The sequence below is a fragment of the Jaculus jaculus genome, chromosome 3 (genome assembly GCF_020740685.1).
Source record: "Jaculus jaculus isolate mJacJac1 chromosome 3, mJacJac1.mat.Y.cur, whole genome shotgun sequence".
In the NCBI taxonomy this organism is placed as follows: domain Eukaryota; kingdom Metazoa; phylum Chordata; class Mammalia; order Rodentia; family Dipodidae; genus Jaculus; species Jaculus jaculus.
Genome location: NC_059104.1, coordinates 59,728,585 through 59,872,763, shown reverse-complemented (window position 1 = coordinate 59,872,763; position 144,179 = coordinate 59,728,585). Strand labels below are relative to the sequence as shown.

Here is a 144,179-nt window from a genome sequence, read left to right as displayed (position 1 = left end):
AGCAGTTAAGGGGCTTGATTGTGAAGCCTAAGGATCTAGGTTCAATTTCCCAGAACCCACATAAGCCAGATACACATGGTGGTGCATGCATCTGGAGATTGTTTACAGTGGCTAAAGGCTCTGGTATGCCCATTCTCTCTTTTCCTTTATCTCTAATAAATAAGTAAATAAGAAAAAAGTACTCATACTTTACTAGGAGGAAAAAGTGTTTCCTTGATGGGCTTCAACTGCCCCATAAATCCCTCAAGATCTTTCCATTTTGAAAAATGGAGACATGGTGGTTTGAATTAGGTGTCCCCCCCCCCGCCCCCGCATAAACTTGTGTTCTGAATGTTTGATCCCCAGCTGATGGCAACTTGGAAACTGGAGCCTCCTGGAGGTGATGTTCTGTTGGAGGCAGGCTTATAGGTGGAATAGACAGCTTCCTCCCTGTAGGTGTTTGGTACATTCTCCTGCTGCTGTTTCTACCTGATGCTGGCCAGGAGGTGATGCCCAGCTTCAGCTCATGCCACATTTTCCCTGCCATCATGAAGTTTGCCCTTGAGTATATAAGTAAAATAAAACCCTTCTTCCTATAAGCTGGTTTTGGTCAGGTGCTTTGTGCCAGTAATGTGAAGGTAACTGCAATAGGGGATGTCTTTTCTTTGTTTCTTCATTGATTGTTCTTTCGTTCATTCGTTCATTGGTTCCTTCCTTCCTTCTTTCCCTCCTTCCGCCCTCCCTCCTTTCTTTCTTCTTTCTTTTATGTGGTAAGCTCTAGTCTAGGCTGACCTGGAATTTACTATGTAGTCTCAGGCTGGTCTTGAACTCACAGTGATAGTCTGCCTCCCTAGTGCTGGGATTGAAGACGCATGCCACCGTGCCATGCCTGGCTTCTTCTTCTTTTTTTTTTTTTCATTTCCTTTTCTTCTTCTTTTTTATTTTTTGGTTTTTTGAGGTAAGGTCTCACTCTAGCTCAGGCTGTCCTGGAATTCACTATGGAGTCTCAGGGTGGCCTTGAACTCATGGCAATCCTCCTACCTCTGCCTCCAGAGTGCTGGGATTAAAGGCATGTACCACCATGCCCAGTTTCTTTTCTTTTTTAAATTGAGAACTTTAATATATGCACATATTACAAATTGGTCATACTTCCATTGGGTTACACTCTGGTGTCCTCTCTCACCTGCCCTCATTCTACTAAAGGTCCTCTTCAGTAGGGTTGTTGGTGGTCACTGTGGGGTCATAAGTGCACCAGTCAGTCTCTGTGGGGAGAATAATTCCTCAGAGCACACCCTCCTACTCTACAGCTCTTATTCTTTCTGCTCCCTCTTCAGCAATGTTCTCTGAGCAAGGAAGGAGTGTCATAAATCTCCTTTAGTGTTGAACTCTCAACAACCTCTAATTTTCTGCTTTGATGAGTTTTAAATCTCCTCAGTGTCGAAGCCTATTTCCCTGGAGGAGGTTCTCAGGCTAGCTATAAGAGCAGCACACTTGTTTAATCTGCCACTTCCTCTTTAATGTTTCCTAGGCCCTGGCACATATGATAGAGATGACTTGTCTTGTGCTAGGCTGTAGGCTTTCTTTCTTTTTCTTTTCTTTTTTTAATCATTAATATGGGTCTTGGGTCTCTATGCTATTCACTGTCCTTGCTGAGTAGAATTCCCTTGTGTATAATGTCCATTTCTTTGCACCATTTCCTGGAGTAGTGACTTCTGATCCTATGATTTATAGGCACTATGATACATTAAATCATTCTCAACTTATCCATATCCTAAAAGCAGGCAGAGTTCCCAGACACAGAGGGTAATCCTTTAACAATTAGCTCGTGGTGGTTTGAATGTAAAATGTCCCTCATAGCCTTATGTGTTCTTGCTTAAGCCTCATAATTAATACCCAGTTGATAGAGCTTTTGGGAAGTGGAGCTATGCTGGAGAAGGTGTCACTGGAGATGGGCCTTAGAGTTGATAGTCCAGCTCCACTTCCTGCACTGAGCTCATTCTTTGTACCTCCTCCTTGCTGCTATGGAGATGTAATGCCTGGCTGTCTGCTCTTGCTATGCGTTCCCTGCCAAGATGAAACTTTCTTTTAAAACTGTAAGCTGGAAATAAACCATTTATTTCCTTTATAAGTTGCTTCTAGTTGGATGTTTTGTTCCAGCAATGAGAAGGTAATTGCTACACAGCTTAATAGGCTCTCATTCTCCTTTTATTTATTTTTTACTTTATTTTTTTTGTTTTTCAAGGTAAAGCCTTGCTCTAGCCCAGAATGACCTGTAAGTAGTCTCAGGTGGGCCTTGAACTCACAGTGATTCTCCTGCCTCAGCTTCCTGAGTGCTGAAATTAATGGCGTGCACTATCATGACCAGCTCCTTTTATTTATTTATTTATTTTAAGTTTTTAATTTTTTGGTTTTTCAAGGTAGGGTTTCACTCTAGCCCAGGGTGGCCTGGAATTCACTATGGAGTCTCAGGGTGGCCTGAAACTCATGACAATGCTCCTACCTCTACCTCCTGAGTGCTGGGATTAAAGGCATAAGCCACCATGCCCGGCTTCATTTTATTTTTTAATTGTTTTCACAACAGGGTCTCATTATAGCCCAGGCTGACCTGGAACTCACTCTGTAGTCTCAGGATGACCTCAAATTCATAGTAATTCTCCTACCTCTGTCTCGTGAGTGCTGGAATTAAAGGTGTACACCACCATGTTTGTCACATTGTAACTTTTAAATCTCAAAATGCTTCCCATATATGTAATGAAAACCCACCAGAGTAGAGCAAAGAGCAAAAGAGCTCTCATCTGGACCTTAGCGGGACTCAGTATCATAGGGAGACATTTGTTTGCACAAAAAGCAGTGGGAGAACCTGAGGCAGATGTTGCTCCCAAGCTCGCACTCAGAGCTGGGGAGGGAATACTGTTGTTAAACAGCTGAAAGCACCATGAAATAAAATTACAACACATTGATAGCATAATTTTAATAAGTTTTTTTTTTTCTGGTACTGAGATTCATCAAATCATGGCTTGAAGCAATGGGGGATGATAAAGAGGAAACAAGTGCTGAGACGGGCGTGATCACTGTGGAGGTTGCCTTGATATTATTTGGTTATAAAAGTTGTTCACACTGTTGTGATATTCCCAAGTGCTGTACCTACTTAAATTAAAAAAATGATTATTTTGTGCATTCTCTTCTTCCATCTGTGTCTAAGAAAACACCATTGTGGGCACTAGGGAGATGGCTCAGTTGATAGATACTTGCTATGCAAGTCATGAGTACCCAAGTTCAGAACTTCAGCAGCCGTGTAAAAAGCCAGACTCTGTGGCAGGTGTTTGTTAACCCCAGCCATCCCTACAGGCCAGAAAGAGACTCTGACTCAAGGAAAGTAGAAGGCAAAGACAGATACCTGACAGTTGTCCTCAGACTGCCACATGCTCATAGTGGCACATGCACACCCTCACTCACACACATGATCCTCTGACCACCATACATGTGCTGTGGCATGTGCACACCCACACACATGAATGTGTGTATGCATGCACCCACCCACCCACATGCCACCACCACCACCACCACCACCAAATATGATTATGGCCTTCACTGGCAGTGGGGTAGAATGGAGTGAGAATCACATCTCTGCCACATGTTCCTCACCCTTCCTACTTCCCTAGCCAGTGCAAACAAGTCTATGCCTTGCCAGCTCCCAGGCTGCAGGTGGGCTGTAGAGAGCTGCACTTTTCCTGGGGTTCTTCAAAAGGTGTGCAGGACAGTGACACTGGTGCAGAAACAGTGGCTGCTGTGACATGCATGGAGTGATTGCACATTCTAGACACAGTGGAACTCATTCAACAGTTGGATCATGTGCTGACTATGAGTCTGCTACATGCCAAGCTTTGTTCTGGTGCCAAGGATGCAGATAAGAAATGAACATCTTTCCTTCCTATCCCCTGTAGATTATTTTGTGTTCTCACCCCTGAGTCCTGGGATACTCCCTTGGGGGAATTTAAAACAGATTGGCCTATAGGTACAACGTGGCTTTCCTGGATCATAGGGAACCTCAAGAACAAAGTGGTGGGGCTGGAGAGATGGCTTAGCGGTTAAGCGCTTGCCTGTGAAGCCTAAGGACCCCGGTTCGAGGCTCGGTTCCCCAGGTCCCACGTTAGCCAGATGCACAAGGGGGCGCACGCATCTGGAGTTCGTTTGCAGAGGCTGGAAGCCCTGGCGCGCCCATTCTCTCTCTCTCCCTCTATCTGTTTTTCTCTCTGTGTCTGTCGCTCTCAAATAAATAAATAATTTAAAATTAAAAAAAATAAAAAAATTAAAAAAAAAGAACAAAGTGGTGCCTGCGCATGTGTTCTTGGGATATATTAGAGGGTAAGAATCCAAAGCTGTTCTAGGCATTGCACCAAGTGGATGACTGGTCTTGGTGGTGCTCAGACCTAAGCTATTCCCTTATTACACTCTGGTGAGCATGGGTCTTAGAGCTTCTGGCAGCCTGTTTTCAATGAGGGATAAAACCTGACTTATTCATTAGCCTTAATGACAGATGGTCTATAAATCTTGACTTACCTAAGTAGCATCAGAGAAGAATGAAATATAAATCTTGACTTACCTAAGTAGCATCAGAGAAGAATGATATACATTTGTGAAGGATTTTATACTTAGAATTGTCAGATCATGTCAGTTTTCTACCTCTCCAGTATTTTCCCCATCTGTCAATTTCCTCCTTCCTTTCTTGGCTATCCTAGTCAACCCTTAGTTATATTCTGCCTAAGATTCTTATATATGTTTGCTTCCTGTTTCTCTGCCCTCATTCTCCCTGCCTTTGAAATCATCTCACATAATGTTGCTGGATTAATTGCCTTGAAGTATAGTTTGGGTCAAGTCATTCCCTAGATCAGGCATATTTTATGATTTCTTCCCATGGCCTATTAAATTAAGGGAACACTCTTTCAGCCTAATACAAAGCAGGCCCCTGCACTGTGCTTGACACCTTCCCTTCCTGCATTTTTCTCCTACAGCTCACATTTATGCATCAGCCAGCCTGGGCATCACTGTTCTGCAAACTTTACCTGTGCCTTGTTGTTCCTGCACTTGCTTCCCCCAGCCCTCCTGGAATGGCCCCTCTCTTTATCTGAGCTGTAACCCTTCAGCTCCCCACAGACCACTGCCTTAGTCACAAGCCTTCTGCCCTGCTCACACAATGGGATGCCATTGCTCTCCCTTTGAGCCACCATAGCAAACATTATTTCCCTCTCTTATGGCAGTCATCATAACTAGTGATGAGTTCCCTCTTGGGATAGCAAGCTCATGAGGACAGTGATTTATCTCTGACATGGTTCTGGTGCCACAGCAGCCCAGCTATCCATGCATGTTTGGTTGGGAGCACCCATCAGTGGGCTGAACAGTTTTGTGAAAAATAGAACTGAGCTCCCTCAGCTCTTGTTCCAGAATGATGATAAAGAAATAGAAGCTTATACCTCATATATATGTTCATTGACTACTGGGGTATATATGATATGTGAACAGAAATATAGATTAAGCTAAGTTAACCAACAAGGAAACTCATTTGTTTTTATTTTCACATGTGTACATATGTGTTTATGCATGTGGAGGCCAGAGGTCAATGTCTGGGCCGGTCTTCCTTAGTTACTCTCCACCTTATTCTTTGAGGCAGAGTCTTTCACTTCACTTAGAGCTCAGTGATTCTGCTCGATTATGTAGCCCATAAGCCCATGGATGCCCTGCCTCTACCTTCCCAGTGCTGAAATTATAGGCATATGCCATAATGCTGACATTTTCTTTACTTTTGTTTCTTTGAGGTAGCATTTTACTGTAGCCCAAGTTGACTTGGAATTCACTATGTAGTCTCAGTCTGGCCTTGAACTTACAGAGTCCTCCTGCCTCTGGAGTGTTGTGGTTAAAGATGTGTGCCACCATGCCCAGCAGAGAGAAAGAAAATGGGCACACCAGGGCCCCTAGCTGCTGCAAACTCCAGATGCATGAGGCATCCTGTGCATTGGCTTTTTGAAGGTACTGGATAATCAAACTCCAGTCATTAGACTTTGGAGGCAAGTGTCTTAACTGCTGAGTCCTCTCTTCAGCCCCAGTGATGCTGACGTTTTATGTGGGTGCTGGGGATCTGAACTCAGTACCTCATGCTCGTGTGGCAAGCAGTTTACCCATGGAACTATTTCCCCAGCCCAAAGAGACTTGTTAGAAGGACATGAGCCTGTAGAACTGATGAGAAAGATGAAGGGACCAGAGTAGTTTCAGGGACTTCAAGGGATTGAACCCAACAGCTCTGTGTGTTGGGCAGACCCTATTTGCATATCATTTTGACTTCTCTCTGGAAATCAACTTTAAAGTTAAGTGTGGAGGGTTGAGCAGTATGAAAGACAAAAAAGTAGGGCTACAGAGATGGCTTAGTGGTTAAGGCACTTGCCTGCAAAGCTTAAGGGCTCAGGTTCAACTCCCAGAACCCACATTGGCCAGATGCACATGGTGGTGCATATGTCTGGAGTTCATTTATAGTGGCTAGAGGCCCTGGTTCACCCATTCTCTCTCTCTTTCTGCCTCTTTCTCTCTCTCTCTCTCTCTCAAATAAATAAATAAACACATAAACTAACATTTTCTTAAAAAGAGTAGAGGATGACTTTGTTTATACATTATCAGGTAAGTTGATTAGAGTAGATGAGATGACCAAGCTCAGTCCTCTGGTTTTGGCCCACATTACAAGATTGACATGAAGACAACCCAGAGTCCCCATTGTGCCCTCTGGTTCTTGCAGAGGATGCAGCCCCATGGAGGTAGATGGTCAAGAGAGCAGGAGTGCCACTGTCTGAATGTTTATGTCTCCTATCCCAAACTCAAAATTTCTATATTGAAATCCTCACCCCAAATGATGGTATTCAGAGATGGAGCCTTTGGAGGTCATTAGGTCATAAAGGTAGAAGCCTTAAGAATGGGATTTGTGGGCTGGAGAGATGGCTTAGCAGTTAAGCGCTTGCCTGTGAAGCCTAAGGACCCCGGTTCGAGGCTCAGTTCCCCAGGTCCCACGTTAGCCAGATGCACAAGGGGGAGCACGCATCTGGAGTTCGTTTGCAGAGGCTGGAAGCCCTGGCGCGCCCATTGTCTCTCTCTCCCTCTATCTGTTTTTCTCTCTATGTCTGTCGCTCTCAAATAAATAAATAAATAAATAAATAAATAAATAAATAAAAAAGAATGGGATTTGTGCTATGATAGTAGATGCATGGATGGACTGGAGAGATGACTTACCAGTTAAGGTGCTTGTCTATAAAGCCAAAGGACCCTGGTTTGATTCCCCAGGACCCATGTAAGCCACATGCACAGGGTGGCACATGCGTCTGGAGTTTGTAGTAGTTGAAGGCCCTGGACACCCATTCTTTCTCTTTATCTCTCTCTCTCTCTCTAAGATAAATAAATAAATAAATAAATAAATAGGGCTGCAGAGATGACTTAGAAGTTAGTGCACTTGCCTGTAAAGTCTAAGAACCCAGATTCGATTTCCCAGAACCCATGTAAGCCAGATGCACATAATGTCACATGTGTATGGAGTTAGTTTGCAGTGGCTATAGGCCCTGGCATGGCCATTCTCTCTCTCTCTCTCATAAATAAATGAATGAATAAATAAAAATATTCTTTTTAAAAAAGCCCAGAAAACTCCCCAAAGTACTGAGAGGTAACAGTGGAGTGAGGTGTTCAACACTAAGTGAGACATCTCTATCATATCCTACAAGACTCAGGGACCATTGCAGAAGGGGTGGCAGAAAGAATGTGAGTCAACATAGGAAAGTTTGGGGACACAGCTCCTAACCCATAGTCAGTATCAATTGTCAGAAGTAGAATTGTAAAGAAAATAATCCTCCATTGAATTTCAGCCCTCACTGTCTCTCACCTCTAATGACAATGTGTAGATAAGGAATATTCTGACATTTCTAAGCCTTTCCTAAATAAAGAGAATGATGAGAAAATTAAAAAAAAAAAAAAGAATGCTAGTCAAAGGAATGCTGGGGGTGGGCAGGGAAATGCTTACAATACTGTCTTCCAGACATGAAGCGACCCTGATATTCATGACCTCACAGTGGTTGATGCCACACAAGACGTGCACAATAGGAGGGGGAAAATGATGACTTCAAAATAGAAGAGAATTAGTTGGAAAGAAGGAAATCAGTGAAAGGGGGATTTGGGCGGGGAAAAGAGAGGGTAGCAGGAGGGGGATTGTGATCATAGTATATTGTTTATATTTATGGAAGCTGTCAATAAAAAGTGTTTTATTTAAGAAAAAAAAGAGGCCTGGGAGGGCTGTCTTGTACTTTCACATCATGCGAGGGCACAGTGAGAAGGCGCCAGCTGTGAGCCAGCCTTAGGCCCTCATCCGACACCGAGTCTGCGACACCTTGGCCTTGGAGGTCTTAGCCTCCACAATGTCTGTTTCTTATAAGCATCTGGTTTTATTTTGAGTATCACCAATTGATTTTATTTATTTTTGTTGTGTGTGTTTTCAAGGTAGGTTCTCACTCTAGTCCAGGCTGACCTGAGACTAACTCTATAGTCTCAGGGTGGCCTCGAACTCACAGTGATCCTACTACTTCTGCCTCCCAAGTGCTGGGATTAAAGGCGTGTGCCACCACACCTGGCTGACTTTAGTTTTTAATATCTGAGTGCCTACTAAGCACTTGACAGTGTACAAGTTATCTAATATATTTATAACATTTAATCCTCATTAAAAATGTGCCTGGTAATGGATATTATACTGACTTCTACTTAAGGAAGTACAGGTTCCATTTCCCTGGACTCAGGACTGTTAGAGATAGTCAGACATCACAGATATGGTGGTTTGAACATGAAAAATGTATTTCAACCATAGACTGAGGTTGTATTTTTTGGGAGGGGTAGGGGTTTGCTATACCCCAAGCTGACCTGGAACACTGTAGTCCCAGGCTGGCCTTGAACTCATAACAATCCTCCTACCTCAGCCTTCTGAGTGCTGGGATTAAAGAAGTGTGCCACCATGCCTAGCAGAGTGAGATCAGGATCTCAAGCCTCTGGCTTTATGTGGGCACTGGGGTCTCGAACTGAGGTTGTTAGGCTTGACAGGCAAGCGCCTTAACTGCTGAGCCATTTCTCCAGTCCTTGAGTTGTTTGCTTGTTATAACATCAACAACAAACATAGTTGGTAACTGTGCTCCAAGTTGCTTGTATTAATGACTGCCAACACGATCTCTAGGAATAATACACAGGTCTGAACCATGCTTCAGGAAAACATTTCCAGCAGTCTGAACAGGATTTATTCCTCTCTCATCACTGGTAATAATTGCACTTGTTGTTGCGGGAACTTTAAATTTTTCTGCTGCAGACTTTAGGACTGCTGTGAAGGTGTGCTTTCAGGAACACTGACTGCTTTGTGCAGCAGCTGCAGGTCCAGTATGAGCGTGATCTTAAAGGACACAGTCCACATGGTGGAGCTGCCCCCGAGGTGTTTTTTTTTTTATTAACTTTTTATTGTCAGCTTCTGTAAGTATAGACAATAAACCCCACCCCCACCCCCATCCTCTCCCCCTCAAAGCTACCCAGTTTTTCACATTTTATTATAGGATCATGAATGGACTAAGACCAGGAGACTCAGAAGGAACAAATAGCAGAGAGCTAGTAATGGAAGCTGGAATGGCTGTCCACGATGGTGGAGGCAGAGAGTGGGCGATAAAGGAAAAGCTGTAGTTGTAGACTTATTCCAGCTTTAGGTATGGTGCATGAGAGGTTGGGCAATTTAGCTCCCAGGAATTGATAAAAAAAAAATGCCCTGGTTCCTGGAGCAATTAAGTCACTTGAAAGGGCTTGTAAGAATAACTGAAGAAGCAGGTAATGAGAGATATGTGGATCTGTGAGTCTACGGCTGGTGATAAGAAACATCTGCCTACCAGAGGCAACCTGAATATTTAACATTGTGAATCTATAAATATTTAAGTACATTCAAATATTTAGCTACTAAAATTGCCTCTCTAAGAATGAGATTTTCTGAATACAGGGCCATTTTTCTCAAGGCACAGTCTAGTCTAAGCAATTCATTTAAAAAATCTTTTTTGACAATTTATCATCGATTACAGAATATAGCTCAGTGCGTGATAGAATCCCTTCTGATACACTGATCAGACAGAGTGTAATAAAAGTCCCAATCTGGCTATCTCTCATCACATCGCAGGATGTCAGAAAACCTCTCCTGGCTTCTTGACATTTATAGATCATATCCTTTCCTTGCTCTCCCCATGGGAGTTTGCAAGAGAATATCTTGCACTTTCCTCTATGTAAAACTATGCCCCAATATGGAAAATATATGCACTGGGAAAATGGCCAACAACATGATAGCAGACAATGGCAACTGCGTCCTTGTGAAGGGCAGGTGGGGAAGGCAAATCTCCAGGAAGTTTGGCCCTAGATGCATCCTCAGACAGATCTGTGCATGGAAATGCAGAACACAGATACTCACTCACCCTCCCCCAAACCACTGTGTCCACATGTCCTTTGGGAAGCATTTGTTTACTGCCAGGGTTTGAGGCCCAAGCTGAACATTGCAGTTGTTCTCAGTATACTCTGCCTCTCCAGTTCTCCTCTGAACCCGAGGGCATTCCTTTCGTTCTCAACACTTACATTTTTTTTTTTTTCCCCCAGAGGTAGGGTCTTGCTCTAGCTCAGGCTGACCTGGAATTCACTATGGAGTCTCAGGGTGGCCTCAAATTCACGGCAATCCTCCTACCTCCGCCTCCTGAGTGCTGGGATTAAAGGCGTGCACCACCACACCTGGCTAACACTTACATTTTTAAAAAAAATAATTATTTTATGGGAGAGAGAGAGAGAAAGAGAGAGAAAGAGAGAGAGAGAGAGAGAGAGAGAGAAAACTCCAGGGCCTTTAGTTGCTGCATACGAACTCCAGACACATGTGCCACTTTGTGCATCTGGCTTGTGGGTTCTGAAGACTTAAACCCGGGTCTTTTGGCTTTATAGGCAAGTGCCTTAACTGCTAAGCCATCTCTCAACACTTAAAATTTTTTTTCATTTATTTGTTTGCAAGGGGCAGGGAGAGAGAGAGAATTAATATGAGAGAATGGGCACACTAGGGCCTCTAGCTGCTATAAACAAACTCAAGATACATCCTGTATCTTTGTGCATCTACTTTTCAAGGGTACTAGAGAACTGAACCCCTGATCATTGGGTTTTGCAGGTGAGAGCGTTAACCTCTGAGCCATCTCTCTAGCCTCTCAGCACTTTTTTTTACCTCCAAATTTAAGGGTAGACCTTTTCTAAGCCCCCAAGCAAAAAGGGCCTCAGTAAGCCTCCATCTACTCCTTACTTCTACCACCATGGCCTAAACCTAAACTGTTCCCCATCACAGCGCACTTTCAGCACTTCCTGTTCTGTTACTGAATGTCTATTACAGATTCTATTCCACCCAGGGCATTCATATCCCTTGGAGACACATGTGTAAAATGCATCAGTAAAGGTTATTATGATAATGTCAACAGTAGTAATATTAGCTATCAGAAAACAGCTGTCAGATCCCAGCTTGGGTGTCAGGTCTGTCACCTATCTTTCTTTCTTTTCTTTCTTTCTTTTTTCTTTTTCTTTCTTTCTTTCTTTCTTTCTTTCTTTCTTTCTTTCTTTCTTTCTTTCTTTCTTTCTTTCTTTCTTTCTCTTTTCTTCTCTTCTCTTCTCTTCTCTTCTCTTCTCTTCTCTTCTCTTCTCTTCTCTTCTCTTCTCTTCTCTTTTCTTTTTTTTTTTTGAGGTAGTCTTACTCTAGCCCAGGCTGACCTGGAATTCACTATGTAGTCTCAGGGTGGCCTCAAACTCAGGGTGGCAATCCTCCTACCTCTGCCTCCTGAGTGCTGAGATTAAAGGCATATGCCACCACGCCTGGCTTATCACCTTTCATTGAATCCTCACAACAGCCCTATAAGGTAGACAGTGTCACCTCTATTTCATATCTGAGCCAGGGTGTTGAGGTCTCTGCTTGACACTTTACTGAGAGGTGTTGAGCCGCTGTCACTGTAAGGCAGAGGAGCTAAAGACCTGGCCTGCTATAGCTAATAAGCTCCCAAGAGCTGACTGGCCTTGAACCACTTGGAGGCTTTCACTTCACAAAACCCCACAGAGATCACTTGCCTAGGGGTCCACACTGGACTGGGGTTGAGAGTTAGACTCAAGTGCTGGTAGACGGGCTGCTCCTCAAGATGGCGGCTCTGGATCACATAGAGAAAGTGGGAAGCCCCTCTCCTCAGAAGCTGCCCTGAAGTACAGACCTGTCACACAGGAATATGGCCAGAGTCACTATTGTTGGTGAGACCCAGGCTCAGCTGCTCTAACAGTGATGGGTGTGGGTTTGAGGAAAGAACACAGATGGGGATTGATCAACCATGAGGATTTATAGTGATCCGGTCCTTCCAAACATTAGTTAAGCACTTGCCTGTGAAGCCTAAAGATCTGTGTTTGAGGTTCGATTCCCTAGTACCCACGTAAGCCAGATGTACAAGGGGGACATGCATATGGAATTTGTTTGCAGTGGCTGGAGGCCCTGATGTGCCCATTCTCTCTCTCTTTGTCGCTCTCAAATAAATAAATAAAAATAAACAAAAATTAAAACATTTATTTACAAACAGAGAGATAGAAGAGAGACAAACAAAGAATGGGTGCACCAAGGCGTACAGCTGCTGCCAGTGGACCTCAGACGCATGCACTACCCTATGCATCTGGCTTTGTATGAGTCTTGGGAAATCAAGCTCTGGTCATTAGACTTTGCAGGCAAGTACCTTAACTGCTGAGCCATCTCTCCAGCCCCAAGTCACATTAAACAGACAAACAAACAAACAAACAAACAAACAAACATTTATTTGCAAGCAGAGAGACAGAGACAGAGAAAGGGAGAGAGAGAGACAGAGGGAGGATGAGAACTGGTGCAACAGGGAACAGGGTAGTGCCATTCTAAATAAACTCCAGACACATGTGCCATTTTGTGCATCTTTGAGTTTGTTTACTGTGTTAATAGATGGGTACTGGGGAATTGAACCCAGGATTTGAAAGCAAGTGCCTTTAACAGCTGAGCCATTTCTATAGCCCCAACGACATTTTTTTTTTTTGCCTAATTTGCAACTTTCCTCAATGGCAGGGCTCAGGAATCAGCATGTTGCTTACTCTTCCACAGCTTTGTTTCCTGAGTGAAAATCTTGTCCTCTTCATCTTCAAGACAAAGTGGAAAATCTATTGGCAATGTTAGTATCTTATTTTTAAAAGAAAGTTTTCAAAATTTATTGGTTGATTTATTTATTTGTGTGTGAGAGAGACAGAGTGAGAGAAAGAGACTGATAGAAAGGATGGGCGCGCCAGGGCCTCCAGCCACTGCAAATGAACCCCAGATGCATGCACCACCTTCCGCATCTGGCTTATGTTGGTACTGGGGAATCAAGCCTGGGTCCTTAAGCTTCACAAGCAAACCTCTTAGCTGCTAAGCCATCTCTCCAGCCCATTTTTAAAAAAAATTATTTATTTATTTATTTGAGAGCGACAGACAGAGAAAGACAGATAGAGGGAGAGAGAGAGAATGGGCGTGCCAGGGCTTCCAGCCTCTGCAAACGAACTCCAGACGCGTGCGCCCCCTTGTGCATCTGGCTAACGTGGGACCTGGAGAACCGAGCCTCGAACCGGGGTCCTTAGGCTTCACAGGCAAGTGCTTAACCGCTAAGCCATCTCTCCAGCCCAGCCCATTTTTTTTTAAGAAAGTTTTTTTTCTTTTCTTTTCTTTTCTTTTTCTTTTTTTTTTTTTTGGTTTTTCAAGGTAGGGTCTCTCTCACTTTAGCTCAGGATGACCTGGAATTCTCTATGTAGTCTCAGGGTGGCCTTGAACTCACAGTGATCCTCCTACCTCTGCCTCCCGAGTGCTGGGATTAAAGGTGTGCACCAGCATACCTGGCTTTAAAGAAAGTTTTTATTGATTTAATTAATTAATTAGAGAGAGAGAGAGAGAGAATGGGTGCATCAAGGCCTCCAGCCATGCAAATTAACTCCAGATGCATGTGCCACCTTCTGCATCTGGCTTATGTGGGTACTGGGGAATCAAGCCTGGGTCCTTACGCTTCAGAGGCAAACCCCTTGACTGTTAAGCCATCTCTCCAGCCCATTTTTTTTTAAAAGAAAGTTTTTATTGATTTAATGAATTAATTAATTAGAAAGAAAGAGAGAAAGGAGGGAGAATGGGTGCACCAGGGCCCCTAGCCACAACAAACAAACTTCAGATACATGTGCTACCTTGCACATCTGGCTTTATGTGGGTACTGAGGAATCAAACGTGGGTCCTTTGGCTCTTTGGCTTTGCTGGCAAGTGCCTTAATCACTAAGCCATCTCTCCAGCCCAGATGTTTGTATCTATTTTCCCCCTTCAGTAGGTTACTTTTTTTTAAAGTTTTTTTTTTTATTGACAACTTCCATAATTATGGACAATAAACCATGATAATTCCCTACCCTCCCCACTTTCTCCTTTGTTTTCTTTCTCCTTTCTTTTTCCACTTTCTCCTTTTCTCCACTCTCCATCATACACATTCACCCTCTCAATTAGTCTCTCTTTTATTTTTATGTCATCATCTTTTCCTCCTATTATGAGGGTTTTGTGTAGGTAGTGCCAGGCATTGCGAGGTCAGGGATATCCAGGGCTATTTTGTGTCTGGATGATTGCATTGTAAGGAGTCCTACCCTTCCTTTGGCTCTTATATTCTTTACACCACTTCTTCTGCAATGAACCCTGAGCCTTGGGAGGTGTGATAGAGATATCTCAGTGCTGAGCACTCTTCTGTCACTTCTTTTGAGCATTATGGTACCTTTTGAGTCATCCCAGTGGTTACCACCATCTGGAAAAAGAAGCTTCTCTAACAAAAAAATGAAAGTAGCATTAATATGTGGTAGGAACACGAAGAAAAGTGCTTACAGGAAAGTTTGGTGAGCATACTATATGCATTTAGCCTGACAAGAGCAGGCATTATATTCCTAGGGCTCATGACCCCCCCTGCCATAGGTTTTTTGATTCAATCTTCAGTAACAGGTATGTATTCCCTCCCAGGGAACAGGCCTCCAGTTTTGAGAACATATTGTCACCATTAAGAGATGTGTGACTGTATAATGTTAAGTGAAAACACAATGAAATAATACAAGCTATGCCACCAAGTTTTCTTTTAAAAAAGAATGAAAAAAAGAGCTCGCAATGAAACCCAGTGTTAGAGTTCTTGCCTGGCATGTAGAGGAGCCCTAGGTCCAATCCCCAGTATTGCAAGCAAACAAACTGAATGCATTTATTAGCATGCATTTTTCTTTTTTTTGTTAACAACTTGCATGATTATAAACAATATCTCATGGCAATGCCCTCCCTCAGCCCACTTCCCCCTTTGAAACTCTATTCTCCATCATATCCCCCTCCCTTTCTCAATCAGTCTCTCTTTTATTTTGATATCATGATCTTTTCCTCCTATTATGATGGTCTTGTGTAGGTAATGTCAGGCACTGTAAGGTCATGGATATCGAGGCCATTTTGTGTCTGGATGGAGCACGTTGTAAGGAGTCCTACCCTGCCTTTGGCTTTTACATTCTTTCCACCACCTCTTCTACAATAGACCCTGAACATTGGGAGTTATGATAGAGATATTACAGTGCTGAGCACTCCTGTCACTTCTTTCTAGCACCATGATGCCTTCTGAGTCATCCCAAGCTCACTGCCATCTGACAAGAGAAGGTTCTCTACCAAAAGTGAGAGTAGCATTAATACATAGGTATGAACATTAAGAGAAGTGCTTACTGGGCAGTTTGATAAGCATAGTATATACATTTAGCCAGGCAGCAGCAGACATTACACCCCTAGGGCCCATGACTATACCTGTTGTAGGTTTTCAGTATCAGGGACATATTCCCTCCCATGGAGTGGGCCTCCAGTCCAATTAGAGGGCAGGTGGTTTCTACCATAGCAGATGTGCCACTACTGCACCTGTTGGCTCATTTGGTCTACATGGAGGAGGTTATCAGCTCAGTTCTAGCAGGATTTTTCAGTGGCCTTGAAGCCCAAGTATATGGAGCCTTCAGCAATAGGGTCTTACAATCCATTCCTGGTGGGAAACCAAGGGCCTCTGCAATGGCCTATAATGTTTTGGGGGCATCAGGGACCTCCCTGGCCAACAACTCACTGGAAGGTATCCCATCTCTGGCACTGAAAATTTTCTAACAACAATCTATGGCTCCTGAGTGTTCCATTATCCAAAAAAGTAGGTTTCCATATGATTTATTTATATCCTGTTAGATTTTTATTAGCCTTCCCTCCATGTTTCCTTTATTCAATCTCTTCCCCCTGACCTCACTTAGGCCTTTTTAACTCCCATTAATCTATTCTTCTACTTACTTATATACAATACCATCCTATTAAGTACCCCCACCTTTCCTTTCTCTTCTCTTTATATCTCTTTTCTAAGCTTGCATTGTTCTTTGAGGACAGTGACCTTGTTGGAAACTTGACAAATAACATTTTTTAAGATTTATTTTTATTTATTTATTTATTTATTAGAGACAGAGAAAGGAAGAGAGAGAGCGAGAGAGAGAGAGAGAGAGAGAGAGAGAGAGAGAGAGAGAGAGAGGGAGGGAGGAGGGAGGGAGAGAGAGAGAATGGGCATGCCAGGGCCTCTAGCCACTGCAAAAGAACTCCAGATGCATGTGCCAACCATGTGCATCTGGTTTACATGGGTCCTGGAGAAGCAAACCTGTGTCCTTAGGCTTCACAAGCAAGTATCTTAACTGCTAAGCCATCTTGCCAGCCTGACAAATAACATTTTGAGACAGTGTGCCACTATGTAGCCCAGGTTGGCTTCTATTGGCAATCCTTCTGCCATTTTCTTTTTCTTGTGCTGGGATTACAGATGTATACCACCACATACCACACAGACTATGGTTTTTTGTTTTTTTGTTTTTTTTTGAGATATGGTCTTACTTTAGCCCAGGCTGACCTAGAATTCATTATGTACTTTCAGGGTGGCCTTGAACTCACAGAAATCCTCCTATCTCTGTCTCCTGATTGCTGGGATTAAGGTTATGCACCACCATGCCTGGCTCTAGACTATTTTGTTTCAATAAAAGATAAAAAGTTACCTATGGAATTTGACTTGGTACCTTGTCAGCCCCTTCGCATACTGCTTATACCTTTTGTAGTCCTTGTTTCAACCTTCGTCATTTCATGAATTAGTCTTTCCTCCTGAACTGTGGGCTCTTGAACCCAGAGAGCGTGTGGTTTATTTTAGTGTGAGCTGAGCCATCCTCAATTGCCAGCAGCTACACAGGGTTAGCCCGCTTCTCTTCAGCTCCAGCAGCACCTGGCTTGGTTTGAATTGACTTCACGTTGCTGCTAAGTATTTGGAAATAGGCTGATTTCCTGTCTTACATGAACATCTTTAAATTTATTCACAGCGTTAATATGATTTGCAGGATAATTTATACTCACATTTTGTAAATAGAGTTTATGTGTATGTATAATGGGACAATCATTGATATGTTTGTGCACGAAGAAGAAAATTGAAAATGGGACCTCAAGATAAATTCCAGAAGCTGTACAGCTTCTGACAGAGGAAACACAGGCAAACCTCTAATTCTTTCTGGTTCTTGATTTCTTGTTAAGGCTTGTCAGCTAGAGAGAATAGGAAGCTTGAATCAAGGCCAGTGTAATTTTTTTCCACCCAAAGGAAGCCTTCAAACTGCCTGGCTTCGAGAGGATGTTGACGGCGGGGTGGACGGGGCTGGGTGTTTGTCAGCCTGCGACTTTGCTAAAGACAGCCCATTTGTCTGAAGGAATTGTCTAAGTTTCTTGGTTAAGGCTTTGTCTTTCTTTTTTTTCTTTACTACAAACAAGTGTGATATTGAATTTCAGTGAGTGGCCTTTGGCCCCTAATTTTCCTTAGGCTTAAGCAAGAGCTCTCTTTATGATTTTTTTTTCTCTATGAATTTTTAAAAAAAATTTATTTGAGACAGAGAGAGGGAGAGAGAAAGAGAAAGAGAGAGAGAGAGAGAGAGAGAGAGAGAGAGAGGGAGGGAGGGGGGGAGGGAGACTGGGTGTGCCAGGGCCTCTCTAGCCACTGCAAATGAACTCCAGACGCATAGGCCACCTTGTCCATCTGGCTTACGTGGAACCTGGAGAATCAAACCTGGGTCCTTAGGCTTCACATTAAGCCATCTCTTCAGTCCAAGAGCTCTCTTTTTGAATTCAAGGAAATATTTTAGGTCATCAGTTTTCCATTGGGAAGTAAAACAGATAGACAAGCTGGGCGTGGTGGTGCATGCCTTTAATCCCAACACTTGGGAGGCAGAGGTAGGAGGAGAGCTGTGAGCTCAAGGCCACCCTGAGACTGCATAGTGAATTCCTGGTCAGCCTGGACTAGCGTGAGACCAAAAACCAAAAAATAAAAAATAAAAAACAAGTAAGCAAACTTAGGGGCCTAGAAAAGACTTCCTTTTCAGAGAGCATGTGTGGTTAATGGTGAGACAGCTCCCTGTAGATGCTGCGTTCATTTTGGAGGCCGATAGGCTACAGACAAATGGATCTGACACACCAGAGGGTTAGGAGTGGACAGCAAAATCCCTGGAATGTCCCACTTGCCATGCCTGGACAGTCTCCCTACCAGTTTAGGGAGATGGTTATCCTTGCCTAACACAATGCAGTTCTGAACAAGCTTTACAAGTTTTCTTTTTCTTTCTTTCTTTCTTTTTTTTTCTTTTTTTTTTTTTTTTGAGGTAGGGTCTCACTCTAGCTCAGGCTGACCTCGAATTCACTATATAGTCTCAGGATAGCTTCAAACTCAGGGCGATCCTCTTACCTCTGCCTCCGGAGTGCTGAGATTAAAGGTGTGCGCCACCACAGCTGGAAAGTTTTCTTATTTTCTGAGATAGCATCTCAGTCTGTAGCGAAGGCTAGCCTTCAGATTATCATGTAACCCAGACTGGTCTTGACCTCATGATAATCTTCCTTTCTCAGCCTCCCAAGTATTGGGATTGCAGGCATGAGTCACCACACCTAGATTATAAATTAGTTTAGGGTAACTTAAAATGAGAAGACAATAGAACATTAGGACCAGGGGGAATTTAAAGATTTTTGCAGGACACTTTTAGGTGTTGAGAAATAAGAGGGTCATTTTAGGGTCATGCAAGTTTGCTGATGTTGCAGAGGCTGCTAGCTTTTCTGCTTTACAGCTTCAGCATAAGAGACTGACTTCTAGCAGGTAGAGTCACAATCTCTTTGCCTACAGCCTTTCCTGAAGCGACCGAAGTGCTCTAACCTACAACAAGCCAGGCATGCCAGGGCCTTGGCACCCACTGTGTGTAGGTCCCAAACTCAGACTGGTGGGAGTAGCAGACAGACACGCAGTTCCTGCATCCTTTAGGGGTGGTGACCAGCTAACTGTAGCTGTTCTATGTTGGCTTCTGGAATTTCCCCAGTTGTCCCAGTAGTAGTTGCCTTAATAATGTATTGTTTAGAGCTGGAGAGATAGGTCAGCGGTTGAGGCATTTGCCTACAATGCGAAGGACCCAGGTTCAATTCCCCAGTACTCCTGTAAAGCCAGATACACAAGGTAGAACAAGCACCTGGAGTTCATTTGCAGTGGCTAGAGGCCCTGTTGCACCCATTCTCTTTCTATCTGCTTCGTTCACTCGCTCTTTCAAATAGATAAATAAGTAAAAGTTTTAAAAAAAGAAATAATGTGTAGTTTGAGGGCACTTTCCTCCTTTTTTCCCAATTTTCTGTGTCTCCGTCACTTCCCAAGTACACTACTTGTGCTCCTCGGCTTAGGGAGCCCAAACAAAGATGGCTGGGTTAAGAAAACTGAATGAATTTTTTTTTTTTGCTGCAGAATATTCCAGAGCCTTTATAGCATGCTAAAGTGCTTTGTGAATATCCAGGAACGGGGTTAAGTCTGCACCACATCTTACATATTTGACCATAAAACAATGTTTATCTCCCGAAGATATCTCTGTTTTTAAAAATTTTTTTGTTCATTTTTATTTATTTATTTGAGAGTGACAGAGAGAGAGAAAGAGGCAGAAAGGGGGGGGGGAGAGGGAGGCAGGGAGAGAGACTGCAAAGGAATTCTAGACGTGTGCGCCCCCGGGGTCCTTAGGCTTCACAGGCAAGCGCTTAACCTCTAAACCATTTCTCCAGCCCCAAAGAGAGATCTATTGAGACCAATAAAATGCTGTGGGAGGCATTCTCTTCATCTTACTGATGAGAATGCTATCAGTCTCTACGTTGTGCTTACAAGAGGACAATCTCAGGAAGGTGAAGGCTCCATGTAAAGGGTCACAGCCAGGGTGGCTGGCTGCCATCGGGCTCCTGGAACCCTCACCAATGCTCTCTTCTCTTCACATCTGTACATTCTTCCTGAGCCACATAGTCACTGTGTCTCTCCTTCAGGTACAAAGCTAATAACCCAAGCCTGGCATGGTGGCACACGCCTTTAATCCCAGTACTCAGGAGGCAGAGGTAGGAGGATCACTGTGAGTTTGAGGTAGCCTGAGAATATAGAGTGAATTCTAGGTCAGGCTGGGCTAGAATGAGACCCTACCTTGAAAAATAAAACAAATACCTCCCCAAAAGAAAACTAGTGACTGATGTTTAAATTTTATATACATATGATTATATATATTAGGTCATTTTAACCTTTAGGTGTGTAGTGCAGTGACATCAAACACATACTGTTGCACTGGCGTCACCACCGTCCATCTCCAGAACTGATTCATCTTCCTAAGCCCACATTCCATACTTTTAAATGATAATTACTCATTCTCCTCTCTTCTTTCCTTTGGAACATTTCTACCCTGTAAATTCTTTATGGCTTTATATTTTTTCATTATTTATTTCATTTTCTATATATTGTAACAAGTTACACACTTTTATCCCCACCCTGTGCTCCCGTTACCCTGGAAACCCTCCTTAGTGGGGTTACGGTATTCACTGTGGGGTCATGAACGCAGGAGACCATGCCTCAGAATATTCCTACCCACTCTGTGGCTTTTGCAATTTCCTACCCCTTCTGCAAGGTTTCCTATAGCTCTATAAATTTGATTAATGTATGTGCCTCATATAAGTGAGCTCATATGGTATCTTTCCTTTTGTATCTGGCTCATTTCACTTTGCATAATGGCTTCCAAGTTCATATGTGTTGTAGAAAGTGTCAGAATTTCATTTAATGGGTAAAGCATTTGCCACACAAGTGTAAGTACCTGAGTTTGGATGCCCAGAACCCATGTAAAGCTGGACACAGCAGCACTAGTTCTGTAATCCCAATGCACCTTCAGCAAGATGTGGAGTATCCTGAAGGGTGCTGGCCAGGTAGCCTGGTGAACACAGAAATGAACAACGATCAACAAGGTGGAAGGTTGCCTGGATGTGGTGGCCCACACCTTTAATCCCAGCACTCAGGAGGTAGAGGTAGGTAGATTGCCAAGAGTTTGAGGCCAGCCTGAGACTACATAGTGCATTCCAGGTTAGCCTGAGCTAGAGTGAAACCCTACCTTGAACCCTCCCCAAACAAAACAAAACAAAACAAAACAAAGACATATAACTTATCAGAGGCTAGAGGTTAGCAAGTGTCCCATCATCTCCTGTGGCCTTCTGACCTGGGAGCAGGAACCAAAATATTGGTTATCCTTTTAATTCCAATGTTTCTAATTGATTTTGGCTTCTATATATGGTTATTAATCACTCAGAAAGACTGTGTATATCTGATTAGCAAAAGAGGTTTCATTACAAAGGTGCAGAACATATCTGGTTAGAAAAGAAGATCTGTGTAGATAATAACACAATAGTTTAAAATCATTCTGATTAATATGTAAGTTTAGTTGTTAGGAGACAGTGTCAGTTGTATCTGGAACATAGAAAGCATATACATTTTATCTTTTAAGTATCTGTCAGTTATAAGAATAGGTAGGACATTTTAGTAGCCCTGAAAATATTTTACCAATTATTTTATCAATAACTTTAAGGGAATTGATTTAATCTAGAAATTGTATGCCAGGAAAAAGACATGACAGTATAAAAACTTGCCATCTGTGTTTGAAAACAACTTTGGCTCGTCTGTATACTAATGTAAGTACCAGTTACCCCCCAAACTTATAAGCAATGAGCGTAAGAAATGAGACAATTAATTAAATGAAAACTTGACTGAGCCTGATTTTACATAGCTGGGCTGGAGAGATGGCTTAGTGGTTAAGCGCTTGCCTGTGACGCTTAAGGACCCTGGTTCGAGGCTCAATTCCCCAGGACCCACATTAGCCAGGTACACAAAGGGGCACACGCATCTGGAGTTCCTTTGCAGTAGCTTGGAGGCCCAAGTGTGCCCATTCTCTCTCTTTCTTTCTTCCTCTCTCTCTGCCTCTTTCTCTCTTTATCTGTCAGTCTCAAATAAATAAATAAATAATAAAAATCCCCCAAATAAATAAAACCTGGTCATTGTTAAGTTAAGCAAGCCCAATTTTAACATACCTTAGAGACAATATGACCGATAAAAAGTAATTTTTAAAAAATAAGTATCTTTTACCATTGAACAATCTTAAGGCTTAACTAAAGAAATATTTATGACCATTACATGAAGCTTAGACAAGCTATATTAACATTGTTTGTATTCAGTGGATTTTCCTAAGACATGGGGAGCTTTTTAAGTTTTCCTAAGAACAAAATCACAATAAATCACTTTTCATAAGACTTAGATTATAACCTCAGGGATAATCATCCAGCAAAACCAGCATGAATAAGATAAGAACCACCTTAAAATTACAGAATTTTAGCCAGGTATGGTGATGCATGCTTATTGATAGCCAAACATCATGGACTTTGTATAAACCAAATACAATATTCTGATATCTAGAAGAGTCTGATATTAACAAAAAGTACAGTTTATATGTTTAAGACACTTGAGGCTCCAGAGAGTAAACTATGAACAAAAGATCTGCTAACAGAGTTGAAAATAAACAAATAATAGGCAATGGTACCATAAAATTCTACTTCCTAAAAGACAGACCAAAGGGCTGAACCTTCACTAGACCCTTACAGGAAACACCTGAACCACAAGACACTGGAGAGGGTAGGATCAAGACTAACCTAAATCTTCTACATCTTCCCTCCCTCCCTCTCCCCCTCTCCCCTCTATCTCTCTCCTCTCTAACTCTTATATATTAGTTATGTTTTTCCTCAATTTCTTAGTGGGCACTGACCTGTAACCCCCAATTCCAGCTTGGGGCTACCATCCACAATGAGCTTTTGGTCAGAGAAACCTACAAGGTTTCCCAAAACAATGACAGACTTCTGTCAGAGTACTTGATGACCCACCAAAGGCCAGTGGTAAGACCCTATTGCTGAAGACTCCATATTCAGCTGACACGTAAAATGGAATGGCATGGCTGGAAGCCAGGAGAGAGTCAGTCCCCAGACAGTCAGCGTGTCTAGTGCCAGAAGGTGCTACATGGGCGACAGGGGGAAATGACCAATATCTGCCCAAGCAACTCATTGTCTAACCTAATTAGCAACAAATAACCTGATGTGATGCCCACTCAAGTGCAATAGTGGCACACAGCCATGGTGGGGAACCAACTGCTCTTGATTTGGCTAACTGATCCCCTCAGTGGTATGAGACCCATAGCTGGAGCTGGGAAACAAGTCAGAACCATACCCAAACATAAGCCCACTCTCCAATATCAAGCTACCATCAATCATGGGGTACACGAGGGCCTATACCTATCAAACTCTCTATCATAAAAGTAATTGTTATCTCAATTTTCTGGGTGTTAACTTACTCTCCGTTGGAGAATCTGCTTCTCTTTTTCAGATAGATTCAGATCTTAAGGAGAGAGCTGCCCCAACATACCTCAAAAAGGGCCCAACTGAAACTAAGGACAATTGGTGAAACAAGCAAGGGTGATGTTTTCCTGTAAACCGGATACCAGCACAAAGGGGAAGGAGACCAACACAGAGAAAAATCAACTCCTACCAAATCAAAGAGCCAGAGCCCCAGAGGCCCCCCACACCTCAGCACTGAAGCAGACCAAAAATGAACCCAACATGGCTCAGGGAAATTTTGCGGAAGAGGGGGCGGAAAGAATGTCAGAGTCACATGTTGGGTCATGATTTGCAGAGACATTTATCATACCAATAACTGTGGGCTAACTCCACAATGCACGACCCATTTACATCAACAAGGAGGGTCCAGTAGGAGGGGGTAGATCATGGATGAGCCTAAACAATGGTTCCAAACTGCCTGTATTTGCTGAAAAAAAAAACTAATAAATTAAATTAAAAAAATAGGTTAATAAAAAATAAACAAATATATATTATGTAGTAACATTTTTGGCTTAAATATAAAGACATTAAAAATTTTACAATTTTTAAAGCTTATAAAATTGAGATATTTTCATATAACATATATATGTATATATATATACACACACACACACATATGAAATTTAGCACTTTTAAAAGCTAAATAAGATGTCTATCCAATCTGTAAGTCAGTTTCTGAAATTAATTCAGCTATATTTAACATACCCAAAGAATAGAGGAACTGGACTAAACTGCCATAATCTAATGAAAAAAGGAGATATGTCTCATGGAAAAGAGAGGGAATTAGCATACTAGGGCCAGTTGCCATTGCAAACACTTTCCAAATGTATGTTTCACTATGTGCATCTGGCTTTGTCAATAAGCACCTTTAACTGCTGAGCCAAAAAGAAATATTTTTAATCTCTTCCAAATCATTTTTATAGAACTATATTGAATTCCAAACATACACAAAATTTCATGACATAATCTATAACTATTCAAACCTTAATCAACTCTATAATTTTGCCTGTGGTACTCTGATAAACTTGTTTAGTAATGATGTTAAGTAAAATTTAACGTATTAAGATTGGTTGTTGGAGGAATTGAGGAATTACATCTTAAATCACAACATAACTTTGTTAAGAATTTTCTTTTACTGCTCACCATGAAGTAAATAGTTTTTAAGTGTATGACAGATAAATACTGTTCAATGTTTCAAACTGTGGTCTATTTGCTTTATAAAATAGGAAAAAAGAGCAAACAAATTTTCTGTGAGAATTTTTAAAATTTTATTTTTATTTTTATTTATTTATTTAAGAGAGGGAAAGAGGGAAGGGAGAGAGGGAGGTAGGGAGGGAGGGAGAGAGAGAGAGAAAATGGGTGCACCAGGGCTTCCAGCCACTGTAAATGAACTCCAGATGCATGCGCCATCTTGTGCATCTGGCTTATGTGGGTACTGAGGAATCAAACCGAGGTCCTTTGGCTTTTTAGGCAAGCGCCTTAACTGCTAAGGTGTTTCCAGCCCTGTGAGCATTTTTTTTTTTTTGAGGGACAGTTTTAGATATAATAACCGCATGACAGAATTAAATATTAATAAGACAATTTTAACCTTAAGATTTAGTGAAAGGTTGACCAATAGAAGAACTTAGCTAACTTGGTTGGCTACTCTAAATTTAGTCTTTCATAACCATTATCATGACCAGATTACCATCAATAAGTTCAAGTTTTAAGTTTACAGCCTGAATACCAAACTAACCTGCTGCCAGCCAGGGCCGTACTTTGTTAGTCTGATGTAAGCCCTAGGCTAATAGTCACTTTGTATCTCAAGAGGTCTGTAATCTGATCAAGTACTTTGAGACTTAATCAACTTAGTCTCTAACCTTCTGTTTAAGTTTACTCATACCTTCAGCCATATATTTTATTTATACCTTTATCTACATACTTTTATTCTACAATCTAGGTAACCACTCTGTAACAATCATTTTCATCAAACATTTAACATCCAACATTTAAAGTTTTGTTTTCCAGTTTATCTTTCTTAGTTCAGTTCATAACTACCAACAAAAATTTTCATTGTTCTTACCATAAGACTTTTAATATGACCATTTAAATTTTTCTTTTTCTCAAAAGGCCTTTTGAAACAATCTTTTTATAAAAGACTTATACTATTTGATTTATACTATTTATCCAGAACAAACATAAAGATTTTATCATTTACTGATTTTGGAACTTTGTTTCTTATAACTTTCCTGGAACATAAATTTTTTAATTTTAATTTTTTATTGACAACTTCCATAATTGTAAACAATATCCATGGTAATTCCCTCCCTCCCCTCACTTTCCCCTTTGAAACTCCACTCTCCATCATATCCCCTCCCCATCTCAATCACTCTCTCTTTTATTTTGATGTCATGATCTTTTCTTCCTATTATGATGGTCTTGTGTAGGTAGTGTCAGGCACTGTGAGGTCATGGATATCCAGGCCATTTTGTGTCTGGAGGAGCATGTTGTAAGGAGTCCTACCCTTCCTTTGACTCTTACATTCTTTCTGCCACCTCTTGCTCAATGGACACTGAGCCTTGGAAGATGTGATAGAGATATTTCAGTGCTGAGCACTCCTCTGTCACTTCTCAGCACTATGGTGTCTTCTGAGTCATCCCAAGGTCACTGCCATCTGAAGAGAGAAGCTTCTTTAACCAAAAGTTAGTGTAGCATTAATATATGGGTATGTACATTAAGAGAAGTGTATACTGGGCAGTTTGGTGAGCATAGTATATACATTTAGCCAAACACTAGCATGTTTGGCTAGGGCTCATGACTACCCCTATTTTAGGTTTTCAGTATCAGGGATGTGTTTCCTCCCATGGAGCTGACCTCCAGTCCAATTAGAGATAGGTTGGTTTCCCCCATAACAGATATGCAACTATTGCACCCACTGGCTCATTTGGCCTGGCTGGCCAAATTTAAGGCTTGTAGTGTCCACTGTTGATTATCTTGACTGGCAATTTCTCTCTCTCCCATTGAACTGAATGCATTGTAGCTTTTTCCAGCTTTATTCAGCCCTTGGCTCTGCAAGGCAGGGAAGCTAAGAAAGAGCCTTTTTTTTTTTTCCTTCCTAAATTCCAGGGAGTGTTTGGACTTCCCTCAGGGCTACAAGGCAGCTTTCTGGTCCTGCCATTATACAACTCTTTAAGCATAGGAGGATCTTGCATTTTTTTCTTGCCTATGATCTTAATTACTTTTAGTGTTCCTTCTGGGGGACACCCAGCAGTAAAACTTGGCTATGCTGTCTAGTACAGTGGGCTTGGTGGAGAACGCCCCCCACAATGAAATGGCACTGCTCAAAACAGAAATCATTCTGCAGCCTTAGGGCTGTGAGCCACATACATACTCAAAATACACATTCATTTTAGGTGCACTTTTCATATAGACTCTAGACAACCATTTCCCCTTCACACGTTCATTCATTCATTCATTCATAAGCTATGCATTCCTATTTTAAATTATATTTTATTCACAGCTCTGGAGATCAAAATCAAACCTTGTCACCAGGCAGGAGGTCAGGAGAGACTGAGGGAGCTGGAGAAGCTGGAGGGGCTGTTGGGATGAGGTCATCTATGGCATCTGGGTCAAAAGCAGAGCTTGAGGATGAGTATGGGAGAGGGGTTGGATGACAGCACATTTCTGAGACCTTGGCTAGAGGGATCTAGTGAGAAGAGCAGGTAGAGCAGAGAGAAGACCATGTATGCAGAGTCAAAAATGTTTGAATAGAGGGTATTTTGGACCATCTGCCTGCATTTTGATAGAAGTTTTCTAAATTAGTGAGGATCTTGAAATCTAGAGTACCGTTTTCAGGCCATTTGCAGCTATTGTCCAGCTTACATTATGGCCAGGCAGAGTTGCAGAGAAAGATAAGATGTCATCCAAGAGCCATAGAGGCTTTAAGTTCTTAAGGAGACAGGTAAAGAGAAAAACAAGGATGAGAGAAAGGAACTAGGGCTTAAGTTGGGTTTATACAGAACACCAATATGACCCTGGCCCATCAGGGTGAACAGGACCTGCACCTCCCATGTGGGCAGAGGCCGTACAGCTTGTAACTGTTGGATTTTTCTTTTCTTTTCTTTTCTTTTCTTTTCTTTTCTTTTCTTTTCTTTTCTTTTCTTTTCTTTTCTTTTCTTTTCTTCTTTTCTTTTCTTTTCTTTTCTTTTCTTTTCTTTTCTTTTCTTTTCTTTTTTTTGAGGTAGGGTCTCACTCTAGCCCAGGCTGACCTTGGAATTCACTCTAGTCTCATGGTGGCCTCAAACTCACAGTGGTCCTCCTATCTCTGCCTCCCAAGTGCTGGGATTAAAGATGAGCGCCACCATGCCTGGTTTAACTGTTGGATTTTTAGCCTGCTAGTGGGCAAGGTGAGTGACTGTGCCCCCAATGGCAAAAGCGGCTGGCAGTGAAAGATGAGACCTCAGGAGGGAGAGGAAGGAGGAGGAGAGTGTCCTGAGATGGTGCAACTGAACAAAAAGGTACCTCTTGGGGTACAGTGGACCAGAGTGAGAGAGACCTGAGGCGCATCTTTCTTGAGATCTGGGGTTGGGGCCTGTTGCAGTCCAGTTTGCATTGCTGGTAGAAATCACCCAACCAAGAGCAGCTTCTGGGAAAAAGAGATTTATTTTGGCTTACAGGCTCGAGGGGAAGCTCCACGATGACAGGGAAAAATGATGGCATGAGCAGAAGGTGGACATCACCCCCTGGCCAACATAAGGTGGACACAGCAACAGAAGGGTGTGCCAAACACTGGCATGGGGAAAGTGGCTATAAAGCCCATAAGCCCGCCCCCAACAATACACTCCCTCCAGGAGGCGTTAATTCCCAAATCTCCATCGGCTGGGAACCTAGCATTCACAACACCTAAATTTATGGGCGACACCTGAATCAAACCACCACAGGGCCCAAAAGTGGCTGAGCAGTATAGCCTGGTGTGCCAGCACAGCTTCCACAAGGAGGGATTAAACCCAAGAGCAGGCCAACCCAAGAGGAACACTTACCAAGAAGGAGGACAGAGACAAGGAAGGGAAGAAGAGTGAGGCCAAACTGTGGTGGGCATGAAAGCCAATAACAGGCAGAGATGGTCTGAAGCTTTCAGAGGGTCAATGGCAGCTCAGTGGTCTGGTCAGGAGAAAGGAGGTCTGGCCACTCAAGAGGGCAACTGGAAGCCTCCTATCCAAGTCACAGCACCAGATGTAAGGTTCGGGAGTGACCAAGACCACACAAACCACTCTGAGGCAAAGATGAAAGCTTTTATTTGGGAAAACCAAAATGCTACCAGGGCTGGCTCATAAGAGATGAGGACAACCAACCTGAGTTTCCAGATCGTGTGATTTATAGGGCTTTTCAGTTGGAGGATGGTGAGGAAGGGAAAAGAACAAATAGCTAGGGTGTGAGACAAGAAGAACAGTGAGCAGGAAGATAAGGGGGCAGAAAACCATGACCTAGGGGTGCTGTTAGGCCAGGAAGGGATAATGGCTGGGCTGTTTCTTGAGGAATGTGGATAAGCCTCTGTCGCCATCCTGCTGTCCTTGGTGACTCCATTTTGGGAGCCTGTCCCAACCTAATAGCCTCCAACTCACAGTGCTCTTCCTACCTCAACATTCTGAGTACTGGAATTAAAGGCATGCACCATCATGCCCAGGTTTTTTTTTTTTTTAACTTTTTATTGACAGCCTCCATAAATATAGACAATGAACTATAATCTTCATCTCCTCCCACCACTCTCCCAAATTCCCCTTCCAGTAAATCCCTTCTTTCCAATGAGTCTCTTCTTTTTTTGACGTCATCATTTTTTTCTGTTATTATGCAGGAAGATTTAAACATTTTTAAGCCACACCAACACTAAATAACCCTATCATAGGCATGGTAGAGCCTGGCTCCAGGCTGGCAGCAGCACCACTGGCAGTATCACTGGGGAACTGGTTAGAAATACAAACTCTTGGGCCTTACCTCAGACCTGCATTTGTACAGGTCCCCAGGTGACTCCAGTGACGTTGAAAGTTGAGAAGCTCTGCTCTAGGGCAGTGTGTGGCTAGGCAGAGTGGCTGTGAATGATATTGGATGAAGTGGGAAATTGCCTTTTGCTATTTTTGATCCTAAAATGATCCTGACCTACCATTTCTACTATTAAAATCCGAAATCAAACTGTGCAGTTTGGATGGTGTAGGTCACATGAGTGCATAGTTCCTCTTAACATTGACAATTCTGAGATGCCTATATTTCACTGGAGTTCAATCAAATTAATCCTTATCTCTACCTATACTTCTATTTTTTCCTGCTCCAAACATAAATATAGCCAGTGGCTGAACCTCTTGTTTCTTTCCAGTGGGTGGTGGTAGGGAGAAACATATTCCCTTGCTGGTTTTTAGTGTCCGTCTGACACAGAGTTTTATTTCTAAGCTGCTCTGTGTAAATTGCTTATAGGCAATTCCCTTCTTAACCTCCAGCTGTGGCTCTGTGCAGCTGAAGAGGTTATTAGCTCAGCAAGCTAGTGACATCAATCCATTGCTTTTCCTCTGGGACTGTACACCTTTAATGAGACCACTCCCTGAGTGTCCACTTCCGAGCCCCTAGGGTGGGCAAAATGGTCAAGGGTGATGTACTTGTCTCACTCTGTACAAAGAACTTTTGGATCAGTGACATCTATATGCTTCAACCCTGATGTAATCACTAGCCTTTGAAAATAGCTTCAACCAGGTCAGTGTGAGAGTGACAATAATTAGCGCCTTAATAGGCAGAGTCACCTTGAACATGGGGCTGCCTGTTTCTCACTGTTTTCCCTCATAGCAAATTTGCTTTTGATGATTACTGATCTCTTCTCATACTCCAAGTTGTCTTAATGAAGTTAGCAGTGTCTTTGTTTAAACTTATTTCAGTCAAATAGAGTACCCAGATAGCAGGAACTTCAACTAAATACTTTCCCACCACTCTTCAGCAAGAGTACTTGTAAGAGGAAAAGCAGTAGGGGCATATCTGTATAAACTGATTCTCAGTGTTAGTAAGATAACGGGTCTGGCCAGCCACAGTGTGAGTGTGGGAAAGGGTTCTTGTAGAGGAGCAGCTTAACTGGCAGCATCTATTCCCCTCCCTTTGATTCCTCTGACCCTATTGGGATTATTCCATTCCCTGCTGGTAGTAGGTTCTGGAATGGCACAGGATGAAAGGAAGCATGGCATGGTTTCTGAGGATAGAGTTAGGATTCTGGGAGAGGTTTCCTTGTTCTTTGAAAAGATGGTTCATTTTGTCCCCTTGACCTTTACCTGGAGGTGATGCTCAGAGTCCTCCGGTCATATTCCCATGATCCTGAACACGAGGCCAGCAGAGAAAGTGCACAGGACTGAGGTTCTCTGTGATATAATTGAGCATTTCTGATTAACCATTCCCAAGATCCTGATCTTGGTCTCAGGTTTTTTTTCAAACATACTACTTTTAAATATTTAATTTAATTTATTTATTTGAGAGGGAGAGAGAAAGAACAAGGTAGAGGGAAAATATGAACACCTTCTTAATATTTCAGTCCTTTGGGCTTATTTAGTTTTCAGTGTAGAAAAAAAGATCCATATTTCAGAGTGTACTAACACATTCCAAATGTGAAATACAACTTTCATGTTTATTTATGTTTTAGAGTACTTACTTAGGACTTTCCTTGACTAGCACAGATAATGAAGGTTGACGATTTTATTCCCACTGAATTCTACCCCTTTGCAAGTAGAGGGCAAATCATGTGCCCAACATTTCCCGTCTTAGTCTTATTCCTTGAGTATGGTTGTGGATTTATCCATGAGATGGGTTCACATCCCCTTTTGTGAAGTAAGGATCACAATAACCACAATATAGGCTTTCATTCCATTACTTCAGGAGCAGAAGAAAATTTATTTGTCAAAATGGTGTAAATTGTACACCATTCAAAGTCACAGAAGGGTACACACAGTAAAAAAGAAGGGCTTCATATTACCTCAGTCCATTCTCCTCAAAGCAATAATGGATACTGTTTATCAGAGGAAAGCCTATCTCCCTAATCCACTCAGGCCTCGGATCAACACAGGACACCAGCCCACCAGGGACCTAAATAGTTCTTTAGAAGCTGCATTGAGCCTTACACCAAGACTCATCATACTGCTCTGGTCTTGTCAAGACAGAGTCACTGAGCCAATGACCCTGAACAGCTCATCTGGACTTCTGCTTCACCTGTGGAAGGGGACAGATAAGCCTACTTATTCTTCTTACACCACTGGTTAAGCAGATAATACTAGAAGTTCTCTGGAGTAATGAAAACACACCACCAATTGAACATAGAAAAATGAAAATAGTTCACCTTATTGGGGCCCCAAAATAGGAATACTATTTCTATTTAGAACCCTTTAATACTTGAATAATTTTTGCACAAGTTAAGCTATAAATGTGTGAAAATCTATGATCATGGAACCTACTTCAGTAGGTTCTAATTATTTTGATTTTTTTTTTTTCCTGAGGTACAGGAAGCCTTAGAGTTGGAAGGTTTTTTCCCCATTCTAGGTGTGGAGTGCATCTTTCTTCCTCTCTCTGGATATGTTCACATACAGGTGTGTGTGTGTGTGTGTGTGTGTGTGTGTGTGTGTAGGCCAGAAGTTGATCAGGTATCTTCTTCAATCACTTTCCACCTTACTTACTAAGACAGGGTCTCTTTCTGGATCTAGAACTCATCAGTTAGGCTAGTCTGCATTACCAGCTTACCATGGGGGTTTGCCTGTCTCCTAGCGCTGGTATTGCAGACCTTACCTATTTTTATGTGGGTACTGGGGATCCAGACTTTGGTCCTCATGCTTACATAGTAAGTACATTACCAACTGAGCCATCTTCTCAGCCCTATGAAGTGCTTTTGCTGACACTTCAGGACAAGGGTACAAGATGGAAAAGCATGATCCAGTTTGTACAATGCCTAGCTGATATCATTTGGAATGTGGCCATGGTGAATCAGCCCAAGGGCATGGGCATGCTCTTTTAGCTGGATCCTGCCTCTTGATTTTGGAGTTCCCTGCTGAGTCTAGACAGAGTACATGCATGTGTGCCTGGCACTGAGTGAGAGGCAGTAATAGAAATGCCACTGAGTGGACAGTGTTGGCATCAGGACTTCTCACATGGGGCTTGAATTCTTCCAGAATGATCAAGCCATCGATGAAGAGGAATGACAACCCAGCCTCTGCTGGAATGGGTTTTGGAGCCTTTTCAGGGCTGAGGACAACCAAGTAGGGAGCGGAGAATGCTTAGCTTGGTTTGGTAAATGAGGGCTGACTGGCCAGGAAAAAGCCAGCATTGTGAGGGTCCAACTGCAGCCACAGCTGGAACAGGATCCTGTCAGAACAGTATGTCGTATTTATTCTGGCAGGTTCTTTGGTAAAGCCATACTAAGCCCCATCTGGGATACTGTCAGGTATGAAAGCCCACTTTATCTTCTGCAGGGCATTTTTCACAGGCCTCTGGGCTTGTGGTTAATCTGTTTAGAACATGAGCCCAGCAGAGACACTGCCCTTTTGTGGAAGGCTGCCACAGCCCAGAAAGCCTCTGATTCACTTTAATTTTATGTCATTTTTTTTTCCTGGAAAATCAGACCTTGCTGAATTAGGACTTTATCTACTGCCCCAGGACTGGGCCAAGAACTTGTGGTAGCCATGGTAACTGTGCCTTCTACCTGAGAAGGATCTCTTTCTCAGAAGGCTGTTTTATGCACTCCCATCCCACCCAGGTCTGTATGAGTATGTTCTTGTGGCCTCAGGTGTCTACTTCGGGAAGGATGTCTGGGTGTGGTGTGCCACTGTCACTGACGGCAGTGTCATTCCTGTCGCTTCTCCTGTCTGTGGTCAACCTCAACACAGTATTTGTGAACAGGGTGAAACTGGGCTTCAGTGGCTTACCTTCTAGCCAACAAGTCTCTTCTTTTCTGGTTGAAGTGACGCTTTTCCTGAAGCAGCATATCATAGTGATTATGTGGAAGGTTCCAGAATTAAAGTGCTTATGTTTGAACTGTAGTGTCAACACTTACTGGGTGAATTTCCTCAAGTAAGAGTCTTAGCCCCTTGGTGTTTTCCTATAAAATGGGCATTACATGACTTTGATCGTAAATATCAGAGAGGATGAAATTAGGATTTTGTAGACAAAGTTCTTGGCAGGGACTGACATCCAGTGAGAACTCACATATAAGCTATTCACTATTATGATGTTGGAGTCTATGCACAGCTCTGTTAGGCTACAGCAAAATAAAAATAGCCAAACAGATACCCACAGCCACAAGCCTTATCCAATCCTGGCCAGGAGGTGGGCATCCCCAGCACCTTCTAAAAATTTATGTATTTATTTACTTGTGAGCAGAGAGAGATAGAGAGAAGGAAGGAGAGAGAAAGAGTAAAAGAAAGAGGATGGCCATGCTATGGTCTCCTGCCACTGGCAAACAAACTCTAAATGCATGTGACACTTTGTGCATTTGGCTTTATGTGGGTACTGGATATTTGAACCGAGGTCAGCAGGCTTCACAATCAAGTGCCTTGAACCACTGAGCCATCTCTTCAGCACCTCCACACCCCCAGCACCTTCTTCACTCACTCCACTCCCAGCTTGGGCCCAGGTCACCAACTATTCTTGCCCCCCCTTTTTTTGTAGTCACAGTGCATTCATCTTGGTCTTTTATTTGTTTATTTTTTTCAAGATAGGGTTTCTCTCCAGCCCAGGTTGACCTGGAATTCACTCTGGCTAGCCTCAAACTCATGGTAATCCTCCTACCTCCTACCTCTGCTTCCCAAATGCTAGGATTAAAGGCGTGCATCACCAAACCTGGCTCATAGTAGTTTTATTTACTGTGGTAGCTTGCTGCTCCTCCCCAGTGTACCCTTGTATCTGTATTGTTTGTTTTTTTTCCCCCTACCTAAAATGAGTACAAACTATCCTAAATATACTGCTTTGGAGAACATACAACAAAAATCTAAGGCCTTTACCATCACTGATCATACTCTTAATTTTTTCTAATTCAAATACATATGCTTGGTTTTGGTTAAGCCTTCCATAGTTGGTTTTCTGATTTTTTAAAATTATATTTATTTATTTATTTGAGACATAAATGAGAAGAAAAAGACAGAGAGAGAGAGAAAGAATGGGTGCACCAGTACCTCTAGCTGTTGTAAATGAACTCCAGACATATGCATCACCATGGGCATCTGGCTTACATGGAACCTGGATCCTTAGGCTTCACAGGCAAGCACCTTAATTGCTAAGTCATCTCTCAAGCTGGTTATCTAATTTCAATTCATTCTTGACAATATATGATCTCTAGAGCAGGGGTTCTATTGCCTAAATGCCATTAGATGTGCCTGTATATAAGGTTCTTGCTCTAGATTGATGTGTCCAGTGCAGCACCTCTGCAAACAATCTTGCAGGATCTTTTGTGTCAGCCCACTCCTTTCCAGTTGTTAAATGAGGGCGCTAAGGCCAGTGCGCCTGCCATCTCCACAGGAAGTTGCATAAGCTCCTCTCAGGAGCTGCCCACTTCATGCCCTGCACCTGAGTTCACCCCAACCCAAAGCAGACTTCTAGCTTCTTGGATCTGGATCCTCCTGTCCTGGTGTTTTTTTTTTATGTGACTCTGTGGGTGTTTACACAATTTTCTTTCTTTGTCATTAAAAAATGGCAGCCCCAAGTTAATGCCTTCAATTCAACCTAATGGAGAGCCAGCTTTCACGTGGCAGACACCGCATGGACCCGGTGAAGAGACGACACAGCTGCAGCAGCAGAATGATTCCTCTGTGAAACCCCATTGTTCACTTCATAGCAGCACACTAATCTGCACCACAGTTTATTCTATGGATTTATATTATAAAATAAGAGCAACACTAGTCTATGGTAGCAATAAGCACTTGGGATGTGGCTCGTCTGAGTTGAGATTTCTTATATGCATGAAACAACACTTTATCTCTAAGAATTGGCACAGCAAAATACCCAGTTAATGTTTTATATTGATTCTCTATTGAGATGACAGTATTTTGGATATGCCAGGTTAAATTAAAATGTCCTTAAAGTCATTTCATCTATTTCTTTAGACTGTGTGTGTGTGTGTGTGTGTGTGTGTGTGTGTGTGTGCACACACACTGAGGATTAAACCCAGAGACTCACCCATGCCAAGTATGTACTTTTTCTGAGCTATATCCCAGGCCCTCTTTTTTTTTCTCTCAATTTTTATTAACATCTTTTGTGATTATAAAAAATATCCCATGGTAGTACCCTCCCTCCCCCCACTTTCCCCTTTAAAATTCCATTCTCCATCATATCCCCTCCCAATCTCAATCAGTCTCTCTTTTATTTTGATGTCATGATCTTTTCCTCCTCTTATGATGGTCTTGTGTAGGTACAGTCAGGCACTGTGAGGTCATGGATATCCTGGCCATTTTATGTCTGGAGGGAGCACGTTGTAAGGAGTCTTACCCTTCCTTAGGCTCTTACATTCTTTCTGCCACTTCTGCATCAGACCCTGAGCCTTGGAAGGTGTGATCGAGATATTACTCAGTACTCCATTCACTTCTTTCCAGCACCATGATACCTCTGAGTTGTCCCAAGGTCACTGCCATCTGCAAAGAGAAGATTCTCTACCCACAACGAGAGTAGCATTAATATAAGGGTATGAATATTAAGAGAAGTGCTTACTGGGCAGTTTGATAAGCATAGCATATACATTTATCCAGACCTTAGCAGACGTTACACCCCTAGGGCTCATGACTACCCCTGTCTTAAGTTTTCAGTATGAGGGATATATTCCCTCCCATAGATTGGGCCTCCAGTCCAATTAGAGGGCAGTTGGTTTCCACCATGATAGATCTGCCACTATTGCACCCATTGGCTCATTTGGCCTGGCTGGCCAATTATAAGGCTTGCAGAGTCCATTGTTGAGTATCCTTACTGGTGGTATCTCTTTCTCTCATTGAACTGCATGTAGAATTGCTTCTTCCAGCTTTCTGTTAGCTGATCTACATTGAGGAAGTTATCAGCTCAATTCCAGCAGGATTTCTCAGTGGCTTTGCAGCCCAAGTATGTGGAGTCTTCAGCAATAGGGTTTTGTCATCTATTCCTGGTGGGAAACCAAGGGCCAGGCCCTCTTTTTACTTCTTTTTAGTAAGGCTACTATAAAAATTTAAATTGTACATATGGCACATATTTCTGGATAGCTTGCTCTGCACTACAATCTCTCAGGAATAACACAGATGTTAGTCCAGGTATTTTAATCAGAAAGGGATTTAATATAGGGAAATAGGCATTTGCAAAACTACTGCAAAGGCTGGAGGAATGAGAATCGGTGTGTGTGCAGGCCATCCTTAACTTTCAGGTTCACTGCTAGCATTCAAAGAATTATAAAGTTACTGCTCAGGGCTGTAGAAATGGCTTAGTGGTTAAGGCACTTGCCTGCAAAGCCAAAGGACCTAGGTTCAATTCCCTAGGACCCATGTAAGCCAGATGCACAAGGTGGTGCATGTGTCTGGAGTTCATTTCCAGCTGCTAGAGGCCCTGGTATGCCCATTCTATATCTGCCTCTCTCCTTCTCTCTCTCATAAATAACTAAATAAATAAGGTTACTGCTCATGCAATTGCAAGAAAATGCTGCCGATGGTTCCAGCTGAGGCAAGGGAGTCTAGCAGGTCTCTGCAGACACACCTGGTGATGTCTGTGTGCCCACTCTTGCGACTGGAGGAAGAGTCATGGTACTGCTTCCTTGCTGCCTTTCATGTCTCTGGTTTTATGCAGCCCTTCTCATTGGCAGAGTACAGCTCACATCTGCGATCTTCCATGCTTATACTTCCCAGCCTCCCAGCCCCACCACATTCAGGAGAAAGGGATAAATGTTGAAACATGACTGGAGAAAAAGCAAAACCCAAGCCTCACTAATCATCAGAGTACTCAGACATAGCAGTATTCATCTTGTGGTCTCACTCAGTGCTCGGTACATGTAGATGTTCAATGCATATTGAAAACTGTGTGTGTGGTGTGGTGTGTGGTGTGTGTGTGTGTGTGTGTGTGTGTGTGTAAAGTTATGATGTGTGTGTGTGGTATATGGTGTGTGGTGCGGGTTTATATTGGCTTCAGTGTTTTGCTATCATAGTTAATGCTGTAATAAACATTTTCATGTATCACTCCCTTTTGTAAAAAATTATATTTTCTAGGGATAGATGTTCAGGACAGGAGTGGGATTTCTATGAATGGCTGTTGCTTGGTTTTGACATGTTGCTTTCCAAATCTAGCATCTATCTATCTATCTCATCTATCTATCTATCTAATATCTATCTATCTATCTATCTATCTATCTATCTATCTATCATCATCATCATCATCATCATGTCTCTATCATCAATCATCTATTTATCTCAATTATATAGCAATATTACTAATTTATTTATTTTTAATTTATTTATTTAAAAAATTTTTTTAAAAATTTATTTATTTGAGAGCGACAGACACAGAGAGAAAGACAGATGGAGAGAGAGAGAATGGGCACGCCAGGGCTTCCAGCCTCTGCAAACGAACTCCAGATGCATGCGCCCCCTTGTGCATCTGGCTAACGTGGGACCTGGGAAACCGAGCCTCGAACTGGGGTCCTTAGGCTTCACAGGCAAGCGCTTAACTGCTAAGCCATCTCTCCAGCCCAATATTACTAATTTATGTGTAATCACCATTGGCCTATTTTGGTTCTGATTTAGCATGTATATGGTGAATCTCATTTTCTCTGGGTTGAATACTGGTTGAGGAAATTATCAAAAGGTTTAGGAATGGGCTGGGCATGGTGGTGCTCACCTTTAATCCCAGCACTTGGGAGGCAGAGTTAGGAGGATTGCCAAGAGTTTGAGGCCACCCTGAGACTGCATAGTGAATTCCAGATCAGTCTGAGCTAGAGTGAGACCCTACATTGAAACACAACAACAACAACAGGTTTAGGAATGGGACTGACTGACTCAGTGTCAGAAGTCATGATTCCCTTCATCACTAAAGGCTTTCGGCTGCTAAGAACTTTGACCAGTTTATGCCTTCCACACTGTTCCATGCATTCTTCTATTAAGAGTAACTAAAACAAATGGCAAACTTTGACTTACTAGATTCTTTCCCGCTGCCCATGACAGTTAAGGATAATTACACAGTCATTTGACATTTGCTTTAGAGAAGGATATGCTTAATGGTAATGGCTAAAGGAACCTTTTATTTTCTTCCCCAAATCTCACTGTGCTCCATAACAGGGACGCACATGGAGTTTTGAATTAACATCTCATCATCCTTTAGCTTTCTGTGAGGGGAAGGTGATCCAAAGGCTGTGAGACCAGAGGAGTTTGGTTTTCCTTCATGGCCAGTAGTGCAAATAGCAGGACACCATACAGTGTGGTAAAGCAATCAAACAATAATGTACCAAAAGTGCCTATCAGTGTGCCTGGTTAAGAGTGAGTGCTCAGTTCAATGGTGGCTGTTGCAGGGCCAGAAGATCTATGTTCCTTCACCTGAGAGCTCATGCTGCCCTGAATGCACTTTATTTTTATGATCAGCAGCTAAGTGAAGAGACAGTTAACACTTGCTGGGAAATATAATTATCTGTAAAAGATGTGTGGCAATTCTGCAGTTTATGAGGAGGAAGATGTGTGTGAGGTTCCTAGAATTACAATTTGTTGAGTCAAGGAAAGGCTGTACTGGCAAACATCTTTGACATCATTCAGTGAAATTATTATTATTGTTATTTAAAATATTTATATTTATTTATTTGACAGAGAAATGGGGGGAGAGGAAAAGAATTAGTGTGCCAGGGCCTCTAGCCACTGCAGATGAACTCCAGATGCATGCACCCCTTGTGCATCTGGCTAACATGGGTCCTGGGGAATCGAACCTGGGTCCTTTGGCTTTGTAGGCAAATGCCTTAACAGATAAGCCATCCTTCTGGCCCACAATTATTTTATAAATGGAGAACCAAGGAAGTTTAGCTGTCAAGGTTTGCCAAGTTAATGGGAGACCTCAGAGGAGAATTTGGTTCTTCAGATTCTCAGACAAATGTCTACAAGGGTGTTGTGGTAGTTTGAATAGATGACCCCCAACATAGTCAGTGTTTTATTACTTTGTAGTTTGCATCTGCAGCCACCTGGCTGGAGGTGGTATCATTGGGCAGATCCTAAGGTGTGGTGGTGGGTTTGAGATGTCAATCTAAAGATATGCAAAGTGTGCTGTGCTATGTGGCTTCTGGCTTATGGCTTGTGCTTCTCTCTCTCTGCTTGGTCCTGTGAAAGCAGGCCAGCTTCTTTTGCCATTACAGAACTTCCCATATGGATCTGCTTCCATAAATCTCTCTTCCTCCATAACTGTGCCTGGTCTGGAAGTTCATCTCAGTTAACCTGAAGCTGTCTGCTACAGGTGTCACACCCAACAGCCAGCTGATGTCACGGGCCTGGCAGTGGGAGCTTGAGGGAGCTGGTTACAATATGAATGCAAAGAGGGATCAGAGAGTGATGAACGCTATTGCTCAGCTGGCGTTCTCTTTTTATTTGGTCCAGGACCCTAGCCCATGGTTAAAGTGGATCTTCCTACCACAACAGAATCTAGATAGGCCCTCACAGGTATGCCCAGAGGCTCATTTTCTAGGAGATTCTAGGTCCTGTCAACTTGATAATGAACATAAATTAACATACAACCCACTTTTAGAGAGCATATACAATAATACTAGCTACTGTAAGCATGTAAGCCTTTTACAATGAAGACACACATGTATTTGAAAAATGGTTGTATCCATTTTACTTATTCCATCTAACGATTCCAATAACGATGGGATGGCATATAAATTCATAAACAACTTGTAGTAACTACTGCCTCACAAGCTGACTTTCACTTTGGTTGCTATGGGGCCCGTTGGTTTCCATTACTTTCTCTGAGGTTGTTAAGGATAACAGGAATAATTAGCAAGAATAAAGAGGAGCAGCAGGCCCGGCCCTCCAAAGTTATTCACGGCTAAGCTGTCAGCTGCAAGACATAAGGCTTGAGCAGAAAAAAGAAAAGAAGGAAGGAATGAGGAAAGAAAGAGAAAAAAAATCTATGCAAACAAAGCTTTCTTGTTCTGTTATCTATGTGCAATGGTAAGTTGATATTCAGTTTGGAATGTTGGTCCCGTTATCTCAAAGCCAAGTTATTTAGGGGCAGTTATGGTTCACGGACTGTGATGAAAAACAGAGCGACTGTGAACGCTGAAGCTGCGCATCCAGACTTGTGCTTTTGCTGATATTAGAGATTCTGCCTATGCTAGACATAGATTCAAGATGCAAAATCCTGACTCCCATTTTGTCTACCCCATGGAAGAGCTGGAGAGCTGAGTTCTGGGGGATGGTTCTGAGGGGCACAGGCAGATGCATTTGGTATGGTGGCCTAGTGAACAAGAGCTAGCAGAGTAAATCTAGGGAGAGTTCTCTGTAGAGCCTTCATGGGAGGTCTTTTGAGCAGAGTGTGGGAAGCACTTCTGATTTGCCAGCAGACAGGCCAGGGGTTCCCCTTTACAAAACAAGCGGAAAACTGGAATTAAATTTCTCAGTAAGAACCATTTCAAACCACTGGAAATTTACCAAAAATTGACAAGAAGTGAAGGTGTCTTATTTTCTTTTTCTTTTCTTTTTTTTTTTTCAAGATAAGGTCTCACTCTAGCTCAGACTGACCTGGAATTCACTATGGAGTCTTAGGGTGGCCTTGAACTCATGGTGATCCTCCTACCTCTACCTCCTGAGTGCTGGGTGGTGTGCCACCATGCCCAGCTCTCTTATTTTCTTGTGAGATACCTGGAGCTTTGGATGAGAGCTGTGGGAGTCTATGGCCTGCTTGGTTGAAGAGGCTTCCTTCCTCATCAGCTACTTTCTTACCTATGGAATAAAAAACCTGACCCAAAGCCGCTTAATCTTTCTTAAAAGCTTATTTTTGGCTTACAGTTTCAAGGGACATCCAACAAAACAGGGCTGTCATGGGAGAAGTGGAGACCAACATCATGCTGAAGGACTCAGGAACCAGAGGTACTCCATGACAGGCTTCAGAGTCACCAGTAGGCCTAAGTTTCTGTTTCTGGGCAAGGTTTAAGTAAGAGTTTAACAGTTACTGAAAAAACAAAACAAAACACAAACTGCTTATGCCATACATTCTTATGGTCATAAGATAAGTTGGTTAAAGTGTTGCTTAAGTTCCTCAAATACACATAGCCAATCACAATAAAGGTTACCTAATCTACATGGCATCCTCTAGCCCCTGCCCGCCAATTTTGCCGGCCAATATCTTTTTTTTAAAAATTTTTATTAACATTTTCCATGATTATAAAATATATCCCATGGTAATTCCCTCCCTCCCCACCCCCACACTTTCCCATTTGAAATTCCATTCTCCATTATATTACCTCCCCATTACAATCATTGTACTTACATATATACAATATCAACCTATTAAGTATCCTCCTCCCTTCCTTTCTCTACCCTTTATGTCTCCTTTCCGGCCAATATCTTAAGCCAATCAGGAGAATACAAGTGCAGTTACTGTTTAAAACAACCAATTATGTAACCATCCCCTACTTCCATGTTCAAATCCCTATAAAAACCCTGCTCTCCTGCCACTTGGGGCTCTTGCATGGATCCACTGTGCTGGTGAAGTCAAGAGTCTGAGTTTAAGCCCGAAATAAAGCTCTTTGCCTTTGCATACGTGTCTGGTTCTCCTTGGTAGTCACGGGGGGTGCCAAGAACTGGGGGTTAACAATGCTGCCTCACCAGCAGGGAGGAAGCAGGGAGAGGGAGAACTGCAAGCAAGGCCCATCCCCAGTGACATAGGCTGCCCCTCTAAAGGTTCCACAACCTTCCCAAATAGTGCCACTTGGCAGGGACAAAATGTTCAAACACACAAGTCTACGGGGAACATTACATTCAAACCACCACAAATCCCATCCAGCCAGTTCGACTGGTCAGAGCTGTGGCTTTGAAAGCATGAGGCTGGTCTTGAATATGAGAATTCTGCTGCCAGAAGAGACCAACTAAATGCGGTGTGTGCATGTGTGTAAGCCTGTCACTTTGCTGGTTTAAAGTTGAAGGACTCACTCAGGGAGGAATGAGGGAGATCCATGATTTTGTTAGCTCAAGATTGCATTTTTGTTTGAGGTGACAAAAGGGTCTGAGATAAATTCTTCACATATTCCTGGCTTTGTAGAAGATTATGCATGCATGGGAGAGACTGAAACATCCAGGGGAGCATGTACATCAAGAAGAATTAGAACTGGATACAATTTACAATGTGCTTCCCAACCACCACTCAGACCTAGTAGTGGAGACCTGGTCAGGTCATGGTACAGCATTGTTTCCAGTGGCTATAGTTCAGAGACATCAGAAAATCCTCAAACCTCAGAGGCTATGAAGTAATACTGGATACTAGGTTAGCATGTGCTATTTTGGATGATCCCATTATGGCACTGTTGAGACACTGTGGCTTTGTAGAAAGAAAGAATTTGGGTCACACAGAATGGGGTTTTAATCCCATGTTTATTTCATGATATTTGTGTGTTCTAGGAAGCAGTGATATGGACACTTTTAAAATCTGTAAAATTTCTTTTAGTGATTAAAAAATCACAAGGACTATAATGTATTTATTATATAGTAGGTACTCCACAAACTTTTTGTTTTATTTTTTCTGCTGATACAGAATTATGATGAGGCTGATAAACCTCAAAAACATAATATTTTCCCAAATAGTCACAGGAAAAGTTATTACATGTCTGTCTTTCTTGTATCTATCTCTCTCTTCTTGCAAATAAATAAATAAAAATATAAAAATATAAACATAAAATATCTTTTGTTTATTAAATTTATATTTATTTATTTTTAATTTTTTTTAATTTTTTAAACTATTTTTTAATATATATATATATATTTTAAATTTATTTATTTATTTATTTGAGAGCGACAGACACAGAGAGAAAGACAGATAGAGGGAGAGAGAGAGAGAGAATGGGCGCACCAGGGCTTCCAGCCTCTGCAAACGAACTCCAGACGTGTGCGCCCCCCTTGTGCATCTGGCTAACGTGGGACCTGGGGAGCCGAGCCTCGAACTGGGGTCCTTAGGCTTCACAGGCAAGCGCTTAACCGCTAAGCCATCTCTCCAGCCCAAATTTATATTTATTATTTATATATTATATGTAAATAAATATATTTATATTTATTATTTATATTTTATATTATAAATATGTATAAAATATTTAAAAGGTAGAAAGATGAAGTACGTACATCAACATGTGCATGTGTGTGTGCGCACATGTGTGTGCACACATGTGCATGTGTAAAGTCAGATTGACATATACAATTTCTGATGCTGCTGAGACAAATTACTACAAACTTTGTGGCTTAAAACAGTGCAAATGGTTACTTTATAGTTCTCTAGATATAGGGTGGCCCAACTGAGTCTTCTGTTTCAAGTCTTTCATGGCCGAGATGAAAATATGGGCAAGTTGAAGTTCCTTCAGGAAGCTTCTTTGCTCATTGACATTGTTGGTTAAATTAAGTTCTTTACAGTTACAGGACTGAAGTTTCTGCTCGCTTGCTGGCTGTCAGTCGAAGGCTGATCCTTGCTCTTCGAGTCTGCTTGAACTTCTTTTTAATTTTTCATATTTTATATTCTTTCCTGTGCAACAAGAGATCCAGTTCCTCTCATGCTCAGAATTTCCTCAACTTTTTCTTTTGCTGAATCTGCCTCAAGTAACTATATTGGGTTGACTGGGTAAGCGAGGCTATCTCTTTGTTTCATAGTCTATAACCTTAATCACATTTGCACAAAGCTTTCTGTTCACAGGCTCCAGGGATGGGGGTGTAGACATTTTTGAGGGGCATATTTTACCTACCACACTCTAAGGGAAGATCAGGTAAAGGCAAAGACATATTCAGGTACAAACCCAGGAGGAAGCAAGACTTCAGGGACCATAAGAATGTCCAGATTCGGTGTGGGGAGGAGCTAGGGGTTTGGGAGACAGCTCAGTGTATAAAATGCCTGCCCCAGAAGCATGAGGGCCTGAGTTGGATCCCTAGAGCCCATGTGAAATGCTTGTGTCTGTAATCCCAGTGCTGGAGAGCCTGAGACCTGCGGATCCCTGGTGCTCTCTCTCTGGCTGCCAGTCTAACCTAACTGGTGAGCTCTAGCCAGTGAGAGAACCGTCTCAAAAAGAAGTGGGCAGGATTCATGAGGGTAACACTCAATGTTGCTTTCTGGCCTCCACATGCACACATGTGTACCTACACATATAAACAAGAGTGTGCATGCACACACACACACACATGCACACCATATATAGTCAGCTAGTGAGGCTGTCTCTAGAGGACCTTTGTTATTTTTGTCCATTCAACATTCCTTTCTTTGGAGGAAATACACCTTTTTCATTTTCTATGTTTTTTTTTTGTTGTTGTTGTTTGTTTGTTTTTGGATTTTCGAGATAGGGTCTCACTCTGGTCCAGGCTGACCCGGAATTAACTATGTAGTCTCAGGGTGGCCTTGAACTCTCAGTGATCCTCCTACCTCTGCCTCCCAAGTGCTGGGATTAAAGGCGTGTGCCACCATGCCCGGCTTTTAAAAAAATATTATTTATTTATTTGCAAGCGGGGGGGGGGGGGGGAGAAAGACAAGAGAGACAGAAAGATAAAGAGAACGAGTGTTCCAGGGCCTCCAGATGCATATACCACTGTGCATCTGGCTTTATTTGGGTACTGGGGAATTGAACTTGAGTCATTAGGTTTTGCAGGCAAGTGCCTTAACTGCTGAGCCATCTCTCTAACCCTGTGATTTTTGTTTGTTTGTTTCTTTTGAAGCAGGGTCACCCTCTAGCTCAGGCTTACTTAAACTTATTCTATAGCCCAGGCTGTCCTAGAACTCATGAGAATTCTCCCATCTCATCCTCCCAAGTGCAGGGATTAAATAAGCATGCCACTATGCTGCTTATTTATTTCATTTTACCTTTCGACTCTGTGGTGTTTATGGAGCACCAATCACAGAAATCCATCCTCTTGGCCACAAGGAAAGACCTATGACCCTGGAAGAGCCAATTAGCTTGTTTCTCTTGCAGGAATTTACTCTTTTTTAAAAAAGTATTTATTTATTTGCAGGCAGAGAAAGAATGAGAGAATGGGGCAGGGGAGGGAGCACAGGCAGAGCAGGGTCTCTTGTCACTGAAAACAAACTCCAGATGCATGCGTCACTGTGGTTATTTGAGTGTGAATATATGTCCTTCGTAGCAGGAGGTATTTTTTTTTTTTAGAGCCACTTTTTATTTTTTATTTTTTTTTATTTTTAAATTTTTATTAACATTTTCCATGATTATAAAATATATCCCATGGTAATTCCCTCCCTCCCCACCCCCACACTTTCCCGTTTGAAATTCCATTCTCAATCATATTACCTCCCCATTACAATCATTGTAATTACATATATACAATATCAACCTATTAAGTACCCTCCTCCCTTCCTTTCTCCACCCTTTATGTCTCCTTTTCAACTTACTGGCCTCTGCTACTAAGTATTTTCATTCTCACACAGAAGCCCAATCATCTGTAGCTAGGATCCCCATATGAGAGAGAACATGTGGCGCTTGGCTTTCTGGGCCTGGGTTACCTCACTTAGTATAATACTTTCCAGGTCCATCCATTTTTCTGCAAATTTCATAACTTCATTTTTCTTTACCGCTGAGTAGAACTCCATTGTATAAATGTACCACATCTTCATTATCCACTCATCTGTTGAGGGACATCTAGGCTGGTTCCATTTCCCAGCTATTATAAATTGAGCAGCAATAAACATGGTTGAGCATGTACTTCTAAGGAAATGAGATGAGTCCTTTGGATATATGCCTAGGAGTGCTATAGCTGGGTCATATGGTAGATCAATCTCTAGCTGCTTTAGGAACCTCCACACTGTTTTCCACAATGGCTGGACCAGATTGCATTCCCACCAGCAGTGCAGAAGGGTTCCTTTTTTTCCACATCCCCGCCAACATTTATGATCATTTGTTTTCATGATGGTGGCCAATCTGACAGGAGTGAGATGGAATCTCAATGTAGTTTTAATCTGCATTTCCCTGATGACTAGTGACGTAGAAAATTTTTTAAGGTGCTTATATGCCATTCGTATTTCTTCCTTTGAGAACTCTCTATTTAGCTCCTTAGCCCATTTTTTGATTGGCTTGTTTGATTCCTTATTGGTTAACTTTTTGAGTTCTTTGTATATCCTAGATATTAATCCTCTATCAGATATATAGCTGGCGAAGATTTTTTCCCATTCTGTAGGTTGCCTCTTTGCTTTTTTCACTGTGTCCTTTGCGGTGCAAAATCTTTGTAATTTCATTAGGTCCCAGTGGTTAATCTGTGGTTTTATTGCCTGAGCAATTGGGGTTGTATTCAGAAAGTCTTTGCCAAGACCAATATGTTGAAGGGTTTCCCCTACTTTTTCCTCTAGCAGTTTCAAAGTTTCCGGTCTGATGTTAAGGTCTTTAATCCATTTGGACTTAATTCTTGTGCATGGCGAGAGAGAAGAATCTATTTTCATCCTTCTGCAGATATTTATCCAGTTTTCAAAACACCATTTGCTGAAGAGGCTGTCTCTTCTCCAATGAGTATTTTTGGCATTTTTATCGAATATCAGGTGGCTATAGCTACTTGGCGAGAAATTGCAGAAGACACTAGATAGCAGGAGGTATTTTTGATTAAGATTGAGCTTGTAACTTGAGTCTCCAGTGGGCAGAGCCCTGCTAGAAAGAGGCACGTCACTGGGCACTGATCTCGAGTCCTGTCCTACTAGGTGTGTGGAGAGCACTTTGAACTCTGGATGTTGGTGTTTTCTGGCTATTGGTTGTGCCTTTCTGCTATGGATCTGTGGAAGTGCACCAGCCTTTTCTGCCCTGATGGAATTTCCCCTGGGTTCTATAAACCTGAAATAGACAACAGACACTCTTTGCATCTGGCTTTATATGGGTCCTGGGGATTTTAACTTGGGTTGCAAGGCTTTGCAAGCAAGTACTTCTCACTGATGAGCCATCTCTCCAGTCCCCAGGAATTGACTCTCGAGTAGAGGCACTGGAAGGCCTGGAATGCAGCCCATAGAATGTCACTGTCCTAGGGACAGAGTGTCTGTGAATCCTGGTGTAGAGTCATGGAAACAGCCCCCATTTGTCCTTCCTGCTGCCCTGATGTTCAGGTTGTCCTTCAACACTGGGGTCTCAGAATTCTTCTAATAAATCCCTTTTCTGGCTTGACTGGATTCTGTTGCTTCTGCCAAATAGATCTGAACTGACACACTGCCTCCACGTCATGGCAACCATTGAATTATACAGAACACATTTGCTCCCATTTCCTTGCTCACAACTGTGATGAGAACTAACTGTGGACACGATTTCTAGTCTGTAAGGGTGTTTCTTTAGCTTGAACCCTATCTTTTTAATGCTTCCATTATTAACCCTGCTAAATCTGGAACAGACATACAAAAAAGTATTGAAAAGCATGTAATGTTTCAGATATTAGGTCACAGTAAAGGCATCAGCCAGCCAGCCAGGAATTGCCTGTATTTTTAACCTTCTGTTACATAGTACATGTGAATTACAATGACATAATACAATTTTCATTCAAGATGATGGCCTCATAAAATTTCAAGTATGAATGTCTTGCTCATTTCAGCAGGGAAGTATGCAATATAACCAGTTTCTTTATTTGTTTTTATGATACAAACTTTAAGTGGACTTTAAGGGTAAGACTAAATTACATGGCATATCCATTCCCTAGCATTCTCCTTAGGAAGGGATCAAGGAGGTGCAGGGTGGGAGAGTTGAGATAAAAATTATATAACAGGATACCAACAGCTGTCTGGCACTATGGATTTATAGAGAGTACTCCTAGTTGCTCTGTTATTCAAAGGAGGGTTGAAGAAGGTCACCTTTCCTTTTACCTTAAGTATGACCATGTGTGATAGTTTGAATAGATGGCCGCCAATATATTCAATATTTTATTAGTTTGTAGTTTGGATCTGCAGCCACCTGGTTGGAGGCATTGTCACTGGGTGGATCATGGGGTCCAGCCCTAAGGTGTGGTAGTAGGTTTGAGATTCCAATCTAAAGCTATGCAAAGTGCCTAGTTCCACCCACAGTTCCTGAAGTGTGCAGTGTACTTTTGGCTATTTCTCTCTCTATTTGGCCCTGTGAAGGCAGGCCAGCTTCTTCTGTCATTATGGAACGTCTCCTGATCTGTAAGCTTCAATAAATACCTTCCTCTGTAACTGTGCCTGGTCTGGAAGTTCATCTTAGTGAACCTGAAGCTGTCTGCTACACCATGACTCTTGAAGCAGGGTTTTCGGATCTGGTCTGATCACTTGAGAAGTAGTTGCAGTGCAGGGGTAGAAAAGTAGTCCTTGCTTGGGGCACCTAAGAAAGGCTGTGATGTGGAATATTCATTTTGATTCATTCTGAAGAGTGTTTCTGCAAATTTAGTTCCACTCAACTTCTCCCAAGGTCACACATTCAATGTTCCAGCTAGTTCTTCATGAAGATTAAGATGCAATGAGTTGGCCCACTGAGATATCTACCTCAGACCCCTCAGTATACCTCTTTGTACCCTAGGAACCCAATTTCTCCAAAGAAGAAATAATGGAGAAAAAATTCGGTTTCCAGACTAATTTCCCTCTTAGGAGAACATTCTCTCAAAGATAATTCACACCAATAGTAATAGTAATAGAGGCTTTATAACCACCTCCTGGATATATATCATGCTGCCCTTCCAGAGGAACAAAGTGCTTTGAAGATCCACTGTTATTCTGAAGGCAAAGAGCCATTGCTCCCTCTTGAATGCTGGGGAGGCTCAGTGGTGATTAGCCTGCAAGGATGTTGTAGTGGTTAAATGTGTGGTCCCATAGGCTTATATCTGAGGGTCCAGTGGGTGGAGCCCTACTGAGGAAGAGGGTTGTAATTGGAGGCTGATCTCAAGTCCAGCACTAAGGTGTGTGAAGAGCAGTTGGCACTCTGGAAGTTATGTGCTTGCTGATGTTGATGTTTGCTGGCTGTTTGGTGGTGTCTCTCTGCTTGGATGTACAGAAGTGAGTCAGCTTCTTTTGCCATCAATGGTACTTCCCTGGAATTTGTAAGCCTGAAATGAATACCTTTCCTCCCATAAACTGCTTCTGGTTGGATATTTCTCCCAGCAACTAGGAGCTGACCACAGCAGATGTGTTCTTCATAAAACCATCCCTGTCCCCTGCCATCTATTCAGAGCTTGTGAATAGAATTTCTGGTGCTAAGTTCAACTAAGGCTCCCACCCTCCTCTCTCCCCACTCCCTCTTGCTTCCCTTCCTCCTTTTTCTTGATTCTTTACCTTGGGGGTGGGTAGGAGGGGGTTTCTTTTGTTTTTTTGAATCCGAGTCTTTCTCTAGCTCAGGCTGACCTGGAATTCACTATGTAGTCTCAGGGTGGCCTTGAACTCAAGGCAATCCTCCTACCTCTGCCTCTTGAGTGTTGGGATTAAAGGCATGCACCACCATGCACAGCTTGATTCTTTCCTTTAATAAGATGGAGCAGTTAGCATGCCAGGCTTACAGTCATTTACTTGGTAATTTCTTTTAAAGTTCATGAAATGTCAGTGGAACTCTTCCAGTCTTGGGGCCTCTCAGTAGTTGTCTCATCGCACACAGGATAACGGCTACCGAGACAGTGACTCAGCCGCCTTCCTCGATGTCCTGGACATATTGTTTGCCTCTGGAGCATCTCAGCTAGCCTTTCATTCCTTTAACACAAAGGCATTGTTATTGACTAGTTTTGAAGGAAAATTTACTTTCCTTCACCCTCTGAAGCCACAACTTCAGCACCTCCTCCTCTTCATAATAGTCACAGTAGGATGTTCAATTATAGCTAAAAGCCCTAGATTTAAGTGACAGATTAAGAGGCTCAGCAGGTTGCAACTCTAATGTTTATTTTACCTGTTAGTTATTTTTTTTTAAACTTGCAGGCACTAGGTTTTCTGCAAATCTATTGACAAGATTCTATTTGCTGATGCATCCCATGGTAGTCCAGCCCACTCCGCTGTTGCAATTACTAGCTTTTGGGTGGAGTCGGGTGAGGGGCCAATATGCAGGGAACTGCCTATTTCAGGCATCTTGACTCTCTAGCTTCTTCAGCTAGAGGAGGCTTCAACCACACCAAGTGGCTTGAGAATAGGACAGGGCCCTTCAGACATACCCTTCTGCCCCAAGTGCAGCACAAAATAGGCTCTCATACGGTCGGTCTTCTGTGTGAAAGGGCACAGAGCAAGGCCAAAGCAGCTGCTCAAGGGGATGCCCACAGCTGTCACTCATTCCTCTTGAAATTACAAAAGGAAAAAAAGGCACTCCCCTCATTTTTTTTTTTTTCTTTTAGCTTGCTTTCATTGGGCTTCAACGGGTGTATTTCTTGCTAGAATCCACTTTGTCCTTTTTTCTGCTATCATTCAAGGACCATTAAGGGGCGTCTTTGGCTCTCTCAGTAGCTCTCCTCTTAAACTGAGGCTGGGGCTTTCTTTCCAGGAACCTTTGTGCTTTAATAAGGATGCAAGATTTCTAGACTCCAGGACTCTTTATGATGGTGCATGCTTGTAATCCTAGTGTTTGGGAGGCTGAGAGAGGACAGAAGTGAGTTTGAAGCCAGCCTGAGCTACTTAGGGAGACAAAGAATGAAATCCCAATGCTAGAACTCCAAGCACTCTTCAGGTAAAAAGAAGCCATGGGATTTGGCTGGTTTCTCAGAGCCCTCCCCCAACCTCTGCCTGTCTTGTAGCAGGAGGACATCTTCTACCTCACACCTACAGGGTTCTTATAGACTGCTACAATTGGGTGCTGTGTTCAGCTACCGTCTCCCATCATGTGTTGGCTGAGCACACCTCTGCCTCTTCTTGCCTGTTCCTAGATGGCTCGTGTCTTGGGTCCCTGACTCAGAGCACTCAGAGCAGACACAGAAGCTGTCACCTTCTTTAGGGTCCTTGTCCTGGGACAGGACCTTACTCTGGTCTATGCTACCATACCATGCTGCTCCGCAATGCCTGCTACTTCCCTTCACTGCATTGGAGATTCCCATGGTCTTCTTTTCTCAGTGTGAGCTGGATGTTCCTTGAGGGCACAGCTAGCTTTCCCACTTAATACCTGCTGTCCAATACAGTGCCCAACCCATTATAAACATGAGTAAATGTGTTGAGAAAGAGAGGAAGAGAAACAAGGAGGGGGGGACTGAAACAGGAAGAAGGGGAGGAGGGAGAACAGGAAGAAAGGGAGGAAGGAAGAAACACTGTAGGAACCTAGTTTCTGTCCTTGAAAACAAGACCAATAACTAATTCCCAAATGGTTCTAAAGAAAGCTGGTTGTGTATACATATCTCTAAGCATGTGAGGTTCTCTCTTAAGAGCTGATTCATAGGTAATGAACTCTCTCACAAAGAAGTGGAGCATGTGTCATAGCCATGATGGTGCCATCTAAGACATAATTAAGCCCAGGTCTTTTAGTTTCCTCTCATCCCCTTAATCTTTTATTGTTAGTGACTACTTCAGTCTTCAGCCCTATTTTGAAGCCAGATACTCTTGGTCTTTTACACCTGGGCTTTATCAGCAGCCAGTTGGTGTCTGGTAATTGCAAATTATTTGAACAAGAGGCAAATTGTATAGCAAGGATCTGAAAAGGTCAGGGGAGTTGTATCTAGAAATTGCAGCTAGAGGATTGAAAAACCTTCACTTGGAGTCTTAACTGTAGACAGTCACTAAATTAGACTGGAAAGGCATCTGGTAGTTTGGTCCTTCTGAAGTGAGCATGCTGGGGCAGAGCTTCCTGGCATGAGTGATGAATGTATGTACCCGCCTGTGACTTTCCAGAGAGAGAGTGGGTATGATGAGGCTTTCAGTAGTTTTCCCTTTGCTTTTCTTACCAAGCCATTGCCAGAAGAGGAGCATCCCTTGGGATTCAGCCATGCCTCATCATCCTCATTTTCCATGGTAGGCCCAGGAGCTGGGGCCCATGGTTCTGATGTCTTCAGGCCTCTCTGGGAGTTCAGTTGGCTTTTCTGAGTTACTGGAGTGCTGCCCTTAGTGCGTCAGCCTTGCCTGGTTATCTACATCAGCGGTGAGGTGGTGTAAACCAGCAAAACGGAGATGTGGGCTTCAGCTGGCCTCGGCACTCCCAGTAGCTCTCAGATACTGGAAAAGCGCTGCTGACTCACCAGGGTGGGCTGGACTTGCTCTTTCTCATTCTCCATAGTTGCTCGGTCACATTCACAGACTTGAGTAAACAATGACTGTGGCCACCTGGGAGATGCAGAGTTCCCTGGTGCTCCTGTGAAAGGTGAGTACAAGTGGGCATGCTGGCCCTTGGTGGCTGGCCCACTGCTTGGGAGATGGCTCTCCCCTCATCTGGCTGGAAGGTCCAAAGGACCTTCCTTAATCATCTGATAAGACTATGGAGCTCTGGGTGTAGGTAGTGTTGACCTCATCTGTACTTGCCTGGGATTCACCCCATGTGCTGGGTATATCCCATCCCTAACTGCAAAGCAATTATTTTTGAGGGTCATGGTTAGAGCAGACGCTTTGGAGTCACGTAGACCTCAGCTCAGTTCTCCATTGATTGTGTGACCCTGGCCATGACCCAGTCTCCTTGAGCTTCAACTTCCCATTGGCATGTGTGGCAGTCGCCTCATGGTTGCTGGGACACTGGGAAGGAAAGGATCTATTTTACCTTGCATTCTGGAGGGAAAGTTTCAGCTGGTGGGGAAAGCATGGCATGAGCAGGAAGCTGGCTCACACTGTCACGTATCAGTAGCAGGGAGAAGTAGGGTTAGTACCACTGACAAGGGTGCTGTATTATAAAATCCCAACGTCTGCCCCAAGTAACACACCCCTCCAGCAAGGCCCCACCTCCCAAAGGTCCAGCAGCTGGGGACTGAGCAGGAGGCTTAATCACAAACACTTGAGGCAAAGGGGGACATTTTACATTCAAACCACCTCAGTATGGTCACACCCACCTCATGGGCTGGTCACGAATATAACATGAGAGAACATGTGACAATCCTACGGGCCAAGGAGAAAATCCTCAGAATGATGCTTGGGGCTTGGAGGCAGGATGCGCAATGGCCTGCTGCCAGGAAGCAAAGTGGAGCAAATGAAAGGCGCAGCTTCACAGACACCAGACGCTGGACTTTGGAGCTAAAACTGAGGAAAATTCTCCCTGCTGGATTGGCTGACTCATGCTCTTTGAATTCCAGATCAGCTGTCTTCCATCTGAGACTCCTGAGGGGTCAGAAGCATTTCGTAGGCCAAAGGCATACGAGGTTCAAGGCATCAGGGTAATTTGTTTGAGTGCCTGGGCTCTCCCGTGGTGGGATGTTCCTGTTCATGGGACGTGAAACGTAGCATGCCTTGACATCATTTTAATAAGGCTCAGCCACTTCCATAGGATGCTCCTGAGCCTTCACTGAAAGCCATAGCTGACATTATAACGACATTTCAGAAGGGACTCCCTGGAAAATCACTGCTCATTTCCTTTCAGGCAGTTCGTTTACCTGCAGACACTGGGCCTGCTGCTCTGCTCCACAGCATCTGGCGATTGACACGATCCCGTAAGTCAATTTTGCAGCTGAGTGGGCTGAGGTCCCAGAAAGCCAAAGGCCTGAAGTGGAAAACATCAAGCAGGCGACTCATTAAGTTTTGAGTCCCGGACTTGAGCCTTGAGGACCAGCCTGTGCACTGCTGCGCTCTCTTAGTGGATATTAGGAGGCCTGATTGGACTGTGGCCTCAGTTTAAACCAGTATGAGGAGAGAGTGGAGAAGGGAAAAAGGGAGAGAGAGAGAGAGAGAGATTGAGAATATTTCCTACCATAGATATTTTTCAGGGTTTTTTTGAAGTGTGTTTCTATGTGGCTGTGAATGCGTGTATGTGTGTGTGCCAGAGGACATCCTCCCATGTCATTCATTCCTCAAGTGCTGTTCAACTATTTTTGAGACAAGATCTCTTATTGGTCTGGACTGTTCCGAGACCACCTGGCCCCCAAGCCTTGGGAATCAAGCCTGTCTCCCTAGTGCTAGGATCATACAACTGGGATCCATCATGGGCTGGATTTTTTTTTTTTAATGTGGCTCCTGGAGATCAAACACGGGTCCCCGTGTTTGAAAGACAAGCAATTTACCAACTGAGCTATCTGCTTAGCTCTGTTAAGGCTTATAAATGCATTTAGCCTCCCACTCAGTTCACTTTGAAGCTTCATCCAATTCTTCTTGTCTCACTCTGACATTGAAATTTCTTGTACCTTCTGCTCTGCTCTGTTCTAACCAGGGTGCTGAGAAGCTGTTCTCCTTCCTGTTCTAACTAGGTAAATGTTCATACCTTTTCTTTCTTGAGATGGTTGAGGCCCGTGGAGTGATTTCTGGTCATCTCCCATCTACTGCAGTGTTTTCTGATTTGCTACCTCCCTGCCACATTCCAGCTTCAGAGGAAGGAGGTGGACATTCTTCTCTACCGAGCCAGCCTTGGATGCCATCCTTTTGTCCTGGGTCCCAGGCTCTCTTCTGTGGTTGGATTTGTATTGTCTTTCTTTCTTCCTATTTGGTAATTCTGGGCTTCAGACATCCACTAAACCAATTTCTAGGCAATATCATGTACTCAACCCAACATACCCCAAATCCTCATTCTCGCTATGAGTTTCCTGGCCAGTCATCTATATCTGTCACTCATACTTCCTCATCTGTAGGATCCCTCAGGTTTTCCTGAGGGAATCTCACCTAGTTTCTACTCAAATGGTACCTCTGAAGGTAAGGGTGACTCTTTAACCGTCAAGCTGTTTAGGCCTCATCACTTAATGCTCTATAACCTTGGATACTCTTAGAAACCCACTTTGCTTGAAACCTTTCCCTTAGTGGACTTCTATAATGTACAACTCTCAGTTTTCTTCAAACATCTCCTCCTTCTCTTAGCATCACTTCCTCTCTAAGCAATCTTTAGGATCTGTGCATTATCCTAGTATTTTTGAATCTTTCTTTGAGAACTCACTCATGTTTATGCCTCCAGGCTCTATGTGTGTGGGGGGTCAGTAGCCCTGAAAGCTGTGACAAGGACTGTGTTTAAGTGGAAAATAGGAATAAGCTAGCAAGAGAAACTGACTTTACAAATAAGAGAGCAGTTTATTTAGTTTGGAATTTCTTGGCAATTTCAGGGATTTTTCAGTATAGCCCATAATTGTTCATTCCCTGGATACCTATTTCCTGGTAAAGTGCCTGCCATGCCAGCATGAAGACGCAAGTTTGGATCCTCAGCACCCACCTAAATGCTGGATGTCCTCTGCATGCCTCAGAACTGGGGAGGTGGAGACAACACAAGAATCCCTTTGTTTTGTTGGCTAGTCTGGCTGAATCAGTGAGTTCCAAGTTTAGTGAGCATGTCTCAAAAAATATGGAGAAGCAGGGCTGGAGAGATGGCTCAACTGTTAAGGCACTTGCCTGCAAAGCTGAAGGACCCAGGTTCCCTAGTACTTACATGAGCCAGATGTACAAGGTGGCACATGCATCTGAAATCCATTTTCAGAGGATAGAGGCCCTGGTGTGCCCATTCTCTCTATCTGCCTCTTCTCCCCCCTCCCAGATAAAGAAGTAAATAATTTTGAAAAATACAGAGAAGAGAGATTGAGGAAAGCATCTGATGCTAACCTCTGTTCTCCACATGTACTTGTGCCCACACATACGAACGTGTATACACAAATGCATGCACATCTCACATACATGCACAAACAACAAAGCTTTTCCATTCTGGTCTGTGCTGCAGCCATTCAGAGTAGATATGGAGCAGAGACAGCCTCTGAATGGACCAGAAGATGGGGAGACACACAGAGCTTGGCCAGGCAGGGCACTGTTGTTCTATATGCAAAGCTAGCCTCCCTGGGTGGCTGACATAACTTTGTTAGGAGTATTTCTATTTTGGAAAAGAGGGCTGCCTGGGTTAAGGGAGCACCACCTACCTCTCGCCATCACCCATGTCTCTTTCCAAGGAAGAAACTTTTGAATAGGATTCAAACTAAGCATTCCTAAGACTTGCCCTCAAGACTGAAAGGCTTCCTTTCCCCGTGAAAGCCAATCTTGTTTCAAATCAGTCTCTGTGTCTGCATCTGGCTTTCAAGACGATTTTGTGAACTTCATCAACATCACTGACAGACTGGGAGATGCCCAAATCTCAACAGAAATCAATCAACTGTTACAATTTTTTTTAAGGGGGGGAGTTGCTTTGTATCACAAACAGCAGCTCCGATCTGTCATTATGACTGAGAACATGTCACAACAATCTGTTTTTATTCTGTAGGAGAGAACAACATCTTGCTCTCCTCTAGCTACAGCTAATTTAGAAAATTTGCAAGCTGACATGCAACTTGATTAAAATGACCTGGAGCCACTGATTCTTTTAAAATGCAACTCAGTGCTTACAACCCCAGACCTTCCATGGTCCAATTAATCTTCAAAGCTGTGTGTGTGTGTGTGTGTGTGTGTGTGTGTGTGTGTGTGTATGTGTGTAAGGAAAGAAAGGGTACAAATTATAATCCACATAGAGATTTTAAATTATCTTTCTTCCTTTCAGTTCAACTGTTGTCCTGGATTTCCCTCTTAGGCTAGGGGAGAAGAATATCAAGGAGTCATCTCCAGAGGTTAGTGTGGATTTCACAGTCCTCAGCTCCTCACAGGCCACGGATCATGTTGGAGCTGGAGACAATTTTGAAGTTGTGGTTTTGCTCTCATCTCATGCATAGATATATAGATACATAGGCATTTGCTCCAGATTGAATGAACTTCCTAGCTTTGTCAAGTGCTGGCTACACTGAGAGTAATGGTACTTCCTTTTAAGAAAACCAAATAGAGGAGACAAGGCAACAATAATTTGGGTGATTGCAACCCCGGGAACCCTATAGCTCACAGACTGGAAACTGAGGCAGTACTCAGGAGTCAAAAGTGCAGGTTTGGCTTATAAATACACCCTTGTGAACATGTGCCATTCTTAATGGTGTCTACAAATGCATAATCATCAGGGAGGGAGGGAGAGTGCTACTGTAAGAGGTGTTAATGTGGGCTGACATGGGTGCCCATGGCTGTATTGTTCACTAAGACAATGTATAATCATCAGGAGACAATACATAATTACACGTTGAATTGTATGCTGCATGCCGTAAGGGTTGGCGTTCTGGCTCTGAGAGCGCAGAGCTAATACTGGTTGAGATCACGTAAATGCAGAAACTCATTTGTCGGTACTGTACAGTAATGAGAATCATTCCTGAATCCTGTTGCCTTGGCAACCAGCTCTAAAATGATGTCGATAAAGAGCTAGCAACACTTATCAATGAAGCCAGCAGGCCTTGGAAAGAAAGCTGCTGAAAACAAGGCATCTAGCATCAGACCAAACTGGCTTTTAGGGGGATGCACTGTTTAAAGACTGGCAGAGATATGAAATGAAGGACCAGAAATTAAGGTCGTGGCTCTCATTCATAGCACCACCCCCTGTGCTCGCCAGCCACCCTGGCCAAACACATATCCATGGCCAAAGTTGTGGGATATTAATCAGCTCAGGGTAGCTCTTATGCATGGATCATTTTCGTGTGGATGACAGATCATAGGGATGCCAAAAGGGCACCCTAGTGTGTGAGAGACAGCACCCCTGTGTTTAAGACAGAGAACAAGAACAAGAACATATTCAATGATTTTTCTTCTCTCTGGCTTTTGCTTATTTATTTATTTTTTGCAATTCTGTGTTAGGGAGGAGTGAGGCAATTTTTTAAAAAACTATGATCAAAATAAGGCCAAAAGAGGTTAAGCACCTGCTTATGCCAAGTCTTAAAAACAGAGTAGATAATCTAGTTTGCTCTCGCCCCAGTCAGAGAGAAGAATCCCTCAGGCATTCAATGGCCCACCAACCAGCCCACAGAACTGAGCGTGGTCTCATTTTGTACTTAGCACAAGCCTGATAAGGGCTTACTTGGTGGTTGTGGCTTCAAATCCTGACTGAGCTGGACAAAGAAACAAAGCTTATTGTGTGGGAGTGGAGTAGGGAGAGCAGACCCCTGTGTCACCCTAGGCAGAAGCATATGAGGCCTCTCTGCTGCCCACGCTGGTCAGGTGACTCCTCGGTTCTGCAGGGAAGCAAGACTGACAAGTCTCTAGGGCACAATATTTTATCCTGACAATGTCAGTAAGGAGCTTCTGTGACTGTATTTTTGAAAGTTTCTTTTTATATTAGCAGATCTTGTCCAGAGTTTTCTTATTCATTTTAATTATGCTTCTTAAAATTATATAGCATCAAGTACAGGCTGGATGCTCTCATATCAAAACAATAACCAAGCCATCTCCAGATATGGAAACTCTGCAATTGTTTACATAGTGTCAAGTCTGAGACTGAAAGAGTGAAGGGGTGCTAATTTGCATGCTGTTAAAGGCCATCTTTAAAAAAATTTAAGGAAAATATGCGAACATAAATTGTTTTCAGAGACATCTGTTTAACTCTTGGGCTCCTATGTTGAACCAAGCTGGATAAAAAGACTCTTTGTCCTTGTTAATTAGAGTACCAGGTTAGATGGTGCTATTTCCTCCTGCTCTATTCCCTGATAAGCCACTGTTTCCTTCCCTCCCTCCCTCTCTCCCTCTCTTCCTTTCTCCTTATTGGACCAATTTTCAAATATAGCCCTGTGCTGGGTATTTAAGGTTAGACCCTACTCATACGGTGCCCTTTAGGTATACAAAGAAAAACAAAACAAAATGGGGAACAAGGTCAGGGAAGGGCTCAGGGAGCAGCTGACCTTTCTTCTGGGCTCTAAAGGAGGGTAAGAAATTTCCAATCAGAAAAAGGCTTTTGTGGGAGGGGGAGGGTTGTCTAAGCATGATGGTAAAACAAAGACATGTTATAGGTATAGTCATTGAGTGTAGCAGGGATCATTCACTAGAATTTGTACTCTCTCTTTAATACTATAGGATACCTGTACATGCAGGGTGAGCATTCCCATCTGTTTGTGTCTAAGTGGGGATGGGTGATGGGTGCTCATTAATGCTTGAGGTATCACTAATGTGAATCCTAAGCAAAGAAAAACTACAAAGTTGAGTGACCTGGACACTGAATGTGGCCACCTGATGACCAGGGACACTTTCATATTTTTATTGTGGAAGCCATTGAAATTTCTTTGTTATAGTACCTCCCACGATCCAACCAAGCTCACTAACTATAGCTAGGGGGCATCTTAATATATGTCCAGTTAGAAATGACAATGAGAGACTGGAGAGATGGCTCAGTGGGTAATATGCTTGCTATGCAAACACAGTGACCTGAGTGTAAAATGCAAGCTGTGGTGGCACATGCTTGTACTCCCAGAGCTGGGGAGGTAGAGACAGAAAATCCCTGGCGTTCACTAGCTCCTTTAACCAAATCGGTGAACTCTGTACCTGTACACACCTGTACTCACGCACAAATGAACATATATACACTACATATGCAGACACATGCAAAAATTAAAAGGAAAATGAAAAGATTCATAGTCTAATTTGGTAAGCAATGAATTTGGAAATTTTCATAATTGTAGGGTTACAAGCTCCTAATATATTAAAATATTTATAAATCTCTAAGAGAGCTCTAGAGAAGTGTTTTTAAAATGCCTTTGACCATATGACATACCTTTCAGTACTTGTTCTGTAGAAGTCAGCTGGAGGAACCTGGGAACTGGAACTCTGGTAGGCCTGGCACGTTCAGGAAAGGTGGAAGGCCAGATGGGCCATCTCCTCTCAAGCTTTGGCTTCCTAGCTCTTCTCTCAGCCCTCAGATGTCTCAGGCATTGTGCTCTGCTCTTGGCCTTTGTACACTCTGCTCTGCATGGATTGCTCTCTATTTATCTATTCAACCTTTCTTTTTTTTTACTTTCTAAAGTTTAGGTTCTCTGTGAATTGCATCTCTTACAGTTAGAATAACCACCCCCCATCCTTTGCCTTCATCATACCTCACTTCCATCACTGCTTCCACGTACTTTGTTTTACTTTCCAAGGTGAGAAGTGACCCATGTGTCTGTCTTCCTCATGAGAAGCAAGTCTCTTTTTTTTTCTGATTATTTATTTATTTGAGACAGAGAGAGAGAGAGGAAATGTGAGAATGGGTGCACCAGGGCCTTTAGCCACTGCAGATGAACTCTAGATGCATGCACCACTATATGCATCTGGCTTATGTGGGGTCTGGAGAATCGAGCCTGGGTCCTTGGGCTTCACAGGCAAGCACCTTAACCACTAAGCCATCCCTCCAGCCGGAGAAGCAAGTCTCTTTATGGAAGGCACTATACTGGAAATTATGTTATAAACTTTGGATCCAAGCATAATATACTTACAGACACGGTGCCCATGGTGTAAATGTCAACCGAGGGTGGTGGGTGAGGACTTTCATAAGCTTAGCATCCCTGTGCCAGCAACATGCCAATCAGAAATAGCATAATCAGAACTATGAGTGACTTCAGGTTCTTTGCAGTCACTGCCCATCCCAGATCAGCCACCAGTCTGTCTCCGTCCACCATAGATTTGTTTTTCCTGCTTTTGTAATTTACTTGTGAGGAGGCTAGGCAGTATATGTTCTTTTAAGTCTGAGTTTTACAGGTTGTTGACACACCCTTATAAGCTGGCCATGGTTTGTGCTGTGCTGCCTGAGTAAAGATTCATTTTCTTCAGCGGCTGCTGCTGAGTTTTAGGTCGTTTCCAGTTTTGTTTACAAATAGTGCTGTTGTGAACCTTCTAGTTCAAGTCTGTTGAGCTTAGGTCACATGAAGAGATGCTTGGCTTTACTGGATAGTGAGAACAGGTTTCCAGAGTAGTTGTAACAATTCCACTCCTACCAGTGCTATGTTGTCAACTCTTGGCCATTTCTTTCTTTTTTGGGGGATATATATATATATATATATATATATATATATATATATATAGACAACTTCTATACTTATAGACAACAAACCATGGTATTTCCCTCCGCTCCCCTGCTTTCTTTCCCCTTCATAACTCCACTTTCCATCATATCCTCTCCTTTCTCCATTAGTCTCTCTTTTAATTTGTTATCATCTTTTCTCCTGTTGTGAGGGTGTTGTGTAGGTATTGCTAGGCATTGTGAGGTCTTGGATATTGAGGCCAATTTCTGTCCGGACAGCTGTATGTAAGGAGTGGTACCCCCTTCCTTTACATTCTTTCTGCAACCTCTTCCACAATGGACCCTGAGCCTTGGAGGGTGTGAGATGTTTCAGTGCTGGACACTTCTCCATCCCTTCTTCTCAGCACAATGTTACCTTTTGGGTCATCACCATCTGAAAAGAGAAGCTTGTCTAACCAGAAGTGAGATTAGCATTAATATATGAATATGAACATTAAGTGTAGTGCATTCAGGACAATTTGGTGAGAGTAATATATGCATTTATGCACACAAGAGCAGGCTTTATATCCCTAAGGCTCATGACCTCCCCTGCTGTAGGCTTTTGATTAGGTTTTCAGTGCCAGGCATGCATTCCCTCCCATAGAGCAGGCCCTCAGTCCAGTTATAGAGCAGTTGGTTTCTCTGTGAGCAGACATGCCACTATTGCACTCCTTCAGTCATTTGGCCTGTCTGGCCAAATTTGAAGCTTCTAGTGTCCACTGTTTTCACTGCTAATGACTCTATCTCCCATAAGGCTGTAAACAGTGAAGATTTTCCAGCTTTCAGTTGGCTGGGCTACAGGGAGAGGGCTTTCTGCTCAGCATCAGCTTGATTTCTCAGTGACATTGCCACTCAGGCATGTGAAGTCTTCAGCAATAGGGTCTTACTGGGCTGGAGAGATGGCTTAGTGGTTAAGCACTTGCCTGTGAAGCCTAAGGACCTCGGTTCAAGGCTCGGTTCCCCAGGTCCCTCGTTAGCCAGATGCACAAGGGGGCGCACGCATCTGGAGTTCGTTTGCAGTGGCTGGAAGCCCTGGCATGCCCATTCTCTCTCTCTCCCTATATCTGTCTTTCTCTCTGTGTCTGTCACTCTCAAATAGATAAATAAAGAATGAACAAATATTTCTTTAAAAAAATAGGGTGTTACTATCTCTTTCTCATGGAAAACCAAGGGTCTTGGCAATAGCCAATAATATTTTGGAGGAAACAGGGGCCTTCCTGGCCAACAACTCACTGGAAGGTATCCCATCACTGGCACTGAAAATTTTCTAGTAACAATCTATGGATTCTGGTTGTGCCATACTCAAGAAAGCAGATTTTCATGTCTTATTCAGAATATCTTGAGTTTTGATTGACCCTCCCCCCTACCCTTTTTTAAAAAATATAATCTCTTCTCCTGACCTGTAATCTGTTCTTCTACTTACATATATACAATATATATACAACACCATGCCCTATAGTCCTTCCCTCTCCTCCCTCCCTTAAAGTCTTTTTCTAGCTTATTGGCCTCTGCTACTGATTTTTGGTTGTCGCTCACACACAAGTAGCTACATTTGTAGCTAGGATCCACATATGAGAGAGAACATGTGACATTTTGCTTTCTGGGCCTGGGTTAACTCACTTAGTATAATCCTTTCCAGATCCATCCATTTCCCTGAGAATTTCATAATTTTATTTTTCTTTACCATTGAATAGAACTCTATTGTATAGATGTATCACATCTTTACTATTCATTCATCTGTGGATGGACATCTAGGTTGGTTCCATTTCCTACCTATTGTGAATAGAGGAGCAATCAACATGGTTGTGCAAGTATCTCTAAGGTAATGAGAAGAGTCATTAGGATATATGCCCAGGAGTGCTATAGCTGGATCATATGGTAAATCTATTTTTAGCTGTTTCAAGAACCTCCCCAATGCTTTCCACAATGGCTGTATCAGATTACATTCCCACCAACAGTGCAGAAGGGTTCCCCTTTTACCACATCCTCACCAACATTTATTGTCATTTATTTTCATGATGGTAGCCATTCTGACAGGAGAGAGATGGAATCTCAAGGTAGTTTTAATTTGCATTTCCTTGATGGCTAATGATGTAGAACACTTTTTTAGATGTTTATATGCCATCTATATTTCTTCTAATGAGAACTCTTTATTTAGTTCCATAGCCCATTTTTGATTAGGTTGTTTGATTTCTTATTGTTCTGTTTTTTTGAATTCTTTGTATATTCTGGATATTAATCCCCTGTGAGATGTGTAGCTGGCAAAGATTTTCTCCCATTCTGTAGGTTGTTTCTTTGCTCTATTCACAGTGTCCTTTGTTGTACAAAAGCTTTGTAATTTCATGAGATTCCAGTGGTTGATTAGTGGCTTTATTTTGTGAGCAATTGGGGTTATATTCAGAACATCATTACCTATGTCTTGGCCATTTCTTGTATTTTCTTTTGGTTATTCTGGTGGTATATAGTGGTATTGCATTCTAGCTTTAGTTTGCATTTCCCTTATGACTGATGAACATAATTATTATATGTATTGCCCATTTGGATATTATTTTTTATAAAATGTCTAGAGTCCTTTGTGTATTTTTTCTATTATGTTTTCTGTATTTTTCTTATTGTCTTATGGAAGTTTTTTATATATTATGGTATGGACCTATTTTGAAATTTCTCCAAGGTTTGATCAGGTACTGTTGGTTTCCACATTCAATAATGTATTGTTGCACAAAATAGAACAAAATGTAGTTAGCAGACCTTTAGATATAGGTGGGCCTCACCATTTAGGAATGCCTTCCTACCTAATGTCTTTGAGCTCAGTCTCTTCCTGATGAGCAGTTCATGAGCAGGTACTGACTGAAGAGTCTTGACCAACAGTGATTGCTGGGCCAGTTGGTCTAGACCATATAGATATAGAGATATAGCTCCAGTAATAAGGATGGCTTTCATTCACTTACTCAAATATTCACTGAGCACTCCCTAGGTATTCTTATAAGCACTTGTGCAGCATCAGTGAATATAGTGAAATGAAGATACCCTTGTCTTCATGGAGTTCAAATCTTAATGGGGGAGATGAACAATCCAAGATAAACACAATCAGTTATTAAGCCATGTAGTATCCTAGGCAGATGATTAGTGAAGTGTTTATAGGGCAATAGGATGAGGCAATGAGTTTGAGTAGAGATTGAAGGGAGTAAGGGGCGGCCATGAGGATGTGTACAGAACATCACATAGGGAAGGGCCTCTCTAGAGAACCTTGGTGGGAGTGTATCTGCCCTGTATGGGGAGGAACAAGCAGGAAAGGGGGTCACAGAGATGACAGATGGCAGAGCCTAGGAGGCTATATTAAGGGCTTTGATTTGACCTTATGTGAAACGGAGAGTCATTGGAGATTCTAGCAGAGAAGTAACACAATGCTCTTTTACAGTGCTTACAGCTCCAACTGCTGTGTTGCAGGAAGAGCAAAGGGAGCAAGGGTATATGCACAGAGACCCGCTGGTGAAGAGGCAGGGTCTGTAATAAGCCAGAGGACAGACCTGGTAGCAGTGCAGGTGGTGAGAAGTGGTCAGGCTCTGGATGGAGTGGAGGGAATATTGAGTAAGGATGGGAATCTAAGCTGATATGGCTTTCAGAAAAGTTCTGGTTCTGGTTTGAGCACACAAAGACTCCTTCTTGCCATAGGGTGTCCTCTCCCACAAACCTCTGGTGTCTTTTTAGCCCCATACTATGCCATCCTGTAACCCTCACCTTTTCTTTCTTTCCAACCCATTGTTACAGCAAAAACTCTCCTCAGCTTCCCACAGAGCTTTGCTTTGAGCACTGCAAGCTAGTTCTGAAAATTAGAAAAAAAAAAGTCTTTCCTTTGCATTCCCACTAAAGCATTTTTAATTTTCCCCAAGGCCACATGAATGCCACTGACTGATCAAAAATAAAAAAAAAAACTTGCAAAAAAGAAAGCACAATTGATTAATATTTTAAGGTCCTTATTTTGTTCACTTTTTGTTTACATATTTCTTTCTACTTGGAATCAGGGGAACTTACAGTATGAGAGCTGAAAGATAACCAAAAGGTTTTATGACTGAAGGCTGATCATTTAATGAGACATACTGAGACGTGGTCTGGGGGACAATGGTAAACTGAGGTCCAGGGAGGTAGAATATCACACAGGTTGATGTGATTAGTGATAGGACAACAGATTTTCCACTTTTGGGGGAAATGAGCCTTCTGTGACAACCAACCTGAGGTCATGTAGTCTGCTTCTTAGCCTTTTATCTGGGCTTTAGGTTCCTTTTGGTCTCTTTGCTCTCCTCATTTTCTTCCTCTAGATATACTCTGCAGGTGAGGCCACTGGGTTGTAGTTCACCCCGCATTTTATATAGGCACACTACTAGCAAATATGTCCCTGACAGGCTGTCTTTGGGATCTCCATAATAAGCTGAGATTTTGGCAGGGTCATGGAGGGTGCATGCCTTCTGGAAGGGTAGCTGTCTTTGTCTGCCTCCCTACCAGTGCTATGGCAGCCTTCTTTCAGCTTGCCCAGGGAAGACTGCTTTGCTGGCCTACTTCTTTGCACCCAGAGCACAAGCCTGGGTCAGGGTTATTTACAGACTTCTCTCAGCCAGTCTTGAGCTTTTACAATAGGAGAGGTGTTTTCCTTAGCTTTCATGGGGCTTGAATTAACTAAAACACATGCAGAACAGCTGGTTAGTGGCATAAAAAAGCTGCACTGGAAGATTGGGCTACCACTGCATAATTTTTGGCCACTCCTGGTGTGGGAATCTAACCTCAGACCCTGTTAAACTGAGTTTGCTCTTTGTGTTCTTGGAAAGAAGGTACTTCATAATACTTGCAAATGAAAGTCATGCTGTTAAAATACACCCATTCACAGTGCTACACTGCATATCAGGATGGGTGAGTGAGCAGATGGGGGCACTAAGGCTCAGAGAAGCAAAGGGAAGTCATAGTATAAGGTCACAAGCAGTGAGCTCCAGAGCCGAGGCTCTTGTTCAAGGCTATCATAACCCTACATCCCGTCTTTTCCCCATTCTCTGGTGCTCAGGGATCTGCTTGTGTCTCTCTATAAGGTACCATGTCCAGTGAATCTCGGCTTCTGAACCAGTTACTGTCCACTTAGCTGGGGTCTTGGTTACCAGCTTGGCCCTCCCTAGCTGCTGCCCGTGGTCTTCAGAAGCTCCCTATTTGGGGGTTTTACCTTTTTCTGGGCTCTGGTTGTCATTATTGGAACTTCTATGTCCAGGCTTACAGACACTTGACTAATGACAGAGTTCTTTGAGGCTCCTTTTTAATATTTTTATGTCCTCTTATTTTTTATTTGTGTGTATATATGTATGTGTGTGGTGTGCACGTGTGTGTCTGTGTGGGTGCATGTTTATATGTGTGTGGTGTGCATGCATGTATATGCATGTTTATATGTGTGGGTACATGTGTGTGTAGGTGCATGTGGAGGCTAGTGGTCGACATTGGGTATCTTCCTAAATTGCTCCTCCCCTTATTTAAAAAAACGCACACATTTAATTAATTTATTTATTTGAGAGAGGCAGATAGAAAGAGAATGGGTATACTAGGATCTCCAGCCATTGCAAACAAACCCTAGATACATGCACCTTCTTGTGCATCTGGCTTTACATGGGTACTGGGGAATTAAATGACAGTCCTTTGGCTTTGCCAGCAAGCATCTTAACTGCTAAGCAATCTTTCCAGCCCTTCACATTATTTTTTCATGCACGATCTCACAGTGAACCTAGAGCTCAACAATTCAATTCAACCAGACTAGTCTTCCTCTTCCAAGGATCCTTTTGTTTCTACTTCCCCAACACTGGGATTACAAGTGCACCACCATGTCCAACATTTTACCTGGGTTCTGGGAAATCCAAACTCATTTTACTCACTGAGCCATATTCCCAACTTTTATTTTGGTTCTTTGCTTTTGTGGAACATGACAGCTAGTTGAATGGAGAAAGTGGGAGGCTAAAAGTTTAGTTGGTGGTCCTGGCTGAGAGTAGTGGGTGTATGACCTTGGGCACATTCCTACACTTGGGTGTGATTTCCTCCATCTATAAAACAGGAGGTTTGACTGCTCCTCAACATAGTACTACAAGTATTAGCCCAAGCAATAAGACAGGAGAAAGAAATAAAAGGGATTAAAATTGGAAAGGAAGAAGTCAATTTAGCCCTATTTGCAGATGACATGATCCTATATAAAAAGTGACCTGAAAGTCTCCATCTCAAAACTTCTAAAGGTGATAAATTCCTTCAGCAAAGTGGCAGGATATAAAATTAATGCACAAAAATCAGTGGCTTTTCTATATGCAAAGGACAAATATACAGAGAAAGAAATCAGTGAAGCTGTCCCATTTTCTATAGCAACAAAAAAATTAAGTACTTTGGAAGAACACTAACCAAAAATGTGAAAGACCTCCCATGCTCCTAGATAGGAGTTAATATTGTGAAAATGACAATTTTACCAAAAGCAATATACAAATTCAAGACAATACCAATAAAAATACCAGCATCATTCTTCACAGAGTTTGAAAAAAATGATTTCAAAATTCATATGGAATGGCAGAGGCCTCAGATATCCAAATATATCCTCAACAAAAACAAACAAACAGACAAACACATACCTCTGGCTTATCTCCATACCCAATCTAAAGCTATATTACAAAGCCATAGTGACAAAAATAGCCTGGTAGTGGAATAAGGACAGAAACAGAGACCAGTGGAATAAAATTGAAGATTCAGACCTTAGGTTAAGTAACTAAAGCTGCTTGATCTTTGACAAAAGTGCTAATAATGTAGACTGGGGAAAAGATAGCATTTTTAACAAATGGTGATGGACAAATTGGATATCATACATAAAAAAAATAAAATTAGGGCTGGAGAGATGGCTTAGCAGTTAAGCGCTTGCCTGTGAAGCCTAAGGACCCTGGTTTGAGGCTCGGTTCCCCAGGTCCCAAGTTAGCCAGAGGCACAAGGGGGCGCATGCGTCTGGCGTTCGTTTGCACAGGCTGGAAGCCCTGGCGTGCCTATTCTCTCTCTCCCCCTCTACCTGTCTTTCTCTCTGTGTCTGTTGCTCTCAAATAAATAAATAAATAAATAAATAAATTAAAAAAAAATTAGACCCACTCATTTCACCATGTACAAAAATTAAGTCCAGTTGGATTAAATACCTCAATATAAGACCACTGACAGAAGCCTAATATCTAGAATCTATAAAGAACTCAAAAAACTAAACAATAAAAAATCAAACCACCCACTCCAAAAGTGGGGCAGAGAACTAAATTGAGAGTTATTAGAGAAAGAATTACAAATGGCTAACATACACTTAAGAAAATGTTCAGCTGGGCATGGTGGCTCACACCTTTAATCCCTGCACTTGGAAGGCAAAGATAGGAGGATCACTGTGAGTTCAAAGCCACCCTGAGACTACAGAGTGAATTCTGTTAGCTTGGGCTACGGCGAGATTCTACCTCAAAAAAAGAAAATGTTCAACATGATTAACCATTAGGGAAATGCAAATTAAAACAACTATGAGAGTACACTTTACCCTAGTAGGGATAGCAAACATTAAAAAATCAAATGAAAACAAATGTTGGTGAGGATATGGAGAAATAGGAACACTTAAATTCCCCATTTAAGCTAGTAAATTTAAGCTGGTAAAACCACTATGGAAATCAATATAGAGACTCCTGAAAAGGATGAATGTAGAATTGCCAACAGACCCTGTTATTCCCTTACTGGGCATTTACCCTAAAAGCTCCACATCTCAGTTTAGAGATATTTGTTCAACCATGCTTATAGCTGCTCAATTCATAATAGCTAATAACTGGAATCAACCCAGGTACCCATCGTTAGATGAATGGATAACCAAGATGTGATATGTCTACACACAGGAATTCTACTCAGCAGTAAGAAAAAATGACACGAGGAAGTTTGTAAAGAAATGTTCTAACTTGGAACAGGTCATTCTAAGTGAACTCATACAATCACAGAAAAACAATCATCACATAGTCTCACTCATCTGTGGTTCCTAACCTGGATCAGCCCAAGTTGATGACATACCTGAATGGCATCTTGAGGCTTGGACAATAGGGAGGCTCGGGCTTGGGGGAAGAGGAATGGTAGGGAAGGAACACAACTGAACCAAAATTGAACTGTTACCATAGAATACTATATCCTGGAAGTTAGACTAAAAGGTGGAACCCTCAAGAAAACTTTAGGGGAGCACATGAATCAAAGGGCCCTGGAGAGGGTGAGATGAAACCTAACCTTAAATTTTTCCTATTTATCTCTCTTCTCTGTCTTTTTCTTTTTCTTTTTTTTCCCCTTGGTGCTGGCCTATGACTCCCTGTACTAGGATGTGGTTTACATCCACAATGAGAACTACTAGATCTCCAAAACCAAACAAGACAGATTTCTGTCAGAGCACTTGATTATCTACCAGAGGTTAATAGTAATACCCTACTGCTGAAGACACCATACACTGTCAGCATGGACCATGGAGAGACCTGGATGGAATCCAGAAAAGACCTAGTCCCCAGAAAATTAGCCCATCTTGTGCTGGAAGGTGCTACATGAGCTACCAGGAGAAACTGGCCAACATCTGTCCAAGCAACTCAACGTCTAATTGACTCAGAAGCAAACAACCTGATGTGATGCTCACACAAGTGCAATAGTGGCACACAGCCATGGGTAACCAACTTCTCTTGGATTGGCTAACAGATCTTCTCAGTAGAAAGGAAATCATATCTAGAACTGAGAAACAAGACATAATCATATCCAGATAATGATTCTGCTTTCCATTGTCAAGTGCTGTGGTAGTTTGAAAATATGGCCCCCAATATATTCAGTGTTTTATTAGTTTGTAGTTTTCATCTACAGCCCTGGCTGGAGGATGTGTCACTGGATGGATCTTAAGGTGTGGTGGTAGGTTTGAGATTTCAATCTAAAGATATGCAAAGTGTGCATAGCTGGAGTTCCTGAAGTGTGCTGTGCTGTGTGGCTTTAGGCTTGTTGTTCTCTTTCTGTGTTTTGGTCCTGTGAAAGCAGGCCAGCTTCTTCTGCCATTATAGAATGTCCCCTGGATACCTTCTTCCATAACTGTGCCTGGTCTGGAAGTTCATCTCAGCGAATCTGAATCTGTTTTCTACAGACTCCCACTAATTTTGGGTTATGAGAGGGTCTACACCCTTTAAATTCTCTCTAAATTAATAATGGTTATGCCATTTAACTGGTGTTGACTTCACTCTCCATTGGAGAATCTGCTTCTCTTTTTCAGATGGGAGCTAGGCCTGAGGAGATAAAAGACACAGTGCACTTCACCCTGGCTCCAGCTGAAACCACAGAGGATTTGGGGAAATAAGCAAAATTTCTGCTCTTTTAGTGAATCTGATATCAGCACAAGGATGAAGGAGATAGACACTGAAGACAGTCAACACTTCCAAACCAGAGATTCAGAGGTTCCTGAGTGCCCATCACTGAAGTAGACTTAAAATGCACCCAACATGGCTCAGGGAATTTTGCAGAAGAGGGGTTGGAAAGATTGTTAAGAGCCACAACTTGGGACATTTTGCACAGAGACATTGCCTCTCCCCCATAACTGACAGCTGTTCCCATAATGCATAACCCACAATGCCCATGGGGTTGATCTGCATCCCCAATGAGGAAGGCCTCTTCAGAAAAGGGGCAGGGAGGAGGAAAGGATGGTACCATTATGTGCTATTTACATGCTAAATCTGTCCATATATAATAAAAAAATATATAAATAAAGCAGGAGGTTTGGGAATAATTTATCTAGTCCCTGCCAATTCTAAAATTCTGTGGTTATCTCTAAAAAGCAAGCAAGCATACCAAACAATAAAGCCAAAACACCTTCTGACACACGTACCCTCAGGCAACATCTACCAGGGATGACATTTGTGACCGGGCATTGACATTTGTGAGTGTGTTTATAAGATTTTAATATTGGCTACAGCTAAAATTTTGTCAAAAAATTTGAGCCAACGCATTCTGGTAGACTTTAATCCCTAAAAGTCCTCTAGGCAATATTTCTAATACATATTTTGTCCAAGATTTGATGTGCTCTGCTCAGGTATTTCTAACAAATGCTCTCTGCAAACGAATCTCTTTGAAAATGCATTAGGCAATGTAGCTTCTTCAATTCCATATCTACCTTACTGTCTAAACTGAAAAAGCCAGTTCACGTTATTAATGACAAGTCATTTTGCAGAGTGCCCAGGTTAATAGAAGAGATAACTGGCAAAATATCAATGTGTAATTCTAACATGCTGAAGATAAAACAGAGGTCTGCTGTAGAATGCAGAATGTGGAGACAAGAGGAAAACCTTCCCAGTGGGTACCGACTGACAGGACAGTCATAGCCACTGGCTGGTCTGCCAGTTTCACAACTTGCTATTTTCCTGTTTCTCCCACCTTTTTCTCCTTCACTGTCCTCCTTAGGGCATTTAGAGAATGAGGAAATCAAAGCCCACACAGATTAGAGACTTGTCTGTAGAAATGCCACCAGTGAAGACAGAGGTGGCTGGGGCGATGGCAGCTGGGGCGATGCTACGCCTACTCCAATTTCACTGCTTTGTCCATGATGCTGCTGTTGCAGGTGTGTTTGTCAGATTCTTGCTGCTTTAAGGAAAAGCCTGTGAAAATTAACTTCCCAGAGAAAAGACTTATCTCAGCTCATAGTGGTGGAGGTTCCCAAAGTGTTCCCATTGCCTTGGTTCTGTTGCAAGGGAGAACATGGTGGCAAGACCTGCCCGTGCCCTGACATAGCCAGGAAGAGGGACAGAGGCCCCACAATCTCCTTCAAAGGCGCAGTGACCTAAAGGTCTCCCACTGGGACCTGTTTTCTAAAGAGTTGACTATCTCTCAATAGTGCCACCCTGGGGATCAAGCCTTTAACCTTGAAGATCTAGACTCCACCTCAAGATCTAAGATTGCATGTACTGCACACCTGTAATCCCAGCACTTAGAAGGTAGAGGCAGCATTGTTTCAAGTTCTAGGCCAGCCTGGGCAACATAGTGAGACCTTGTCTTAATAACAAAAAAGACACCCCAGCTGGGTGTGGTGCTGTATACCTTTAATCCCAGCACTTGGGAGGCTAAGGTAGGAGGATTTCTGTGAGTTCAAGGCCACCCTGAGACTACATAGTGAATTCTGTGTCCATCTGAGATATAGTAAGACCCTACCTCAAGAATTAAAAAAAAAACAAAAAAAAAAAACCAACTAACAAAACACCCCAAAATTAAGAATGGGGAGATGGCTCTGCAAACATGAGATCTTGATTTTGGATCCTCAGAATCTGTCATTCCAACACCAGAAAGGTGGAAAAAGGCAGTTTCTTAGTGCTTTGTTGTACTTTAAATGTATATCCCCCATAGACTCATATTTTTTTAAATAATATTTTTATTTTTGTTTATTTTTATTTATTTATTTGAGAGTGACTGGCAGAGAAAGAGGCAATGTGTGAGAGAGAATGGGTGCACCAGGGCCTTCAGCCACTGTAAATTACCTCCACATGCATGTGCCACTTTGTGCATCTGGCTTATGTGGGTACTGGGAAATTGAGCCTTGAACCAGGGTCCTTAGGCTTCACAGGCAAGCACTTAACTGTCAAGTCATCTCTCCAGCCATTATGTGTTTTATTAAAACTTGTAATTTGGGGACTGGAGAGATGGCTTAGTGATTAAGATATTTGCCTGGAAAGCCAAAGGATGCAGGTTCGATTCCCCAGGACTCACATAAGCCAGATGCTTAAAGTGGCACATGTGTCTGGAGTTTGTTTGTAGCAGCTGGAGGCCCTACCACACCTATTCTCTCTCTCTCTCTCTCTGTCTGCCTCTTTGTCTCTCAAATAAATAATAATTTTTAAAAACTTGTAATTTGATCTCCAGCAGCCTAGCTGGAGGTGGTATCACTGGGGCGGATCTGGATTCCAGACAAAAGGTGTGCAAGAAGTCTGAGCTCTGGAGGGTCCCTGTTGCTTTCTACCAGTTTGTGTTTGCTGCTTTTTGGTGTGTGTGCTGGTGCAGGTGCTTTGCTTGCCGTTTGGCTATTTCTCTTTGCTTGAATGTATGGAAGCAGCTTTTTCCACCACTGTTGGAACTTCCCCCTGGATCTGTAAGCTTGAAGTAAATTCCTTCCACCTATAAGCTGTGCCTGGTTTGCAGGTTCATCCCAGCAATGTGGAGCTGTTTACAATAGGTTTAATGGCACCTAGTCCAGCCAATCAGTGAGCTCTAGGTTTAGTGACAGATTACCTCAAAAAATAAGGTGGAGAGTGATTAAGGTGATTACTCAGTGCTGACTTTTGGCCTCCACACACACAAACACATGCACCCGTGCACACACATGAGCCCACACACATATGAACGCCCTCCCCACACTCACTATACACACAGGCCAAAAAGAAAAAAAATCACTTTTTATTATAATGGGCGCTCAAAAAAGTTAGTGATAGTTATTAATATTTTGTTATTTCTGAGTTCATTTGTTCATTTCAGAAGCCTGAGGACAAAACTGGAGGATTTCTTAAAGTCACATCTAGATTAAGATTAGTGTGGTTTCTTAACAGTCCTCAAATTCAGCACCAGAACTGCATATCATCTTGGTAGTGTTCAAGCTCGTTGTCTTATTATCAGAAGAAAAAGTTGGTTGTTCTCTGTGTGATGAGCATGAAGACAAAAGACACGGCCTAGTGGTAACTAAAGATCACTCCACCAGTGTGGAATCTCCTTGGTGACTGAAGCAGAGCCTGGGACCAGGAGCCATATCATGCCGATAGCATGGAGGCAGAGAGCTGCCTTGAGCAACCCCTCGTATCCTGTCCATCTTATGGGAGTCTGGGCTTTTCATTGCAAGTTTTAATGAATTGGTCTCTTTTTATTACAATTGGATGGATTTAATTTCCCAGGCTCCAGTAAAAAATCTTCAGAACTTATGAAAAAATTAAAAATAAAATTGAAGCAGGATGAACTACTTGAAGATCTTTGACTTTGCAACTAGCTATGTATATGTGTCTTCCAGTTATGTGGTCTTGTTTGCACTAAACCTCAGTATTTTCATCAATAAAATGGAGATTATAATCAGTTTCTTCTTTACAGGGTTGAAATTGCTCAGCACATATTGAGTTCTTAATCATAGCACTAATCAGGATTAACTTTTTAAAAAAGTGGTTTGAAACTGGGTGTGGTGGTGCATGCCTTTAATCCCAGCACTCGGGAGGCAGGGGTAGGAGGATTGCTGTGAGTTTGAGGCCACCCTGAGACTCCATAGTGAATTCCAGGTCAGCCTGGACCAGAGTGAGACCCTACCTCGAAAAACCAAAACCAACCAACCAACCAACCAACCAAACAAACAAAAAAGTGGTTTGAAAAATTGAACTAATGCCTGGTTTAATTGTAGTCCTCTAGCATTATAAACATTAAAAGTGCCTCAGAATAAATATTCAGTGGGAAAGGATTTTTGTCTTTTATTTCTCAGCTCACCCTTCTACCATTTAAGCAGTAAACATGGGACAAGGGGCACACATCTATTCTTATTTAGCAGAGCTCTTTTGAATGGGCAGCTCTGGAAGAAAACTTCATGTTTAAATGACCCACACTATTTGGAAAAACAAACAAAGCTCATTGATCAGAATTGATTGCTTTGAGAAATAACAAATTGGCTGAATTCAACTATTTCTTCTCTTCTTCCATGCCAATCTTTGGGTAGATAGAACTTCATTATGAAATTTGCCTAGGCTTGTCTCTGGATAATGCAACCTTAGGTATAAACAACCTAGAATGTTTTGTGGAAGACCTTGAATGATTTCCAAGCAGGAAATGGAATCCTGAAGAGCCAGGGAGTGAACAAATTCAGGTTTTCAGTCTCAGCTGACCTTGATTAGCATACAGCAACAAAATAATTGCTGTCTCTAGAAACCCACCCTCTCCCTGGCTAGATGACTTGATCCATTCTTCTCTTCCTGCAGAAAACTTCTGGAATGAGATGAGCCAACCCCTTCTTCTGTAGCTAAGGAAGTTGATATTTAATGAGCTTTCATAACCATCATCTTTAATGTTTTTCTCTTGGTCCCTACACAATGCTCCATTTTCTTCAAGCAAGAACTGTTTTGAAGGTATGTGTAGCCATTTTCTAGTTCCCATAGCTATTCACAACAAAACAGAAAGGTATACTTTTTATTGATAATTTTATACATGTATATAATGTATTTTGATCATAATTCAAATTACCTTCTCTTGGCCCCTCTCCCTGTCCTCTATCTGATGAACCTTCCTTCTTCCCAAGTAGTCCCTTTCTTCAAGAAAGGTACATTTATTAAAATATGTAAAAGCGTCAGCTCTTTGGATTCAGAGGTGTCCCGGTGCTTCCTAGTAACTTGGTGGGGAGATCATGATGTGGGGTATTGCCAAGAGACAGGCGCAAAAGACTGTCACTGCCACCTCGTGGCCACCTGGGGCCACAGAGGGTCACTCCTCAAAGGGTTAGGTTCGTGTCTTTGGCTGCTTGCCCGGGATCTCTATGGGGCATTCAGCAATGCTTCAATGACTCTTTTGTTATAGTTTTTCTTACTAGCACACTTTCACTTTCTTTAGCCCCAGGAAAGGGGAAATTGTTGAAAGTTAGCAAAATTCTATATTCTGAAAAATATCTGCAGGGAAGAAAAGGTCAGGGTCCATGGAAGACTCTTAAGATGAAATGTTTGAGAATGGTGTAAGATCCTCATTTCATCTTGCTGGAGCTCCTCTCTCTCTCTTTCTCTATAAGAAGAGAGATTTGTGGGGCAAAGGCAAGCCCTGGGTTGTCACCTGTCGTCATTATCACCTAGTCAATTGGAGAAGTCAGGACAGATGAGGACTCACTATCTTATTTATCACTCTTGTCTGCCATCCAAATTAGTTTTCACATCACATTCTGGTAGTATCAGATTCAATATCATCAGCTGAAATACTAGCGATATTTTTCTGTGCAAAAAAAATGACTTTCAAGGCATGTATTACGGAAAGGATTATAATAAATTAAATGCCTAAACTGGCAGAGTGCAAACAATTTTGACTCAGATCTAAATGTTTGCACTGGCTGTTTAAACATTTAATTTGTTAGAATGGAAGTAGCAGCATAGAATAAGCATGTTAATTAAACGCGGGCCTTAGCAACGTGAGTCATCCCACGGACACAGAGCATGACAAACCTGGACAGCAGAATTCACTGTGTATGGCCTTCTCAAACACTTTACATCCTTAAACTGTGCAGACATTAGTCCTGTCTTTCTGAGGTGTCTTTTGTCTTTATTTTTGTTTAGAGAGAGAGTGAGAGAGCAAGAGCAAGTGAGTGAGTGAGGGGGAGGGAGAGAGAGAGAGAGAGAGAGAGAGAAAGAAAGAAAGAGAGAGGGAATTGGCCCTAGGCCTCAGCTGCTGAAATCGAACTCCAAATGCTTGCACCACTTTAGTGGGCACGTGCGACTTGCACTTGCCTCACCTTTGTGTGTCTAGCTTACATGGGATCTGGAGAGAGATTAAACATGAGTCTTTAGGCTTCACAGGCAAGTGCCTTAACCACTAAGCCATCTCTCCAGCTCCTGAGGTGTTCGAGTTGTATCAGATAGAAGGGGGAACATTTAGCCGGGCGTGGTGGCGCACACCTTTAATCCCAGCACTCAGGAGGCAGAGGTAGGAGGATTGCCATGAGTTCAAGGCCACCCTGAGATGACAGAGTTAATTCCAGGTCAGCCTGGACCAGAGTGAGACCCTACCTCGAAAAACCAAAAACAAACAAACAAAAAAAAAAAAAAGAAGGGGGAACATTTCCTTTCCTTTCTAGGAAGTCTTTGGTAGCTCTCCACTGCTTACAGATGAACCAAGTTCAAAGACGTTTACAGTCTGACCCCAACCTGCACTTTACAGCCTTTCCACTTGCAGCTATGTCTTTGATGTGCTTTGAGTGTCCATTTATTCTTATCTATTCCCACATCATTTCTTCTCCCTAGTCTCCATTCCTTCAAATATTTTCTTCTTGAAACTTTATAATTTCTCGGCTTTTGTCTCTGGCTGTCCCCTACTATAACATTTGTTGTCTCTTCCTTTTGTATCCTGGTATCTTTGGTTCTTTTATCATGACTAATACCATTCTTGTTTTTGTTTTTGTTTTCTCGAAGTAGGCTCTTGCTCTAGCCCAGGCTGACTTGGAACTCACTATGTAGTTTCAGAGTGGACTCGAACTCACAGCAATCCTCTTACCTCATCCTCCTGAGTTCTGGGTTTAAAGGTGTGTACCACCATGACCAGCAAACCAAGGACTTGTATACTAGGTAAGCACTCCACCAATTGTGCTACATCCCTAGCCTGTATATTATTTAGTTTTGCTCCCCCAAACCCTGTCTTTCCTTCCCAGGCTCCCCCGGCAGGTAGTGCTGAGGAAGGACCAGGCTCTCTGGTTCCTCCTAAGGGGTTGAGGAGGAGGGGGAGTGTCGACAGCTCGGAACACACCACCAAGCCAGGAGTCTCATCAAAGCAGGAGTTTGCTTTATTGTAACAAGCAGGTGTTGAGAACGAAGGTGGGGGTCTCAGGAGGGGATAAGGTGTAAGGGCCAATAGCATACTGTGACTTTTGAGATGATTGGTTCTAAGCGCATGCACGTGTGGGAACTCTAACTTCCTACAAGGAAGTAGCAGGCCAGAGGCCATTAGGTGTCCTGCTGAGTCATAGCTGGCCAGAGACAGGTCACCAAACTTTAGCTAGTCTTAGGAAGTTCCACTAGGCCTCACATCCGGGTCTCTCAAGGCCCAACATTTCCTTGTATTGTCTGATGTCTTACATTGCTCTTTGTTCTTCCCTCCCGCCCCCACAAAAAAAAAAAAAAAAAAAAAAAAAAGAATGTTGAGGCTGGGCATGGTGGCACACACCTTTATTCCCAGCACTCAGGTCAGCCTGAGCTACAGTGAGACCCTGCCTTGAAAAGCAAAAAAAAAAAAAAAAAAAAAAAAAAAAAAAAAAAAAGTACAACAAAAAAGTTGTTATGGATTGGAAAACTCAGTCATCAAAATAGCAACCATTTGCTAACTCAAGGGATCAATTAGGCGCTAGACTAGTCATTAGAAAATTCCCGATGTGGACTAAAACAGTTCCAATTAGATTCACATCCTGTACTAAACCAAGACTAGCCCACAGACACATTCCTTGGGCCCTAAATCCATGTGAAAGAGCATGCTGCTCATGTTTTGTAGGAAGAAAACCCTTCTTGAGACTGACATGATTCTTCTTAAAGCCTTTGTTCATGAACCATGTAGAAAAAAATCAACTTGCCTTGGATGCATGTGCATGGGCATTTTATACCTCCTCATGGCTGAAGTCTTGTCTTCATTGTAGGATTTCTGCATCTATTCCAGTCCACAGCCATGTCAGATCCAAGAGTCAACGGTGAGAGGGAGTCTCATTTATGATGGTAACCTAGCTCATGGGGCCAACTGCAGGCAGCTCAGAGCTTCCGGTGCTGGTATGAGTTCATTGCGCCAATGGGAAAACTTAGCTTCTTTCCTCAAACCTCACTTCTCATTTGTAAATGGAACAGCTACTGCCTTTCCATCTTACAGGGCCATTTGTGCAGATGACGGCAGCTCATTACTGCAATGCTTTGAAAAGATCTCACAGAATCCTGTTGGGTACCATTGGAGGCTAACCTCCAGCCTGATGAGAGTGGATATTAAAACCATGCATCTGCTCTTTCCAGTCACTGAGTGCACACAAAAAGTCCCTTAGTTGTATTTATAACATTGCAGCTTTTTTTTTTGAAGACAGAAATTAAATTTGTTTTTTTTTCAAATTTCACAGTTTTACAGATGAACCATGAATTCCTCTGCTTGAATGAACTTCAAATCATAATTTGGTTAATGTCAGGATGGTAATAAGATTTGTAAAATTGAACACGAGTAGGGAACTGATGAAGCAGGAGGGAGAGATTCAAGCAACTCTACCTTTTTGCCTCATGATTCCCATTTTTATTTTCCTTCTCTGTGCCCTTTGATTCCCTTGAGCATGTAAGCTGTCTGTTCCTCTTCATTGGAAGAATCTGGTCAGATGGCATTAATGCTTGTAAAAGCAAAGATGAATGTTAAGTCTGTCACCCAGTTTAGAAATTTTTAGTTCTTTGTAACTGTCATCTTACAACTCTCCTGTAACAGAAACTAATCCAGCTTAAAGAGGTGAAGTTTAGGAGATCTGAGTGGAAGTCCTCGCCTCCTCTGCCTGCTCACATTTTCCAACTCAGTTTACTCTAGAGCAGTAAGATCCAGGTCCCTCTTCTGTACAATCCCATGCACAGCAGAACTCAGTATGAACAGAATTGGTCTATGCTCGTAAGTACTTGTTGGGTGTAGACGTCATGGCATTTTATGGAAACAAGGCTTGAGTGCAAGAACTAACCTGCAGTGGTGCAGTTTTTTTTTTAATTAATTAATTTATTTATTTGAGAGTGACAGACACAGAGAGAAAGACAGATAGAGGGAGAGAGAGAGAATGGGCGTGCCAGGGCTTCCAGCCTCTGCAAACGAACTCCAGACGCGTGCGCCCCCTTGTGCATCTGGCTAACGTGGGACCTGGGAAACCGAGCCTCGAACTGGGGTCCTTAGGCTTCACAGGCAAGCGCTTAACTGCTAAGCCATCTCTCCAGCCCAAGTGGTGCAGTTTTAAAAGGAGGGGGTTAGGAGAGGTCAAAAGACACTCAGGTGCACCTCAGAAATATCCCATGACTTATACTATTTATGCCTAAGATAGGACTTGAGTAAAAGAGATCTTTATACATAAATAGGGAGGACTTTGGATGAAGTTAAATAACCCATCTCTCAGCCCGTTCCCACCTCTCTCTCTCTCTCTGTCTCTCTCTCTCTCTACACACACACACACACACACAAAGGAGGTAAAGAATAACACTTTTTTCTTGTCTTAGGAGCTACTTGGTCACAATTTGTTTGAGTTGCTTTAAACAAAAGGAGAATATTTAAGAGTTCCGGAACAGGAATGGAATCCCACAGGACTGAATGGTGGGGGTGGGGATGAGTTTTCGAACTCCAAAGCCACTGAAAGACTCTCTCCAGGGTTTCTATGTTCCTCCACCAGATTGATTCAGCTTTTCCAACTTGGCTGACCGCTTTCCTTAAGCCACACTCTACCAAGTATAACTGCATCTTTCCCAATCTGTGGAGGATCCCAGGGTCTCAAAGTCAAATTCCTAGACAAGCAGCTGTGATTAATGAATGCAGTTGATCCAAGGGTGATCATTTGGCCAATCTGGTCCTATCAACATACTCCATTCAGGTGCCAGCTTTACATCAGTCATCCTCAGACAGGGTCTCAGTAGGCATCTAAGGATGTTATTTCTTGGGAAGATAACCTTTGGAGTGTGGAGAACTGAGATCTCTGACAGCTATGCTCACCACTATGCCATCAACATGCCACATAATTATTTGTGAAGGGGTACTGTGTGGGGATCTCCCAGATCCTTTGCATTTATATTTTTCTTTTGTAATTTTTTTTTGAGAGAGAGAGAATGGGAGAGACAATTGGCATGCCAGGGCCTCCAGCCACTGCAATCTAACTCCAGATATGTGCGTCACCTTGTGCACATGTGTGACCTTGAGTGCTTCCATCACCTTGTGTGTCTGGCTTACCTGGGACATGGAGAGTTGAACATGGGTCCTGAGGCTTCACAGGCAAGTGCTGCGAAGCCATCTCTCCAGCCCTCTCTTCTTTACTTAACTGTGACTGTTTCATGCCTGTTGGTATTGCTTCTTTTTTAAAGTATTTTTATTTATTTATTTGCAAGGGTGGGGGGAGAGAGAGAATGGGAGAAGAGGAGACAGACAAAGAGAGAGAACCCAGCTGCTGTGAACAAACTCCAGAAGCATGTGCCATGTATCTGGCTTTACATGGGTACTGGGGAATTGAGCCTGCATCATTAGGCTTTGCAGACAAGTGCCTTAACTACTGAGCCATATCTCCAGCCCTGGTATTACTTCTTAATAACAGCTAAGGTTTAGCTAATAGTTTAACAAAGGGGGGCTGAAGAAAGCAACACACGTTTCTGTCCTGGAGACTACAATTTAGTGGGGAGACATAAAAACTGAAAACGCCCAACAGTAACAAAATAATTGCAAGTTATGTTAAGAGAGGGAGTAGAATATTGACTTAGAAAAGAGCCTGAGAAGGAGGGGACATATTCTAGATGCAGTCTGAGAAGTACTGGCTAGGGCATGGATTTCTTATTGGAGTTTGAAGGGATCAGTCATGAAAAGGTAGTGGGGAAGGCATGTTCAAAAGCACTTCTGGGAGAGGGATGGAAAGATAACTGGAAGGAAGAAGGCAAGATGACAGGAAGGGGAAAAGAGGGAGATAGAGAAAGAAAAGGAGGAGGAAGAAGAAGAGGAGTAAGAGTAGGAAGAGGAAGACAATATGAATCAGAAAATGTAAAATCTCCCCCATAGAGGAAAATAATTTGTTCTTAATACTTAATACTCTGTATGCTACAACTCCTTGAAGGTCATATTTGTAGACTCTATTAAATTCTGTTGCAAAAGATTAACTATGGAATAGCAAATTTATATTGACTTGCTTATTTCAATCAACACTCATAATACAGATTTATATTATAATGAACTAATCTGGCCATATGTTTGGGGACTGGAGAGATAGAAGTGTTGGTCTTTTCCTTGTGCCTTACTAGTTACATAATTTTGGACAAATTGCATTCTGTACCATTTCTTTCTTCATTCTCTCTTTTCAGTCTCCATCTTTGGCTCATAGATATATTTTAGAAAAATTACATTAAACAAAGAGCTATATATAAAGTGATGAGTCTGACACTTACTGTGTATTACAAGCATCTTTTAAAAGTTCACATCACCTTTGTATATAAGTCAGATTCTAGCAAACGGATACTTAGCAGTGCTCCTTGGGGAATTCAGTGTATAAAAGGAGTGTATAATGAATACGCTTTAACACATGTGGGAGTGGAGTAGAACACTCTGTAATTTTGACAATGCAGTGAAAGGGGACAGATAGCAGCAGAGAGGAATTCTTAAGATGAGCAGGATGGTCAGCACCAAGAAAATTCCAGCCCAAACTCACCCAGAAGACTACTGTCTTCTCTTCAGAGAGAAAATGGAATCTACCAAAGGATAGAAGACACTCGGCGCAGAGCTGTAAGAACTGACTTCAAACCCAAAGGCTGTTTGGTGCTCTCATTAAACCTCCTCCACAGCAGGATGGCAAGCTTGGCTGAAAAAAACATGAGTTTGGGAAAATACCCCAAGGGAAGGGCTCCTCCAGTGGCTTGGAGAATATCCCAGACTCTAGGAAAGATATAAAGGGGAAAGTAATTAAGAAGGAAGAACCTTCTTCGCAGAGGGAGATCACTGAGGGTTAGTGCCAGCACGGAGCCCTCCTGACTTCTGCAGCTGGGGGAGATGTTAGGCTTTAAGCCTGTCTCAGGCCCAAGCTGCCAGGTTCGGATATTCCCTCCAGAGAATCCTGCCAGGGGAAAAGCCTTTGGAAAAGCCAATCACACAATTGCAAAGAAACCTGTTCCAGCTATTCACACTGACACTAGGTATGAAGGGAACTATCAATATTGATAAGAGCTGCTGATCATGGAGGAAAAAGACAATTCAGAAAACCAATTTTTTTAAAAAGTATTGCTAATCCAGGCATGGTGCCACACACCTTTGATCCCAGCACTGGGGGGCAGAGGTAGGAAGATCTCTGTGATCTCCAACATCACTATCATCAATACCAAGATGCCTTGTGAGACAGGGGTGTGTCCAGGCTTAAATTCTCTTGTCTGGTCTTGGTTTTGCCACATGATGCTGGTTAAGACAAAAGGCTTCTTTAAACTACCAGTTTCTTTAAAATGAGGGCTTTTGGCAGGTGTGGTGGCACATACCTTTAATCCCAGCACTTGGGAGGCAGATATAGAGAATCACAGTGAGTTTGAGGCCAGCCTGGAACTATAGAGTGAGTTCCAGGTCAGCCTGGAACTTGACATAGAAAGGGGGGGGGGAGAGAGAGAGAGAGAGAGAGAGAGAGAGAGAGGGAGGGAGAGAATGGGCAGGCCAGGGCCTCCAGCCACTGCAAATGAACTCCAGACACATGTGCCCTCTTGTGCATCTGGCTAACGTGGGTCCTGGGGAATCGAACCTGGGTCCTTTGGCTTTGCAGGCAAACACCTTAACAGCTAAGCCATCCCTCCGGCCCTGGAATCATTTCTTATAGTACATTGCTTTCATCACTAGCCTTAACTTAATGGAGAAAATCCAGAGAGACCTCAAAAGAGAAGTAAATAAATTGAAGTTGAGTCAGCAAATAGAGGATCCCAATAACCAGCTGGCTAAGCTTAATGAAGACATGATTAGATGCAAGAATGAATTTCAAGAAGCATCAAGAAAATCAAACCGTGACCTGAAACTGGAACTTGACAAAGGAATGGAAACAATATAGGAAAATATAACAGAAAACAAAAATCAAATAGAGCTTATAAAAGCTTCCCTAGAAACTCTTACTAACAGTTTAATCATGTGGAGGACAGAACCTCAGATCTGGAAAACAAGACTGAAGAAATGGTTCAAGAGTCCAAAAACTTTGATAAGTTCAAAAAATCATGCAAACAGAGAAGAGGGAATTGTGGGATACTCTAAAATGACCAAACATCCAGATCATGGGTATAACAGAAAGGGAAGAAATTCAGGCCAAAAGCATGGAGAACATATTCAACAAAATTATTGAAGAAGCTGGACATAATGAAACATGCCTTTAATCTAAGACTTGAGAGGCAGAGGTAAGAGGATTGTTGTGAGTTCTAGGCCACCTTGAGAGTACATGGTGAATTCCAGGTCAGCCTGGGCTAGAGTGAGACCTTAACTTCAAAAAAAGTTATTGAAGAAAACTTTCCTGCTCTCTCAAAAGCAAGACATATCCATATACAAGGAGCTCACAGAACACCAGACTGGACCAAGAATAAACTCTTCAAGGAACATTGTAGTGAAAACTCTAAACAATGAAAACAAAGAGAGTGCTAAAAGTAGCAAGAGAGAAGTAACTCATAACATACAAAGGCAATTTCATCAGAATTACCTCAGATTTTTCAATGGAAGCCCTAAAAACCAGAAGGGATTGGAATGGAGCACTTCAAAATCTAAAAAAATAAAAACCTAGAGCTTTCATCCCAAACTACTATAATCAGTAGAAGTATCTCTAATAATAGATGATAGAAGGAAAACCTTCCATGATAAAAGCCAGCTCTATGACTATATGAACACAAAGACAAACCTACAGAGAATAATTCAGGGAATTCTCCACACAGAAAAGTCAAACAACAAACCTCAAGAGCCTACAAGAGGAAAAACACAATAACCAAAACTACAGCATGCACAAAAACATTCAAAGCCCAAGAAAACACCAAGCCCTATAAAGCCTTCAAGATGGCAGGGATTAAATCAAACCTCACAGTGATAACATTAAATATTAATGGTCTTCACTCACCCATAAAGAGACACAAATTAAATGGATGGATCAGAAAAATGAACACTGGGGCTAGAGAGATTGTTCAGTGGTTAAGGCACTTGCCTGCAAAACCTATGGACCCTGGTTCAATTCCTTAGTACCCACATAAAGCCAGATGCATAAAGTGGTACATACATTTGGAGTTTGTTTGCAGTGGCTAGAGGCCCTGATGTGCCCAATTCTCCATCTCTCATATAAAGCAAATAAACAAATAATTTTGGGGGGCATTTTTTTAATTGACAACTTCCATAGTTACAGATAATAAACCATAATAATTCCCTCCCCTCCCCCACTTTCCCCTTCACAAATGCACTCTCCATCATATCACCTCCCTCTCTCCATTAGTCTCTCTTTTATTTTGATGTCATCATATTTTTCTCCATTATGAGGGTCTTTTAAAGATAGTACTAGGCATTGTGAGTGGATATTCAGGCCAGTCTGTCTGGACAATTGCATTGTAAACAGTCTTACCATTCCTTTGGCTCTTACATTCTTTGTGCCACCTCTTCTGCAATCGACCCTGAGCATTGGAGGGTGCGATAGAGATATTTCAGTGCTGAACACTCCTCTGTCACTTCTTCTCAGCACTGTGTTGCCTTTTGGGCCATTCCAGTGGTCACTGCCATCTGAAAAGAGAAGCTTCTCTAACCAAAAATGAGAGTAGTATTAATATATGGGTGTGAACATTAGGTAAAGTGTTTACAGGGAAGTTTGGTGAGCATAATATATGCATTTAGCCAGACAAGAACATGTGTTCCACTCCTAATACTCATGACCTCCCCTAACATATGCTTTTGATTAGGTTTTCAGTACCAGGCATGTATTCTCTCCCATAGAGTGGGCCTCTAGTCCAATTAATGAGCAGTTGATTTCCCCCATAACAGACATGCCACTATTGCACCTGTTCAGTCTTTTGGCCTGGTTAGCCAAACTTGAGGCTTGCAGTGTCCACTGTTTTCACCACTGATGACTTTTGTCTCCCAAGGGCCTGCATGCAGTGCATCTTTTCCTGGCTTTCTGTCAGCTGGTCTGCAGGGAGGAGGTTTTTAGCTCAGCCCCAGCTTGATTTCTCAGCGACCTTGCAGCCCAGGCATGTGGAGTCTGTCTTCAGCTATAGGGTCATACCATATATTTCTGATGGGAAATAAAGAGCCTGGGCAATAACAGCCATTAATGTTTTGGGGGGCATTAGGGAACTCCCTGGCCAACAACTCATTGGAAGTTATCCCATCCTTGGCACTGAAATTTGTCTAGTAGCAGTCTATGGCTTCTGAGTGTGCCATTATCCTATATGTGTATATATATAATTTAAAAAAAAAATGGACCCTTATATTTGCTGTCTTCAAGGAACCCATCTCATCACTGAGGAGAGACACCTCCTTGGGGTGAAAGGCTGGAAAATGATTTTCTAAGCAAATGAAAACAAGAAGCAAGTGGGTGTGGCTATATTAATATCTGATAAAATAGGCTTCAAACCAAAAGCAATCAGAAGGACAAAGAAGGCAATGTTTTACTCATCAAGGGAATGATCTAACAAGAGGAAGTCACAATTATAAATGTATAAGCAACAAACACAGGTGCACCACAGTTTATAAAACAAAACCTACTTGACAACAAACCAGAAATAAACCCCAATACCATCATAGTAGGGGATTTCAATACCCCACTATCATCAATAGACAAATCATCCAAGTAAAAAAATCAGCAAGGAAATAATAGATCTTAAAAATATCATAGATCATTAGACTTAACATGCATCTACAAAGCATTCCACCTTAATTCTACAGAATACAGATTCTTCACAGCATCCCACAGAAACTTCTCCAAAATAGATCATATATTAGGGTATAAAGCATGCCTCCATAAATTCAGGAAAATTTTCTTTACTTCCTGCATCATATCAGACTACAATGCATTAAGAAGAAATTAATAACAAGAGAAATAGCAGAAATTATACCAGCTCCTGGAGATTGAACAGCATGCTATTAAACAATGAATGAGTTGTGGAATAAATCAAATAGTAAATTATAAAATTTCTAGAACTGAATGATAAATACACAACATATCAAAACTTATGGGACACAGTGAAGGCAGTCCTAAGGGGAAAATTCATAGTATCCAAAGCTTTTATAACAAACACAGAAAGATCTGAAATTTATAACCTAAGTATCCATCTAAAGGCCTTAGAAAAACAAGAACATGCCAACCATAGAGTTCCAGATGGAAAGAAATATTTAAGATCAGAGCTGAAATTAATGAATTGCAAGCTAAAAAGCAATTAGGAAAATTGATGAAATGAAGAGCTGATTCTTTAGAAAAATAAGCAAGGTTGATAAATCCCTGGCTAGTTTGATCAAATGAAAAAAAGAGAAGTCTCAAATTAACAAAATTAGAAATGAAAAGGGAGAGGTCATAACAGATACCAATGAAATTGAAAGAATCATCAGGAAATATTTCCAAAACCTCTGTTCCACAAAATTGGATAATCTGGAAGAAAGAAACTACTGGATGAAAAATAAGGGGAACTCTCCATGATATAGGAGTGGGGAAAGACTTCCTGAAAAACAAACAAACAAACAAACAAAAAACCCAGTAGCCCAGGAAATTAGTCACAGAACTGGTGGGATCTCATAAAGCTGAAAAACTTTTGTACAAATAAACATACTATAACAGATTACTTAAAGAATGGGAGAAAATCTTTACGAGCTATACTAGTGACAGAGACCTAATATCTAGAATCTGTAAAGAATTCAAAAACTAAGGGTTGAAGTCAGGTTTACATTGCTAGCAGAAAACACCTGACCAAGAGCAGCCTGTGGGCAAAAAATATTTAGTTTGGCTTACAGACTCAAGCTCCATGGTAGCAAGGAAAAATGATGGTATTAGCACAGGTTAGACATCACCTCTTCGCCAACATTGGGTGGACAACAACAACAGGAGAGGGTGCTAAACACTGGCAAGGGGAAACTGACTATAATATCTATAAGCCTGCTTCCAACAATACACTGCCTCCAGGAGGCATTAATTCCCAAATTGGCATCAGCTGGGGACCTAGCAATCAGACCACCTAAATTTATGGGGACACCTAAATCAAACCACCACATTCCAAACCCCTGGCACCCATAAACTGATAACTATCCATAATATAAAGTGCAATGCATTCAGTCCCTATAGTTTTTATCAATCCTAATGATGTTCAGATGTTCTAATAATCTGAGATCTTTTAACTGAGCCATAATACCAAAAAAAAAACAAAAACAAAAAAACCCTAAACCCATAATGGCACCAAATAAACACTCACACTGCAAAAGATGGCATTAGGCATAGCAAAGGAATATTCAACCAATTTAAACAGGGCAAACATCAAACTCTGTAGTTCCAAGTCCAGCAACTCTAGTCAATGACAAATCTCCAAGTCCAATAATTCTAACCAGCAACAAGTCTTTGAAATGCCAATTCTGCCCCTCCAGCTAGGCTACTCACAGACCTGGAAAACTTCATAAGGGGCCCAAAGCTCTCCTTAGCAGCCATTTTATGGTCCCAGCATCTCGACTGGGTCTCCACTGCAACCCACAGTCCACCCTCAAGGATCCATTAGGTCTTCATGCAGCCAATTCTGCTTCACACTGACCATGGCCATATCCAAAACACAAGACTGTGTTGCAAATTCAATGACCCTTTCTTTCCTGCATTTCTTATACTCCAGGTGGGGTGCCAATTTTTAAATCCAGGGGTGAATAAAGCAGAATTTGAAGAACAGGATACTCCTTCAGCATTCAGGCCCTTTCAAAAGACTGAATTCTTTCTGTTGCCACAATTTAGGTCAGCTGGCCCAATCTCAATGGTTGTAATCTCTCATACAATTGCAGCTGAATGAGCAGCAGTTTTAGCCCAAAGATTTCATGTTCACCCTCTGCTCATACCAGTTCATTTCTATGCAGTGCAACCCAGTATCAAGTCTCAGGATAGGGGCATAACAGCAAGCTTCTCACACAAACTGCTTCTAGTCCTGTCCAAGCAAAGCTATTTCTCATCCTAATAAGCCAAACCTCACAGTCCATAGTTCTTACTGCATTCAGGTCTTTCAACTGTGGCCAGAATAGTCCATAATGCTATACTTACAGCACTGCAAGTTGTCTCTTAGGCCAAGGTTTCAAATCCTTCCACATTCCTCTTGAAAATCAGCTCCAAAAGGCCAAAGCCACACAGTCAGGTGTCTAGTAGCAAATGACACCACTCCTCAGTACCAACTTTACTGTTGCAGTCAGGCTCGTAATGCTGGCAGGAAACACCTGACCAAGAGCAGCTTGTGGGCAGAAAAGGTTTATTTTGGCTTACAGACTCAAGAGGAAGCTCCAAAATGGCAGAGGAAAATGATGGCATGAGCAGAGGGTGGACATCACCTCCTTTCCAACATTGGATGGAGAACCTTCTTTCTGGATAGCAGATTAAAAGATATAAGCTTTGGGTTAGAGAGATGGCTAAGCAGTTAAGTTGCTTGCCTGCAAAGCCTAATGACTGATATTTGACTCTCAAGGTCCCATGTAAGCCAGATAAATAGTGACACAAATACATAAGGTTGTATCTGTGCACAAGGGGGCACATACATTTGATTGTAGTGGCTGGAGGCCCTGGCATGCCAATGTGTGCCCTCTCTCTCTCTTGCTCTCTCACATGTAAAGGCAGTCTGTTGGGCTTGCCTCAAAAAAATAAAATAAAGATATAATCAATAGGAACATGGAGGGATTGTCAAGTTAGAAGGGCCCTAGGTAAGGTGGGATGAAGTGTAACCCTAAAATACTTGGCTCCCTTGTAACTCCCAGTACCAGAAGTCAGTTACAACCTACATTGAGTTCTTGATCAGAGAGATCTATGAGGTCCCCAAAACAAGACGGGCTTTTGCCAAAGCATTTGATTACCCACCTGAGGTGAAAAGTAAAACCTTATTGCTGAAACACTACATGCTGCCAATACAGAACAATGGAAGATCCTACTGGATTTGGAAGGAAGCCAGTTCCCCAATGGTTAGCCTGTGTAGTGCTGAAAAGTGCTTCATGAGCTTCTGAGGAAAGTGGCCAACAACAATGTGAGCAAGCAGGGAACACTGCTATATGAAAACAACCAGCCTGACAAGATGTACCTACCTGTGCAATAATGGCATACAGCCTAGGTAGGTAGCCAATGGTTCTCTTATTGGCTAAGCAATCTGCTCAGCTGAAACAGGGAACCAAGTCAGAATCCCATGCAGACCAAGATGATGGACTCAAATGAGAATCTCAGGCTGGAGGGATGGCTTAGCAATTAAGGCACTTGTCTGCAAAGCCTAAGGACCCAGATTTGATTCTCCAGTGTTCATGTAAGCCAGATTCACAAGATGGTACATGCATCTGGAGTTTGTTTGCAATAGCTAGAGACCTTGACATCTCATTCTATCTCTCTATCTGCCTCTTTCTCTCAAATAAATAAATATTTTTATTTTTCTAAAGTATTTTCCCCATTTTAAAAACAATTCATTTTGGATATATTTAGTATGTAAATAACACATGTTGCTACCATCCTTTCCCACCTCCTTGCCCCTTTTCTGAAGAGGCCTTCCTCCTTTGGGATGCAGGTCAACCCCATGGGGATTGTGGGTAATGCATTATGGGGAGGGTAAGCAATGTCTCTGGGCAAAATGTCCCAAGTTGTGGCTCTAACACTCTTTCCACCCCCTCTTCTGCAAAATTATCTGAGCCATGCTGGGAGCATTTTAAGTCTACTTCAGTGATGGGCACTTAGGAGCCTCTGGATCTCTGGTTTGGTAGGTGTTGAGTGTCCTCAGTGTCTATCTCCTTCATCCTTGTGCTGTTATACGATTCACTAAGCAGCACTATTGCTCATTTAACCAATTCCTCTGTGGTTTTTAAAAATATTTTATTTATTTGACAGAGAAAGAGGGAGAGAGAGAGAGAGAGAGAGAGAGAGAGAGAGAGGGAAGGAAAGAGAGAGAGAGTGAGAAATGGGTGCACCAGGGCCTCCAGCCACTGCAAATGAATTCTAGATACATGTGCCTCCTTGTGCATCTGGCTAACGTGTGTCCTGGTGAATCGAACCTGGATCTTTGGCTTTGCAAGTAAGCACCTTAACGTCTAAGCCATCCCTCCAACCCTCCTCTGTGGTTTCAACTGGGGACGAGTAGAGTGCACTGGGTCATTTATCTCCTCAGGTCCCGCTTCCATTTGAAAAAGAAAAGCAGATTTTCCAACAGAGAGTGAAGTCAGCACAGGTTAAATGGGATAACACTTATTAATTTAGAGAGAATTAAAAGGATGTGGACCCTCTTATAGTCTAAAGTCAGTAGGAGCTTTGACAATGGAAAGCAGAATCATTATCTGGATATGATTCACATCATATTGTTTCACAGTTCCAGATATGGTTTCCTTTCCACTGAGTGGATCTGGTAGCCAATCCAAGAGCATTTGGTTACCCACCATGGCTGTGTGCCACTATTGCACTTGTGTGGGCATAACATCAAGTTGTTTACTTCTGAGTTGCTTAGACTTTGAGTTGCTTGAACAGATGTTGGCCATTTTTCACTGGTAGCTCATGTAACACCTTCCAGCACTAGATGGACTAATTGTCTGGGGTCTGGCTCTCCACTGGATTCTATCCAGGTCTCTCCATGGTCCATGCCGACAGTGTATGGTATCTTCAGCAGTAGGATCTTACCATTAACCTCTGATGGGTAATGAAGTGCTCTGATAGAAGTCTGCCTTGTTTGTTTTTGGAACTTTAGTAGGTCTCTCTGATCAACAGCTCATTGGGGATGTAGACCAAAACCTGGTACAGGGAATTATAAGTCAGTGCCAAGAGAAAAGATAAAGACAGAGAAGGAAGACAAAGAGGAAAATTTTGAGGTTAGGTTTCATCGCACCTTCCCCAGGGCCCTTCTATTCAGGTGCTCCCCCTAAGGTCCTCTTGAAGGCTGCATCTTGTAGTGTAGCTTCCAGAGTATAAGATTCTATGGTACCAGTTCAACTTGGGTTCAGTTTTGTGGCCCCTTTCCCTTCCTTCAAGCACCCGTTAGCTCAATTGGCCTGGCTGGCCAAGTATAAGGCTTGCAGTGTTGAGTATCTTCACTGATGATTTCTCTCTCTCCTATTGAACTGCATGAAGAATTCTTCTTCCAGCTTTCTGTCAGCTGGTCTACATGGAGGAGGTTATCAGCTCAGTTCCAGCAGGATTTCTCAGTGGCCTTGCAGCCCAAATATGTACAGTCTTCAGCAATAGGGTCATAGCATCTATTCCTGGGGGGAAACTAAGTGCCTCAGCATTCATTTGATTTTTTAATGTTTGCTATACTTACTGGGGTAAGGTAGAATCTCATAGGTGTTTTAATTTGTGTTTCCATAATGGTTAGGGATGTTGAACATTTTCTTAACTGTGTGTTAGCTATTTGTAATTCTTTCTCTGAGAACTCCCTGTTTAGTTCTCTGCCCCACTTTTGGAGTGAGTTGTTTGATTTTTTTATTGTTTAGTTTTTTGAGTTATTTTTTAAAATAATTTTTGCTTATTTTTATTTATTCATTTATTTGAGAGTGACAGACAGAGAAAGAGGGAGGGAGGGAGGGAGAGGGAGAGGGAGAGGGAGAGAGAGAGAGAGAGAGAGAGAGAGAGAGAATGAATTAGTGCACCAGGGCCTCTAACCACTACAAACAAACTCCAGATGAATGCACCACCTTTTGCATCTTGGTTACGTGGGTACTGGGGAATGCAGCCTTGAACCAGGTCCTTAGGCTTCACAGGCAAGTGCTTAACTAGTAAGCAATCTTTCCAGCCCTAATTTTTTGAGTTCTTTGTAGATTCTAGATATTAGACTTCTGTCAGTGGTATAGCTGACAAAGGTTTTCTCCCATTCAGTGGGTAATGTATTGGCTCTGCTTATGGTATGTTTGTCTATGCAAATTCTTTTTAGCTTCATGAGATCCCATTGGTTTAGTGTTTGTTTAATTTCTTGGGCTACTGGGGTTAGTTCAGGAAGTCTTTTCCCAGTAGTATGTCATGGAGAGTGCCTTCTATTTTTTCTTCCAGTAGTTGAAGAGTTTCAGGCCTTACATTGAGGTCTTTAATCCATTTGGACTTGATTTTTCTGTATTGCAAAATGAGTTGGTCTAATAGTTTTTTTCTACATATGGTCATCCAATCTGTCCAATACCATTTGTTGAAGATGCTGTCTTTCCTCCAGTCTATATTATTGGCACCTTTGTGAAAGATCAAGCAGCTATAGTTGCTTGCCCAAAGGTCTGGGTCTTCAGCTCTGTTCCATTGGTCTGTTTCTGTTTTTATTCAAGTACCATACTGTTTTTGTCACTATGGCTTTGTAATATAGTTTTATATCAGGTATGGTGATACCACCAAAAATGTTTTTTTGCTGAGGATATGTTTGGATATCTGAGGCCTTCTGCCATTCCATACGATTTTTTTTAAATACTTTATTTTATTTGCAAGCACACAGAGAGAAAGAGATTGAGAAGAGAGATAGATAGAGACAGAATGGGTGTGCCAGGGCCTTCAGCCTCTGCAAACAAACTCCGGACGCATGTGCCCCCTTGTGCATCTGGCTAACATGGGTCCTGGGGAGTCGAGCTTCAAACCAGGGTCCTTCGGCTTCACAGGCAAGCACTTAACCATTAAGCCATCTCTCCAGGCCCCATATGATTTTTGAGATCATTATTTCAATCCCTGTAAGGAATGATGCTGGTATTTTTATTGGTATTGTGTTAAATCTGTATATTGCTTTTGGTAGAATTGCCATTTTCAAAATATTAATTCTACCTATCTGGGAGCATGAGAGGTCTTTCCATCTTCTCAAGTCCTCTTCTATTTCTTTCTTGAGTGTTTTTATTTTTTCATCATATAGGTCTTTCACATCCTTGGTTAGTGTTATTCCAAGGTATTTAATTTTTTGTTGTTATTGAAAATGGAACAGCATCACTGATTTCTTTCTCTGTGTCCTTTGCATATAGAAGAGCTACTGACTTTTGTGCATTGAGTTTTGTATGCTGCCAGTCTTGTGATTGCTCCTTTTTCATTTCCGACAGGGAGGTGGGAGGAGCTTGGAAGCAGGGGTCTGGCTTACTCACTCTTGATCCGAGTGCCCACCCACACACTCTTCAAACAGTAAACCCAGAAGCTGGGAGGTGGGATAAAAATATTTTTTTAAAAAAATAAAACAATGAAATGAGAATTTCCCACTAGTCTTTGACCAGAAGTGAAGCTACACCCATCAAAATCTCTCTAAATTAACAATGCTTATCCCATTGAATCTATCTTGATTTCACTCTTCATTGGAGAATCTGTTTTTCTTTTTCAGAAAGCACAGAGATCCAAGGATAACCAAAATCTATCAACAAGACAAGAATAGATAGCTGACTCCCTGGCAGGAGTTGTACACCCCTTACACAGCAGTTAGGGCCCTGGTGAAACTACAGAGGAATTGGCTCGATACACAAGAGTGCTGCTTTCATGGCGATTCCTGACATCTTGCACCAGGGTGATGGAGACAGACACTGAGGATATTCAAAATGTATTAAGGCAGAAATCCAAAAGCTGCTGAGAGCTCAACATTAAAGTAGAATTAAAAGTCACTCACCAAGGCTCAGGGAATTTTGTGGAAGAGCGAGTAGAAAGAATGTAAGCACCACAGGGTTAGAGGAAATATCTAGAGCCATTGTCCCCATACAATGACTGACTGCTGCTCTCACAACTCATAACCTACAACCCCATGGTGAATACCAGCAATCCCACTGATGAGGACCCTCAGTGGAGTGGGGGCAAGGAGGAGGGAAATGATGGTACCAACATATGATATATCCATACAAAGTTTCCACTTAATAAAAAAAAATATAAAAGGCTATAAAGTGATACTGGAAACAGTAAGCAAAAAAAAAAAAAAATGACAAACAAAAAAAATTAAGAAACCAAACTCTAAGCAAATGGAGAGGTATCATCTAGGAATAACTCAGCACTGTAAAGGTGACCACTTCCCCTCAAACAAACAGTGCAATCCAAATACAACACCCACAACTTGGCAACTTTTTTCTAAAACTAATCTGAGAAGAATACAGTGTGAGAATTGATGGGCCATGTTTTAATACATAAAAGAGAAAGACTTGCCCTACTACATATCAAAATATGGTCCTATAGTTAAGCAATTCAAACTGTGAATGAGTCTAGCAACTAACACATAAATAAGTATAGAAGTTACAGAAACAGACAGATAATTCATAAGACTAGTTTTTGTTAAAAATGGCTTATTAGTGGGAGAAATGGTGTTCAAGAAAGTGTTGAAAAGGCTTCATTTTGAAAATTTAAGTCGAAATTCAACCTTGCACCATCACAAAAATAGCCAAGTGAAGCATTAAACACTAGCCATCAAACCTAAGCTTGAAAACATTAAAATTAAATACAGAAAAAAATGATGCTGAAATGAAGAAGGTCTTATATAAGATCTTGTCTAAGAACCAGGAAAACTGGTTGGATCTGACTACATGTATTTTATCTGAAAAATAATTATCTATGATAGCCATATTTCTAGTTTCAAGTACATGAATTTATTGACCATACTGAAAGCAAAAGTAAAAAGAAATAAAAGAGGCATGAATGGGTAAATAATAAAAAGAAATGCTAAATTAATGTTGTACAAATGTAAAACGTTTCAACATTATCAATCAAAAATTTACTAGGAGTGGTGGCACATGTCTTTAATGCCAGCACTCAGGAGGCAGAGGTAGGAGGATCACAGAGAGTTTGAGGCTATCCTGAAACTACAAGTGAATTCCAGGTCAACCTGAGCTACAGCGAGACTCTACCTTGAAAAACAAAACAAAACAAAACAAAAAAATTAGAATTATGTCAAATTTTTTTTGAGGCCAGGCTGACCTGGAATTCACTCTTTTTTAAAACAAACAAACAAACAAACTTGTCATTTATTTATTTATTTGCAAGGAGAGAGAGAGAGAAGAGAGACAGAGAATGGGCACATCAGGGTCTCTAGCCACTGCAAACGAACTCCAGATGCATGTGCCCCTTGTGCATCTGGCTTATATGGGTCCTGGGGAATCAAACCTGGGTCTTTTGGTTTCACAGGCAAATGCCTTAACCACTAAGCCATTTCTCCAGCCCTGGAATTCACTCTTTAGTCCCAAGTTGGCTTTGAACTCTTAGCGATCCTCCTACTTCTACCTCTCAATGATGTCAATTTTGGGGGGTGGTGGATTCAAGGTCGGGTCTCACTCTAGCCCAGGCTAACCTGGAATTTCCCATTTGGTCTCAGGGTGGAGTTGAATTCATGGCGATCCTCCTACCTCTGCCTCTTGAGTGCTGGGATTAAATGCGTGTGCCACCATGCCCAGCTACAGCCTTAATTTTTATCTATAGTAAGATTGACAAAAATTTGAAGATGCAAATCAATTAATAATGACATCTGCACTAGCGAGCTTTTGGCTATAAGTGACTTAAGGACTGCCTTGATGAGAGGGTACATTTGTCACCTAGTACAACTCAATGCTTAGCACTTAGAGGGCATTTAAGTGGAATGGAATGACATCAGCAAATCCATCTCTGGAAACAGAAATGGGCTTATCTTTATCATGTAGGAAGAGAACCAGTGTGACTATGCATTAGCTTGTTTTCTATTAATGTAACAAGGTACTTGCAGCTGGAAAATTTATGAAGAAAGGAGATTTGCTCAATCACACCTTTCAAGGATCAGGGTACAATGTGTAAGAGGTGGCGGAAAGAATGTGAGAGCTAAAGGAAGGGTAGGACTCCTTACAACGTGCTCCTTCCAGACATAAAATGGCCTGGATATCCATGACCTCATAGTGCCTGACACTACCTACACAAGACCATCGTAAAAGGAGGAAAAGATCATGACATCAAAATAAAAGAGAGACTGATTGAGATGGGGAGGGGGTATGATGGAGAATGGAGTTTCAAAGGGGAAAGTATGGGGGGAGGGAGGGCATTACCATGGGAAATTTTTTATAATCATGGAACATGTTAATAAAAATTTAGAAAAATAAATAAATAAAAAGAAAGGAGCTGGGCGTGGTGGCGCACGCCTTTAATCCCAGCACTTGGGAGGCAGAGGTAGGAGGATTGCCATGAGTTCAAGGCCACCCTGAGATGACAGAGTTAATTCCAGGTAAGCCTGGACCAGAGTGAGACTCTACCTTGAAAAACCAAAAAAAAAAGAAAGAAAAAAAAAAAAAAAAGAAAGGAGATTTGTTAACTTACAGTTCTGGAAATTCAAAAGCATGGTTCTGACCCTGCTGAGGGTTTCTCAGCTGCATGGCATCCTGACAAAGGGCATTCTGTAAGAGGACTTGGTAGGAGGAGAGATCACATGGAAACAGGAACCAGGGATTTGGGATGGGGCCAGTATTATTGTTGTTGTTTTTTTTTTTTTTCCTTTTTGAGGTAGGGTCTTACTCTAGTCCAGGCTGACCTGGAATTCACTATGTAGTCTCAGGGTGGCCTCCAACTCAAGGTAATCCTCCTACCTCTGCCTCCCAAGTGCTGGGATTAAAGGCGTGTGTTACCACGCCCGGCTCAGTCTTGCTTTTTAACCCTCTTAAGGGGGTCTTACAAGAGCTAGAACAATTTCTCCAAACAGCAGCTCAAGGAATGACCTAACCATTCCCCATTTTCTTCCAATTTGGGGCTGTTAGGAGTCAAGTTCTGTAGGACACTCAGGGACAAATTGTTTCATTATTTCCAGAGAAGACTTGCAGCTGATTTTCAGGTATGTTCCACTGGTAGTCCTGGGCCATCCTCACCCCCAAAACAAATCCCCTGCAAAGGGAGAATGGGGTCTTCTCAGGGCGACCAGTTTACACTCAGTAAACTTTCCCAGGAGGGAGTTATCTTCCCGAATACAACCAGCATTAAGATTTTAGAGGACAAAGGAAACAGGGAGCTAACTCTCAGGATGCAGACACCAGAGTCTTCCCCCATCTTTTACCAATGAGTGTACTCTCTATGGAATATGCAGCATTATTATCTAGCTTTCACACTAAGAACCTCTTATCTGACATACAGGTATTTGAATATATGTGTTTGCAACAGATATTCAACAGTAGTCCCAGAAATAAGCCAATGTTGCTCAAGACTTTATTTCATTTGGCCCAAGGCTTGGGAGGGACTATGGGTGTTCCAAAGGTGCCTAGTGGCTGGAGAGGCTGGGACAGAGGAAGTTCTAGGGTGGTTAAGGCAGAGCAGGACTCCCTGGAAGGCTGTGCAGGATCTAGTCATGCTTCAGGGTGAGACACTAGAAGAGATACTTGCCCAGGTGTGGCAGAGGGCTCCCCAGTCTGCGCAATTGGTCAGGTGACGGTCGCCCATCTTCTTGAGGAGCTTCACCTCATCATCCAAGAAGTGGTTCTCCAGGAAGTCACGGAGATGGGGGTCTGTGCGGTAGAACCCAGCACATGAAGATCCAAAAGAGCGTGGTTCAGGTTCAGGTTCTTTTCCAGAGCCAAGGCAGCCTCCATGGCCTCCTGGCTTTTCCCACTCATTTGGAGCACATCCTGGAAGAGCGCCCACCCACCACACTGGATTTGCATCTTGAGGGTATGCTCCGTGCCCTTGAACTTCTACTCTGCCAACTCCCAAAAGAAGTGGTCCATGCCCTGCAGAGCCCAGAGGGAGGGAGTTGGAGGCTTGCAGGTGCTCATTGAGCAGGCAGTTGACCACAGCTTCCATCTCAGCTCCAGTAGGATTTCTCAGTGTCCTTGAAGCCCCAGCATATGGAGTCTTCAACAATAGGGTCTTACATCTATTCTTGGTGGTAAACGAAGAGCATTGGCAATGGCTTGTAAATGTTTTGGGGGCATCAGGGACCTCCCTGGCCAACAATTTACTGGAAGGTATCCCATCCCTGACACTGAAAATTTTCTAGTAACAATCTATGGCTTCTGGATGTGCCACTGTCCGAAAAAGTAGGTCCTATATGACATATTCATACCCTGTTAGATTTTGATTAACGCTCCCTCACCCTTCCTTTACACATTTTCTTCCCCTGACCTCTCTTAGGCCTTTCTACCCCAAGTAATTTATTTTTCTACTTACATATATACAATACCATCCCCTTAAGTCCACCCCTCTCCTCCCTTCCTTATAGCCCCTTTCTAGCTTACTGGTCTCTGCTACTAAGTTTTATTCCAACTCATATAGAAGTCCAAACATTCGTAACTAGGATCCACATATGAGAGAGAACATGTGACACTTGGCTTTCTGAGTCTGGGTTGCCTCACTAAGTATAATCCTTTCCAGGTCCATCCATTTCCCTGAAAATTTCATATATTTTAAATTTTTTTATTTTTAGAGAGCGTGAGAGAAAGAGAGAGAGGGCGAGAGAAAGAGAGGGAGAGAGAGAGAATTGGCACACCAGGGCTACAGCCATTGCATTGTAATTGAATGTCAGATGCTTGTGCCACCTAGTGGGCATATGCAATCTTGCACTTACCTCACCTTTGTGCGTCTGGCTAACATGGGATCTGGATAGTCAAATATGGGTCCTTAGGCTTCTCAGCATGTGCCTTAACCACTATACCATCTCTCCAGCCCAAATTTAATTTTTCTTTGCCTCTGAATAGAACTCCATTGTATAAGTTTAGCACATGTTCATTATCCACCCATCAGCTGAGGGACATTTAGGCTAGTTCCATTTCCTAACTATCACTATTGTGAATAGAGTGGCAATAAACATGGATGTGCAAGTACCTCTAAGGTAGTGTGATGAGTCCTTAGAACAGATTTAAAATTTTTTAAAAATTATTTTAAAAAATTTATTTATACAAAGAGAGAACAGGTGTGCCAGGGCCTCAAGCCACTGCAAACGAACTCCAGGCACATGTGCCACCATGAGAATCTGGCTTACATGTGTCCTGGGGAATCAAATCTGGGTCCTTAGGCTTCATAGGCAAGTGCCTTAACCTCTAAGCCATCTCTCCAGCCCAGATTTATTTTTTAAACATTTATTTTTATTTATTTATTAGAGACAGAGAGACACAGGGAGAGAATGGGCCCTCCAGGGCCTCTAGCCACTACAAATGAACTCCAGATGCATGTGCCCCCTTGTGCATCTGGCTTACGTGGGTCCTGGAGAATTGAACCAGGGTCCTTAGGCTTTGCAGGCAAATGCCTTAACTGCTAAGCCATCTCTCCAGCCCAGATTTATTTTTTAAAAGGCCTTAACATGTAGAAATAGAATTGTTCTGGGAAATATGATATGGGTGTACAAGTTTCATACAGAGAAAATTCCACCAACTGATTGCCAGATGTGGGTCTGCCCTGGGCTGAGGAGTGCTGCTCTGCCCCACGATACAGCAGATGTGGAAGCAAGAGCCATCTGGAAAGATGAGTAAGCTCATGTATCAAGTTACTGTTATTATGGATTAATGTGAAAAGAGCCCTGGCACCTGCAGCCGGCTGAGCTACTCCCTTCCCCACGGGTCTCCTCTTCTGCTATGTGAAACAGCTGGCACAGGGCTTGCTGGCTCTAGGGTGCCTCTCCTTCAGGCAGAACTGATTTTTTTTTTTTCTCTTTTAGTTTCTGAGGAGCTAAATTCTCTTGCAGCTCTGTCCTCACTTAGTATTCTCTCCTTCTCATCTTCTCTGCTGCAGAGTTTGTCTCTACAACTTAGTAAGGAACCAGATCTTGTATATTTTGCTGAATATATGTATTCATCTCTGCTCCCAGCATTCTGGCATTCTGCCTTAAACAGTGTTTACTAGCCATCTCAATATGTCTTCAGCACAGATAAGGACCAGAGGTCAGTATTGTAAAAGCAATGCTTCCACCTTCCACTCTTGGTATTGACTTAAATATATCTATTGATTGGTAATGTCTAAGAAGGACCACTTCAAATACATCTTTGCTGTGCAACTCAGATTACAACATCCTCTAACATCCTCTCAAGCATACTTTTCCATTATCTGCTAGTAAGAATTAGAGAGTGTTAGAGTTGAAGGCACCCTGGAGGTGAGTATTTCTCAGGTAGGAAACTGAGAGACTTGAAAGACTTGCTGAAGACCACGGTGCTAGGTAGAGTACAGCAGAATAGCAGTTTATCATACCTTACTCCTGGAAGGATTACAACTGTGTTTGCAAGAGTTGCTAAAACATGAGAGTGAAATCACAATTAGGAACAAAAGAAGAAAGAAAACATTTCAAAAGAGCCAAGAATAAGATCAAAACAGAAAAATACCAGAAAGACCACCTGCAACAGACTTGGCTCTAAACATCCATATGCCAATATGTCAAGACTGAATAGAAAATCCAATCAGACACAAATCCACAAATCTATGAAGTGCATAAAAGGAAAATAGACCTGGAGCTGCAAGAAGTCCAATCCTAGTTGGCACCAGAATCTGACAGGCACTGCTCATACAAAGAACTCAGTGGGTTATAACAAAGGTCTTCAACAATATCCTAATGGTGCATCGAACACGTATTTCTTAGTGCAGGGCTGGTAGCCAGTAGCAACACAAAAAAGCCCAGTCTGAGAAAAGATTTCACTTTATGTGGGTGTAGAGGAACACTGAGAGTCAGAACCAGGACAATAAAAGCATGAGGGAAAAGCTGTCAAACTGAGATATGAAAACTCAACTCAGAATGCTGCGACATCAGGAATACAATAATAATTACTACTCTTAATTGTGACCCAGAGGCACTGTGGATCCCAAAGTATTTTCTAAATCATCCAAAAGAATTAAAAAAAATGTTCAATCTGGCTTCAGATGAATTTAACACTTAATTAAATGGTATCATCTGTTGTAGCTTTTTCTTTCACATATTTGTTTTGTCCTCTTTATTTAGATTTTCATGTGTTTTTCTTTACTTTTTTTTTTTTTTTTTTTTTTTTAGGTAGGGTCTTTCTCTAGCCCAGGATGACCTGGAATTCATGATACAGTCTCAGGGTGGCCTTGAACTCATGGCAATTCTCCTACCTCTGCCTCTCGAGTGCTGGGATTAAAGGTATGTGCCATCATGCCCAGCTGATTGTCATGTTTTGAGGACCAGGACCTACATAGAGAGGAAGTGACATTTTACTTTAATGTAATTTGAATCTTATACAAAGGTGGAGATCTCTACCAGCAGAAGGGCTGCTGGACTTCTTAGCTATGATTGTTCTCAGCTCTTTACTTCATAACACATTGGAATTTGTAATATTAAATAAGAACTCATAAAAGGCTTAGGATAAGGGCTGGTGAGATGACTTAGTGGTTAAGGCATTTGCCTACAAAGCCAAAGGACCTGGGTTCAATTCCCCAGGACCAATGTAAGCCAGATGCACAAGGGGCACCTGCATCTGGAGTTCATTTGCAGTGGCTAGAGGTCCTGACATGCCCATTCTCTCTCTGTCTGTCTCTCTCTGCTTGAAAATAAGTAAATAAATAAAATTAAAAAGGCTTACGATAAAAAGAGGAAAAAACTTGAAAGGATAGAACCTAGTTTACAAACACCACTAATTGTTACTAACACCAGCACCAACAAATGTTGACACTGTCATATAAAGATTGGGATCCCAGACTCTGGCACCACACTACCTGGGTTGAAATCCCAGCTCTTCAATCTACTTGTTACTGAACCTTAAGTAGGTTACTTAACCTCACCATATCCCATTTTCCTGTCCTTTAAAAAGACAATGGTGAGCTGGGCTTGGTGGTGCACACCTTTAATCCCAGCACTCAGGAAGCAGAGGTAGGAGGATTGCCGTGAGTTTGAGGTCAACCTGGGCTAGAGTGAGATCCTACCTCGAAAAAACAAAACAAAACAAAAAAATAAAACATTAAAAATAAATAAAAAGACAATGGTAGTGCTTATCAAATAGAGTTTGCGATACTTGGTTTTCATATCACTGAGAATAAACACCTAGCAGAACAACTTGGTGGAGGATTTGTTTTGGCTCATGATTTTGGAGGGTTCAGTATATGGTTGCAGGAAGAACATATGGGGCTGGAGAGATGGCTTAGCGGTAAAGGCACCCATGCTCTACTGTCCAGATCTCACATAAGCCAGATGCGCAAAGGTAAGGAAAGCACAAGGTAGCACATGCCCTTTAGGTGGCTCGAGCATCTGGAGTTTGATTGTAGTGGTTGAGGCTCTGCCAATTTCTCTCTCTCTCAAAAAAAAAAAAAAAAGAACATTATGTCTATGGGAACATGTGGTGAGAACTGTTCTTCACCTTTTATGGGTGGGAAGCATAGACAGGATATAGGAAGAGGCCAGTACAAGTTATAACCCTCAAGGTCTTACTCCCAGTGAACTACATTCTTCAACTAGGCTTCACTTCCTGCCATCTCCCATCTGCCCAAAATGCTATCATATCATAAATCTAGATTTCATCAGGTGAAAGCCCTCATGATTTGTCTCTGAAAATGTCTTCACAGACACCCGGAGTGTGTTCACTAATACTTCAGGCATCTCTCAATCCAGTCAAGTTGACAGAGAAATTTAACTATCATAGACATATTGAAGGGTGAATGGATATGTGAAACAGTAACTTTAGATAGAAAATATGTGCTGGCTATTAATATTGCAGTTAAACACTTTGTTTTCCTCCTGAAAATGGCATCATTCTACTTCCTAGGCTGGTCTCAAATTTGTGTTGTTGCTGTTTCAGCCACCTGAGTGCGGCCACCTCTTCTACAATGTTCCATGAGACTTGGAGGGTGTCACATTTAGTGTTATGCACTCAACTGTCAATTATTTTTAGCACTTTGATGAGCTTTGAGTCTCCTCAGTAGTCAGTGCCATCTGCAAAAAGAAGCTTCTCTGACAAGAAGTGAGAGCAGCACTATTCTATAGGCATAAACATAAATATCTAGAGGGCAATTTGATGCACAAAACATGCTTATTTAACCAACCAACAGCAATGGTGTTCACCCTAGGACTTATGACCTCCCTACCAATAGGCGTTTGACAAGGTTTTGAGTAACAGGCTTGAGTTCTTTCTAGTGGAGCAGGCCCAAGATTTAATCAGAGTGCAGTTGGCTACCTCCATAAAAGTCATGCCACTATCATACCAGAGGGCACATCTTGCCTGGCTGCTGTTACGTAGTTTGCAGAGTTCACTGCTAGTTAAGACTGTTCTCCCCAGAGGCCTGTATAGCGCTTCCCAAGACTATGACAGCTAGCAAGGAAGGAGGAGGTTTCCAGCTTAACATTTCATATTTCAACTTGGGGGGCGGCAGAGTGAGAGAGAGAGAGAGAGAGAGAGAGAGAGAGGGAGGGAGAGAGAGAATATGGATATGCCAGGGTGTCTTGCCACTCCAGATGCATGTGCCAGTTTGTGCATCTGGCTTTATGTGGGTACTAAGGAATTGAACCCAGGTTGTCAGGTTTTGCAAGCAAGTGCCTTTAACCATTGAGCACTTCAATACCAACTCAGGCTTCAATAATGTTTTAATATGGTTTTTCTCAAAATTTTTGATCTCTATACTCCTAAAAATATTAAGAACTCTAAGAACTTTTTATTTATATAGGTTATATCTAAATACTTATATTATTAAAAATTAGAAGACGGACATGGTGGTGCACACGTTTAATCCCAGCACTCGGGAGGCAGAGGTAGGAGGATTGCTGTGAGTTTGAGGCCACCCTGAGAATACAGAGTGAATTCCAGGTCAGCGTGGGCTAGAGTGAGACCCTACCTCAACGCTCCCTCCAAAAACGTGGAAAAATTAAATATATTAAGTTACTAATTTAAAAATAACAGTAAGTTCAATACACATTAACAAAATCATATAATTATTGGGTAAACAAAAATTTTATGAGAAAAGGGCATTATTTTATATTTTTGTAAATTTTTAAAATCCTGGCTTAATAGAAGATAATGGGATTATCATGATTACTCCTGTGTTCAGGCTGTTGCAATACTGGAATGTTTGTTTTGATTTAAGTATATGAAGAAAATTACATATATGTAATTGGAAAGGGGAATATTGTTTTACTAGTTTTTCATAAAATTGTGATCCCCTTTGTGGTCTTCTCTATATCAGACATCTATAAGTGGTGGTTTCTCCTTTTTTTTTTTTTTTTTGTTTGAGACAGGTCTTACTATGGAACCCTAACTGGCAACCGGCTGGGATTTCAGACATGTGCTACTATGCCCAGCTAGATCAGTTGCAATATAAAATCTGATAGATTATACTAGTGATTTTTTTCATCCTCTTTTATGTTAAGATCCATTGCTCTATCTTGCACCTTGAATGGGTCATTTACCCTTGCATGACTTTCACAACATCTATTTGGTCAATTAGAAAATATTGATTTGCTGAGTGATATAGATCTGTTATATATAGTTTCGAAACATTCACCATTGTTAATATCACCACCAATTTCACTAAGTATTGGGGTAGCTATCATACTCACAGGTTTTTTTCAAATTCTAATTTCCTCTTGAAAGTCCAACATTGATTATTGGAACAAACATTATCATGGTTTTCTTCAAAATGACACTGACTTTGATCATTTTTAAGACAATATCTGTCAAGTGTCCCAGTCTGAATTGCCATAGCTTGTGTGCCAGTCATTATTTTCTGTTACAGTGATGTTCATAAAAGACAGTAGCTTAGTCTGTAATTCACACATTCACATTAGTGCCTTAGCTGGACAACCATTGTACTTCTGAATGCCACAAAACTGTTCCCTGCATACTTCTGATGTTTTACACACAGCATTTCAAATGCATATACTTAGTGCCACTGTTTCATCAGGTCATTCTTATGTGTGTAGACCACTACAGCATCCGGCTTGTGTGTTCTCTGGGGATGTGAACTCAGGTACTCACAGTTGCTTGGCAGGCACTTTGTTCACTGAGTCGTGTCTCTAGCCCATCAGCATTGTTAGGGAACCCCCCCCCTTTTTTTTTTTTTGCAAGTGCAAGGAATACATTGAGCAGTAGTTTGGTACTCTTGCCTTGACTTTGTGCAAAGGTACTTGTGTTAATGTTTCCTGGGGAGTTGTGAACAAACGTCTATATACACCCCAGATAGGGCACCAAAAACAGACCAAAGCAATGATTGCACCAAGTCTAGCTTAGCAAACCAGTGAGTTTATAGGAGTTACTTACAGGAGAGGGAGAGAATGGTTACAGGAGCACAGACAACTCAAGGACAGCGGTGTCACTGAAAAGCCCACCCCAGTATCTCGGTAACTCTCCAAACTGCATCCCTAAAGCTCCCTCTATGACTTGCAGGCAGATCAGCTGGTCAGAGAATCTCTTCTCCCAAGTAGTTCTTCCTCCCCTTAAAGCCTGTGACTCTTGTCCATTTCAGGAGTGTCCTGAGAGCTGATTGTTGTTTACTTTCTAGCTTTTATAAGTTTTGTTTACCTCAGCAGTCTTAAGGAGCTGCCCTTCAGCATGGAATGTTTCAATTGGGAGGAAATTGCTTTTATGTTCTCTTCCTTGGCTATTCTCTGAAGGTGGGTGGATATAGATGTTCAATTATTTTTCTCTATCTATGGCTGAGTATTGTCAAAGTCACTTAGTCTCAGGAGCCTGACCAGTTATAAGTCTCTGCAGTATATATCCATGGCAAAATGAAGTTTCCTTCCATGACCAACTGAGGAAAACAGCAAGTTATCTGTGGACATGAGCACAAATGTTTAGAAAGAAACATCATATTCATTAACAAGATAATAGCACTGGCCTCCCGCTGGGACCTATGACCTTTCCAGCCATGGGCTTTTACCCTGGCTTACAACCAGATAGGAGTTCCCACCTATGGGCCTTAAATTCAAGAGGAAAGCAGTTGTTTGCACCCATGTCAGTTGTGAAACTATAGCACCTATGTGCATGTCTTGCCCTGGAATATAGATACTATAGTACATAGGGTCTACAGCCAAACAGGACTGCTGGTGACAATTCTCTCTCAGCAGCCTCCACAGTGTCTTTGAGCACTATGAAAGCCCATCAGCTGAGAAGGAATTTTCAGTTGAGGTCTGGCAGGCTTTCTCCATGCCCTGCATCCAAAGTATATACTTTTTTTTTCAGCAAAAGATACTTTCTTATTTTGGCATGCAAGTAACAACAATGGCAGTAAACTTATAGGTCTGTAATTATTGGGGCCTTCCCTGGACAACTTATAGGGAGGCAACCCACCCCTGACACTGGGATTTTCTTTTTTTTTTTTTTGTTCATTTTTTATTTTATTTATTTGAGAGCGACAGACATAGAGAGAAAGACAGATAGAGGGAGAGAGAGAGAATGGGCGCGCCAGGGCTTCCAGCCTCTGCAAACGAACTCCAGACGCGTGCGCCCCCTTGTGCATCTGGCTTATGTGGGGCCTGGGGAACTGAGCCTCGAACCAGGGTCCTTAGGCTTCACAGGCAAGCGCTTAACCGCTAAGCCATCTCTCCAGCCCTGGGATTTTCATCCAACAACTCTAAGACTTTGGAAAATGCCTTTTTCCCACTCATGCAGGTTGTTCAAATGCTTTAGCTGTGCTTTTTACTATTCTTCTAGATACTTTTCTAAATCTATAAGACAATCAGGGATTGTCATCATATAATGAAAGCTTATTACTGAAGGTAGGCAGGATCTTGAAAGGTTCATTGCTATCTAATCCAAGCAATTGTTAGTTGGTCTCAGGAGTCAGTAGCTAAGGGGATACTAAAGAAAAACATTAGCAACGTTCAATAGAGAATGAAGAGACACTACTACTTGTGTCAATTGTCTTTTCAAAGAGTAATATTTGGGCTAGAGAGATGGCTCAGCAGTTAAGGTGATTGCCTGCAAAACCTAATGACCCGAGTTTAATTCTTCAGTATACATCCAAAGCCAGATGCATAAGTAGTCACATGCATCTGGAGTTTGCTTATAGTGGCTAGAGGCCCTGTGGCACCCATTTTCTTCTCTCTGTCTGTCTCTTTCTGCTTGCAAATAAATTTTAAAAAAAATTTAAAAAGAGCAATATTGGCTACAGTGGCACAGATGGGAAACACTGCCCCACCTAGTCCCCCAAAGTCCACAGGTGTTTTGTCTTCCTCATCCCGGTGTAGTCAGGGCTACTGAGTGTGCATCTCCCCATCCTTGATGGTCTCAGCAGGGCTTCCTTACGCTGTTCAGCCTGACTTAGGTCCAAGGATGGCACTCTCCCCTGCCCTGACTGTGCCTGGAGCTAGCTCCTCTGCTCTGACAGGCTCTGACCCAGTGTGGCCTTTGTCTTTGCATTGTCCACACCTGGCTGCTGAAACATCCCAGGCTGGGAGAACAATCTCCACTCCCAGTACTTTTTCAATGGAGATAAAGACACCCTGCATACTGTGGGAGGATAACTGATACCCTAGGTCAAACTTAAGTGTTTTCTTTCATGAGCTGTGCTCATAGCTTTAAACCATTCTAGAAGTTCACCAGCATGGCTTTCTGTTAAGCTTTCCCCTAGGAACTCCAGCTCAAGAGAAATCTTGCCACATTTGCCTTTGAGTGAGCTGGAAAACCCTTTTGTGTGCTTTTTCTTTTTCTCTTCCCCCTCTTGATTGCTAACCCTTTTGTGGATCCAATCTACCTGATGATCTAAGCCATTCAGATCAGCCGACACCTCTCCTCCGCCATACAGGTCATGTCTCATCAAGGGGCTCAGCACAGCCACTAAAGTCCCATACCAGTCCATGGTCTCTGCTGAACCAGCCTCTTTCTTAGCTCTCCAGTGAACAGTCCTATCTGGCCCAGTAAGCTGGGCACCAAGCATTGTCTGTCTCTTTCCTAGCTCCCTCCATAATGTCTGTCTTCCAGTCCTGGATTTTCATAGGAACCTCGGTAGGGAACAACCAAATGGCTAGTATGAGCCATTCCATCAGGGACTGAGTTTCCTCAGACTGCCTCAGGTCATGTAGCCTTTGTCTCTAGGAGGATTGAGTAGTTCTTTCACTGCTGAGTTTATTTGCTTCCACAGCACTCACACTGATCTTATCTGCTCCCAAGCTCCAGAGCTGCCAGAGCCAGGCTGTGAGTCCTTTTCCCACTTCTTGCTTAAAAGTCCTTCTTAACTCACACAGTTCTGAGGCAGAATACACCCTGGCTGTCATGGTTTCCTGCACTGGGCCATTATTAAGGCTCCCATCTGCATGCTGAATCGTGGATTTTCCCTTCCTCTGTGCTAAAGGTTAGATCTGAAAGAGGTTTTCAATCACTTCTACCTCATTTTCTCTCTCTTGTCTATCTGACTCTTCCCATGGGTTCCAGGATCTCAGGAAGCATTCTTAAACATCTGCCTAATTTATAATCCTTTCCTTTTGTTTCCCTCTGCCCAGCAGCTGTAAGAAATGGCAAGCCAGCACCACTACTAGCTCATCCTCTCTTTCACCCAATTTATCTGCCAAATCAGAGGCTAATGTGGAGGATCCCAGCTACATGTCCCTTTCCTGTTGTATTTTCTTTCTTACACAAATAAATTCCCCTGGGCAGCCATCTTGGCCTCATTTGCATGTCTTATTATGCGTAGCAGCAGCCACACAGCTGCCACAACAGGTTGCCACAATTTTGTTCTATACATCTTACTCTCAGGGACCGCAATGTATGCTCTGGTCCTTCTACCATTTTGAGGGTGCCCCTGACTCACACAGCATACCCTTCTCATCAAGGAGGCATGCCACCTTCACTAAGTAGAGGATGGCCACTTTATGAATTCCCTCAAGAATGGCCTAGGCACAGAAAAACCTTGGCCTTGGTTTCATGCCCTATCCCCATGTCAGGGAACATGCAACCACCACTACAGCAAGGAGACACATGGTCCCATACCACACTGGGATTGTCCCACTCTCACACGCATCTGCCTCACACTCACTGAAAGGGCCATACAACCACTCTCTCCCCAGCACAGCTCTGGTTCTTTCAGACCCTGTTCAGGCACCATCACTGTTGTTAACTATTTTGTTAATATGTGAAGAAATGTTGATTCACCCAAGATAGGTGTTTCAGTTACTCTCTTGTTACTAGGACAAAATACCTGACCAGAGCAGCTTATGGGAGAAAAAGGGTTTCATTCAGCTTACAACTTCAGAAGGTAGAGTCCATATGACAGGGAAATCAGGGCAGGAGCAGTAAGTCTGTGTCATATCATCACAGTGGCAGGAAATAAAGCTGGAAATCAGAACGTGGGACTAGGCTACAAACCTCAAACCTCCAAGGCTTGCTCCAGGTACCCACTTCTTCCAGTAAGGCTCCACCTTCTAATTGTCCCACAACCTTTCCAAACAGTACCACCATCTGGGAATTAAGTGTTCAAACACATGAGGCTACTGGGGACATTTTATATTCAAACCACCTGAAGCATCATTTGTGTTGTTAATGTTTCCTGATAAAATGAGAAGAAATGTCTGTTCACCTCAGATAAAATCCTGACAACAGAACAAAGAAACAATCCCACCCAAGTCTAGCTTAGTGAAGCAGTGAGTTTCTTGGGATTTTTTTTTTTTTTTTTTTTTTTTTTTTTGATGGAGGGTCTAGCTTTAGGCCAAGCCTACTTGGAATTCACTATGCAGTCTCAGGCTGTCCTTGAACTCACAGTGAACCTCCTACTCTGACTCCCAAGTAATAAGATTAAAGGCATGTATCACCATGTCTGGCAGGGAGAGAGAATGGGCGCACCTGGGCCCCTAGCCACTGCAAAGGAACTTCAGAAGCATGCACCCTTTTGTACATGTGGCTTTGCATGGGTACTGTGGCATTGAACTTGGGTTGTTGGGCTTTATGGGTAAGCACCTTAACCAGTGACCCATCTCTCCAGCACTTCTTGGGACTATTTAAAGGTGTATGGGTGAGGGGCTTCTTACAGGAGTATGTCTAGTTGCAGAAGCATGGCTGTATGAGATTGTGTGTGAACATCATAAATTCATATAGAGATGCCTACGTACACTTTTGGGAAGAATGGCTCTTCTTAGGTTGTCAGAGATCTGTTAGAAGTCCCCCATTCCTGAGCAAGTTCCAAGCCTGTTGGAGTATGAACACTGCCCTGCCTCTTGTACTCTCTTTACTCTAGCTGGATGAGAGTGATATCATGTGTTCTTGAGGTGGTCCCTGGAGGAGGCATAACTTCCGAAGGCACCACTCACATATCCCAAACCCTCATTAGCTTTTCTCAGACTAGGATGTTCTTATGCTCCTATCTTTGGGTCTGTCATTATGGTTACTGCTCACATGTGACCTTTATCCTATTCAGAACATTGCTCAGCTGGGGATGAGAAGTGGGTGGTGAGTGGGAAGATGAGGGCAGTGGTAATATTATGGAATAAAGACTCACTCATGGAAGTCAAGGAGGAAAACTAACATATGGAGTGATCTGTTTGAACAGTATTTTTTTGTTGTACCTGAATATGTCTATCTGTCTGTCTGTATTCACACACATACATACATATATACTTGTGTTACCCCAACAACCAAAGTTGCCAAATGTTGATGTTTTATCATACTTATTGTAGGCCTATTTAAATAAAAGAAATAAAACATTACAAGTAGGATTTACGTTTCCTAAGCTTATATGTTTTAAATATTCATTCTACACTTATTTTGAAGAATGGCAGAATACTGAGCAAGGAGAAGGAACAGGAAGATAATATTTCCTCCTCCCAGCAATTCAGATTTCTCCATCCCTGCTGTTCATTCAGCAAACAAAAACCACACAATTAATGGGCAGATGCCCCTAGAAGGCACTGTAGCTGCCTCGCCCTCCACCTGCCCCTGCCCTGTAGGCCTCTTTCTGAGAGGAGCTCAGGAAATGATAATTTCCTGGATTTAGCTGGATTTCATGAGGCCAGATGCTCCTTTAAAACAGGTTTTCCACACACTACACAGGCCTGCTCATGGCTCTTTGTGGCAGGGGCTGTGTGAGCCTACCTGTCCTCACACGGATTACTTGGCCCAGAAAATGACAGTTGTCTCTGCCCACTTCAGGAGGTAGAGTGTGCACTTACAATTCAGCTCTCCTTTTCTTTCCCTTTATATCTCTATAGCTTCAATAACTCAAACTGCCTGACATCGAATCTAATGTCCTCGGCCTAGAAGTTTCTGTTATGTCACTCGGTGAATGGCAAGAACAATGGGCTTCTCTGATTAGTGAAGCTTTAGATCAAAATGAATCATGGAGCCTTTGTATTCCAGAACATGGATCTGGGATGAGTGAATGCAGGAGGTCGGCCAAAACACAACCCTGGTGACTGAGTTCTTAAATGATTTACAGTGAACATAACTCCAGAGACTTATGCTGAATAAACATCACCATTTAATAAGCATTAAAGGGAGGGGTGGGGGGAAGGGCTGAGTCAGGGACTGGGAAGCTGGCTGGGCTGCTTTGGATAACCTCTCAATTTGGGTTTCCTTCTCTGCAAGATGGGGCTACTCATCCTCACTGGGCCATCGTGAGCAGAATGTGTTAGAAGTGGCTTAGAAAATACCTCATCAAAGCCAATTTCACAGAGAAAGAGTTGGGCTTTATATCATCAAAGGAGAAAATAACAAACAAAGTTAGTCTTCCAGATCAGCTAAGCACCCAACCAGGGAAGCAGGAATTATTCTGGCTCTTTTTAGAAAACCGGACAGAATGTAAGGGTTCTTCCAAGCTGAGGGGAATAACAGCAAAGGAGCTAAACTTTTTCATTTGAGAATAAGATAAAACAATGCAGGATGGGCAAAACACCCAGAGAATAGAAGAAAGGGCATACCTGGAATGCGTGTAAAGCCATTGTGTTAGTTTTCAGAGTAATAGAACCAACCAATATGACTTTTGTGTGCGTATGTATATGTGTATGGATGTATCTGTGTATGCATGGGTACATATGTGTATATGTGTGTGTATATATGGGAATGTGTGTATGCATGTGTATGTATGTATGCATGTGTGCATGTATATATATGTGTGTATATGTGTATATATATATATATATATATATATATATATATATATATATATATATGGATATGTAGACACCAAGAAGCTGTACAATACCTCCTCTGAAATTTGAAACAAAGGTGAAAATTCAGAGTATAATTCAGGCTGAGGCTGAAGCTGAGGCTTGGGAATGGGGTGCAGGTATCACAGGCATGGGGAAGGTGACTACTGGTGTAAGAACCAATACCTCTGACGTTCTTAGGCAGAGGAAGACGGATGTTTCAGCTCAAAAGGAAAAAAAAAATCATTCTTATTGTACATTTTTCTTTTTTCTTTTCTCCTTTCCTCTCTCCAGTGTGGGGGATTAACCAGGAGCATTGCACAGGCTAGGCAAGTGCTTTACCAGAGCCCAGCCCTTCCTGGACCCCTTTCTTCTATTTGGGCTCATGACAGATTGGATGATGTCACTCACATTGGTGAGGGCAGTTAGATCTTTACACAACTAACTCAAATACTAAGTCTTCCAGAAACAACCTCACAGACATACCCAGAAACAACACTTGCTGGTATCCCTTAGTCCAGTCAAGCTGACACTTAAAACTGACTATCAGAGTGACCATCTGTTAGTATTGGGAGGAAACAGAACTACCTGGTGCAATGCTCCATCTGGATTTCCTCCCATTCCTCAGTCTATGGGCTGCTTGTCTACCTTAGCTTAAATTTGGCTTGAACATGTCCAGTGACCTGGAACCAGTGCCTCTGAGGCAGGCCCTCTCTGTTGTACTCCCTGGGAAAACACTGCTACATGGAGTCGCCACATCGCTAGTTCCTCCTCTGGACATGCAATAGCTGTTTAGCCCCTGACAAGGTGTACTAACCAGAGTTACACATGGCTTTCCACATAGACTGACCATCTGTGTGTGCCATGGGATGCTCATCATCAGACTTCTCCATGCCCACTTGTGGCTCCTCCCACATCTCCATTTGTGTGGCTTGCCAATGAAGGAGAAAGATAAGGTGCTGATGATGCCTATTAGACAAGACAGAGCCCTAGCTTCTTAGCTCTAACCTCTGTACGTTCTTTCTACTCAGGGGCTATATGCCTGTGCATCGTCTTTGTGATGAGCATAGAATAGAACATTAGGGAGACAGGGATTGAATAGTATATTCTATGGCTGAAATACTTTTGAGTAAAACATGACTGAATCAAGTCACATCAGAAAGTATACCATGATAGAGCACTATGTAATTCCTATACACAGTGTTGCAGTTTTTAGCTAGCAGTATTAATGTCACCTGTGAGCTTGTTAAAATGCAAATTTGAGGATCTTTACCCAAACCAAATGTTTGCATTGATAAGCTCCTGGCAGGCAGGTGCAGCACTCTCTGTTTCAGCAACTATTCCAGGCAATTATGATCTGAGAACCACTGATACTGTGCATGCCCTACCTCCACACACCCGGAGAACCTTTGCCTGCCCTCCTTGTTACCATGAGTACTGCTTGCTACGGCTTATAGTGGCCTACAGGGTGCCCCTTTATTAAGGGAAGAAATGCATGTACTTGCCCGCTCCCCCAAATTCAGAGGCCAGTAACTGATGTGGAGCCTAAAAGACTAGCCCCCTTACCTCAGTGGAGGGCCAGTTCGTGCTCCAGAGCTCTGGGTGGGACCAGATGGAAACTATGGCCACTGCCTGTGTGGAGCTTTTTCCTCGGCCCCATGTGCTTGCTTCTCTCCCCTTCTGAGAGCATTACCATGAAGGGATTCTCAGAAGCCCCATTTCAGATGTGAGATGTATTGAAGACTGCTGAAAATATTTTAGAGTACCATATGGGTCCTTGAAAATATTTAGATAATTATATAGTATTTTTTTTTTTTTTTTTGAGGTAAGGTCTCACTCTAGCCCAGTCTGACCTGCAACTCACTCTGTAATTCCAGTCTGGTCTTGAACTCACAGCAATCCTCCTATCTTTCCCTGGATATGATTTTTTTTTTTAAAGTGAGCTCTTATATGTAATGTAGTTTGGGAGATTTAGTACTGTGTGTCCAGGGAAGAATGTGTGGGACAGAGTAGTGACATTCAATTTCTTTAGTACAAGAGGATGGCCCAGTGAGTCCTTAGCATTCCTGGAGGCACTGAGCACCTTCATTAGTTTGTTCTCAGACCTCCAGGGATGGCAGCGATTAAGGGATGTTGGCTGATAAGCAGAATGAATCGCAAGGAGGTCAAGTGATGGCTGATAGCCAGTCACCGAATGAAAACGAGATTCCACTTTCTCCACCCCCCCACCAATAACCCAGTCTTTCCATTGATGATTTAGTGACATTTATTAGATACAAATCTTCACCCCCAAAGCTACTGTTTAAGGATTTCTAGGCAAAAAAAATTGGTGAAATAAAGTTTCAGGAAGATAAGAGACCAAGGTTGGAGAGATGGCTCAGTAGTTAAGCTGCTTGCCTGCAAAGCTTACTGGCCAGGGTTCGATTCCCCAGTACCCACATAAAGCCAGATGCACAAAGTGCCACATGCATCTGGAGTTCATTTGCAGAAGGAAAAGGCCCTGGAGCACTTATTCTCTCTCTTCATAAATGAATGAATGAATAAATAATATTTTTAAAAAGATAAGAAGCTAATATTCATGTATCACAGAAAACAGTTTGATGTCCTCATCAGCTTTACAGTTGGCTATGTATAGAACAAAACAGTGATTTGACCCACCGTGTGTGTTATTTGCATCCTGTGGATTTGGTACCAAAATGGATAATATTATATCAATTATCTAGAGATATGGAATCCTAAACTGGGACTCAACTGAATTTTTTTTTTTTTTTTGACTTTTCAAGGTAAGGCTTCAGTCAAGCTCAGGTTGACCTGGGACACATTCTGTGGTCCCAGGCTGGCTTCAAACTTACAATGGTCCTTGTACCTCTGCCTCCCCAGTGTTGGGATTAAAGGTGTGCATCACCATGCCCAGCGCCTTGCCTTTGAATTTTCTTGAAGAGATGCTATACCATTACAATAGCATGGGAGCAGAGAGGCTTCACTTTGCCTGGGCAAGGTGACTTCCTTGGCTTGGACTCATGCTGCTTTGCATCCTCCACACGTTCCAGAGTCAGCAGAGCAGCCAAGGTGGATGAGATGCTGAATGCATTGATTGGGTCTGATTCAGAAGCCTATTTAGGAAGGAAGGGACCTTCTGGGAGGTTATGTTGACTTGTGGATGCAGATTCTTATGTATGATGCATAACCATGACCTTTTATACTTGGTTCTGTGAATAACTCTATTCGCAAGAATTTTTTATGGAATCCTTGTTATATACCAGCCAGTATACCTGGTGCTGAGGAGATGGAGATAAAAGACACAAGCAGTCCTTGACTTCATGGGCTGGGAAGAGAAGAAAGATAATGATTGTTTTAGTTTAGGATAAATGCTGAGAAAGCACACAGAACGATACTGTGTATTACCTCTCTGAAAGATGCTTTAGGGCCCTGGGGAAAGCATGGCACTCGAGTCTTCCCTCATGCAGTGATCCTTCAATGGTATTTAAGGATAAGAATAATGTTGTCCAGAGAGCAGAAAGACTGGGTGGAGAAAGGAGGAGAGAAGCTAAACTGCCATTCCCAGTGGGAGGATCAGGGTGGAGAGGTGAAACAGGAGGTCTGAAGATCCATGTGTGGGCTAGGGGCAGCAGCTGGACACTGAGGCTAGGGAAAGTGGAAGGGCCCAGAGCAAAGAGGAAGGGCTCAGGGCATGAAGGGTCCATGATGCCACAGACAGGAGCTTGGACTTTATCCTAGGAGTCATGTGTAGTCATGAAGGCATTAATCAGAGGGGTGGTAAGATAAGACTTTTCAGAAACTATCTTTCTGGCACGAGGGTGGAGGATGGAGTGGAGGGAGTCATAGAGTGAATGTAGAGAAAGCGAATGGGAGATTTGTGCTGGAACAGAGGAAGAAGCAGTTAGGGTTTGGAAAAAAAGACACAGCTCATTCTTTAGCAGACCGATCTTGATTTTGATTTCAGCTCCTTCTAATATTAGCCACACAGTCTGTGATAAATTATGGTACCTTTCTAAGCCTTCCTGTGTCCACGTAGAAGATGGTTTAATGTAAGGTTGTGAGGATTAGATGAGATAATAGCTATGAAGTACTTGGTGTAGTGACCAAATCAGAGCACACTAAAAATAAAAGACAGTGGGGCTGGGTTGTAGCTTAGAGTTTGTTCGCTTGCCTAGTGTAATCACAGCCCCAGCACTGTCCTCCTTAGCACATGAAGAAAGTAAGGATGCAAATAAATGACAAACTGAGTGACAAGTATTCCTATTTATTACTATGCATTCTACTGGTTCATTTTTCCATTACAATAAAAAATTCTTGAAGTTGGGTGTTTCAAAGAGCAAACAGGTTTATTTAGACCACTAGTTGGAAGGATGAAGTCTAAGATAGGGAGATCCAACTGATCCTATCCCTGGTGAGGGCTCTCTTGACTACACCTCATCACGGAGGCTGGCATCATTATAGAAGAGGGAGAAGGGGAGGTCACGTGGCAAGACAGGAAGTCAGAGAGCAGGAAGAGGCCAGTTTTGCTCTCTCTCTCTCTCTCTCTCTCTCTCTCTTTTTTTTTTTTTTTTGAGGTATGGTATCACTAGTCCATCACTGACCTGGTATTTACTATGTAGTCTCAGGGTGGCCTCAAACTCACAGTGATCCTCCTACCTCTGCCTCTTGGGTGCTGGGATTAAAGGTGTGTACCACTACATCCTACCTCTCTCTCTCTCTCTCTCTCTTTTTAAATAACATACTGTTTGGGAATGCAATGGAGGACCCCCTTGGAAATTAGATTTTTATCATCTTTTAAAAAATATTATTTATGAGAGAGAGAGAGAAGGGGGAGAGGGAGAAAATGGGCACATCAGGGCCTTCAACCACTGCAAACAAACTCTAGATGCATGTGACACCTTGTGTCTCTGGCTTATGTGGGTCCTGGGAAATCGAACCTGGGTCCTTTGGCTTTGCAGGCAAGTGCCTTAACTGCTAAGCGATCTCTCCAGCCCAACTTGACCATCTTTTAAATTTAAATCTGGTCAGTTAACACTGAAGATTACCTGTCATACACTAGGATCAGTTACTAAAGAGGTGACCTTAAGAGCCATAAACCAGAGTGAAGAGAATGAAACAGGGTGACCTTACAAAGCCAGTAAAGGGTGCATTACTGGGTGGGCAACAGGGAATCCTTGGTGGAACTTGTAGAATGCAGCTCAAGATGACTCCTCCAAGGGATGGGAGGTTGGGGATCTATCTGCTAATGCCTTCCCTCATGTGCTAAGAGTTACCTCTGCAGACTAAAGCTCAAGTCTGCGTAGGCTCTCTGTGTACAGACCAGGTAAAGCCTGAAGCCCTAGGCACATCTCAAGTGGCAGAGATAGGTGCTTGAGATGGACACTATCATAGTGGGACTAGAAGTGCCCAGTGCACCAGAGGTGGGCCCAGAGGTCAGCAAGGAGAAATGTGGGCAGAGCATCATATCTGTGATAGAGGAGTGAAGTGACAAATAATAATTACAAGATAAAATAAATAGTTCCTGATGAAAAATTTTGTATTAGGAATAAGAGGACTGTAGAGATAACACGGCAGTTAAGGTGCCTGTGAAGCCTAAGGCCCCAGGTTTGACTCCTCAGTACCCATGTAAAGCCAGATGCACAAGGTGGTGCATGTATCTGGAGTTCATTTGCAGTGGCCAAAGGCCCTGGAATGCACGTACTTTCTCTATCTCTCTCTCCCCCCTGCACCTCTGGCAATTAATTAATTAAAAAAAGAAGTAGGCCAGGTGTGGTGGTGGTACATAACTTCAATCCCTGAACTCAGGAGGCAGAGATAGGAGGATTCCTATGAGTTCAAGACCAGCTTAGGCCCCTTAGGGGGAGAAAAAAAGCAGAAAGAAATAGAGATGCTCAGACTGATTTTTATATTTTTGTTTTCACTCCAACCTATTGGGTTTAAAAAAATTTCCAGGATAGTTTTGGGGGTTTCATTGTGATAGAACAGAGGAGATGATTCTCGTTTGGACATGCTGAGTTTGGGGTTTATCTGAGACACAGCCCATTGTTATATTAAGTTGGTGAATGGGATTTTCCTATTTCTGTATTAAATTATGAGGTTTCAATTATACATGTTGAAAGTCCTTAAAGAGGTTTAGTGGAACAAGTCCTAATTCTGATAGTGAAGATTTTTTTTTTTCCTCTACTGAAAGAGTACATTTAATCTGATGGTTTAAGTGGTGGCTTTTAAAATAGTTTGGTGTCTTTTTCTATCTGCTATTCATTTATTAGTTGGTGTGAACCCGTTGGTGAATTCTCTTACAGATTGTCTCCCTCTGAAGAAAGGAACAATAAATACTCCCGAGTTATTACATAGCTATTGAAAAGCAGAACAGCGTTTCAGAGCTCTTCTGAGTTGCTGCAGAGCACCATGTCTATGAGTATTGTACTATTTTACTTCAGTTTGCTTTCAAAACTTACATAGCACTCTAATTATACTGTCAATGCTGAATCAGTACTAAAGTGAATGTGCTTATACTCTAAAGTGAAAGTTTTAGATGATAAGAGCTTAGATTTTCCAAGTGAAATAAGCCAGATAGTTAGCTAATTATAGCAAGGATCCATCCTGTATATATGATGTATTTTATCTTCATAAACATATATATTTGCATTTGGAGACACGCATCCTGTTTCTGCTCTATTTCAGAATGCATTTTTTGGTAGACATTGAAACCACTTACATTTTAATCTTCTGAAGTGGTTTCTTTGATGGGTATTTTATTATAGGAAGAAGTGCAGGATGCCCAAGTCAATGGGGCCAGAGACGAAGAGATGAAAGACATGAAGTCTGGCTTTAGCGTCTTCAGTGACCTCCTTCTTCCCGAGGGCCATCTCCTGCTCCAGGGCTCCCTGCCAAAATTGTGAAGCCACCATAAGCCTGGAAGGCTTGTGAGTTTGAGTGTGATGCTTACTTCATCGACACTTGCTCACAAATTGTTCACTACACAGGTTGCTCCAGGCTACTTGGTGAAAGTGGAAGAAATGGAGAACAGAGCAGGGTCAAAACAAGGCCAGACATCTTGGATCTGTGTCGCCTTCATTAGCCAGCAGTGCCATGCTGATAGTTAACAGTGGAGACTAGCTTCAAAGACAGCCCAGAAAGAGGAAGTGAGACAGAATGCAGAGGGAACATACTCCAAATTAGGCATTATTCTATGTCATTTAATTCACTAGAACAATACACATTATTAAAATGCAATTGAGAGTTGACTCTCTCTGAGAAAAGCAGAAAGTAGCCTTCAAGTGGCTGGCCCTCAGCGAAGTCCCCCTTCCTCTTTTTTGCTTCAGGAAGTTTTCATGAATCTGTGTGCATTGTACATGCATGTGTGTAGATATGTGGGTGCACATGTATTGTGTGTGTGTGTGTGTGTGTGTGTGTGTGTGTGTGTAGACCAAAGGTCGATGTTGAGGATTTTCTCAGTCACCCTTCACTTTCTTTTTTGAGACAGAGTCTCTTGCTGAACCTAGAGCTCACTATTCAGCCAGATTAGCTAGTCTGTGAGCCCCATGGATTCCCTGTCTCTACCTCCCCAGTGCTGGTATGATGGGGCAATGCTGCCATGCCCAGTGTCTTACTTTTACATGGGAACTGGGGATTCAAGCTCAGGTCTTTGTCCTTGTGTGGCAAGCATTTTACCCACTGAGCCGTCTTCCAAGGTCCTGTATAAAGAATTGTGTGTTTGATTTTGCAAAAGCAAATTCTGTTAGTGGTCATTTCTCATTGGAAAAAAATGATAATGATGTTACAGAGGTTTTGAAACTCAAACTTTTGGAGCAACATATTAGCTTATACATGATAAAATAAAACAGTGATAATACCACAATTATTTTGAAGGCCTAAAGCAACAAGCACACAGACAGCATGCTTTCAGACCCTTCTACTCTGCTTACTCATGAGTAGAGCTTTGCTTGTTGTGAGAGACATACCTGAGGGATTGTTCCCTGGAGCTTGGTTATTCCGGCCCTGGAACTGCCTGGTAAGTGGCCCACATCCTGTTTATGTAGGCCTGGAGGACTGGGCACTCAGCCTTTCAGGCGCATGTGCAGCTTGGTTGCCTGCTGAAACCGCTGAACTTTGCACAGGCTGTGGGTGGTGAAGCACTTGTGTGTGCCTAACCTGCTGTTCAGCTTGGAGCCACCACTGGTTTCAATTATGACTTGCACAGGCAGCTTTGAGGGCTCCTTTATTCATTACCATGCCTCACTCTATAATTAGTAATGAAGGAACACAGGCACTTCACAAATACAAAGGACTAAACAGTAATCAGGCAGTACAGGCAAAGCCCTGGGACTTTTCTACCCAACTCTTTGTTTCTTTCAAGTTAAAAAAAATCTACAAATTTCTCTTATTGCTTTGTTGTATTGAATAATCTATATTGGAATCTCACCCCAGCCACTTATTAGCTGTATGGTAATTAGTGTTGTGTCTACCTTCCTTATGCCTCTGTTAATGGTGGTGCCTGTGGCTTGGAGGTTTGATTCAGGTGTTCCTCATAAACTTAGGTTTTCTGGAAGCTAGGTTCCTCAGCGGATGGCAATTGGAAATTAAAGCCTCCTGGAGGTGGTGTATTGTTGGGGGCGGGCTTATGGGTGTTATAGCCAGTTTCCCCATGCTAGTGTTTGGCACACTGTCCTGTTCCTATTGTCCACCTTATGTGGGCCAGAGGGTGATGTCCAGCTTCTGCTTATGCCATCATTTTCACCTGCCATTATGGAGCTTCCCCTCGAGCCTGTAAACCAAAATAAACCTTCTTTTCCCACAAGCTGCTCTTGTTTGGGTGATTTCTACCAGCAATGTGAACCGGACTGCAACAGAAGGAGTTGGAGGATTAAATGAGATAATTCATGCAGAGTGCTTTGTAAAGAGCTCTGCACAATTGTTATTTTTTATTTTAAATAAGATGCACATGATACATAGGCACAAACCTCTTAATGTCTTTTAAATAAATATTTTATTTATTTAAAGAGAGAAAGAGGTAGAGAGAATGGGCATGCAAGATCCTGCAGCCGCTGTAAGTGAACTCCAGATGCATGTGCCACCTTGTTGCATCTGGCTTATATAGGTACTGGGGTATCAAACCTGGGTCCTTAGGCTTTGCAGGCAAGCATCTTAATCACTAAGCCATCTCTACAACCCTCTTAATGTCTTTTTATTTAATAAGTATTTTAATTTATTTGACAGAGAAGGAGGGGGAGAGAGAAAGAGAAAGAAAATGGGAGTGCCAGGGCCTCCAGCCACTGCACACAAACTCCAGATGCTTGTGCCCACTTGTGCATCTGGCTAACTTGGGTCCTTTGGTTTTGCAGGCAAATCCCCTAACTGGTAAGCCATCTTTCCAGCCCATCTCAATGTCTTTTTTATTATCTGTTTATTTTTATTTTTTCAGACAGAGTTTTATGTAGCCTTGGTTGGCCCTGATCCTCCTGTTTTGACTTCCTCAATGTATTGGGATTAAAGGCATGTACCACCAGGTCTAGTTTTAATGTCTTAAAAAAAATATTTTTATGTATTTGCAAGATCAGGGAGGGGGCGGGGGAGAGAATAGGCTTGCAAGGGCTTTTGCTGCTGTAAAGAATTCCATTCTCTGTCCCTCTCTCTCAAATAACTAAATAAAATTTAGATTAAAATTAATAAATAACTAAATAAAAATTTAAAAACCAACCATAAAAGAAGGGCTGGAGGTAGGGCTTAGTGGTTAAGATGATTGCCTGCAAAGTAAAAGGATATAGGTTCAGTTCCCTAGGACCCATGTAAAGCTATATGCACAGGGTGGTGCATGCATCTGGAGTTTATTTGTAGTGTCAGGAGGCCCTGGCACATCCATTTTTTCTCTATCTTTTTCTTTTTTTTATCTCTTTCGCAAATAAATAAAAATTTAAAAAGGAAAAAGAATTCCAGATGCATGCCCAGCTTTGTGCATCTGGCTGTCAGGCTTTGTAAGCAAGCACTTTAACTCCTAAGCCATCTCTCCAGCCCTTTATGTCTTTACAAAATCTTTTATTATGACATTTTCATCTGATGCAGTTATCAAACCTCCACATGTATCCATGCTACTATTGTCAATTATCAATATTTCATCAGTCTTCTTTCACATAGTCCTATGTTTTTCTATAGAATATTTCAAAGCAAATCCCAGATATGCCATTTCACTCACATTTTTGTGTCTTTTTATTTTTTTTGTCCTGCACTGCAGAGGAATCAAACCCAGGGCAAACACTCCAAAACCATATGATGTATGTATCTATTTTATTTCTGTGTTATTATTTACTTATTTGAGATAGAAAGATAAAGAGAAAGAGAGGAAGAGCAAGGGAGGGAGGGAAGGAAGGAGGGAGGGAAGGAGAGAGAGAGAGAGAGGGAGGGAATGAGTTAGCACCCCAGGGCCTCCAGCTGCTGCAAACAAACTCCAGACACATGCCACCTTGTGCCTCTGGCTTATGTGGGTCCTGGGGAATTAAACCTGGGTTCTTTGGCCTTACAGGCAAGCACCTTAATTGCTAAACCATCTCTCCAAACCTCTCTGTTTTTGATACTATCATCCTAATAAACACTTTGTAAGTGTATTGTGTATTGTAAGTGTTCTTCCAACTTGTACAGGAGTTGCTCGTCTTTGGTAAAATCTCTACACACACTTAATTAGTGGATGAACACCTCCAATTTAGCTTTCCTCTATTTTTTGGTAGAAGTTCAATAGATTTTTGTGGAGGGAAGAAATGAGGGCAGGAATATTGTTAAATAACCAATTAATATGAAGATGTACATACTTTATAAAATCAACAAATATTTTTGATTGTTGGGTGAGATTTTGCAATACCTGGTTTATACAGGTTTAATATTTCTAAGCGCAATAATAATACTCAAATAATTAGCACTTGAAAGAAGATTTAATTCTGGTACTGATCTTATTGGTGAATGTCTCACCGCAGGTAACTTCATGGAAAGCAATTAGCAGATTCTTCAAACACATGACAAATCCTTTATTACTGTGCTTATATGTGACATGGTTTACAGAAAACCAAATGGAATTAAATAACATTAACTTGAAATCTACCACAGACTCAAGATATACAAGTGATACTTGGCAAGGCAAAACTTCTCAAACACTAGGTTGTTTCTTGGTGAAAGATAAAATTCCATTAAGTAATTCCAACATGTTTTGTTTTTTGTCTTACAGACAATTCCTTTGGCAATAACTTTCACTTAGCTTTTATTTTATAAAAATATAACAAAATTTCATTATATACAAACATTACATTACACAATGTACAGGTTAAAAACACTAAAAAAATGGCAAGCCACAGGTGAAATTAAAGTCAATAGCATGAAAAGAAAAATTAAATACTGCACACATTTCATAAAAATTACATTAACTACATTTTTGTTTGCAAATACCAAACAGTACCAATGTGATTGGAAAGAGCTTCCAACAACTTCATTTTAAGGCACATCTTGCATATTTATATATACAACACTGAAACCGGTCAATAATTTAGGGACTTCTTGAAGTGACCTGTATATGTGTGTGAAGACATGCAGCATTGGATTACACATTTTCATTGGCTCCCTTCTTTGGGGACAGGTATCTGCCTCCAGGGGGTGACTCGTAGAGGGGCACTCCAATCTCCTGCAGGTCTGGGAGCCTCCCTGGACGGGGCGGGGAGAGCAGAGTGACTGTCCTGTCATAGTCTCTATGCAGCACTTTCTCATAGACGCTCTGCAGCCCCACTGTCTTGGGCAGTTGGGCCTGGTAGTAATTGTCCCTGCGCAGAGGATCCCTAGGCAAGGATGTGCTCTTACAGAAGGTTGACATCTGAGCTGGTGGGTGGGGAGGGGGGTGTGCATTGGCCCCCCCACAGGATGGGCTCCAGCAGCGGTCAGAGTGGCCCAGGATCTTACACTCAGCAGTGCACGCCCACAGTCCTAGGAAAAAGACAGAAAGAGCAAGCTGAGATTACATACTCCTAGGCCTCCATGTGCAGAATGTCACAGGGTCAGGGCAGCTGAAAAAGAAGGTGTGTTAAAGATAAGGGGACTCTAGAATTGAAAGGCACATTGCCGTTCTATCAAGCTATCTGTGTACAAAGCCAGCTGTTTCATTCTGGGGGAAAAATAGTAAGTATAATTCCTTCCATGGCCAGCATCATAGGACTTCAGCCTAATAGGATGGACTGGAGGAGTGGAGAGCGGGAAGAGGGAGCAAGGCTGGGGGGACTCGCGGCGGGAGGGAGGAGCGCAGGGATGGGCCAGGAAGAAGGGGGCTCACCGCTCTGCATGTGGTTGATAAGGTCCTTTTTCAGAGCGTCCCCGCTGATGTCGGAATCGCTGTCGTTGAAATCACTGTCCCCTTTGCCGCTGTCTTTGCCGCTGAACTTCTCGGCTTCACGGCCCGAGATGGTGTTGAATGAGTGTCCCTTCCAGACAGCCACAGGGGGCGCGGGCTCCTTTCCGAAGCCCTGGGAGGCACCGTAGGGCTGCAGCGGGGAACGGGGGTGGGGGGTGGGAGAGAGAAGAGTGAGGGCCCGAGGAGACACTAGAGCTCGAGAGACAGGTTCAGCGTCACCCTGCGAGCGCCCGCCCCGCCCTCCGCTGTCCCTTCTCCCAGCCTGTCCGCGGAGCGCGGAGGGGGGCGCCCGGCCGCAGGAAGGCCTCACCTCGGCGTGCGCGCCGCGGAGCCGCTGCTGCCCCTCGAAGTGACAGGCGCTCTCCCCGGTGGCGCTGCCGCCCTCCGAGCCCGGCACTTCGGCCGCGGCGACCGCGGGCGGGGGCGCGTCGGCTGCGGGGCTGCCAAAGGGCACTTTGCCGCTGCCAGGGAAGGTGAGCACGTCGAACATGTTGGGCCTGGGCCCAGCTCCCCGGGCGGCCTCCTCGGGGGAGCCGGGGGCCGAAGCTCCGCCGCCCGCCGCCCCGGGCCGCTCTTCCCGGAGGGCCCCCCCTTTGCGCACCTCCTTCTTGCGGCGGTTGCAGGTGGTGGCGATGGCGATGATGGCGGCCAGCAGCAAGGTGCAGCTCCCGGCCAACACGATGATGACGATCAGCGGCGTGTCCCACTGCAGCGCGGGCCCCGACGCCGCCAGCCGCGAGCCGGGCGGGCGGGAGTGCTCGGGGCCTCCGGCACTGGCGGGCAACGCGGGCCCGCCGCCTGCGGTCACCACGAAGCTGACCGTGGCGGTAGTGGAGAGTGGAGGGCGGCCGCCGTCGGATATGACCAGCAGCGCCCTGAACACTCGGCCAGGAGGCTCCTGCGAGAGGTCTCCGGTGAGCACGATCTCCCCCGTGCGGCGGCCGATAGCGAAGGCTTCCCGTGGCTCCTGCTGCTGCAGATCGAAGGCCAGCTCGCCGTTGGCGCCTTCATCTGCGTCCCGGGCCTGCACGCGCGCCACAGCTGTGTCCTTTGACGTGCGCCCCGGCACAGCCACTTCTAGGGAGCCATTGGCCGGCGCCGGGTGCACCAAAACCGGGGCATGGTCGTTCTGGTCCAACACCCGTACTTGCACTAGGGAGCTGCTGGAGAGCTGAGGGGAGCCGCCGTCGCTGGCCTGGACGCGCACGTCGAGTTGGCGCAGCGACTCGTAGTCAAAGCTACGCAGCGCATAGATGGCCCCCGTAGCCGGGTCCACTGAGACGTAGGTGGACACGGCATCCCCGGAGCGGCCCACTTCGGCCTCCAGTAGCCTGTAGGTGACCTGGCCGTTGCGGCCAAGATCCGGATCCCGGGCGGCCACAGTGGCTAGGTAGGCGCCTGGCGGGTTGTTTTCCCGTACTGACACCTCGTAGACCGGCTTCGTGAAGAGGGGAGCGTTATCATTCTCGTCGCCCACACGCACGGTGTAGGGCCTCACGGTGCGCAGTGGGGGCGAACCTCGGTCCTCGGCCACCAGGGTCAGGTTGTACTCGGCGATGCGCTCTCGGTCCAGGGACGCCGAGGTCACCACCAGGTAGCTGCCCGCGTAGGCTGGCTGCAGCCGGAAATGCTCGTGCCCGTAGAGGGCGCAGCGCACCTGCCCGTTGGCGCCCGAGTCCCTGTCCGAAGTGCTGACCAGAGCTACCAGGCTCTCCCGCGCCGCCCCTTCAGGCACTAGCGAGGTGGCGCTGGCCTCAGCTGTCCCGGGACCCGCAGATGAAGTCGCGTCTCCTCCTCCGAGTGCAGCGGCGGCGGCGGCAGCGGCGAAAGGCGAGGCGGCGGGAGCACCCGGGGCGGCCAACGGGGTGATAGAAATTTCTGGAGCGTTGTCGTTGACGTCTCGGATGCGCACGATGACCTTGCAGGTGGCAGTTCGGGGCCCGGGACCGCGGTCTTGAGCCCGCACGTCCAACTCGTAGGTGTCCTGGCGCTCATAGTCCACGGGTCCAGCCAGGGTGAGGCGGCCAGAGCGCGGGTCGAGCCGGAAGAGGTGGCGGGCCTCGGGCGGGGTGCGGGCGCCAAAGGTGAACACCACGTCGCCGTTGGGACCCTCGTCCGGGTCGGCCGCGTCCAGGTCCAGCAGCAGCGATCCCACGGGCGCGTCCTCGGCCAACTCCACCTCGGCCACGGCGCCCTGCGGGAAGGCCGGGCTGTGGTCATTGGCGTCCAGCACACGCACGCTGAGGGCCGCCGTGGCAGAGCGCGGCGGGCGCCCGCCGTCCTGGGCCACCAGCTCCAGGCTGTAGGCGGCCTGGCTCTCGCGATCCAGCTCCTGCAGCAGCACCAGGTCGGCGCACTGGGCGCCGTCCGCGCGCGTCTGCAGCTCCACGCGGAAGGGGCTGTGCGGCTCCGCCAGGCGCACGCTCTGCAGCCCGTTGGCTCCCACGTCCTCGTCCACTGGCACCTCCAGGGGGATGCGAGTGCCTACGGCCGCACTCTCGGACACCTCCACCGGGATCTGGGCCCGGGGAAAGCGGGGCGCGTGGTCGTTTACATCCCTCACCTCCACCTCCACGTGCACCAGTCGGAACTGCTCCTGTGAGAAGCTGACCACATCGAAGGCCAGCACGCACTGCGGGGCCTGGCCACACAGTCTCTCTCGGTCCAGGCCCGCGTCCCCGACGGTCAGTTGCCCGTCGCCCTCGCGCACCCGGAGCAGAGAGCTGTTGAATTGCTTCATCAGGCGGAAGCTAGTGTCTCCGGACACTTTCATGTGCAGATCCTCCGCAAGGGTCCCGATGACCGTGCCAGGAGCATCTTCCTCGAAGGTGCTGTACCGGACCGTCTTGCTCTGGGAGACTGACAGTACCCAGCACAGGCTAAAGAGCTGCAAGGGGAAAAGGCAAGGGCTGCCCCAGCGCTTCCCAAGACTCATGCCGCCAGCCCCAAGTGCTATTCCGCAAGGCTAGGGAAGAAAGTCCTCTCTGGTTTGCGGGTCGGAGCGTGAGGCTTGGGCTCTCAGGAGCACACAGTGTGTGAGCCCAGTGCGGGAGAAGTGCTTGCGCTGCCGCTCCGGCTCCCGCCAGGCTCCCCGGGAGGACGCGCGGACCCGCCCTCTTCCCAGCCTCTGCCTCCCTCCCTTCCTCGGGCAGGAGCTGCGCCGCCACGCGCCGCCTCCGCCTTTATAGCCGCCGATATGCAAATCACCGGAGCCGGGCAGCCAATGGCCGCCTTGCCCTAATGCCGCTCCTCTGCCAACCGCCCACAGTCCCTTTAATGTGGAGAGGCTTAGAGCAGAAAACAAGAAAGGAAAACAAGGGAGTCTTTCCTTTGTTTTAAAAACTCCCTTTGCTCCATCTTCCCCCGGTTTTCTGTTAGCACCTTTCTCGTGGGCGAATTGGCACAGGGCTCTGGGAGTAAAAGAAGCGCCTGGTTTGGTTAATGGTGCGCCTGGCTGAGCTCACCGAGCGCGAACAAGCCAGGGTTCCTCCCCAGCGCTCCGGGGCTCCCATTTTTACCCTGATTCTCATCTCCCAAACTTGCTTTGAGGAATGAGGCTCTGTTTGCCTTCCCTCCCAGCTTCCCATGGCACCAGGAATAGTCTGTCGACGAAGAATCCCGAAGGATAAAGGAGAATTGATTTTATTCAAATTTGTGTAGGCAATTGTGTTTTGCTCTTGTGAGCCCTCAGTGATCAGAGCTGCCACTTCCCTTCCAGACAAGAGTCCTAGGATATGTTAGTATGCATGTCACTGTTCGAATGGCTTTCTTAAGCCCTGGGTGCTAGCAGGCAAGAAAAAAAAAAGTTTCAAATAGGATTTAGCATAAGCTTGAGGAGATTTGGAAAGGTTTCAAAGATCAGACTGTATCAAAGGCTTATGAAGCCCTCGTTAGTAGTGGAAATAGAATGGCGTGGCAGGCGATCCCATTGGAGGCCTCAATGTCTGTATTATTTCACTGTGACAAGCAAGGGGAGAGAAAGTTGAACAGTTTCCACAGCGGAGTTGGGCTAACTTGAATATAATGAGCAAACGCCACATGTATCCATTATGCTCCTCTATTCATCCCCAATCACTGCCATACCTCTCAGGCTAAACGGCGATGGGCGCTGAATTCACACAATACCCTGTTCCCATTAAAGTGCATTTAGAGAACTTTCACTCCTGAGGCCTGGTTCCGCCTATTTAGAGGATTTTCTTTCTGTTTTAATAGGGCCGCGCTGGGAAGCAACACTTGTCCTGTTCCAGCCGAACAAAGCCACAGCATGATGTTGAAACCTGGCAGGAACCTGGGATAACTTAACCATCTGCCTGTGGAAGTGTGCAACTTGGGCGTCGCCAAACTCCTAGCTGGGTGGTTCTTGTGCTAGCCAGGCGCCTTCACTGTTCTTCCACGGCTGCATCCCATAGCTGAAGGCCAGGAAGATGGGGCTCTATCCTGGAAGAAGACAATGCACTCTTAGCGATTTTCACTGCAGGCTGTACTGAACAGGTGATGCTAATACCCACGAAGGAGGAAGAGGTACAGACCGAAATCCTGTAGAAATAAAAAAGGAGATGAGTTTGATAAGTAGATTGCATACAGTCAGGGCACTTCTGAATCTTGACTTTGACCCTTGACTTTTCCCCTCAAGGACATGTGCTTTGGAGTCTTTCCAAAAGATGATCAGGAGTTTCTCAGGAAGAGCACCACAGAGCCTGTGGGTGGTGAGGTAGAGATTGATGGGTGCTGGCAGCTCTTTAGAGCAGGAAACACGGACCATCAGTCCTTCAGAACCTTGAAGAACTTGGGATGGAGGACAGTGTGCTTTCTCATCTTACCTTCTTCATCTCCTCCCGAGACCTCAGAGCAGTGGGGCCAGACGGTGGCAGCCACACGGGTACGTGGAGCGAGCTACGCCTCCATAGGAGCACAATTTCTAAGCCTTCTCTTCCACTTTTCCCTTCCAAGTGCCATCTTAATTGGCTTTCAGTCTGCCCTGGGCCACGTGACATGACTGGGGTGCAGACATATGCAGCCAAAAGAACTCCTAATATTCGAACCTTTCCCACCGAGGCCCTAGGGTCTGCCCCTGACGTGTGGCTCTTCCTTCGCCAAGGCCCCCTCGCCCAGACTGGAACAGATTCAGAACTGGGCGGTGGACAGCGGCCTCCGCGCTTCCGCCTCTCGGGAACGCTGGGTGTCTGGGGCCTGAGGCTGCGGGGCGGAGATCGCGGGAGCCGAGCAGGGCCGGGAGCGGGGCAGTGGGGCAGCGGGCGGGCAGTGGACGGGCAGTGGGGCAGCGGGCGGGCAGTGAGGTCGAAGTGGCCACGCGGTGCGCGCCTTCGCTCGGCAGCGCAGGCCCGGCCGTCTCTCTGCGGTGGGGCTCGGGGCTGCTGAAGTTTCTCTCCGCGCGCGCGCGCTTCCTCCACCCAGGCTGAAAGTGCCTGGACCGCGCGGGAGGGAAGCTCGGGGAAGCTTTGCGCGGCCGCGGTAGTCGGGAGGGAGGCTAGCACGAGTTCAAAGCCAGCCCGTGGTCAGGGCCTTGGCGACTCGGAGGTGGCCAGCACCGCGGTCTCAGGATGCTGGGACCCGGGAGCTCCAGCCCCGGGCGCGAGAGCAGAGGTGTGAAGGCACGCGAGCACCGGGCGCTCCCGCAGGCCGCCTCCAGCTTATGGAAATGCGATTTAAAATAGCGCCTGGGAGGCCAGTGCAGCTCACCGACGAGGAGGAGAAATGTCCGGGGTGGGGGGCGAGGGCTGCAGGGGCGGGGTGGGGCGGAAAGGCCTGGGGGTCCGCCCCAGTGCCGATCGCACCCTACAAAGGCCGCGCATCGCCTTGTTATCATACCAAAAGGTCTGCGGAGGCCCACTGGTGGCTGTTTCTGAGGGCTTTAGCGACTTCGCCCGCAACTGTCTCGCGATCCTGAGAACAAACACAGCTCCACAATGGCCGTTTTTTCGGAATGCAAATGTGGCAGGATCCGCCAAGCTGGTGATGGCGCCTCATGCCAGCTTTGTGAGGCTCGCGTGCGGACCCCGGGAGAGACACGGGCATCACGTGACGGATTAGGGCTCTAGGAAAGTTTTCAAAGCGACCACAATGGGGGGGGGGGTTGCAGTCTGATCTGATATCTCCCACAGTTTAGCGGGAAAGAAAATCAGGATATATTCTCATATGTAACAGGATTATCTTTTCCATTTCAAGTTCTATATAGCATGTAATTTATTTTTAATTAGGATTATATCTACCAGGAAAGAGAACTAGACTTGGATGGAAAGTGTAATTCTAAGAAGGGATAGACAGTTTTTTTTTTTTAACCTTTTAACTTACAAAAAAAAAAAAAAAAGCCAAAGCACATGTTTTTTCTTTCTACAAGCTTACTCCATTGAATAAAACTCCCAAGGAAACGTGCAGCAACTGCTCCGCCACACAAAGAACAGAGGCTGCCTGTCAGGGACATTAGATTCATTCTTGTAGAGAAACCGCCTTTGCAAAAATCTTTTAGAGTTCTTAAGTGTCTGGGTTTTACTGGGGTTGGCATCCAGAAAAGTAATGGATCTCTCTCTCTCTCTTAAATAATCTAATACTACTCTATTTTTCTCATTGTTAATATTGGCATTATATGAAGGAAAGAAGGAAGGAAGACAGGAAGGCAGGCAATAAGCACACCATTGCATTTTCAGTCTGCTTCTTTGCTTCCCATTCTGTTTTCCCACTCTCTGAAAACAATGTATTGCAGTGGTAGGTGTATGGGTAAGTGTATAGGTAGATATGGGTCTTTGGTGAGCATGATGGAACCTTCCTCTGCTCTTGGAAGGACTTTTAACTCAGGAGCTAGGATACCAGGTGCTCATGGATGCACCAAGTCACTGGCCTCTAGATTCTTGACTTGTGAATTTGACAAATAAAAGCCACAGACCATAGAGAGTGCATTTTAGAAAAAAAAAAAAAACTATTACAGAAGGAAAGAAGGCAGAGCAGTAATATAGCATGAGAGGTACTCAGAAATAGAATATCATTGAAGGCTACTGCCTTGGACTTAATAATGCTAGAGACTAGGAGCAAGATAATTTTTATAGTAGCCAGTCAGGGACGTCCAGAACATGGATGCCAACCTATCCCAGCCAGTCTAGAAAAACTTCCCAAATCCACTTTCTAGTACTTGACCTTGAAAAGCTTTTGCATGCTTTCCCCAAGCCTGCATTTCCACCCCTTCCCAATTTGGGGCACTCCATCTAAGACTGTGCACCTTTCCTGTGAGCTATCACCAGTCAACACCTCTGCTATGCTCCTAAACCTGACCATGAGACACATTCAAACAAATGTCTCATAATTTACCTTTCCAAGGTTATAAAGAATCCCAAATCAGGCTGTCACATGGCAACTCCTCAGGATCCCTCCCAGCTATTCAGCTTGGGAGCTTTGACTTCTCTTACCTATGTCCTTTCTTAAAATAAACCTTTAGTAATTTTATCTCATGTGTCTACGCTTTTCAATTCTTTGCTAAACATGGATAAGGATTTGGGTTGGAATTCTGATCTCACTAAGAGTGCAAAATCCCATATCAATAAGACTTTACTGGATGGAAGGATGAGTTGGTCAGTTCAGTTCCCATGCCAGATATTCATGCATTTTGCAGTCTCAGTTACATCTCCACACTTTGTTTCTAGGAAGAGGAGAACAGATGAGGAAAAAATAGACCTTTCTTTTAGAATTCCTGGCTTCCAAAAAGGTGGAGGCTGTTGAAGGCTCCTTGAAAAGGAGAAATGAAAGCCTGATCACTCTATTATAGGCTCAAGGGCATTTCCCACTTTTCTCCAAGTGAAAAAGAGAAAAAACCTGTTTACTTTTGTGGCCTTACTGCCCCAAACTGCCTAGCCAATGTCTATTTCTTGTTCTTCTTCATAAAGACCCCCAAAAAGGAGAAGATGGTCATGTGGGAATTTGGGCAACTTTCACGCTTACATTCTCAGCCAGGTGATCAAGATCAACATCAACAAAACAGGTCATATTGACAGTGTTTACCTTAGATAGGGTGTGATGAAAATGGCCCTTTACTTCTGTGGTCTTTCTTGGAACCAAATAAACACATTCTAATCATGAGAAAAGCCTTACACAAACTCAAACTGAAGGATAGTCTACAAAACCTAATGGATATTCCTTAAGACTATCAAGGTCATCAAAGAGAAAGAAAATCTGAGGAACTATCACAGCAAAAAGGTGTTTAAGGAGACATAATGACTTAATGACATGTGGTGGCCTGGAACAGAAAAGGACATTAGGAGAAAACCAAGGAAATCTGAATAAAATGTAGTCTTCATATAATAAAAATGAATCTGTATTGACCATTAACTGTATCAAATGTATCACACTAATGTAAAGTGTTAATAATAAAGGAAGCTAGGCTTGGGATTTACAAACACTCTCTAGATTATCTTTACAGTTCCTCTGTATACCTAAAAAGTTCTAAATAAAATGTTAGTCAGCAAGTGGGCATGAGAAGTGCAGGGCTGAAGGGCTGAATTGCAAATGATCACATGTGTCTTCTTGTGGAGGATGGAATACCTGGAGACATGTCACAGGTCCCAAGAACAGTGCTGTGGGTGTGCTGCTGTACACAGAGGGGGTGGGCCATTGTGTGGGGTATGAATGTGCTCAGGGAAAGCTTCCAGGAGGTGGTGGTATTTGAATTGAACTTTGAAAGCCGAGTGGATATTAGTGAGGGGTAATGAGACAGTTGGGGAGGGGGTGGGAAGGCACGAGGAATAGCAAGTGACACATGCTTCCTAGGCTGGGGGGAAAGCTCTATGAGGGAAACTGCTAGGTAGAGAGAAAAACAAAACAAAACAACCAAAAAAAAAAAAAAAAAGCCAACCAACCAAACAAACAAAAACCCCTCCAGGTAAGTAGTTCATGTGCCATGTTCAGGAATGTGGCTTTTGTGACAGTAGGGAGCTGTGGCAGGGATGCCATCCCTGAAACCAACAAGGTGATTGGAGTAAAGAGGTTCAGGGCACGGAAAATGGAACAAGAAGCTTAAGCTAACTACTGTCTGGAAAGGTGAAGGACAGCTCTCAAGGGACTGGCTGACTGAGGAACAGTGACTAGTTAGATAGAAGTAAGGCTAAATCCTCAGAGAGAAGAGCAGGTGGCAAGGACACCTGCTTGTCAATGTGCTGAGGCAGAACATGGTGTTTTCCTCATGCAGGAGCTCTCCCTGCAAGCAGAGTGTGAGCCATGCAGAGCAGTAGTGGTTAGCCATGAACTCCAGTCTCTCACATCCTCTGCAGAATGCAGCTCCTCCTGGGAGCCCCCTCTTGGATGCTTAGTTTCGGGGAATACATACATTAGACAGGGAGGGTTCTTACTTGCTCTGCAATTGCAGCTCCTCTGGGCTCAACCAAGAAGAAATCCAGACTCCTGTCACTATGAAATCTAGACTCCTGTTACTATGCCTTCTGTTGAGCATCTTTCCCAGACAAGTCAGGGTGGGATGCAGTCTTCTGTAATTATTTATGGCCCCGTGGCATTCCCTTAATAAAACCATGGTTTCTGTATGTGTGTATACATGTGTGCATGTGTGTGTGAGCTCCTGTGGTGGTTGATGGATATTCTGAGGCAGAATTAAAACAGATTAGAATTGATGATGGAAAGAGAGGTGGTGGGAAACCAAACAAGTCCTCAGTGAGGAGCAATGAACCACAAGTCTCTGTTTAAACTATGTGCTGTGTGTTCAATAAATTGAGTGGATTAATTACTTTCAGAGACTTAAACATGTTGCTATAAATTTAGGGCTTCATTATTAATAAATCCCACATGAGTTAAAAGAAAGGAAAGCAGAAAGCTGGAGCCTCCTCAAGACAGAATTTTAATCATTGACTCCTTCCACCCTCCCAATGTCTTTATTCCGTAAGTATAGAAGACTTCTGACTGGGGCCTCCTTTGCATCTGTGGCTTGAACTCCCATGTTCTCAGTGGGCCAAAAATCCACTTTTGAAATGGAAATGAAGTCTAAATGGCAGCCTCAGCCTCAGACCCCTACCCAGGCTCAGCCAGGGTACCACGCAGCCTGGTGTCATAAATTTCTTGGTAGATCTGAGAGCAGTTTTAGGCCATTGATCTCATGTCACCCACAATCGAGATGGAGTGACAGCTGATAAACTGCACTGTGACAGGCTGTAGCCTTGGACAAAAAAAAAAGCCCAAATATGGGATAAAAAATATGAGCTGATGGATTAGTTATCAGCCTCTGAATTCCCCTTACCCTGGATTCCTTCCGAAGCATTTATTTTCAGGTAACTTTGGTTTTCTCTTTGTCCTTCAGAGGTGCTTTGGTCTATGAAACCTCTCAGGGAATTTAGATGAAATCATTCTGATATGCATTGCTCCACAGCTCCCCGAAGTCCCATAGTCCTGATATAAGGCCTGAGCCCTTAGGAAGCTCTTACCTGCTCAGACAGGAGCTGTGGATGCAAACAGTTATGAGTATTAATGCTAATTTATGGTGCTTTAGCAGAAAGGCCCAGCCTCCAGGCCTTATTAACACTGCTTGTGCTAATAGAGGCAAATGGGGAGAAAGACATATTCAGGGAGCTAAAATAGAAAATGGGATTCTCCTTGACTGACATTTAAATGAGTTTTTTTTTCCCCATGTGACAACTGAACATTTTTTTTTTTTCAGATTTCTTTTTTTTTTTTTTTTAATTTAATTTATTAGTTTTCTTTTCAGTAAATACAGGCAGTTTGGTACCATTATTTAGGCTCATCTGTGATCTACCCCCTCCCATTAGACCCTCCTTATTATTGAAAATGGGTCGTGCATTGTGGAGTTAGCCCCCAGTTATTAGTATGATAAATGTCTCTGAAAATCATGACCCAACATGTAACTCTGACATTCTTTCCGCCCCCTCTTCCGCAAGATTTCCCTGAGCCATGTTGGGTTCATTTTTGGTCTGCTTCAGTGCTGAGGTGTTGGGGGCCTCTGAGGCTCTGGCTCTCTGATTTGGTCAACTGAACATTTTATGTCCCCCTTTGATTCCAGTTTCTCCTCTCAAAGGGCAGCATGAATTCATGTTTGTTCAGGAAGGCCTGGGGTGCTTTCAGAAAGATTTTTGAGCTAGCAAGGTGAGAGGGCTGGGCTTGGGGAGATTAGGGGTGTGGTAGGCAGATAATTCATGTTGGGGGAGGAATCTTTGGGTGTCTGGTATGGGAACCAGAGGTAGGGAAAAATAACCCACTCCCAGCATTGAACCTCAAACCCTCCCAGGCACAGCCATCCATAGGGCATCAATCTTGCTTTGCCTTGCTTTGGGAGCTTTGTATAATGGCCTTTGGTCTCAGGGGACTGAGAAGAGGGTTAGATGGAGGGAACAGAGTACCCACAGGGAAAAATAATATGACAAACTGTCAGAACTTGCTGACTGAGTGACTCCTGTTCCCTCAGTGGCCAGGGGGGCCTCCCTGGCCCTGAATCCTTCAAGGCTGGGAGCTGGAAAGAAGGAACAATATAGGATGTGTGATAGATTACACACCTTTCCATCAAACCCCAGTGGAGGCTTTTACTGGAATTTAGTAAAAGGAGGAGTAGAGTGGCTTTTCTCAGGAATGGAATGTCATGAGTAGAGTATTTTAGAGGTGGTGGTGGTAGTGGGGGGAAATTCTATGAATAAGGAGCCATGGGATATATATGGATCAGAGAGGCTATCTACAGAGGTGGAAGTGTCCCTATAGGAGGAATTTGAGGGAGTAATAGTAAAATACACCTTGTCTGGGCTAATGTAATTGCATCAGTTAGGACAGGCTAAGTTATTCATCAGTAACAAACATCCCCCAACATTTTAGTGACTTCAAACAGCTAGAGTCCCTTTTTCGCATGGCTGTCATAGGCTGACTAAATGAGTGCTGTGAGCCTTCCTTTAATTGGGGAGCCAAGCTGATGGAATAGCCATTTTTTTTTGTCGCTCTTTCAATATGGAGGCAAAAGTACAGAGTATGGCAAGTTGAGCACTGGATTTTAAATTGTGCACCTGAATATCTCTTCTGTTTATGTTTTTGTCCATTTAAAAGCCCTTATAATGTAGGTTGGAGATGTGACTCAGCAGTTAAAGACACTTGGTTGCAAAGCCTGATGGACTGGGTTCAATACCCATGTAAAGCTAGATGCACAAAATGGTGCATGTGTCTGGAGTTTGCAGTGGCAAGAGGCCTTCCCTCTCTTTATTTCTCTCCCCAAATAAACAAATAAATACTTTTTAAAATCCTGATAATGTAGTACTTTCCATCTAAAGGGAGGCTCAAGGAAGCAGAGCGGGACAAGTGGACAAAACCTTTAGGCCAGTTGAAGTCTAGGACAAAGGTGTTGAACTGCTTCTTCTTAGGTCTTGTACAAATTCTTTTTTTTTTTTTTTTGTGGTATGAAAATGGCAGTTGGGAGAAATGCTACTCAAAGGCATATGTATCTTGAAATTCAAGGAAGGTCAGAAATAAATTAGAAGTGTCCCCATGTGACACATTTTTTAAAGTATAGGCTAAATTATAGCTTCAGACTAATTAGTAAGGAAATCTCCAGAGAGTGAAAGATTGAGTATTGGTAATGGGATTACATGTCCTCTCACTTGTGCTCCAGGAAAACGTGAATGACGCATCTTCATTAATCCCAGTCCTAATGGCTTTCACTTTTAGCACTATGAACCTACCACCAGGATCAAGAACACTTCACTAAGCAAATTTCAGAGCAAGGAATGAGGCTGTGCTGAGTGCTTTACAGTTGTATTAAGCCATCTGTCTTTTGGAAGTCTAGGATCACATGGATGGACATTTCAGGGCAGCTGAACAAATCTGGAGTGCATCAAGAATGCAAGGAGTAATACTGTGCAAAGGCCATGTGTGTGTGATTAGCAGAGAAGGAATCATGACTGTATCTTGGGAGAAGTGACCAGGAGAGTGTAATGTGTGTCATCACACTGCTAAGCACTGGGACAGAAACTCTGGCCCTGTAGAATGTATGGTTGGTGGGGATGACAGCCATACTCTCATATAGCTTCAGTGGAGTTTGGTGAGTTATAAACAGAGGTTTGCCCAGGAAAGAAGGTCAGAGTTAGGAACTCATTTAAGAAGGGGAAGAAGAGGCTACTTTAGGCCAAGCTTTGGACTTGGGAGTAAAGATAGGATAGGAGGCCTTTTAATCCCAGCACTTGGGAGGCAGAGGTAGGAGGATCACTGTGAGTTCTAGGCCACCCTGAGACTACACAGTGAATTCCAGGTCAGCCTGAACCAGAGTAAAACCCTACCTCGAAAAACTAAATAATAATAATAATAAAAGAGATAGGCCAGGAATCATTGACATGCTATAGATCCCAAAGTTCTATCATAAACAGCATTTATCCCTGGTGATCAGGGATATAGTGCCACACACTTGTGGAAGTGAGGAGGAAGGCATAAGCAACATACAAGACAACACTTCATTATAAAATGTGGAGAACTGAAGCAGCACAGGGTGCCATGCAGGTGTCCTGGTCTCAGCACTTCATTGCCAAGTTGACTCAATGAGCTGGGTGCTTCTTACCTTATCTCTCTCAGAGCTGAGGTGAGGTTCTGTGCCTTTTATGAACTGTAAAGTGTATAGACACGAGGCCACAGTGCTTGAACTACAGGGACCCTGAGTCAGTGTAACAGAGGCGAGCGTGGTGGATGGCAGGCCATGAGCTAAGGGAGAAGGGAGATGAAGGGTAGGAGGGGGAATGCCTTTGACTTTTCTGGGAAAGTTTTTGGAACCTTTCAGCCATGGAGTGGGGAGAAAGATTGTTTGGTTTTCTGGGAATGGGTTGGACAGGAGGGTCACTCACTGCTTTATCCTAAATGTCTGGTTCCAAGAAGAAACCAATAGCATGGAATTGTTGGAATAATGTTGGAATGAATGAATAAATAAGCAAGTGAGTAAATAAGTAATAAGACTGAAAAGTCAGGCATGCTGTCTCATGCCTGAAATCCTAGCTCTTGGGAGGCTGCTCTAGGCCTTTTGCTAGGAGGTCAAGCCTGGGAAGGGAGAAAGAAAAGATAAGAGAAAAAGAAAAGAGAAAAAGGGCTGTGGCAGTAGCTCAGTGCAGGGCTTGCCACACAAGCAAGAGAATGTGAGGACCTGAGTTTGGATCCCCAAAACCCAGATAAAAGCCAGGAGTCTGCAATCACAGCATGTCTATGGTGAGAATAAGGTGGAGACAGGGATTTCTCAAAGCTTGTGGCCCAGGTGAACAACAATGAGGAGAGACCCTGCCTCAAACAGGGTGGAAGGTGAGGGCTGACGGAGAGTTACCCTCTGACCTTTCGGGCATACCATGGTACATGTGCACTTGCATGCACATACATGAACATGCACGCATCACACACTGACCCTCTCAACCTTAGAGCTCTTTTGCAATCACATCTTTCTCACTTGCTGCAAGACAGAGGTGTCAACTGCCCTCCTGTGCTACATGCCGGTGTGTCTGTCCTTCCAGTTAATTTTATTAAGTGTGAACTAGGAAAAATGAGCAGGGCAGACTCAGTGTCAGAGATTCAACTTAACATGGGCATCTCAAGGCCAGACAGCACCAGTGATACTCTTCCTTAGGTCCCAGATACAGATTGGAGCGACTTCCTGCCTATCCCACCTGCTCTGGGTTCCCTAAGCAGACACATTCGATCTCTGTTCCCAGAGAACCCAGAGGGATTCTAGCTCCTCAGGACAGTGTTTGCTACCACCCTGCAGCTAGTCTGGGCTGCTTCAGCATCTGGTCTTGATGGACACTTTCCTGGAAAGTACAGCAGAGCCTTTATGGACTCATACCTCCAGCTCTCTTGCTGCTCAACCCAGCTCAGAAGCTATTGCAGTTCATGCACAGATAAGCTCATAGTACATGTTACTTATCAAAATTACACTCATATATTACATTCTGTCTCTTGGAGGAAGAGTCATAGTCTTAGGACCCCACTTGGGAAGTTTGCCACTTATCATAGATCCTCTTAATATGCCCTGGCTGGCTCTACATGTGTTTGGGCCCTGCTCTGTTGATGTTCTTCATGGCCTAGAATGCAGCCCTCTGCTCATGATAATAATGGTATTTCTAATAACAGTGATGGGTGTGGAACACTAGCTTCCTGATACATACTGAGTTAGGCAGCTCATACAGTTAATTTAATTCTCTTAGCAGTTTTGCAAAGTAGGTATCATTAAGACAATTGTCAAAGAAATGGAAATCCAGAGAAGTTAATGTCTTAAAGAGCTGGTTAGTTGCAAGGAAAGATTTCAATTCAATTCATTTACTCCTTTATTTTCTTTCTCCCTTCCCTTCTTCCTTCTTTCCTTCTTTCCTTCTTTTCTTCCTTCCTTTATTCCTTCTACCTCTGTCTTTTTAAAATTTTTTAAAAGTTTTATTTATTCATTTATTTATTTGTTTGAGAGAATCAGAATCAGAGAGGAAGAGAGAGGGACAAAGAGAGAGAGAAAGAGAGAGAGAATGGGCATTCCAGGGCTTCCAGCCACTGCAAACAAACTCCAGATACATGTACTTCCTTGTGCATTTGGCCCTGGGGAATTGAACCTGGGTCCTTTGGCTTTGCAGGCAAGTGCCTTAACTGTTAAGCCATCTCTCCAGCCCTCCTCCTTTTTTGATACAAGGTGTCACCATGTATCTCAGGCCTAGAACTTGCTATATAGCCCAGGCTCACCTTGAACTCTTGGCCTTGCACTACTGATCCTCTCTGAGTGATGGAATTTTAGGTATATGCCACTGTACCTGGCTTGAATCACCTTTCAATGGTGTGTAAGCCCTTGTCTTTCCCATTATATGAATGACCCCCATTCCACCCCTTATTGCTCCCAGAGGCTCTTTAGGTTCTTGGAGCTCCTTCCAGAGGATTTCAAATGTGCAGATCTCAATTCTCCTGCTGCAGACACAGACTTTTCCTCCCTCCCCTCTCCACATTGTACTTGGGCATTTGGCTGTAATCCTGGAGAAGCAGGTAAGTAGGAAACATTTTTTATATCTTACTTTTTGTCAGTACCAGAGTTTTTCAGTCCTTCAGATGGAATCAGATTTTCTTTTCTACCCTGCCCAGTTTTTCTAACCCATATTTTAAGTGTGATTTTCCCAAATGTTTTTCACACAATTTATGACTTTTTAGCTTATGCCCCTATCCTAGTCCAGGCCATTTGGTACTTAGTCCTGGGTGGTTAAAATCACTTCCATAGTTAGCCAGCTGCTAGAATATGCAGCTCTGTGTATGCTAGGAAAAAGCCCCATGTCACCTGGGCAATACAGTCTCATGCTGGGCCTGGGCTTAGCAAACAAATCACAGATTGGAATTCAGTTCCTATTGGCTCCCTCAGTCATGAGAACCTGTGCCTGCTCAACTGTTCTTGGTAACAGTTTGTGGTAATAGCCCTGGAATTGAACCTTCTCCTTGCCTATCTCCTTAAAAGCACCAATTCCAAAATATTCTCCAACTGCTATGGAGTGTGACACGAACCAATCAGAAGGGACCTAGCCTTACCAGCATCATATCAGCTGTCATTGACTGAAGCATTAACCCTTTGATTGCTGTGTTGTGGGAAGTAGGGGAGGTACTGGGGAGGTGCTAGGGTAGTGCTTGGAGTTCACAGCAATGGACTTTCACCAAGGAGGGTGGCAGCATTATAGGATTTTGACAATAGGCATGGCTTTCCTGGTGATTGTAGGGTGAATATTAAAGGAATCCAGAGTGAGATACAACTCTCCTCATCAGTGTCCCTTGAATATTTCTGGCACTTAGTAATCACTTAGTTTCCATTGGCAACAAGGATTCAACATAAATGATTGTTTTAGGATAGGCTTCTAACATGTAGGAACTTGAGATGTGCTATTTATCAGGGCAGGTTTAAGTGATTTGCAGTTATGCCTATAGGGGGCTGTCATGATACTCCACAATCCCGGTTCTCCCAGTCACTCCAACCAGTTCCAACCTCCCTTCAGGAGGAAACCAAGCTCTGGAGCAAGACCTATAGTATGTGTGTGGGGCGGGGGTGGGGGTGGGTTTGGAGGGGAGCTGGAAAGATGGCTAAGTGGTTAAGGTGATTGCCTGCAAAGCCTAGCAACCTGGGTTTGATTTTCCAATACTCACATAACACCAGATGCACAAAATGGCACATATATATGGCCTTCATTTGCAGTGGTTAGAGGCTCTGGTGTGCCCATTCTCCCTCTGTGTCTGTCTCTTTTCCCTCTGCTTGCTAAACTTGAAAAATGCTCAGCATAGGGGGTGAACCTGGTCACATGCATCTTGACCTTGGGTTATATACAAGCACTTTACTACCTTCTTACTCTCTGCCTGTATGTGAATAAAATGTTAGGTTTAATTATCTTGTTTCTTGGTTTTTTGAGGCAGGGTCTCGCTTTAGCCCAGGCTGGCCTGGAATTCACTATGTAGTAGCAGGCTGGCCTCGAACTCATGACAATCCTCCTACGTCTGCCTCTTGAGTGCTGTGATTAAAGGCATACACCACCATGCCTGGCAAATTTAATTGTGTGTGTTTGGGGGTGTGTGTTTGGTACAAGCACATGTATATGCAGATGCACATGTTTGTACATGTGTTGTGACCAGAGAAGTTTGGGTACACTTTCCATCACTCTTCTGCATTGCCTCTTTGAGACAGAGTCTCTCACTGAATCTAGAGTTGCTGCTTTTGGTCAGATTGGCTAACCAGCAGGCCCTAGAGATTCTCCACACCCCTCACTAGAACAATGGAGTTACAGATGTGTGTAACCATGCCCAGAGTTTTACATGGATTCTGAGGAATTGAAGTCAGGTGGTTTTAGGCCCTCTCACTTCCCCATGTTTGCATAGGAAGTGCTCTTACCTGGTGAACCATCTCCCCAGTGCTGGTTTTTAAAAAAATTTTATTATATATATTATAATAGGTTATACTCTTTAAAAATTTTTTTTATTTATTTACTTTGAGAAATAGAGATAGAAAGAATGGGCATATCCAGGCCTCTAGCCACTTCAGATGAACTCCAGATGCATGTACCACTTATGCATCTGGCTTATGTGGGTACTGAGGAATTGAACCTGGGTCCTAGGCTTCACAGGCAAGTGCCTTGACCACTAAGCAATCTCTCCAGCCCCAGGTTGTGCCCTTTTATCCCTTCACCTCTGCTCCCCTTACCTGGGAGCGAGGGGATAAAATCCCTCCTCAGTGGGATTATGGTATTCACTGTAGGATCATGAAGGCTTTAGTCAGCCCCTATGGGGTAGTAATAGGAGGGGGACTGTGCCTCTGGGTATTCCTACCCACTCTATCCCAGACCCAGTTTTACTTTTTTAAAATTTACCTCCCATTCTGACAGTTTGTCAGACTTTTGATAGTTCCTTGATTGTAGGATTGCCATTGAACAGCTAATAGAAGCTGCTAGAAAAGCCAGCAAGGATGGAGAGTGTTATGTT

At 43.3% G+C, this 144,179-nt stretch overlaps 1 protein-coding gene, 1 long non-coding RNA gene and 1 pseudogene across 3 annotated transcripts; all 3 read right to left on the bottom strand.

The window, feature by feature from the left end:
• Positions 1 to 58,035: 58,035 nt before the first annotated feature.
• On the bottom strand, positions 58,036 to 99,168 carry LOC123459417 (annotated as a pseudogene).
• A 17,298-nt stretch (positions 99,169 to 116,466) lies between these two features.
• On the bottom strand, positions 116,467 to 121,417 carry LOC123459275. The gene is made up of 3 exons (XR_006636173.1): positions 121,324 to 121,417; positions 120,078 to 120,246; positions 116,467 to 116,684 (listed from the first exon to the last, which is right to left on the bottom strand). It is a non-coding gene; the product is annotated as an uncharacterized LOC123459275 (long non-coding RNA).
• Positions 121,418 to 124,350: 2,933 nt separating this feature from the next.
• Positions 124,351 to 129,113, bottom strand: Pcdh8 (protocadherin 8). Of its 2 annotated transcripts, none has more exons than XM_004651004.3 (3): positions 126,049 to 129,113; positions 125,661 to 125,868; positions 124,351 to 125,317 (listed from the first exon to the last, which is right to left on the bottom strand). In XM_004651004.3, the coding sequence occupies exons 1-3, from the start codon at positions 128,671 to 128,673 to the stop codon at positions 124,941 to 124,943; spliced, it is 3,210 nt and encodes a 1,069-aa protein (XP_004651061.2). In that variant the 5' UTR covers positions 128,674 to 129,113; the 3' UTR covers positions 124,351 to 124,940. The 2 variants fall into 2 exon arrangements, with proteins under 2 accessions (XP_004651061.2, XP_004651062.1); XM_004651005.3 differs by having other exon boundaries at positions 126,340 to 129,097.
• Positions 129,114 to 144,179: the final 15,066 nt, after the last annotated feature.

Bases quoted from the DNA above. Each gene is read 5' to 3' on its own strand.
- Pcdh8 (XM_004651004.3), bottom strand. From the start codon at position 128,673: ATGAGTCTTGGGAAGCGCTGGGGCAGCCCTTGCCTTTTCCCCTTGCAG. The intron at 125,869-126,048 runs GTGAGGCCTTCC...TCCCCGCTGCAG, and splicing joins TCCGCGGCGCGCACGCCGAG to CCCTACGGTGCCTCCCAGGG. The intron at 125,318-125,660 runs GTGAGCCCCCTT...TCTTTTTCCTAG, and splicing joins TATCAACCACATGCAGAGCG to GACTGTGGGCGTGCACTGCT.